The sequence below is a fragment of the Myotis nattereri genome (genome assembly GCF_964212035.1).
Source record: "Myotis nattereri genome assembly, chromosome: 2".
In the NCBI taxonomy this organism is placed as follows: Eukaryota; Metazoa; Chordata; class Mammalia; order Chiroptera; family Vespertilionidae; genus Myotis; species Myotis nattereri.
In genome coordinates, this window is record NC_138076.1 from 56,298,941 (window position 1) to 56,443,119 (window position 144,179).

At 39.5% G+C, this 144,179-nt stretch overlaps 1 protein-coding gene and 1 pseudogene across 2 annotated transcripts; one reads left to right on the forward strand and one right to left on the reverse strand.

The window, feature by feature from the left end:
• Positions 1–30,913: 30,913 nt before the first annotated feature.
• On the forward strand, positions 30,914–31,498 carry LOC308513700 (ras-related C3 botulinum toxin substrate 1-like; annotated as a pseudogene). The gene has a single exon. The product of its transcript is annotated as a ras-related C3 botulinum toxin substrate 1-like (transcript).
• A 26,717-nt stretch (positions 31,499–58,215) lies between these two features.
• Positions 58,216–116,750, reverse strand: NDFIP2 (Nedd4 family interacting protein 2). Its single transcript, XM_081082980.1, has 8 exons — positions 116,343–116,750; positions 97,429–97,594; positions 94,261–94,394; positions 87,106–87,199; positions 78,694–78,818; positions 63,081–63,147; positions 59,929–60,034; positions 58,216–58,715 (listed from the first exon to the last, which is right to left on the reverse strand). The coding sequence occupies exons 1-7, from the start codon at positions 116,628–116,630 to the stop codon at positions 59,931–59,933; spliced, it is 978 nt and encodes a 325-aa protein (XP_080939106.1). The 5' UTR covers positions 116,631–116,750; the 3' UTR covers positions 58,216–58,715; positions 59,929–59,930.
• Positions 116,751–144,179: the final 27,429 nt, after the last annotated feature.

The window sequence follows — 144,179 nt, forward strand, 5'->3', positions numbered from 1 at the left end:
TTAACATTTCTATTGAAAGTATCACATTTTCCTTGATTACAAAACCTGCATTAGTAAACAGTAAAGCTGGTATTCTTTAATCTTTACTTTGTCCCTACCTAATAGATCTATAACTAAGAATATTAAAAGATATTTTTAAATAGAAAGACTAAAGCAAAGACAGTGGGAGAGAAAAGAGAATGAAAGTAAAATAGATATTCTAAAAGGGGGTTGCATCTGCTTACAGTAAAGCAAAAAATTTAAAACCAGATCCTCTTTACCTTCTCTCCTTCAAGCACATCTACACTAATAAACAAGAAAGATGCAAATTGACCATACCTCTGTGATGCCCACCAGCCAATCAGGAGTGAGTATGCAAATTAACCCAACAAATATGGCGGTGGCCCCCGCCCCCCAGTCACTCTGGGCCTCTGGACAGCACCCATGCAGGCATGGAGCAGCAAGGCGGGGCGGGACACCTGCTATGAGGGCGAGGGCAGGGGGCAGAGGGAGGTACAGGAGAGGCGCTCGAGCTGGAGCGAAGACTGAAGGCTCTGGCCTCAGCGAAGGCTCCAGCCTCAGTGAAGACTTTGGCCGGAGCAAAGACAGAAGGCGGTGGCCAAAGTGAAGGCTTGGGTCCCGGGTGCCAGAGGAAAACCGTTGCTGGCAGCCAGGGGAAGGAAGGCCTATTGCATGAATGTTCGTGCAACGGGCCTCTAGTGGTTAAATAATTTGCAAAATGGTGGGGCAAAAAATTTTTCCTTTTTGATACAACCTCCAACCTTATGACTCAATAGCTTAAGGAAGTTTTTTGGTTCATCAAATCATCTCCTGACATTCTATTTGAATGACATTAACATTTGCCCACTGGGAATAGGACTGATATTATCAACTTACTTAACAAGGACTATGAAATTTGAGACAGACTGTGGGAAAATGTTGTCTCAATGGATAGTACTATATTTCTGTTCCTCTTTTCTGGGCCAGAATGTCAGAGAGATAAGTCTCTGAATTCACACGAGTTACTTTCCCTGCCCTTGGCTGCACATTACATGGCAGATGGCCGAGTGTGGACTAATGTTCTTTAGTAACTTAAGTGTTGGATGGAACAGAAGCCAAGTTATTATCATCACTTTTTTTCTTGATCAGAGAAACAGCCCTCAAACTCATGACCCTATTCTTAAACAGTGAGATATTTTTTGAAAAAAATATCCTGGGTCATTTTAAGTAACAAACCAGGGAGAGACTATATGTATTTATCTCTAAGTTACAAAGAACATTCTTTAGGAACAGAGGCTTTTGATGAATAATATTTTCCAAGCAATATTTTTCTTTCCTTGAAAAATGTTTTTATCCTCTCATACAAACCAAATAGTATATAAAATATTTTATATACATTTTACCTAAAATGTATATAGACAAATAGATGATACCAATATATTAAGAGGACCCCTGGGTGCCCCTCCCTGATCAGCTCTTCTTTCTCTATTATTAATAAAGGAATTTATTAATAATTCCTCTTTTAAATAGATTTACTTCAGATGGGTGGATCACAAAACAACTTATTGCTTCGTTTTGCCTTTTCTTTAGCTTCACATAAATAAAATCACGCAGTATGCATGCTTACATGACTTGCTTCTTTCACTCAATTTTTAAAGATTATTTCACTCAATATGTAAAGTTTAAGATCTATGTTGACACTTGTAGCTTTCATTTATTTATGTGCACAGCTACATAGATGATATAAATACACCAAACTTTGTAATTTCTATAGTTAATAAACATTTGTGTGTGTTTTTCTGGTTCTTGACTTTTCAAAACTATGCACTCATGAGCATTTATGTACATGTCCCAAGATGGTCATATTCAGGAATTCTTCCAGGAGTCCTAAACATGAATTTTACCTTTACTGGGTCAAGCTAAACTGTTTTTTGCAAAGGCTGTACCAGTGAACAGTGCATGAGGTTTCCATTGATCCATATCTTTTCCAATACTTAGCAGTACCTAACTTTTCACTTTTGCCAGTCTGGTAAGCTTTAAATGTTATTTCATTCGAGTTTTATACTTCATTTGAGTTATTACTAATGGAATTAAACATCTCTTTATTTGTTTATGAGCCAGTCATATATCCTTTTCTATGAAAGTCTATTCAAGTCTTCTACCTACTTTACTATTGAGTAAATTTGTATATATTTTACTGTAATGTTACTTTTCCCTCTGCAATTGATAAATACCTTAGTAGAGATACTTTGGACTGTGTTAATGTCCTATTTTTCTCCCGACTTTGCCCATTGATTTTAGCATTTTGTTGCAACAATTTTTGCTGAGGTGGTTGCCTAATGTGGTGTTTATATTTCTGTCATTCCTCCTACATGTCAATTTGAATTCTCTCATTAAAAGGGGGCTATCCCCTATTCCCATTTATAATTTGTTTACATCAGTATGGACTCGTGAATATCTAGTCTAATCTGTGAACTATAATCCAACACTATTATTAAATATTTTGTTTCTAAAATTCATCCAGTTTTGGCTATTGGAGCTTCTTTACTTTGATTTTTGTGTCCTTTTGACATTCCCCAATTCTTTTTTTTTTTTTCATCACTTTCTTTTTTTCCAGGTACCACAAGATAGTCCAGGCTTATCTTGAATATTTCCTGTTCTAATCCTGGAATTTACCATTTCTCTGGGAATTCCTAGTTCCCCTTATTGGGGAATTGTATTTAGAAAACCCATCTGGATTCTAGGTTTGCTTATTGCTACTGGAGTGCCATTGTTCTTAGGCCTCTCAGCAGGCACAACTATGAACATATGTATATACCAACTCACACTTATACACACACATATCTATACCTACTTATGTGTGTGTGCTTATATCTCAAATACCTTGGGTTCCAACTGATACCTCTAACACCAAATCAATACAAGATTCATTTTAGTCTTCCTCTTTTCCTTCTTCCTCTTTTCCTATCTTTCTCTGATAGAAATAAACCTCTCAGTATCTACAATTCATTCACTCATTCCCTCAATCTTAGTATACTCACAAAGTGATTACAGAATTGTTGACCCACACCTCCCATAAGAAACAGGTTTACTAACTTGAGTATAATTTTTGTTTACAGGATGGTGTTTTTTTCTTTTGTTTTTAGCCACACAGCACAGTTAAATTACACTTTCTCCAAGTTACTCAGATTAGTTTTTATCTTCCCCACTCCCTTCAGTGAGATTGTTATTTATTTGTAATTCAGTTAGGTTTATTTGTTACTGTTTATATTCAATTTTGGGATCTCTACATCCTGGTTGACTTTATATTTTTTGAGTCTATGAAACATGACTGTGTTTATAAAAGTCAAAGCTGTTTAAAATTTACACCCAGGAAAGAGTGTAACTCTTCCTCATCCCATTACCATTTGTCCCGTAGCTGCCCATTTGCCATCTGCCAGTTCTATCTTTTTTCTAGTGATTACCTTTATACATTTACCTTTTTTAATGATTTTAGTATCCTGTTTTCTCATATAACTTTATACTATCTAGTTTATCAGGAGGTCCCCCCCCCCCAAGTATCCTTTAATGTCCATTTATACAACAATAGGCTTTTTCTATTTTCTTCTCCTCCCAATTTTTATTGCATTATTTCTGTTTTGTCATGTGGCATTTGCAAGTTCATTTTATAGAGGCTTAGATACAGCTTTATATATTTGTAAGTGCTCATCATCAGTTCTTTTGCTGAAATTTTCCCAGTTACCATCTGATTGGATAAAGTTCATCCTCTCATAGACTCTTCAAAAATAGGTGATAAGTACAGAATTCCCTAAGTTCTCCTATGCTGAGAACTGTTTTTTTAATCTATAATAATACCAGGAGCGCCCTAACCGGTTTGGCTCAGTGGATAGAGCGCGGCCTGCGGACTCAAGGGTCTCAGGTTCGATTCTGGTCAAGGGCATGTACCTTGGTTGCAGGCACATCCCCAGTAGGAGGTATGCAGGAGGCAACTGATTGATGTTTCTCTCTCATCGATGTTTCTAACTCTCTATCCCTCTCCCTTCCTCTCTGTAAAAAATCAATAAAATATATTTTTTAAAAAAATAAATAATACCAGGGGCCCAGTGCATGAATTCATGCGCCTTAAAAGGAACTATGGGCCACGAGGCTGTGGTAGGCACAGGGGTGCATCCCAGCCCATCCTCCATACCCCAGCCCAGCCTCTCCTGCTGCAGCCCCCAAACCCCCATCTGCTGGCAGCCCCACTCCTGCTGCCACTGCTCCCACGCACTGACGGCACCAGCCCCATTTGCATCCTCTGAGGGCACACAGCAATTGGGGCCAGCGCCAGCAGTGGTGCAACTGGGGCTGGCACCATAAGTGAGTGTGAGCAGTAGCTGCTGGCCCAATCACCCCTCAGGAGCAGGGGGAGGTGGGGAAGCCCTCAAGGGTGATCAGGGCCGGCAGCCACCGCTCACACCCACTGATGGTGCCAAGTGATTGGGACTGGTGCCAGGCACAGGCAGTGGGTGCGAGTGGTGGCTCAGGCACTGCCTGCAGGTTCGAGCAGGGCTGGCACCTGCAGCGGGTGCAAGCGCCGGGTGGCACCACAGAGCGCAGGAGCAAAAAATTTTCAGTAACCACCAGAGCCTCACCCAGATGACAGTGACTGGTGCCCCGCCTTGGTCTGGCACCCCCGCTCATCTGCTCCACCATCCTGCCGTGGGCAACGCCTGCCATGTTCCGCACATGCCCCCTGGTGGTCAGTTTATGTCATAGCGACTGGTTGTCCGGTTGTCCCGGTTGTTCCACTGTTCAGTCTATTTGCATTTTAGCCTTTTATTATATAGGAAAAGCGTAACATGCTAATTAAACCAGACATCCTTCTGGACTACCTTCCAGATGAAGCTGGGGCTGTGAGGGAAGCCAGGGTCCCAGGTGCCTGCCGGCAGCTGGAGGGAAGCCGGTACCAGCAGCCAGGGGAAGGAAGGCCTACTCTTGCACGAATTTCATGCATTAGGCCTCTAGTATCTTAATAACCGACAGACACTTGGTTCAATAAAAAAATCCGTGGCTTTCACTCTTTTCACTGATTTTTTTTAATGTGCTCTCTTGTTGCCTTTGCTTTATAAGTGAGTTTAAAAACGTCTGATGCCAATCTAATTGTTTTGCCTTTGAAAGTTATTTGAATGTTTTACCTGAAGGCCTTAAGAAGTTTAGCATAATTTTTGAAACTAAATAATTATTGATAAGTTATATTGGATTTTATATATAATTATATCATCTGATACAATTATATATAAATTTTAGCATACTATATATTCTTCCTTTCTCTTCCTACCTGCCAATCTTACAGTCCTACTGCCCAGGACTCTCCCGATTATAGTCTAGTCTAGTCCCACTCTCTATGAATAATTCTCTGTAATTCCTGGCTCTGTACTTAGTTCTGTCCTCTGAGTCATCCTATAAGAAAAAGCCCAAGGTCACAGAATAGATTTCTAAGCTTATTCCTACTGGCAGTAATTTAAAAATCCAAAGTCCTCTTTTCACTTTGTGCTGGCTCTGCCACCTTTAGCCTATGCTACTGTAAACAGATATTTAACCTACCAATATGAAATGCTAAGGCAGATGGCAATAAATTAAAAGTACACTAAACACTTAAAAAGGTAATTAAGAAGCAGTTTTAGTCTCTGATGCCAGGCAGACTTGGGTCAAATGCATAATTTGCCCCTTACTAGCTCTGCAAACATGGGCTCATGTAAACTCTCTTTACTTCAGTTCTATCATCTTAAAATGTTGATGAGGGATGTAAATGAGTAAACATTTAAAATACTTTCAAGGCCTCAGGCATAATGAAAACTAAATATGTTTTGGTTATGGCCAAGTGGTTGTTGCTCCTTCCCACATAGTATTTATACTCAGCATGAACAAATTAAGAAAAGATTGACAGCAAGAATTGAGCAAAATGAAAAGAACTGCAAGCTTGGCCACTTTGACCAACATGTTTAAAGTAAATATAATAAGCAGTGGAAGTTTTCTTGCAAATTTTGTTTTATTTTAACTTTTAGGTAAGAGCACCACCATTGAATGAAAAAAAACAAAAACAACAGAAAACCATTGTACATTTAGTTAGAAGTCTTGGCTCCTCATACTCCCTTCTCCTCAAACCAGTAGCCACCAGATGTGACTACTTCACAACCTTCCTCAGGATTACTTTCTCTACTTGTCAATGAAGAATTCTATCCCTGTCCTGTTCTCTCTCCATAGTTATTATAAAAATAGACAATGACACAGATGATGTATTATAGAATTGTACACCTGAATATATGTAATTTTATTAACAAACTAGAGGCCCAGTACACAAAATGCATGCACGAGCAGGGTCCCTAGTGGCTGCCTGCAGGGATGCCTCCCTTCCCCCAGCCACCTGCTGCCATCACCGCCAGCTCCACCCCCGGTCGAACCCCCAGTCAAACTCCCAGTCAAGGGAACAATTTGCATATTAGGCTTTTATTATATAGGATGTCATCCCAATAAATTCAATAGCAAAATAAAAAAAATAGACAATGAAACTGTCAAAAGGGGAAGAGAAGCATCACTGAGTACCCACTGTGTGCCAGATGCTTGAGATACATCATCTCATTTAAGCCTCTCAAAAAACCTGAGAGGGAAGTTACGATTTTTAGAAGCTCACATACAGTGAAACTAAGACTCAACAAGCTTAAGTAACTTGTTTTCGGTCACTTGCCAAATGGTACAGCCAGATTTGAATCTAGATGTGTCTCTAGCCTACACATTTTCTCATGAACTTGCAGTTGGAAAACTATCATCTTCTTGGAATCATTCTTCCCTGGATCATGTTAATCAGGCTGGATGGGGCTGACTCAGAGAGACTGAGGCCTGCAAACACGTGTGCTCACTAAGGTGCAGGGTGGGAGTGAGTAGGGAATGCTGGAAGGTCAGTCAGGGAGCCAGATCCAGGGGGGGCAATAAGGTCAGACAGAGAAATGTAGGAAGTGTAAAATAGAACATCTGGATGGAAGGGCATTCAAAAGGGACCCAGAGATAAGGAGCTTTGTAGCCAAGGCCAATAAATAAACTTCAGCATACGGAAACCAGCAACACATAGTGGGACCTCTGCCTTGGGTTAGAGATCATGGGGCAGGAGAGATTTTCATTATTCCCTATACCTGGTAGATAGTAGGTGCTCAATGAATAATTGTTAGATAAATATGGGGCTCAAAAATATAGGACAATAGAGTTCTAGAACATTGCTAAGACAGTGAAGCTCAGTTATCAGAACTAAGAGATCACTTCCACCAAATCGGTCAGAATGATTTAGTGCTAAGTCAAGAAACCTTGTCAGAGGGACCTCTGCAAACATGGGCTCATGTAAACTCTCTTTACTTCAGTTCCTGAAAGTCAAAAAGAACCTTGGAATTCAGGTAAAGTTATACTTCAGGAGTCAAATGACCTGAAGATAATGGGAAAAGGGACTAGGGGAGAAAAAAAATCAGGCACATACCTTTACTCAATTTTACTTCATATGCATGAAAGTCTTTACCTTTTCTAACCCCATTTCAGCTGCCTGTAATGATTTTCTACCTGCAACCTCTCTCCTAGATCAGTGAGCACTGGACATCCTTGTACATTTGTAAATGGGCTGTGAAAACATTTTCTTCAAATATCTGAATCTTCATTATCAAAGTTCACTTTGGAGGCAAGCCCGTAGCTTTTAATTCCAGCTGATTCCCCTGGAATGAAGTCTGTGTTCCCATGGGCTCAAGTTTCTGGTGGCCCTTGTTTATATACAAAACCCAAATTTCATAGCCCTGATTGTTTTTTGATACAAGCATTGCCATTATTGAAAAAAATAATAATCAAGGATGCACCATCACCTCCTCTCACAGACAAGAATTTCCATATTGACTCCTCCCTAGGACTGGACCCAAGTCTCTTCCCTAACCTGTGAACTCATGGGAAAGGACTTTCCTCACAGTCCCATACTGTTTTCACTTCCTCCCTTCCATCTCCTCCATGTCAGTTATATCTCTCTCCTCACTCCATCCCTGATCTTTGGCAGGAGTAGGCATCATATTTCATGACCAGAATGGACCATTTATGATATGCAGGTGATATGTCTTTATCCTAATGACTATAGCCAAACATGAGCCCCAGAAAGTTGCTTGCTTCAGAATCTTAAGAGATTCAGTATAAGATAAGGTCCTACCAACCATTTGAAAGCTTTGGACTTGCCCAACTGGCATGGCTTAGTGGTTGAGCTTTGACCTATGAATCAGGAGGTCATGGTTCGATTCCCAGTCAGGGCATTATGCTCAAGTTGTGGGCTCGATCCGCAGTGGAGGACATGCAGGAGGCAGCGAATCAATGATTCTCTCTCATCATTGATGTTTCTCTCTTTCTCTCCCGCTCCATTCCCCTCTGAAATCAATAAAAATATATATTTTTTTTTAAAAAGAAAGCTTTGGACTTTAGTTTACAGAAACAATTCATAATCTCCTCTATTTATTAAAAGAAATAGCCAAATAAAGGTCTCTGTGGTCTGTTAGTATATCTCCAAATACTGAAAAATAATGTATAAACTGAGGTGGACAGATGATTTGATTGATAATGTTCTGAAAGGACATTTAACCAGCATTCATCCTCCATGCAGTAGGAAAAGAGCTATTATTAGGACAGAGATTTGCAATTATTCCTCTTATAATCTGAGCTTAATAAAAATATCCACTGGACATATTTATAGTTACTCAACACAAAATAATTAAGAGTAAAATGAAGCATTATCTCTCCTCATTTTAACACCTGATACCAAATGCAAATACTTCTAAAATATCAGATTAATCATAGCAGTTTTCCATATTAGCTTAGAATATGACAGAGCAAAGAGCAACAGAACACTTAATTACTGTATATTCTAAAAAGTGAATAGATTTTGAAAGAGCATAAAAGGCAGATGTCATCAGTAAGATTTTACTTTGCATTTTGTTTAATGTAAGGATTAAAGCATTTTTCTTTTGCCCAACTACATTTTTTTTTTTCAGAGAGGACCCTGACACATTTTTGCCCCTCAGAAAACTATGGAATATGGGAATAAAAAACACTAATAAAGACCTTTGCCCTCTTTTCAGTTCTTAACACACATTGTAGAGTTCATGCTATGGTTATCAGGAGAAATCTATAGAAAATAAAGCTGAATAGAAACTGCAGATCATTAACTGGCTTAACCTTGTCAAATGGGGATAAAACCGGAAGTGCAGTGTGACTTTGACTGACAGAAATGAAAACTGATGAAGAAACACACTGAAGAGAAGATAGTAAAAGAATTCATGAGGTTTGTACTCTACCATAGCTAAGGTCAGAGAAAATTAATATACACATTATATATTTCAGCAAATGGGCAAGTTCCAGCAGCCTCTTCTAACCTTTCCACAACCTGTTCACACAATCTTTTTTTTGTCATAGTTTTTCTAATTCTTTATTTTTTAAAGTACTACATATAGTATCACATATGTCTCCTTTTTCTCCCATTGACCTCTCCCTAGCCACCCCCACCCTCCAGCACATGCCCTCACCCCGCTAGTGTCTGTGTCCATTGGTTATGCTTATATGCATGCATACAAGCCCTTTAGTTGATCTCTCACCACCCCCCCGCCACATACCCTCCCCTGCCTTCCCACTGAAATTTGGCAGTCTGTTCAATGCTTCTCTGCCTCTGTATCTATATTGTATTCACACAATCTTGATAACAGACAATGAGGGTCATTTGGAGAGAGAACATTTCTAATTGTACAAATTACATTCTTGATGTCCTAATACCAAGGTTATTATAGTTAAACTAGAGGCCTGGTGCACAGATTCATGCACCAGTGGGGGTCCCTCAGCCTGGCCTGCACCCTCTTGCAATCTGGGACCCCTTGGGGAATGTTGGAGAGCCAGTTTCAGCCCGATCCCCGCAGGCCAGGCCGAGGGACTCCACCAGTGCAGGAATCCATGCACCAGGCCTCTAGTATGCATATAAGATCTTTGGTTAATCTTTTCCCACCCTTCCCCCTTCGCCCCTTCCCTCTGAAATTCATCAGTCTGTTCCATGTTTCCATGCCTGTGCATTGAGCATCTGCCCCTGGTGGTCAGTGTGCATCATAGCTACCAGTCAAATGGTCAAACAGTCTCTTAAGTTTTTATATATATAGAAGATTATACAGTGGACTATATGAGGTCATAAAGTAGAGGGGGGAATTAGAATACAGTAAAGCCTTTTAAAATTATAGTCTTTTTAAAAACTATGGTTTTTAAAAATATGCATAATACAAAATTTACCATTATAACCATTTTTAAATGTACAGGTTAGCATTAAGTACATCCACACTGATGTATAGCCAATCTATAGAATTCTTTTCATCTTGAAAAACTAGAACTATTTCTATACCCATTAAGCAGCAACTCCCCATCCTCCCTCCCCCCAGCCCCTGACAACCACCATTCTACTTCCTATCTCTATTAATTTGACTACTCTAGGTACTTCATATATAAGTAGAATCATACAGGTTTTATCTTATGACTTACTTTAGTTAGCATAATGTCCTGTGTTTATGTTGTACCTGTGTCAGAATTTCCTGCCTTCTTAAGGCTGCATAGTATTTCATTATATGTATATACCACACTTTGTTTATCCATTCATCCATCAATGGATACTTGGGCTGCATCCACCTTTTGGCTGTTGTGAATAATGTTACTATGAATTAGTGTTTCTATTTTAATCCTATACTTAAATGTGCTGCAGATACACATTCATGAAAAAAACTGCAACATCAAGCAACTCACATTCCTGTTGAATGGGAAAACTAACAACAAAAATCCTATATAATAAAAGCCTAATATGCAAATTATCCCTCGAGTAGTCGTTCGACCGAGAGTTCAACTGGGAGACCTGGAGTTCAACCAGGAGATCAGGAGTTCAACCGGGAGTTCGACCGCTTGCTATGCACTGACCACCAGGAGGTGACACGGAACATGGCAGGCACTGCCAGCCCCAATGGGCCCTGATGAGAGTAGGACCGCAGTGGGATGGTGGAGCAGGTGAGCAGGCAGCGCCAGGCCAAGGTGGGTGCAAGCAGGGGCCCAATCACCCCACTGATTGCCCTGCAGATGGTAACCAGTGGCAGTGGCAGGAGACAGGACCACCACCCAGCTCCCAGGCACTGAGAAAGCGCAAATAGCAATATTAAAATATTTCTTCTAATGATTTTCCTTTCAATGTGCATGAATCCGTGCATGGGGCCACTAGTGTAATATAATTTAACAAAAGGCATATTTTAAAAAGGCGGTCTCCAAACATTATATTCCCTGCTCAGAATTTTTCTTTTTGTTTTTATCTAAATGAAAGCTTCCATTGTATTATTCAAGAACATTTTATTAAGTCATTCTCTGTTAAAATACTCAACTAGAGGCCCTATGCACAAATTCGTGCATCAGTGGGGTCCCTCAGCCTGCCCTGTGGGATAGGGTCAAAACCATGAAAAGAACTGCCAGAAATAGTCAGACAGAAACTGCAACAGAGTTCAGGATAATAGCTCCCGACTATTGCATTCAAGTTAGCTTTAAAATTACTCCAATTTTAATGAATCCAAAGTATTTTTGTGGGGCCTAAGATTAACATAAAATAAAAGGATTGTTAAAAATCACTACTACTAAAATGTAAATCAAAATTGCATTTGTTGTCAAGAAACTGCTTTCTGAAATGAAATGGAGATGGAGTCTTGGTATATTCAGATGTAGAAATCTGACCCTGTTATCTCCAGTCATCCATAGTTGTGTGAACTTCACAATTTTCATTTCACTGTAAGTGTTGGATCAACAGTGACAAATGTGTATACAAATCCAAAATCCCAAAAGGTCACTAAAAGAAAAGAAGAGAAACTCATAATACCTTTTTAAAATTAAATTGATTGGGGTGAAATTGGCAAATATGATCATATAGGTTTCAGGTGTGGGTTTCTATGTTATAAGATCTGTATATTGCACCATGTATCCACCACCCAAAATCAAGTCTTCTTCTGTCACCGTATATTAGGCCCCCTCATTGCCACGCCATTCCCTCTGGCAATATTAATACCTTTTCTGTACTAGGCACAATATTAGATGTCTTCGTATGCTTTTCATTTAAACCTGTAACAACTCTGTAAGGAAGGCAATGAGGCTGGATAGTAAGAAGCTAGGAAAATTCCCTAGCAAGTGGAACAGGGAAACTGAGACAGCTGATTCAAACTGGCCTTACCCAGCACCCTGACTCACCTACCTCCTTCTTGTGACCACTCTCTTAAGAATTAAACCCTTAGGACAATGAGGTTCTGATCAGCATCAAATAATCTTAAGAACAAAGCCTTAGGTCTGTTGACCATAGAGACAGAGTTTTGGTCAAACTAGAGATAACATCTAGGCCTCGGTTGTGTTTCAGCTCCAAGCCCAAAAAAATAGTAAAACCAGCCAAAGTGACACCATGGCTGACATCAGGACCAGATGCAATGACCAATGACTCCCTACCCTAGCACCAATCCATCAGAGAGACCACAACCCTGACCCTACACATTCATTTTGGTGAATCAGTACGTTTAAGGACACCTGGAAAGTTGATGAATATTCTATTGAGATCTTCCCCTGAGTTCTCCCCTAAAATTCTGCCTTTAGAAAACAGATAAAAACTTTTAGGACAAAGGACCCAGTTCATGCTCTCTCTCTAGAGCATATCCATGGCTTCTTGCTTCGAGTATATATCTTTATTTTCTTTCTCCTAAGCTCTAAGGGTCCCCATGAGACTTGCAACCAGGGGACCAGCAGGCAGCTCATCCCAGGCTAAACCCCTGAACCTGTCTCCAAGAAAACATCTTTTGCCTCTGTAATTTGTTTCCTGAGTCCATGCAGCCCAGCTGGCTCACTTATTGTGCCTCTGTGAGTTTCTTTCTAAAAAGCCAAAGCAGCTCTCTGAGCATCTTGAGTATCTTCTCTTCAAGTATACTTTCTCTTTGCATACTAAATCAACTTTATCTTGCACTAGAGTTCTTGGCTCTAAATTCTTCCTTTGCCAAATTCAAGAACCCTGAGCCGACATCACTGGTAATAGCAAGGTTAGCTCCATTTTACAGATAAAGGAGCTGGGGCTGAGAGAAATTAGGTAATTTTCCCAGGGTCACACATCTAGTAAGTGATAAAGCAAAGCTAACTACTCAGTTTTATCTGAATCTCAAACCCACACTCTTCCTTTATCAGGGCCTTAAATTTTAGAAATTCTTACTTCAATGTTACATGCTAAAGAAAAAATGTGAGGTTATATATGCAATATTTTCTGAGCTGCTTCATAATTCTAAATGAAGTATTCTAGAATACAGTTTAAGGTTTTCTTTTGCATGTATGTACCATTTGTCATACAGTAGAATCACAAATTAATAGTATTGTATAAAGGGATGTGTCAAAATCTTATTTTGTTAATATCATCTACATTTAATGCCTATAATTTTTTTTAATAATTGAATGAAGACACAAACACAAATAAATGAAAAAAGTGATGAAATGGCACACAATCACTAAGGGGATTCCAGAAGAGTCAGGAGTCCCATTTCAGGACACATATCTAGGATCCAGGAAACAACAGACGAACATTCTATGATCCACTAAATCTTTGAAGCACAGAAAAATCCAAGAAATAGCCAAGAAAAATCAGATCCACCATATACTTTCTTGAAAGTTCAGTAATTTAGCAGATTCCTACCCACTGAAAGCTATTATACCTTCCCCTTTTTTACACCTTAATGATGACAAATCTCTTTTAGCTTAATCCACCTTGATATTTCAAGTTAAGCAGGTGGTCTCCATATTACTCGAGTTGTCCCCAGTTTATTATTTCCTTAATTAGTCTGCAGGTACTTCTCATGCTATTAGCTAATACCTCTATTTCCTAAATTCTCAATCTCTTAATTCCTAAAATCTATGTGTGAGCCTTACAAACTAACACTATGAAGAGAGTAATTGTTCTCAAACTAGAGTTGAGTGGGTAGGGTATCAAAATGCGCAGGGTTGCATGGGTGAAATAGCAGAATTTCCTGTGTGATATTTTGAACCTGTACAACCCTGCCCCCATTCTTCTCCCTCTGATGTCTTGATGTATACCTGTAAGACACTTGCAAAGATCTTGAGGGAAAGGCATAACATATGAACTTCCAAAAATGTTATCCTACCCTGGGAGGAGGGAAATAGGTCAGAATCTGGAACAGGGGCCAACCTGTATGTCTTGAAACAGCCTAGTTATCCTGATACACTTAACTTGATACATTAGTGACTCCCTGGCTTTTAAATTTCACTGACCAGTAAGATGTAAAAAATATTCCTAAAAGAAAAATATTTGAAATTAAATATGGATTTTAAGACAATTCCTTAATGTCAGAGATTTACTTTGATGAAAAACTTACTTATTTGCTAGGACAAATGGAAACTTTCTGAAGCACATTCATCACACATGCACCATTTCACCCATATGGGCTATAATGTGTAATTAGCACCTCACTAGTTACAAACCAAGCTTCCTTCCTGCCTGTGACAGGATCTTCACAGTCCTTGCCTGGAGAGAAAGGACAGGACTTGTTATGTCCATTGCAGGTGTAAGAAAACTTCTGCTCTGGGTGGGTAAAGTGTGATGCCTGAGACAACATAATTAGGAAATGACAGAATCAAAAGAAGAACCCTAGACCTTTTTGTGAAATACAGAACTAAGAGTGTTTAGAAAGTTTTAAAATAATTGACAGAGTAAATTTTCCTTGTTAAATCTAAAAAGAGACAATAAAAAGGGGGGGGGGGGGGGGTTGCACTTTGTATGTCTTAGAGTTTTTATTTCATTTTGCTCATAATTTTACTGTATTCTAAAAAGTATCAGTCCTCAAGAACTTGAAAATTAAAGGAAAAACTTTAATTCTTCACCATAGGAAGTTTGGGAAGCACTGTTGAACTCTAAAATTCCTCCCCAAAACAAATCAACCCTTACATGAGTATGGGTGAAAATCATCATAGATTAGCAATTCCATATACTACTGCCTCAAAATAGTGTCTAAGTAATAATAGATGAAAGCAAATATTCACAAAATATGAGAAACTTCTAACCAGGTTATAAAAGAAATATATAATGCATAGAGAGGTAAAGATTGCAGGTTAATATAGCAGAAGAACCAAGGGCAGAATCTGAACATCCAGGTTAAATGTTACCATGAAGGCAGGATGAGTTTGACAAGACATAGTTCCTTCTTCACGGCACACAAACAAAACCCACAGCCTGCCTGACCACAGCCCCAGCGCTGACCTGTCCGGGTGTCCTCTGGTTGTCAGCCATCCGCTTAGGTCACTGAATCTCTCTCCTGGAGAGAACATCCACTGCCATGCCGGTCACCTTGGGTCACTCCACAGATCAGGAATGGTGTCCCTGGCGCCCATTGGGCTAATGGTGCAATCTGCTTAGTACAGTCCTATAGTGGTTTTTTTGTTTGCTTTTAGATAATACTTGAATCCAAGTTCAATACAATCACAACATTAAAGCAAGATTATTTTTTGAGGTAATAAACTATGTTCTGCAGTTTTTATCTACGGGGAGTTGGCCTTTTAAAGCCACAAAGTTCATCATAGATCTCTCAAGAACATTCTTGTAAATATAAATTGTTCCATATTAAGTTTTCTTTTCATTCCCTTAATTTTTAGGTAATTATACTCCTTTGTTCCACTTGACTTTCTCAATATTTATACATTCAAATAACTGCAGATAGTGATCAAGGCTTATCTTTGCTGTCCCTAAGCCAAGGTGAACCCATTTCATTATTTTAACCTGTCCTCCTAAGTCAGTCCCTCCAACCCCCTCAATCATCTTCCTGACTTCTTATCTGAACTTTTTCCAAGAAAATGTCTACATCTTCCCTGGTCTCTGGCTCCCAGAACAAATGTGGTTTTCAGGTGCCATTTCATCAGAATCACTTCCCTACCCTGGGGTAAATCTCTTGAATTCTTCACATCCCTTTGGTCTTTCCCCCTCTTCCTATATCCAGGGTGGGTCCAAGGTATTTCACTGCCCAAGGCAAAATGAGATTTCTCCTTTTCTTTTATGCAACGTAATTGCATTTCAGAAAAGTTCACACTCTCCCGCACCTTTCCCCCACTCTCCAGTATGAATTACAGATACACTGTCAAATTATCTGGCTGCAAGATAAATAAATAATTAAATTTGAGGTCTTGTAATTAGAAAGGTTTTGCAGTGGTTCTCAACCTTCTGGCCCTTTAAATACAGTTCCTCATGTTGTGACCCAACCATAAAATTATTTTCGTTGCTACTTCATAACTGTAATGTTGCTACTGTTATGAATCATAATGTAAATATCTGACATGCAGGATGGTCTTAGGTGACCCCTGTGAAAGGGTCGTTCAACTGCCAAAGGGGTCGCGACCCACAGGTTGAGAACCGCTGGGTTACAGGCTCTAGGAGGCAAGAGCACAGACTCTCGCAGTTCACTTAATTTCCAAAGCCTTAGTGCCTTCATCTGTAAAAGTGCGTGATAACATAAATAAGAAGTTGTATAGAATAAGAAGAAAAAATATTTAAAATTACTTATAAAATCTAAGGAATTATATAAAGTAAGGCTTTTTTGTTTTTTATACTAACTCAGGGTTCGTTAGAAAAAAATAGATAACAAAATGACTTCACAAAAGTAAACAGTGCATAAATAAGGAATACTACTGGTAATCTGAGTGCTATGTTTTTCTCCCTCAAAAGTTTTCAACGGGAGCAGAGTGGAGGGGGGCATTGGGGCAAAAAAAGGGGACATCTGTAATACTTTCAACAATAAAGGTAAATTTTTTTAAAAAACGTTTTTAAAATCATGAAGGATCTGTTGTTTAAATACTGTAGATGACATTGACTCTAGTCCTAACAGGGAAGAGTAATGTGCACACTCAGTCTGTGTCGATCCTTTCATTACTCCTAAGAAGTGGCCTTTGTGTGTCTATGAAAACTTATGTCTTAAAAACAAAAGCAACTTTTCCCAGGAAGGTCTAAAGGGAAAGGAATTTAGAGTATCCAGATTTTCAGACTCACTAACAAAAAAGTTACATTTTTATGCAGGACATTTGTAGATAAAGGTGTTTGCTATAGCTAGCTTTAAAAAAAAGTCAGACCATTTTACTGAACATACCCAATATTGTATACTTCTCGGCTTTTGTTCAAAAGTAAAAGCATATCTTTTCTACATCATTTTTGACACATTCTCCCCCACCTTATTAAACACTACCGTATTGGTAGTGTTGTCAGCTTACTAGCAATTACAACCATCACAGAATAAAGATTAAACTCATTAGTAAAAAAAAAAAAGACCCACTCACCTCCCCACTCTCACTGAATCCTCGGATGTACTAGAAACTTAACCCAGAGCCTGAACCACTCACCCTCTATTGGGTGTGTTGATTGCCAACAGTTCTCAGCTGTGTCTATCTCCAGTCATGGCTTTGCATCAGAAACAACGCTCTCACCCAAAGTTCACCAACCCACTCACCTTTATCCAATGATTGGTTAATTACAGATGTTTAAAGCCTTAGAATTGGTTGAGGCCTTTGTTGCCAGCGCATTGTAGTTTGTTGTTGTTGTTGTTGTTGTTGTTTTCTTTATTGATTCAGGTATTACATCCCCTCATTGCCCCCCACCCCCACCCCAGCGCATTGTAGTTTAATTTCCCCCTAAGCCCAACCCTTTTCCTTCATTCCCCACAGAACTCCCGAACTCTCCAATGAACTTCCTACCCTGAATCTCTGTCTCAGATTCTACTTTCCAAGGATGAGGTGTGGTCCAAGGAAGTGGACTCTGAAGGATGAGCAGCTCACCTGCCAGCCATAAGGACCCCCTAACTGGTAAGAGGAGCACAGAGAGTCCTCACACAGGTAGCAGTGCAATTATTAAAACTTTCACCAGTGCAGATCTGGGCCTGTGTACTGGTGGAAGGAAGTGCATGAGATGATGCAAATACATCAGCCATCTGAATGCATGTTGCTGGGATCAATCGATGATTTAGGGAAAAGACAATAAACAGCTGAGAGAGATTAATCACCAAATTAAAGTAAAAGTGTTCAAGCTGAGGGCCTCCTCCAGCAATAGTATATTAAAAGATCCTCATCTCTTACAACCAAAAGACAAGAAAATTTTGGGAGAGGCCCAGGACTTAATTTAAGAGTACCAGAGCTACAGGAGAGCTTGTATTCTCAACCTCGACCCATTTGCTACACCAAGGTCAAGACCCCGACTGTGAAGCAGTAGGAATGAACCTAAGATATTGGGTGGGGACATCTGAGTTGATACATTAAAAAATCTTGAGTCCCAGATTTTCTTGAGCCCTCTGGGCCGGTAGAAGGGGCCCATTTCTCCCTGTTAAAGGCTAGTGACTAACCTCCCTTTCCTAAAAAATTACAAAGAGACCTCCACCTCACAAGATTACACACAAAACATCCAACTTCCAACTCTTAGCCATCAGACCAATAACTGGAATTAAGTCAAAATATAATCCCACAGAACAAGTATTGGGTCTTCTGACAAAGCAAAGACAGTATACCTTAATAGTGCTGAGGATAGCTCAGAGAAGCTTGGAGAAGTGATAGCCCTCCCGAGATGAATAAAAATGCCAGAAGTACTATGATAATGGAGATGAAATCAAAAGACCCAGAGAAGTGGACATGTTCAAATGAAGTAAATAAATGGTAAAGATGAATGAATACATAATAATCATCTGATCTTTTCTTGGTAAGGTACATTTACACATGCTGCCAGAATTACCTTTCTAAAACTAAAATCTGGTCACTTCACTCCTTAGTACGTACCAAATAAATTCAGTTCAATTGTCTTAAATTTATTATTACATATATTTTTATTATATGTGTCTGAGACATATTGGCAATAATAAGTATTTATTGAACCTACTAAGCTTTCAAGACTCACCTCTTTCCTCTACCTTCACTTCTAAACCCTCTCATTTAAAAGGACAGACACAATGACTTTCTCACCATTCCCCAAATACAACAGCTATCTACAGCCTATCTCTTTATACAAGCTGATCACTCTGTCTCAAACTCTATTTTAACATTCTTTTATTCATTCACCAGTAAATATTTGTTGCATGCTATGCATACCCTCCCTGCCAACTCCCACTCACTCTTTGTGGCATCCTTTCTGAGAAGAAATGTCAGTGTTTCCCAAGCCAAGTGGTGTTTGCTGGGCCGTGGCACTGTGGACCTTCTCCCCTAGAACTCTCCCCTTTGAATGGCTGTGTCAGCTTACAAACAAGCCTTTCTCTCGACTTCCCTGAGTACCCTCAGGGCAGAAAGATCATCATCGAGCTCAGATCCAGGGAAAGGTGTTGTTTCCTTTTGTCTGCCTAGTCTCCTTTCAACATCTCTTCTGGTTACAACAATCCTACTTAGGGGGAACTGTTACCCTTTCCCCCATCTTCCCACCTACCTGACTCCAAATGCTAATCACAGTTGATTATCACAGATGTCACCATGCCCTTAGTCACAGAGGTGGGCATGTGACCAAGCTCTGGTTAGCACATCATGCTTGATCCAAAGATGGGCATGTGACCCAAGCCAGACCAATGGAGTCTTTCTCTGAACTCTGAAGGGAGGAGTTCCCTCTTCCTTTTGAAGAAGCTAACTTAACGCAGTAGCTGGCTAGGACCTCCTGCTCTCACCACTGCTCTCAGGAAGTGCTTTTGAAAGAGGGAGTACATGGCCAACCAGCAGAGAGAAGCAAAGTGAGAGCAGACCTAACAACATTATTTTACTCTCAAGTCCCCGAGGCCAGATACACTCCTAGTCATTCAGGTAAATCATTAAAATGAAATGTAAAAAAACACTTTCAAAAACAATGTTCACTGTCAAAACTCAATTTAAACATATCAAATGATCCCATAAATTACTATTGAGCCTCTGCTGTGTGCCAGGCATTCTTTTAGATGCTAGGCTGACACAAGCAAACACCTTACTCCTTTCATAATAGAATGCAATTTTATCACGCTATTTGAAATTAGCACTTACCTCAAAAAAAAACTAAACAAACTCTTAGAATTTTATTAACTGTATATATTTTAGAGTGATAAATCCAACCCTTTTTTTATTGTATTTATATGCTTGGTTATTGAGGTGATTCCTACTCTAATATAATAAAAAATAGGCAGCCCTAACTGGTTTTGCTCTGGGCCTGTGGACTGAAAGGTCCCAGGTTAGATTCCAGTCAAGGGTATGTACCTTGGTTGCGGGCACAGAGTGTGTAGGAGGCAGCTGATCGATGTTTCTGTCTCACTGATGTTTCTAACTCTCTATCCCTCTCCCCTCCTCTCTGTAAAAAATCAATAAAATATATTTTTTAAAAATGGCATAGATATTGGATCAGCTAAACACTAAACTTAATATACCAAATGAGTTCAGGAATAAAAATGTAGCCCAGCTGGTGTGGCTCAGTGGTAGAACATTGACCTATGAACCGGGAGGTCTCGGTTGGATTCCCAGTCAGGGCACATGCCTGGGTTGCGGGTTTGAACCCCAGTGCAGGAGACAGTGAATCAATGATTCTCTCTCAACATTGATATTTCTATCTCTCTTTTCTTCTCCCTTCCTCTCTGAAATCAATGTACATTTAAGTAGCATACATCTTTGGTCAACTATGCTTCAGACTGGGGGGAAATATTCCTGAACAAGTATGAGAACTTCTAATTTGTAATGAAGGGAGGGCTTGAACCCAGCCTAAAAGGGTCAGAATTTGAAGGGAGATCATTTCTTTTGCTCATTCATTTATTATTCAATAATCTTATATTAATCACATTCAATTTACTGAACTTGAAAAAGAGAATTTATTAGCTCAGTCTGAAATTGACTTAAAGAAAGTAAAAAGATATGCTCAGTGAATTATGCATACTATAGAAAGTATTGAAACTATTATTTAGAAACTATAGTGAGGCTGCCCTCTGGGATTTTCTAAATAAGAAAAATAAATTGCACTCTGAGACCAAAATTAAAACCAATAAGTGCAACAGCGACAAAATCAACAAGCAGCAGGTGTGAGGGAGACAAAATATTTTAGGCTGGCACGATTCCAGAGGCCATTTTAATATAAGGTCAACTCTTTTTTCTGGTGGGGGACAACCCATTTGAGCACTTTTAGGCAGTGACTAATTCACCCCAATTAAGCCTTAGGGCTGGGTGTGGAGTAACAAACAGGAAGAGGTCCCTAAGCAGCTCTTCAACAAGAGCAGCTCTTTCCAGGCTCTGTGATTCCCATCAGTGTTTCTAAATGTTGAGTTACTTATAATATGAATTAATTTTCAACACAAAAATAGTGGGGAAGGGTTCAGGAGATTTTTTAAAATATATTTTTATTGATTTCAGAGAGGAAGAGAGAGGGAGAGATAGAAACATCAATGATGAGAGAGAATCATTGATTGGCTGCCTCCAGCATGCCTCCTACTGGGAATCGAGCCCACAACCTGGGAAAGTGCCCTTGACCGGAATCGAACCTGGGACCCTTTAGTCTTTGGTCCACTGAACCAAACTGGCTAGGGCCAGGAGGGTTTTTTTTAAATAGTGACATAATAAAGTGTGTATCCCTCCTATTACTAATTTAGTAATTTCATCTTATCACATTTAAAATTTCAAGAAACGGTAATGTTTTTTATGCCAACTTTACTGGTTATTAATTCATGACTCATCTCAGAAGTAATGCAGACTATATTTAGGAAAGAAACAGTGGCACCTGCAGTCCCTGCAGGGTTCAGTTTGTTGAGGGCTGCTGGTCCAAGGGCCTCAGTTCTTCACAGGTGACATAGTCTAAAGGCCACCCCTAGTTCCTTACTACCTGGCTCTCTCCACAGGGTAGCTCGGCGTTGTAGCTTGCTTCACCAGAGAGAGTGAGTTGAAAAGAGGCAGAGAAGAGAGAAAACAAAAAGGAGGTTGCAGCTTTTTACAACCTAACCTCGGAAGTGATATTCCATCCCGTTTGCCACATGCAGTTTTTTAGAAATGAGTCGCTAAGCCCAGCCCACACAGGAGGGGAGGGGATGACACAGGGGTGTTCATTGTAAGAGGTAGGAGCATGTCAGAAGCTGCACACCACAGCTGCTCTAACCTTATGTCTAAGCCCTCTTACCTTTGTTCTCCAGGTTCCAGACACACTGGCCTGCATCCTGTCTTTTAAATACACTGCCTTTCCCTGTACACACTAGCTAAAGTTATTTTCATCCTCGAGTCCTTTTCTACCCCATATCTTAGTATTATTTTTATTATTGTTGTTGTTCTTCTTCTTCTTATTATTATTATTATTTGGTTAATTCTCACCCAAGGATTTTTTTCCATTGATTTTTAGAGAGAGTGGAAGGGAGGGAGGGAGGAATGGGGAAGAGAGGGAGAGAGAGAAACATCAATGTGAGAGAGACACATTGATTGGTTGCCTCCCTCATGAGGCCCATCCGGGGCTGGGAATCAAACCTGAAATGCTTCGGCTGGTGGGCCGACGCTCTAACCACCGAGCACATCAGCTAGGGCCCATATTCTATTTTGTTTTTTACTTGGAACCAACTCACCAAAACAATCCCTTCTTCTTTTGATTCTTCTGAGAGGACCCAAAATCAAAACCAATCAAATCAAAACAAACAAATGACAACAAAAACACTTAGAGCCGGCCAGGTTAATGGACAGATAGTAGCGTGACTTCCCCAATGTTGTGAAGCATCAAGTAAATTAAGAGCAACCAGTGCCTTCCATCTACCCCGAAATTCATGTTGACTTCCACTGTTACCATGGGCCCTGACTGGACCCTGTGCAGCCATACAGCAAGAAAGGAGAACGCAGTAAATACATTTCAGGATGTTTTTCCAAATTAAATATCTCCACAAATTAATAAGGTTAATTTGCCACTAACCTCAAATTTTCCTCTTGTCCCCAAAGTACAATCAGTAAAACAGAAAAAAATGCTGTTCCCTAGAATAGAGGTGTTGACATATGTGCTGCAAGGAGATAATTTTAATAAAAAGAAGTACATCTCAGAGAAGCAGGCACTCTTAAAACTTAAGGCAGTGAGGAATCAGGAGTGTTTGGTTAGCTGAGAGAGGGAGTTCTTCACTCCATGGCAAGTCAGAGCATGCAGAGAAGTCAGAACTGTTTCATAAGATTTGCACAGCAGCTCCTTACAAACTGAAAATACTATTTGGCCAAATCTATGTCCTTCCCAAAACAATGACACGGTGAGTACGCACATGCCCAACATTGACAAGGAATTTCTTATTACCCAGGGAGTTGACTTCTCAAAGGTTCAGGTTTCATTTGCAGAATTTGAGACAAGATTTAAATACATAAATAAGTATTTGTTTAGATTGTCCTTTTTGAATGTTGGCATGAGAGTGAGGCTGGTTAGGAAGTGTTAATATGCTGCTTGCCGTGGTATTATCTGAACTGGGTGACCTAGCCTTGCTATCGAAGTCCCAAGGCCACAACAAGTTATGTTAATCCTTGGAAAACACAGCCACAGGATACACCAGCAGGACTTATAGAACACTGCCGGGAAGCAGCAAAGACTGCTCTAGTTAGTACTTACAGTTTGTTTCCCAGCCAAGTCTCTGAGGACAAAAGGCAGATGGCATCGCTAGGATCCATCCACCCGCTCAGGCTTTCAGGACCAAGTATTCACAAGACATTATGAGAACAAACTTCCTCCCCGCCATCCCCCATTATAATGTCAGTCACAAAATTGGTGAGTGACTTCAAAGGAATATTTTGACCAAATCTAAAGACCAAAAACCAAAATAAGGAAAAATTCAAGTTCAAATGATACTTTTTTCTAAAGATAAATTTGCCTTGAAAAAGTGAATCAAACATCTTCAGTTTAAAAACAAAAGTTGGACAAAAAAAAAAAAAAAAGTAGAATAATACACCATGCTCTTTGATAGAAAGACAAGTATCAATTAGGATTTTTCTGAGTTAGCTTATAAATTCAGCTTCATTCAAATAATAATATACACGCCCTAACTGGTTTGGCTCAGTGGATAGAGCATCAGTCTGAGGACTGAAGGGTCCCAGGTTCAATTCTGGTCAAGGGCATGTACCTTAGTTGGGGGCACATACCCAGTAGGGAGTGTGCAGGAGGCAGCTGATAGATGTTTCTCTCTCATCGATATTTCTAACTCTCTATCCCTCTCCCTTCTTCTCTGTAAAAAATCAATAAAACATATTTTAAAAAATAAGCATATACATGGAACTTTTTAATTACATAAACTAAACGGGAAAACAAATAAAAAATAAAACAGCAAAAACTACAAAATTTCTGAAATAATAATGGTGGTCAGGAAGACTAGTCCTTCTCAATGTCAAGGCAATTGTAAAGCTACAGGTATTACAGACAGTATGGTTCTGTCATATAAACATGCAGATAGAGCAACAAAATAAAAATTACATAAATAAATGTAAAATGTAATATTTGACAAAGACTTCAAACCAGTGGAGAAAAAGTATTCTCCATTGATAAAAGATAAGGGGACAACTGGGTAGCCATCTGGGGGGGGGGGGGGGGTGAGGCAGGGAATTATTCCTTACTTCATAAGTTACAATAAAAGAAATTCCAGTTTGCCTGGCCATTGTGTCTCAGTGGTAGAGTATCGACCCATGAACCAAGAGATCACTGGTTCAATTCCCGGTCAGGGTACATACCCAGGGTTGCAGGCTTGATCCCCAATAGGAGGCATGCAGCAGGCAGCCAATTGATGATGTTTCTCTCTCATCGATGTTTCTATCTCTCTATCTCTCTCCCTTTCTCTCTCTCTAAAAATCAATAAAAATATTTTTTAAAAAGAAATCCCAGTTCAAGCAAATATTTAAACATGAAAATAAAACATTAAGAACATAATACTGACAAAAATTTAAGTAATTTTTGAGCAGGGAAATTCTTTCTAATATTGATACAAAAATCCAGAAATCATAAAGTAGGACTTTAAATTTGATGACATTACAAGATAACATTTCTACATGGTAAATATAGGTATATATGTATATGTCTCTATACCATAAATCAAGTCAAAATGCCAAAACAAACTGGGAATAATATTTGCAATTTCTCAAAAGTGTCTAATTTCTCTAATATCTGGAGCTCCTTGATATTAATAAGAAAAAAAAACAATAAAATGTTTAGAAACAGAGAAGTCTGTTTCTAAAGTCTATAGTAAATGCAAATGTCTCTTGAAAATATAAGAAATCTTCAATCAAATAATAATTTAAAAATACTAATAAAACTATAATGAAATTCCATTTTTTACCATTATCAGATTGCCAAAGTTCAAACAGTTTGCTGACCCAGGAATTAGATTGCTGCTGGTGGGCATGAAAATAAATCCAACCTTCATGGAGAGCAATTGACAATATCCAAATTTAGCATCCCTCATTTAGAATAGAAGTAATTTCCCTTAAGTCTTTCCTTGTTTGCCTAATCTATCAGAACCCACATCCCTATCTAAAATTTAACTTGTTACCTTTATCTTCAACACTGTAATAGGACTAGCATATATCATCTAAATTCAAAGCAGATACGTCGTTATTGAGATACTAGAGGCCCGATGCACGAAAATTCATGCAAGAGTAGGCCTTCCTTCCCCTGGTGCTGGCACGGGGTTCCCTCCGGCAGGTGCCCAGGACCTGATCTTTGCTCCACCCCAGCTTCATCGGAAGGATGTCTGGAATGGTGCCCAGAAGGACATTCGGTCCAATTAGCACATTAGAACTCTTTAGAAGGACACTATATAAAAGGCAAGAAAAAGGAAGGTAATAAGTACTGCTTATTCATTTATTTGGCAGGTGTGTACTAAAATTCTACAGGCCCGAACCAGGAGGTCACAGTTCAATTCCAGTCAGGGCACTTGCCCAGGTTGCGGGCTCAACCCCCAGTGGAAGGTGTACAGGAGGCAGCTGATTAATGATTCTCTCTCATCATTGATATTTCTATCTCTCCCTCTCCCTTCCTCTTTGAAATCAATAAAAATATATATTTTTTTAAAAAAGAAATCCTATTAGGTCTCTTGAGAGCCTGCCATATGGCAGGTACTGTTCAAGGATCTATGACTGAAGTACTTACTAATCAGGACAGATATGGTGGAGCTTAAGTCTGACAGGAAAACATGTCATAAATGTTTCAATTGAAAAAGATGGCAATCATTAGCAGGGAACTTCACATAGTCAAGAGTTAGAAAAGTGAAGCTTAAAGAATTTGCCACCCCAAATGGAGCTGGACTGGGTTGGCGCCCAGGCATGGAGAGGAATAAGGCTGGAGTAAGGGATAAGATGTTCATTAGAATACAGGAAAGAAATCAGTGTACCTGGAGTGTGTGTGAGGGAAAGTGGAGAGAGAAGAGGCTGGAAAGAAAAGCATTAGCCGTAAACCCTAGAATCCTTGTCAAGGAATTTGGATTTTATCCTGAGGGCATTAGGAAATCATTAAAAGATTTGAAATAGGAGAGTGATATAATCAGATTTCTAGGATTTTTATTTGTGTGTATTGCTTCATTGTTTATTTGCAGATGCAGAGCATGTGTTTGAGGGCAGAAGGAACAAGGCAAGGAGACCAGGTGTAAATACTCCAGAGGAGACGCTTGTAACCTGGTCTTGTGTGTGACAAATGGAATCAGAGAATTGGAAAGAAGCAATCTTGGTAAACCTCAAATCTGATCATGTCACTTCCACGCTTGAAACTCTTCAAACTTTTCTCATTTTTCTTAGGATACAATTTCAAAAATTCTTAACATGGCTTAAAGGTCCCTTGTGTTCTGCACACCCCCCACCTCTTCCCCTTGCACACTGATACTATCTGCTTTGTAATCTCTTTGGATCTAAAGGTGATCACACATTACCTGCCTAGAAGCTTCAGACAGATCATCACTGTTTGATTCACTGAGCAATGAATGAATGATGTGGATAATTTAAGAGATATGGAGAAAATCAAATAAGACTTGGAGGGGAGAAGGACATAGGACATCAAGGATGAAACAAAGGCTCTGGTTTGAGTAACTGGTAGCCTGGGAGCATTTGGAAAGGAGGCAGAAAAGATGGTTCAGTTTGGCTTCTATTGAGTTTGAGCTGGTTGTGAGTTATCCGAGGGGAGATGCTAAATAGGCAATTGGATCTCAATACTCAGCATATGTCAGATTCTGTGCCAGGCGCTTTCATGTATACTATCTCATGTAATTACTGAAGTCAAATGTAGATTTAAAAAAAAAACACAATTAACTATATGATCTCATTTTAAAGTAGGCTCTACACTAATTATGTTAATTTGGACTGTGAATAGCCCACAACTATTAATCAGGGGAAATGAGCAATTTATCTTGAAGGAATTAAAAACTAATGATTTGAATCTCTTCATTTCCAAAATATACTTATGACACAACTATGATAAAACTTAGAAAACAAAAACAAGTATAGAGGAGTTGGTGAATAATTTTATTCTCAAGGAGCAGTTTTTAGCTTGTCCTATTATTTTTCATGATTATTTTAATAGCTCGTTTTAAATAAGCCCAATAGATATAAAGAGGAAAATGTCCTGCCACCTTCACCTCCAACAACACTCCTCATTCCATATTACCTTCTACACCAATTTCTGTAAAGGTTTCCCCTTTCTGCTTTTGGCAAGGTATTGAAAGCCAAACCTGAGAAGTGTTTTCTCTCCCTAGTTTATGTGTCTTATGCATCTTTGTTGTATGTCCAGGTACAACATAAGCATTACAGAATACATTTCCACTGTGTTCTTCAAACCTTAAGGTCCCCAAACTCCATAAGGTCCCCAGCAATAGAACTAGTTCTTTGCTCCATAATAGTTTAGAACAATGTTTCTCAGAGTTGATCTGTAGCCACACACACTGGCATCAACAGGCCTGTGTTCTTAAAACACAGGCTTGGATCCTTGCCTCCAAATCTACTAAGTTAAGTCAGCATTTCTCAAGGTGGCTCCCAGGAATCTGCATTTTAAAAAAGCTGCCCGGGTGCTATTTATTCTCACTAAAATTTGATATTTGGAGAATTTGGATTTTTTTTCTAAGTAAAGTAATTCCCACTTTGCTATCATAAATAGTTATGGGATACCTCCTCACAAAGAAGTAATATACCAGAACTAGAAATACATCAAATAAATATTTGAATCCTCCAGTGAAAATAAGAGACTGTTAGAAAATGCTGAATTTTAAAGGTTTTAAAAGATTTTATCCACCTACTGCTGCTACTAAAGTAATTGCTAGAGAACTGAGCTGCAAATGTTTTATACAGAACTACTAAATACCAGATAAGTAGTCACTGATTACAACAACAACAACAACAAACTAATTGAAGGGGTTACTTTATAATTACATGTTTTATTAAGAGGAGGGAAGATTCACATTACAGAGTAATTCCTGGATATGAGGATTTTGTGTTTAGATTTTGTTTTCTGTTTTACTTATGTGTTTGGCTTTTGGTAAGTACTTTGCAAAGAAGTTTCCTAAAAGGAATGGAAAAATTGCTCACTGAATTAAACTCTCAATAATTGCCCACAATAATGGGCATAATAATGTCTGTATTATTACACGTACATGTTGTATATAAATATGTATATATACTTATATATATATATATATACACATATGTGTATATATGTATAGATATATACACACACACATATATATTTAGGACTCAACCCAAATAGGGGCATTTCAGTATAGTTAAACCTCTTATATTTTCCAAGACAAATAAATACTATTATTTGAAAGCTACTAGACAAATGGAGGTACAGCAGATTGGATCTCTACTTAATCTATATTTCTTAAATTTTAAAAAAGGGAAAAAATCAATTCTATGAACTTTTTTCACTCATAAAGCTGCTTTTTTTTAATCACATTTTAAAAGGTTCATTTTTAAGTACTTTTCTTTTGCAAAACAAATAGAAATTTCTATTATTCATCAATTAAATATAAGTAAGAAATAACAGACATTGAACAGAAGAGAGATACATATTATGCATGCAAGGAAAATTAAAACTTGGGATGTTGGGTGGGGGGTGTACTTTGATGTACAAAAGAGCTATTGTTAATGTGGGACAAAACCTTCCCAGTATGGAACAGAGATAAAAAGGAGGGAGTTTCTAGCAGATCAAGGTCAACCGAGATCCATGAATAACATAAATGCTATTAATCTAGCACTGAATGAATTGCGGGAGTTCAGCAGGGTATGGTTATGTGGCAGAGTTCGTGGCAGGAGTGTTTTATGTCACTTTGTATTAGATAATGAGCATATTCATCAAGATTCCCTAAATACTATCCAAACTGGCATAGAAGAAGCTTTAAGGAGCTTGAGAGAGAACAAATCAAAGGACTACATCTAAGGCTCAGAAAGGTAATAGGGATGTTTAAACAGTGCAGCAAGTTTAGATATTCGCAGGCATCCGTACAATCTCACTCTGCAGGAAATGGCGTGAGAAAGGATTTCTTAGTTGGATGGCTAGCAGCTTATTATATATAATGTCGCCTCCCTCATTATGTCCTAGGTTAATAGTTAGAAGACATGCAGACAGCAATACCTTAAGAAAACATGGAATTCTCTTCCTCTTATGACTACTTTCAAATGCAAAATAGTTGCTTCTTTCTTCAGGGAAACGCAATATAAAATCATTAAGTTCCATTCTTTATTTTTTCAGATTCAAATCTACCTAAACGCTTGGGATCCCTTTCATCTAAGTCTTATTAAAATATATATTTATTTCAATATATATATTTATACTCCACACCCATACCTTTTAAAAGCCTGATTATAAGAAGCTGGAAAAATTAAAAAAGACATGGAAAGAAAAAAGAATTGAGAAGAAATCAGACTTGTAACTGGTGGTATTACTAGAACACAAACTAGGAGAAAACAAAGGGAAGAGAAATAAGAAGACAGACAGTAAGGAAATAGCCCTCCCCAGGTGGCTCATCTGGTTGGAGTGTCATCCTGTACACCAAAAGGTTGCAGGTTTGATCCTGGTCAGGGCACATATCAAGGTGCAATTCAATCCCTGGTGGGGATGCTTAATGGGGGCAACCGATCGATGTTTCTCTCTTACATCAATGTTTCTCTCTCTCTCTCTCTCTCTCTCTCTCTCTCTCTCTCTCTCTCTCCCCCCCTCCCTCTCCCTCTCTCTAAAAACGTATAAAAACATCTCCTTGGGTGAGGATTAAAAAAATAAGTAGGGAAATAAATATATGATATAAAGACAAATTTTTTAAAGAAGGCCACAAAGTAATTCACTGTTAGCTGATAGATGGTGTCCTGGGTTAATAGTTAGAAGCCCAGTAAAGCATAAAACCTTACATAAATGCATTGAAAACCCATAAAGAGCAAGCACCCGAACATCTTAATTTGATTATAGCTGGCAACACGTATTGCACACCTACCACTTGGACCCTATTTCAATTTTATTCATTTATTATTCAACAAATGTTAAATGCCTTCAATATGTCTGCAGTGAACAAGACAAACATAATTCCTGCCATCATAAAGCCTATGGTTTTAGGAGTTACTTTGGTGGCAGCTGCCCTTGCACCAGAGCCTGCTGCTTCTCACCTCGGCGCCCGCTGCCTGTGCTACAGCCGGCGAGCAGCCCAGATGCAGGCCATCAAGCGTGTGGTGGTGGGCCCGGCTAGCGTGGCTCAGTGGTTGAGTGTTAACCTATGAACCAGGACATCACGGTTCGATTCCCGGTCAGAGCACATGCCTGCGTTGCGGGCTCGATCCCCAGTGTGGGGCATGCAGGAGACAGTCAATCAATGATGTTTCTATCTCTCTCCCTTCCTCTCTGAAGTCAACAAAAAATATATTTAAAGTAAATAAATATAATTTTAAAATGGGGGGGGGGGAGTGTGTGGTGGTGGGAGACAGCTGTAGGTAAAACTTGCCTACTGATCAATTATACAACCAATGCATTTCCTGGATATATTCTTGGAGAATATATTCCCACTGCCTTTGACAACTATTCTGCCAATGGTATGGTCAATAGAAAACCGGTGTATTTGGGCTTATGGGATATTGCTGGACAAGAAGATTATGACAGAGTATGTCCCCTATTTTACCCACAGACAGATGTATTTTTAATTTTCTTTTCTCTTATGAGTCCTGTGTCATTTGAAAACATTCCTACAAAGTGGTTTTCTGAAGTGTGACACCATTGTGCCAACACTCCCATCATCCTGGAGGGGACTACGCTTGATCTTAGGGATGCAGAAGACACAACTGAGAAACTGAAGGAGAAGAAGTGGACACTATCACCTACTCGCAGGGCTTAGCCACGGCTAAGGAGATGGGTGCTGTAAGTACCTGGAGTGCTGGGCTCTCACACCGAGAGGCCTCAAGACTGTTCGATCAGGCTCTTCGAGCTGTTCTCTGCACACCTCCCATCAGGAAGAGGAAGAGAAAGTGCCTGCTATTGTAAATGTCTGGGCCCCTCTCCTCTGCTGCCCTGTCCCCTTGTGCACTTTGCTCAAAAAACAATAGAGCCTTTGCACTCGAGGCTGTGTTATTACGGATTAGGTTTTCCATAAAGCCATTTTGAACCAATCAAGTCACTATTAGGTTTTATTTGTTTGAAGTGTAAGAGGTCGCCCTAACCGGTTTGGCTCAGTGAATAGAGAGCATCAGCCTGCGGACTGAAGGGTCCCAGGTTCGATTCCGGTCAACGGCATGTACCTTGGTTGCAGGCACATCCCCAGAAGGGGGTATGCAGGAGGCAGCTGATCGATGTTTCTCTCTCATCAATGTTTCTAACTCTCTATTCCTCTCCCTTCCTCTCTGAAAAAAATCAATAAAATATATATTTTTTAAAATAAAGTGTAAGAGGTCAAACTTTCACATTCTATTAAAATCTAGTCATAAACTGAAAAAAGAAAGAATCAGATTTACTTCGGTTACAGTGATTTGAACAGTGCTCTCCAAAAATGCACGTCCACCTATAACCTCAGGAAGTGACCTTATTTAGAAATAGGATTTTTGTAGATGTAACTAAGGATCTTGAGATTAAGTGAACTTGGACTTAAAGTACAGTCTTAAATCTAATGACTGGTGTCGTTAGAGGAGCAGATAGAGAGACACAGAGAGAAGGCAGTGATGGGAAGATGGAGACAAAGATCGGAATGATGCATCCACACCCCAGGGAATGCCAGCCGCCACCAGAAGCTAAGGGAGGGGCATGCGATGGTTCTCCCTCGGAGCCTCAGAAGGAGCCCGCCCTGCTGACACTTTGACTTCAGACCTCAGGCCTCCACAACCGGGAGAGAATACATTGCTGTTGCCTGACACTACCTAGTTTATGATTAATTTGTCATAGTAACTCTAGGAAACTCACAAAGCGGTGCACAGAGTTCATACAAAAATCAGCACCCAGCCTGCAGGCTCCCTCATCACAGAGCAGCACCCAGCACGTGAGTGGCCTGAGGAAACAAAAGTGTGGATGTGGCGCTCGCTGTCCTTAACAAAACCCTCAATAAAGGGACCAGAGAGCGCGTGTGGGTTGGCTAACAGGGGCACAAACTGTTAGAGTCGGAAAGGACTTAGATATTGTCTACAGTCATCCTATTCATTTCACAGCCGAAGAAACTGATGTGCTCTGTCTCTTGGCTTCCTTTCTCCTTTGCCTCAGTGAGATGCAGATGGTCTGTGCCATCTCAGGCAGGAAGCCTCTGTCTGGCTGTCACCCTGAATCATTCAGCTGGATTGTGGGGGCAGTTGGGGGGTTTCTTCCCAAAAAGATGGCAACTCTAAAATCCACTTATTCAGTAATTATTCTAGGGTACCTACTCTGTAAATCATAATGGGAGAAGCAAGAAATATGAACTCCTGTCCTTTAGAAACACACACTCCCAAATGTGAGATGTCACATTTAAACAATAGGTAAAAAGTCAAACAAGAGCATTTTTTTAAAAGTGCCTTGGGTTAAAATTAAAGACTCAAAACAAGGCAGAAAAAAACAGAAACTGCACAACAGTTCCATTAGTGGCATTTAAAACAAGGGCAGGTTTTTGCTAAAAACAAAAATATAAAACAGAAAAACAAGGCAACACACACACACATACATAGGCACACATACACCTACTGATGGTGTTGAGAAACTACAAAAGTAGTCAAAAACTTGAGAGGTCAAGATCCTTGAAAGAAGGAAAATTAATTTAGAGGCGAGGCAGAAAGTGGCTGCTGACAGTCAGAGAAAATGAGCAAAACTCTGAGCAGTCTCCTGGAGCAGGAGCGTCAAAATTGGGAGCTCAAGGCTATTGAGAGACCCAAGATGAGAGAAGCCAAGGTCCTAGAGCGCGGTTCTCAACCTGTGGGTCGCGACCCCTTTGGGGGTCAGACAACCCGTTCACAGGGGTCGCCTAAGAACATCGGAAAACACATATATAATTACATATTGTTTTTGTGATTAATCACTATGCTTTAATTATGTTCAATTTGTAACAATGAAAATTCATCCTGCATATCAGATATTTACATTACGATTCATAACAGTGGCAAAATTATAGTTATGAAGTAGCAACGAAAATAATTTTATGGTTGGGGGGTCACCACAACATGAGGAACTGTATTAAAGGGTCGCGGCATTAGGAAGGTTAAGAACCACTGTCCTAGAAAAAACGGAAATACAGGGAAAAAGCCTGATAGTCCAAGCCACTTTCCCTCTGAAGAGTCATCCATTTGAGCCCTACCTGGTTTGGCTCAGTGGATAGAGCATCGGCCTGCGGACCAAAGGGTCCCAAGTTCAATTCCAGTCGAGGGCACATACCTTGGTTGCAGGTTCTTCCCCTGCCTGGGCCCTGTTTGGGGCACGTGCAGGGGGAACCAATCTATGTTTCTCTCACATTGCTGTTTCTCTCTGTCTCTCCCTCTCTCTTCCACTGTCCCTAAATATCAATGGAAAAATATCCTCAAGTGAAGATTAACGAAACAAAACAAAAGTCATCCATTTGTCTGTGGTACACACCAACACATAGAGGAGCTGAGCCAAGAAGAACCTGCTAAGAGGCTGAAATACTGTGCTGAGGAAATTTTTAAAAACGTGGGGGGCGGGGGTTCAGGGGCCACCAAAGTAGAGGTGCCCAGGTAAACACTCCAGGGTTCCATTTGAGACTTTCTACATCTTGGAAATAAGGGCAAACCCAAAATAGTCAAAGCCTTAGACTCTGACTCAGACTCAAATCAGTTTGCTCCCTAATTGCATTAAGGTGACCTGCTCCTCTACCAACTGCCTTCCAGAAGCTAAATAACATTCTCTCTGGGAAAAAGGAGAACTCAATCTAGATCGCTACAATTTTTCTTACATGAGGTTCAGCCTTCCCTGCAAGATCATCGGACACACCTAGGGAGAGGACAAAGAGAAATATACGTAATAGAACCAGAACCAGTTGAGAATCAGTTATTGAGATTATGAGACTCAAACTTTTAAAGAAGAGCTGATCCACCCCCCTCCCCACCACCACCACCACAGATAGTTCATAAAGGATCCCAGACAAACTTGGAATGCATGACATTAGAACTGGCTAGGAATCGTGCTGACTCAGAAATGAGCTGTGGTTCTGTGTGAGAGGCCTTTGGTAAAAGGAGGGGACTCAAACCGTTGCCCATATCTTTACCCCTTAGTGGTTGCTCACATAAAGCCAGGACCCAAACTCCTGCAGTGTTGAGCTGGTGCACAGTACCTGAATTTCCAAACAGGAAAGCTGAGTTGGGTGAAGACAGAATAGGGGTGGGTTGGGTGAGTGGTCAGGCAAAGAACAGGAGGCCCAAAATATCACCTGAGTGTTTCCTATGAAACAGGGGGGGATCAGATTCTGACACAGACTGTGGGAAGAAAGAAAATGGAATCCCCACAAAGACTTACTTAATACCCCTTTCTTTTCATTAATCAGAGGTTAAGGGAGATCATAAGACAGGGGGCTCTGAAAACGTTAGTTCCCCCTCCTATCTTTTCATGGCCCCTTGCTCATGAAGTGGCCAATTAAAGCATAAAGGCCTTCCCATTTCCTAATTCAATGTACTGTCTTGGGTCTTTTCTTTCTCTCTCTCTCTCTCTCTCTCTCTCTCTCTCTCTCTCTCTCTCTCTCTCTCTCTCATGTCTTCTTCTTGGGCTCCCTCCATGCATACAGCATTTTATCCTCTTAACGTGCCCTAAAAGCTACCCGCTGACCCTCCCTTTCCCTAAGTCCTGGCACAGGACTGTCCCTGAGGTCACAGTTTCTGGCACCGAGACGTGTGAAAGGAAGCTAAGGGGGCGCCCCGCTTTCTCCACTGGCAGCATCAAGAGCGCTGCCCCTGTGAACACTCCCTCCACTGTGCCCGGACCCATGAGGCCGCCCTGGTCCCACCTGTGCTCTGGGGCTGCAAGCTGGAAACAGAGGAGAGGGTTTTCGCCCTCGCTCCCTTCCCGTCATTGCGTTTAGTGGTGAAGCAGTTAACGCGGTCTTCCTCCTCTTGGCGCGGAGTGATCATCTTTTATTGGCACCGTTTTACCCCCGGAGACAATAGCAGATTGTTCCTGTGCGCGGGGAAGGATCTTGTTCTGGCAGGCAGGCTCTCAGTCAACACGCTCAACATCCTCTGCAAAGAACGTGCGCACGCCCTGTTCCAACCTGACTTTCAAGTGTCTTTCATAAAGACAATCAGCCTAATCACAACCTGCAACTGCCTGAGGAACTTGCACAAAACTGAAACCAAAAATACTCCCAAGAGTCTGAGGGAGAAGCCAAGGAGAGAGAGAGAGAGGACGCCCGAAGAGTAAGGGAGGGAGGCCGCTGCTGAAATCCTTGGGCCAAAACGCTCCTGACCTCAGACTCTCTTCGTGTTACCTGATCAGAAAAATCCCTTCTTTTCCTCATACCTCTGGCGAGGTTAATAGGCCTTAAAACGGCTATATTGGGTAATCTTCACGGCAGCAATCACCCAAGATGAGGAGCTTTCCTGGCAGGAAGGGGAGGAATTTAAAGTAAAGCAGAAATCCCTACTGGGGCCTGAGGGTCTGTCTAAGCCAGCAATCACCCACTGAGGCCATAGTGCCTCTCCCCACGCCCCAGTGGCCAATCCATTGTCTCTGCCTGCCTGGGGAAAACACCATCTAGATCACCTCCAGGAATGGCGGGGCTGGGAGTGGGACAGCCTACTCAACAAGAAGTCTGATTTACTAAGACCTTCATCTAGTCCCAGTTCATAAAGCACAAAGCATGTTGGTCTACCATGTCTCAAAAATGTATGTGAGCCCTGGCTGGTTGCTCAGTGGTTAGAGTGTCAGCCTGAGGACCTAAGGCTCTTGGGTTGGATTCCTCATCATCTCCCACCTCAATATTTCTCTCTCCCACCCACTCACCCCCCTCTCTCCCTTCCACTCTTTAGAAATCAATGGGGGAAAAATATCTTCAGGTGAAGATTAAAAAAAAAAAAAAAAAGTATGTGAAGCCTGGCTGGTGTGGCTCTGTGGTTGAGCTTCCACCTATGAACCAGGAGGTCAAAGTTCAATTCCTGGCCAGATTGCAGTCTCCAACCCCAGTAGGGAGCGTGCACGAGGCAGCAGATCAATGATTCTGTCATTATTGATGCTTCTATCTCTCTCTCCCTCTCCCTTCTGCTCTGAAATCAATAAACATATATTTTAAAAAATGAAATCAATAAATATATTTTTAAAAATGTATGTGAAGACACATCTATATATATAAAAACCCAGTGACCTGAACAGCAGAACAACCAGAATGACCAGAACGACCAGTGGCTATGACTCGCACTGCGGCAGCCAACTGGCCTGATCCAGGCCCCAATCGCCCCGGCCCCTGCCTCAGCCAGCCCCACCCCCAATCAGCCCCTATTGGGGTGGGTCAGCCAGACCCCACCCATGCATGCATTCCTGCACTGGGCCTCTAGTTTTAAAGATAAGAAAACAAACTCAGCAAGGTGAAGCCACTTGCCAGACTTTACAGGGCTAGTAAATGACAAAGCTGGTTATTAAAACAAACTTTCTGGACAAATCTGTCATGCAGAAAATTTTCAAATAATTTATGGAGATGCTCTGGCCTCAAGGAGGCGGAACATAACTCCCCACTCCTTACATGTAGGCTGTGCGTTGTGACTTCCTTCTGAAGAGCATGGCATGGACCCGTGGGGGTAAGTTCACAGTGGAGGAATGGAACAAACACAACCTCAGACAGCAAGCAAGGCCAGCATCAACAGTGGTAAGTCATGTTGACAGTGTGCACCCTTGATTTGCTGTGGTAACAATGGCACTTTACCTCTGTGACCTTTCTCCCCAAAACCCATAACCCCAGTCTAATATGAGAAAAACATCAGCAAAATTCCAATGGAGAGACATCCTACTAATACCTGATCCAGTTCTCCTCAAACTGTCCAGGTCTTCATCAGTGAGGAGGAGCGTTTGAGAAACTGTCACACCTTCTAGAAGAGCCTAAGAGACATGATGACTAGAAATAACTGATATTCTAGATGGAATCCTAGAACCTGAAAAGGACATTTAGTAAAATAAGAAAATTTGAATAAATTATGGACTTTAGGTAATGATGAAAGAGATTAATCATAGGGGTGCCAGAAGAAGAGAGAGAGCAAGATATTGAAAACCTATTTGAAGAAATAATGACAGAAAACTTCCCCTACCTGGTGAAAGAAATAGACTTACAAGTCCAGGAAGCGCAGAGAACCCCAAACAAAAGGAATCCAAAGAGGACCACACCAAGACATATCATAATTAAAATGCCAAGAGCAAAAGACAAAGAGAGAATCTTAAAAGCAGCAAGAGAAAGAAACTCAGTTACCTACAAGGGAATACCCATACGAATGTCAGCTGATTTCTCAACAGAAACTTTGCAGCACAGAAGGGAGTGGCAAGAAATATTCAAAGTGATGAATGCCAAGAACCTACAACCAAGATTACTTTATCCAGCAAAGCTATCATTCAGAATTGAAGGTCAGATAAAGAGCTTCACAGATAAGAAAAAGCTAAAGGAGTTCATCACCACCAAACCAGCATTATATGAAATGCTAAAAGGTATCCTTTAAGAAGAGGAAGAAGAAGAAAAAGGTAAAGATACAAATTATGAACAACAAATACACATCTATCAACAAGTGAATCTGAAAATCAAGTGAATAATCTGATGAACAGAATGAACTGGTGATTATAATAGAATCAGGGGCATAGAAAGGGAGTGGAATGGTTATTCTAGGGGGGAAAAGGGGTGAGGGGGATGCGGGAAGAGACTGGACAGTGGATGGGGAGTGAGTGTGGAGGGTGGGGTGGGAACTGGGTGGAGGGGAGTTATGGGGGGAAAAAAGAGGAACAAATGTAATAATCTGAACAATAAAGATTTAATTAATAAAAAATAATAAAAAATTAAAAAATGATGAGAGAGATTTTAGAGACAGGCTAGGCAATTAGGAAATAAGAGGGGTCCATGGGAGAGGAATGCATAGGTCAGTGATGGCGAACCTATGACACCTCAGACGGTGTCACCTCTGACACGCAAACTCATTTTTTTGGTTGATTTTTCTTTGTTAAATGGCATTTAAATATATAAAATAAATATCAAAAATATAAATCTTTGTTTTACTATGGTTGCAAATATCAAAAAATTTCTATATGTGACACGGCACGAGTTAAGTTAGGGTTTTTCAAAATGCTGACACGCCGAGCTCAAAAGGTTCGCCATCACTGGCATAGGTGAAGGCTTGGAGCCACCAGAATGCTTATCTTACATTCACAGGGGATTGAGAAATGTTACAAAATAAGGGAAAGAGGAAGAGGGGAACACCAGGTGGGCTTTGAACTTTGGAATTGATACCCTGCAAAAGAGTGACCGATTAGGAAAGCATGGGGTCATAAAATGAGGAGGGGGTCCAATTAGAAAGGTCATGCTCAGACAAAGACCTATATAAACTGGAGACAAAGAGACTCAGAACAGGATTAGGTTTTTTCACATTTGAGAGAGAGAGAGAGAATAGGCTTTTCCTATTTGGGGACCCCACCCCAGGGAGAGTTTGTGTATGTTTCCAATAAACTTCCACATTTTAGTTCTCAAACTTTATTCTTCAGACTTTGTAGGACAAGAACCCACAAAGCAAGTCTGCACCCCAACTCCACATATCAATGATAATGTGTTAAGTGGTATATTGGTGCTCTTGTTCCGGCATTAGGAAGGGTTCAGGAATCTGGAGAAGGCTGTGCGTAGATTAAATAGGAGTCCAGAGACGAAAGATAATTTTGAAAGGCATTGGGGGTCAGAGGAGCCTAGCTGAAGGAGCTAAGATCTAAGTTCTAAATTCTCCTCATCTCAGGACCCCATGCTTTTTATTAACACAACTTGTCCTGAGGCAAGGCAGAAATATACACTTCAAAGGGTATAGGCAAGCATTGTCAGAATGGAAAAATTAGCCTACAGCTGTTCAGGTGTTTGCCCAGTAGGAGGCAATAACATGTAGATTAAGATGCCCTGAGCTGTCTGGCAGCCAAGCAATCAATTTAACGTATCCTATTCAGGTTTGGGGAAATGCCATCAGCCATTCCCAGATTCAGCCCTGCTGAACATGCTGGAATTGGTTTCCGGCAGTGGTATATTAATTGTAACACATGTATCCTACTAGTGTAAAATTTTAATAGGAGAAATTAGGCCCTGGGTATATGAGAATGCTCTGTAGTACCTTCTCAACTTTTCTGTAAATCTAAAACTATTGTAGGCAGTGGGAATAGCACCATGTGTTAGGTCAGTGGTGTGACCCCACTGGGTTCAGCAACTTTGGTACTTGAGTGCTGGCTAGGAAAGAATTCAGAGCCAAGACCCAAACTATAAGAGACTAATTATTTGGTAAATCACAGAGGTAGAAAAAGTAATTGGTAAAAGAAATGGGCTTAGGAAACAAGTTGTACAGGTAAAGGAAGAGCCCTGGGAGCTTGGGAGTGAGGAAGCTAATGGTAACAACCCTGAGGGAGGTGGGCCAGGGGGAAGGGAAAGGGAGAAGGAGAGGCTCCCGGGAGGCAGAGCTCACTGGATCCTCCATACTAAGGGTTTTAATGTTGGAGATTTTAGGGGCAATCCCAGGGGAAGTCTCAACAGAATATTCAGCAGCTTTCCATCAAGGTGTGTCCTTTCTGGGTCTAAGTCTCCACTGATTGAGTGGCTAGCACCAGGGCAGGAGGTCATTGTTCAGTACAGCTGGTCCTAAGGTCAGCCATGGCTGGTTTTGTTACTTTTCTGGGCCTGGAGCTGAAATACAACTGCGGCCTAGACGTTATCTTTAGGGAGAAAAGGGCAAGGGTCCAAACCGCATGGCCAGTGATATGCTAGGGGAAGAAAGGTCACCCTGGTGGCGAGGTCCCACCCTATCATTGTCCTTTGCTAGACCCCCAAGGCTTTCAGCCCTCGTGACCTTCTGTGCCTGGCCCATCGCCCTTGCTCTGCTCATGTCTGTCTAACTGCCTACCACAAAACTATTCAAAAATTAAAAGTTCATTTAACTAAAATATCAGGTTCTCTGGTCCAACCCATATCAATACTGTTCTACCTCTAATTAAGTAAGAATTTTTTTTTTTTGACCTGCAATCCATTTAATGTCTAGCTCCCCTACCAGATACTAGATTCTACGAAGGCAGAGACCATGCTTGATTCTGCTACGCATTAGGCCCCATCGCACTTTGCACACTGCCTGGCACATACAGGTAGGAGCACAATAAATATTTGCTGAATCACCGAAGCCAAGTCTAAGGGTGTATAAAACTGGTTTGTTTAGCCCTAGTCAGTTTACCTCAGTGGATAGAGCAGCAGCCTGCGGACTGAATGGTCCCAGGTTTGACTCTGGTCAAGGGCACATGCCGGGGTGGCGGGCTCGATCCCTCGTAGGCAGCCAATCAGTGATTCTCTCTCATCATTGATATTTCAATCTCTCCCTCTCTCTGAAATCAATCCTATTTAATAAAAGAGAAACATGGTAACTGGCATACGACCGCTACCCTTCCCATTGGCTAATCAGGGCAATATGCAAATTAACTTCCAGCCAAGATGGCGGCTGGCAGCCAGGCAGCTTGAAACTAACATGAGGCTTGCTTGCTTCAGTGACGGAGGACTCCAGCGTTCCCCGCCTGCCGCTGCAGGCCTCTGAGCTGCAACTCTAAGCAACTATGTAAGAAATATAGAAGCTAAACAAAACCCCAGAAACCTGCTTTAGTCTGCCGGGCTTCAGCCAGCAGGATCGCAACATTGTAAGCAAAGGCCAGAAACCTACTTTCAGCAGCAGAAGCCTAAGAGCTGGAGCCAAGCCTCAAAGCTAAAGCTGGCCCAGAATAAAAAAATAAAAATAAATAAAAAAAGGAGCGGTTGGGAGCTTCAGTCACCCCCAGCCTGAAAACAGCCCTCATCCCCTCACCCAGGCTGGCCAGGCACCCCAGTGGGGACCCCCACCCTGAAGGATGTGTGACCAGCTGCAAACAGCCATCATCCCCTCACGCAGGCTGGCCAGGCACCCCAGTGGGGACCCCCACCCTGATCCAGGACACCCTTCCGGGCAAACCAGCCAGCACCCACCTGTGCACCAGGCCTCTACCTTATATAGTAAAAGGGTAATATGCCTCCCAGCACCGGGATCAGCGGAGCCACGAGGCCTCCTGGCACCGGGATCAGCATGACAGGGGGCAGCGCCCAAACCCCCTGATCACCCTGCGGCTCTGTGTGTGACAGGGGGCGGGGCCAAAACCTCCCTATCCACCCTGCTCTGTTCGTGACAGGGGGTGGCGCCACAACCTCCCCATTGATCCTGCCTTGAGTGTGGCAGGGGACAGTGCCCCAACCCCCCAATCGGCCCTACCCTGAGCGTGACTGAGGGTGGCATCACAACCTCCCGATCGCCCTGCTCTGTGCATGACAGGGGGCAGGGCCCCAACTCCCCAATCGGCCTTGCTCTGAGCCTGACCAGGGGCTGCACCTAGGGATTGGGCCTGCCCTCTGCCACCCGGGAGCAGGCCTAAGCCAGCAGGTCGTTATCTCCCAAGGGGTCCCAGACTGCAAGAGGGCACAGGCCGGGCTGAGGGACCCCCCCTCCCCCCCCAAGTGCACAAATTTTTGTGCACTGGGCCTCTAGTAAAATAATAATAATAAAACAAAACTTATTTGTTTAATTCAGGCATTCAATTCTAGGTAAGAAAGAATGCTAAAATATTTAAATTATCAAGGTAAGGAAATAGGATCTCAGAGCCTATTTCATTTGTTAAAGTGTTAATTCTCGTAGTGGGGTTGAACATGGACATTTACTAGTAAGAACAAAACATAAATTAGAGCTAGGTTACAAACATGAGTTGGAACCCATGTTACAAGAAGAGGAACAGAAAAGTCAGTGAACCTGAAAACACATACAATGTGGTCTCACATTAAAAGTCAGTGTTATCAGTGTGTGCTCACATGTGTAGGACCACAAGTTATCTTTTCACTCTCTTGGCTCCTTGGCTTTATTCAAAATACTGTGTACAGTCTGAGAGAAGACTACATATTAAAATGATTACAGAATAGACAATACCCCTATGAGAAAAAGTTTAAAAGTTGAGAAAGTTTAGCCAGAAAAGGGAAAAGCTAATAAATGACTTAATAACAATTACTTTATATTAACAAGTTTTTGTAATGAAGGAACTGACCACTTCTGTGGCTTCACAGAAAAGCAGAGAAGAGAAAAATGAGCTTAAATTGCCATGAGGCTTTATTGCTGTCAGAAACTTCTTCTTTTGTATCCTAGATAGTTTGAAAATTAGAATGGTCAACCCTCTGGTCGACATGGCCTACCAGGAAAGGAAGGTGGCCTTCACGAAAAGAGTCCTTTATGCTCGTATCAATCTATCATTCTATTGTTTGTCTCTGTATTGACTTTGAACATAAATAAAACAATGGTCACAATTCATTCTTCCATCACTAACCAAACTATAACCTTCACCTGGACAGAAACTATTTCTGTTTTGTTCACCTCTTCCTTCAGCACCTAAATGGAGTGCCTGGCAGTTGGTGTTCAATAAATACTTGTTGAACAAACAAGTTACTAAGTAAATCACCCTTGAATCATAAAAAAGATAACCAATTATATTCTGCTTTTTTAGACTTATGAGAGCATGAAGTAGAACAAGAAGAAAAGAATGTTACTATCATTGATTTCTATTCAATCATCCAAAAGAACTCTTAAATAAATATTCTTTTTTTAAAAGTCTAGAAAAAGGCATTAATACAGTGCTTGACACATTAAAAGCCCCGTGGCAAAGGTATTTTCCAAAGAAGGCCACATTTAATATATAACCCATCTCACATGCTCTTCTTACAAAGTGCCATTGACATGCCTCCATTAGGTCTGTGTCTCCTTTCCTTGAACCTAGCCATACTTTGTAACTGTCCCAAATATTGCAAAAATGATGCTGTGTGACTTCTGAAGATAAGCCATACAGGCAATATTTGGTTACTGCCTCTTTCTATGTTTCTGTTGTAGGACGCTTACTTTGGAACCCAGCCGCCATGTTGGGAAGAACCCCAAGCCACATGGAGGAGTCACATGTGGTGACACCAATATTAAGGACTAGATATGTGAATGAATGAGCCTTCAGATAATTCCCGCCCCCAGGCTTCAAGTCTTCCACTAAGGGCCCCAGTCATCATGAAGCCATCTCTCCTGTGTTTCACCTGAATTTATCACCCACCAAATTGTAAAAGACAATATATGATTATTGTTGTTTTAAACCACTAAGTTCGAGGTCATTTATTTCACAGCAATAGATAAAAAAAAAAAATAGAGGTACTTACTAAATGTTTAGTTTAATTGCTTGAATATCTCTAGCTCAGCTGGACAAATTTGCTGAATGCCTATCTGCTCCTATGTGTCTGGCCCAGTGTAAGGCACTAAGAATGTACACAATTGACTAGCTCCCTGTAAAGGGAGTACACACAAAATAAACATTATTTTCAGAATAGTATGATCTATTTTATTTATTATAGTAGTGGGTCCTGTCTGGCTCAAACCTGGATCTTAAATTGGGGAGCTGACAATGACTATGGTCATGTGTTTACTTGAACCAATCAGCCTGTGGTTTTCTGGCTTTTCTTATGATAACAGGGACAAGAAATTCGGCTAAAGGAAGCAGGCATTACGTTTTCAGTGGGTTGAGGCTCCTGAGGGGTGGGGGAGAGACACAGAATGAGGGTGGGTATCTGTCACACACCCCAGGCCGGTTCTGAGTCTCTCTGAGAGAGGAGTAGCTTAAGAAGTGGAGAAACTTTTTGAAAGATCTTGTGAGACCCTCAGCACTATCAGGACTGTTTTAGTGGCCCAAGTGGTAAAGTATTCAAGTATTATGTTACTGCATTAGTTATTTTTCACCGAATTAATACATTCAAAGTTTGTTTGTTATTATTGTCCTTGTGGTAAAATATACACAAAATTACCATTTTAATAATTTTTAATGTACAGTTCAATACCATTAAGTACATTCACAATGTTGTACAACCATCACCATCAATTATCTCCAGAACTTTTCATTATCCCAAACCGAAACTCCATACCCGTTAAACACTAACTCTCTATTCCTCCTCCCCTCAAACCCCAGTAACTACCATTCTACTGTGTCTATAAATGGGACTACTTGAAGTATTGATTTGTAAACTCAGGTGAAATATGAAACTGGCCCCAAACACAGGGCAAGGAGAGACCTATGAACGTGGTAGGTTTAATAAGTAGGAAACTTACAAGGCTTGTCTGGAGAGTCACAAAACCAGATCTCCGCACCTGCTGTCAGAATCATCAATGTTTATATAGAGGCCTTAATGGGATTCAGTCACCTACACAGTCCAGATGGTGCCTGGACAACACATTGCTCTTTCAAGCCTGCATCCTTGATAATGGCTCCCGCTGGGGGAATGGTGGGCAATGTGTGCATTCCAAGGACAGGGGAGGGCTGAGGAGCCTCTGATTGGCAGTTCTTGGGTCAACTGGCAATTATGTCTCCTCCATGACCTCCTCCAACACTAGGTACCTCATGGAAGTGGAATCATACACGTTTCCTTTTGTGGCTGCCTTATTTCACTTAACATAAGGTTTTCAACGTCATGTTGTAGCATAGATCAGAATTCCATTCCTTTTTAAGGCTGAATAATATTTCATTGTATGTATGTATGTATGTATGTACAATAGTTTGGTTACCCATTGATGGGAATTTGCCTTCTTCCACCTTTTGACTCTGGTGAGTAATGCTCCTATGAACATGGGTGTGAAAATAGCTCTGTGTCCCTGCTTTCCATTCTTTTGGCTGTATACAGAGAAGTGGGATTACACTCTATGGTTGATGACTTGGATCACTTTCTCAGAGGTTCCCTCAATTCCCCTGTATCTCCAACCTTTGCTCATATCCTCTCAGCAAAACCCCATTCTGTCTTCTTGGTCCTTGCTGCAGGTGACTGAGCTGCTGGGACAAATCTTACAACCGCACAGATTGGCTAAAGTACAAAATCCCACAACACTACCATTGTCCTAGAACTCCATGGCCCACCCCTTCAGTGGCTATTCCAAACCTTCACCATACCACTCAAGCTCCACAACTTTCCTGTGGTCCTTTTTATCAAGACCTAACTTCTTTTATCAAGCTTCCCCAACCTCATAATTAGTGCCTTCATAATTTCTGCCCTAATCATTTATCCAGGACTCTCACTTACATACATAATATTTTTCTTTAAATAATTTTGTTTTTAATTTATTTATGAGCAAAAATATCCAGAAGGTCTGTATTGTGCTATACAATATATTTTTCTATAACCATATTAAACCACTTATATTATTACCATCAGTAAGTACACTATAATTTGAAAAACTGTGTTTTGTAACTGAGAATATTAAAGGTATCAAGCAAATACCTGCTTAACTGACCCCTATAAGCTGTCCTACATCCATGCCCAGGTGATTCCACCACCTGGAATCAACTCTACCACCCATTGTTCTGCTAGGAAACTTGATCCATCAGGAGACTCCTCTCCTCTATCCTTCCATATCTTGACCTCTTCCAGCTCTCTGGCTCTCTGGTACTAAGACTTTATCGCCTGCTTAAGTCTCCAGGCTCTTCTCCCATTACACCTTCCCTCTAGCTTTTTTGCTCAGCACAATGAACTGCTTAAGCTTTTAACATATATTGCTTTCTCTCACCCATCAACTATATTATTCCCCTGGGGAAGAGCTAACAAAGAGAGGGAAGGCAGTCAGGAGTTACACTAATTATATTCCCGCCAATATCCAAGGTAGGAGAGAAACTTCCTCCTCACCTTCCAACAGTACATTAAAATTCTAAAAACAAATAAAGTTCTAGTTCACAAACATGTAAGAGAATAGCATTATTGGAGAAATTGTCCTGGAATTTGAGGACCAGGGATTTGCCAATGCAGATGAGTGGCTGAAGTTAATACACAGGACAGAGTTCATATTACAAGTAATTGATCTGCCAGAACTTTTTATATTTGGTTTGCCTCCTGACATCAGACAATGATAAACCAGGCTTATGTTAGCAAGGAAAGGGTGAGAAAGGCAGAAGGGGGAAAAGGAAGAAAGGGAAGGAAGGAAGTGAGGAGGAACAAAGAAGAGAAGGGGGAGGGGAAGGAAGGATGTAGTCACTGCTAACAAGCAGGTGTAAACAGTCCCAGACTTTTTCCATCCATCTTCCCTGCCTCCTGCTCCCCAGAGTTAAAAGTGTCAATTTCAGAATCTGGAACCTGAACAGGCAAGAGGTATTTATCTCTGTAGGACTTCTTTACATGTTCTTTCTTTAACTCTTCTCTGAGAAAAATTATTTTTTTCTGGGGAAGATAGTTTGGGGTCGGAAAATATATATTCCTAGCTAATATTAACGGGAGCATGAAGTAACAGTCTAGGTAATCACTGCAAATACATTATACGGAAGCAAATACATTATAGGGAAGTGTCTGTGCAAGACTTTCATGGTGTGGACAGCCAATGAATCTCAGGGTCATTTATCCTGCACTAGCCAGAGAGCAGAACTCAGAGCAAGTGGGATTGGAGACCATGGGTGTTCTTTGGGCCTATACGAGCAGTGGGGTCTTTACCTAGACCCCTTTGGTGCAAAAGAAGATTTTGTTTCATTTCAAAAAAACAAAAATAAGTTCATGTATTTGGGAGCTGCCACTGTAAAAGAGAGTGCCTATTTCAACTGACCCATTCACAATTATTGTGTGTGTGTTTACCAATAAGATATTTGAAAATGGCAGCTGCTTCCTCTGGCAATGATAATTGATAGATAGTGTAGGTAACACTGAATAATCTTTGAGATAGCAGTTGAATTGTGGCTGCTGACATTTTCACTAAGCCCATCTCTAAAAGCAATTGTTGGTAGTTAGTTCTCTGTGGGACTCCCAACTGGAATATAAAGAGAAAGGCTGTGAATAATGCAGAAATAAACCCACTGCTTGCACACTGGAGCTAGGATGGTCAGTAACCCCTGTAAGCAGGTAAGACTTACAACTCTTCTTTTTCCTGTTGTTGCTTCTGATGGTCTGAGCAGCTTTGCTGTCAATTCTGGGGACATAGATAGTTATGCCAGTGTATCAGTTTAGATTGCTCCTAAATATCAGTAATTTATTTGTGTTTTTTTCTTTATTGTTATTACAGATGTCCCCTTTTTCCCCCCACTACCCCTCTGCACCCAGTTCCTGCCCTGCCCCAGGCTTCCACCACCCTATTGTCTGTGTCCATAGGTAATGCATATTTGTATATACGTTTTTTGTTTAATCTCTCCCCCACCCCCCTTTAAGATTCCTCAGTCTGTTCCATATTTCCATGCCTCTGATTTTATTTTATTCATCCATTTATTTTGTTCATTAGATTTCTTGTATGTTTATTTTTATATTCAATTGTTGATAGATATGTATTTATTGACATTTTATTGTTCATATTTATTCTTGTTCTTATTCTTATTCTTATTCTCATTCTTATTTTTATTCTTATTCTTCCTCTTCTTAAAGAATACCCTTCAACATTCAAGTAATATTAGTTTGGTGGTGATGAACTCTTTTTAACTTTTTTTTTTTGTCTGTGAGGCTCTTTATCCGGTCTTCAATTTGAAATGATAGCTTTGTTGGATAGAATAATCTTGGTCGTAAACCCTTGCTTTTCATCACTTGGAATATTTCTTGCCACTCCCTTCTGGCCTGCAAAGTTTCTGTTGAGAAATCAGCTGACAGTTGTATGGGCATTCCCTTGTAGGTTTTAAGATTCTCTCTTTGTCTTTAACCCTTGGCATTTTAATCATGATGTATCTTTGTGTGGGCCTCTTTGGGTTCCTCTTGTTTGGGACTCTGTGAGCTTCCTGGACTTGTAAATCTATTTCTTTCACTAGTTAGGGGAAGTTTTCTGTCATCATTTCTTCAAACAGGTTTTCAGTATTTTCATCTTTCTCTTCTCCTTCTGGCACCACCATAATGTGAATGTTGCTATGCTTGAAGTTGTCCCAGAGGCTCCTTACACCAAGCATGTCAAACTCAAAAGCTAACACCAAATAAACAAGGTTTAAGTTTATGTGGGCTGCAAAAAAACAAAAGCTTCAATTTTCATAGAAACATAGGTTTATTTCTATAGAGACATGCTGAATACAAAGAGCTGAAATAAATGAGTAATTGTTAACATAAACTAATAGAACATTTTAATAAAAATTAATATTTTTTCTTGAACATTAACTTACCAGACACTGAATAACTGCACAAATTAATAAGCATAATGCAAATAAACATATTTTTCTTGTTCTCCAAAAGTGAAATATTTCCTGTTGCACACACCAAACAAGTCAGTACAAGACTAATGATGTGGCAATTGGCTGCAAACATATTTGCTGCTAGTATTAGTGGAGAGAAATGGTGTGCCTGCACATAAGGCACATAATGTGCATAAGGGAAATGAATGCAACACAATTATAGTAATCAGTCATTAGTGAATGTTGTAATTCATTATTAATAACTATGTATAACAGGATATTGTAAAAATTAAGTTACGAAATTTTTATTAAAATGTTTCTTACATACTGTTATATTGGCTGGGCCACAAAAATATTCGTTGTGGGCCATATGTGGCCCATGGGCCACAAGTTTGGCATGTTTGCCTTATACTATCTTCATATTTTTGGATTCTTTTTTTGCTCTTCTAATTGGGTGTTTTTTGCTTCCTCATATTCCAAATCAGTTATTTGATTCTCAGAATCCTCTACTCTACTATTGAATCCCTGTAAATTATCCTTTATTTCAGTTAGTGTATGCTTAAAATTTCTGACTGGTGTTTTTTCATGTCTTTAAAATTCTCACTAAGATCTTTGGAAATCTTACTAAGTCCCTTGAAGCTCTCATTAAGATCCTTGAGCATTCTTATAACCATTGTTTTGAACTCTGTATCAAGTAGTTTGTTTCCTTCTACTTCATTTAGTTTTTTCCTAGAGATTTATTCTGTTCTTTCATTTGTGAGATGTTTCTTTGTCTCTGCATTTTTGGCTGCTTCCCTGTGTTTGTTTCTATGTATTAGGTGGAGCTGCTATATCTCTCGGAATTAGTAAAGTGGCTTTGTGTATTAGGTGTCCTATATGGCTCAGTGGTTCAGCCTCTCCAGTCACCTGAGCTGGGCACTCTAAGCGTATCCCTGTGTGGGTTGTGTGCACAGTCTTGTTGTAGTTAAGCCTTGTTGTAGTTGGCGAGGAATTGACCCTCAAGCCAACTGGCTGTGAGAACCAGCTTCAACTACAGTGGAAGAGCTGCTGTGCAGGAGGCATCCCTATCGATGTCTCCTATATGTCCCTGGATCCCTCCAAGCTGCTGCCCCAGTGTTGGAGCTCAGAGGGAGCAGGACCACGTAAGTTTGTGCACCAGCCTTTTAAAAGGAACTGCTTGGGTCTCCAGCAGCCTCCCTGTCACTCAGTCACAATCCCCACTGGTTTTTACAGCTCGAAGTTATGGGGACTTCTCTTTCCAGCTCTGGAGTGTGGGCTTGGGGTCTGATGTGGGGCTGGGACCCCTTGATCCTCATGAGTGGCCCCTGCAGACAAGATATCCCTCCCAATTAAAAACACGTAACATGTAGGTGTCAGACCATTCCATGCCTCCATCCCTCCTACCAGTCTCAATGTACTTTCTTATTTACTTTTCTAGTTGTAGGACTTCATTCAGCCAGTTTTCAGGTAGTTCTGGATGATGGTTGTTCTGTATTTATTTGTAATTTTGATGTGGTTGTGGGAGGTGGTGAGTACAGGGGTTTACCTACCCTGCCATCGTGGCTCTCTAGACTTTCTTCTTGAAGCATATTTCCTAAATATCAATAATTTAACATCTGACTAATAATAACTAAGCAAGTAGGAATTAATTTTTCTCATTGAACAAAACATTGAAGGTAGGCAGGTCCAGGCCTGGTGCAGTACTCTGTAATGTCAGGGAAGATCAAGGCTCCTTTATCCTTATCACTCTTAATTCTTTATCAACTATTGCCTCAATGGCACATGTGTCACACAAACTCAAGGCAGGAAGAATTCGGGAAGAGGAAAGGAGGGGTTCTAAATGTATTAGTTTAGCAAGGAAAAAAATTGTTTTCATTGAAAAAAATATATATATATATGAGAGAAATAGCAATGTGAGTGAGACCTATCGATTGGGTGCCTCCCACACTCTCCAACTGGGGCCGGGCTGGTGATTGAGCCTACAACCACAGTATGTGCCCTTGACTGGAATCGAACCCAAGACCCTTCAGTCTGTGGGCTGACACTCTAACCACTGACGCAAAATGGCTAGGGCAGGAAATTAATTTTAAACCCAGAATAATTTTGGTCTTCTCTAAACCTACTCAGGCTGGATTTTGTCAATTCCAACCCCTCTCTTCCTAATAAGCTGATTTCAGAGACCTTCTCACCAAAATGGAGCTATCAGATCATAAAGCAGGACATTTAAATGCTGCAAATATCAGATCCTGGAATAGCCCAGTTTCCAAAGGCCTTGAAGACACAAGTTACCCTTAACTAGAGACTAAAGAACCAAGGAAATAAATGTTGGTTTCTCAGGAGAAATAAACTACATTTGCAAGAAGAAATAGTACGCTCTCCTGAAAGCTGTCTCTTGAGATACAGAGAAAAAGGCACCATCTCCAACACTGTACCTGGGACCAGAAGTCATCATAAAACAGGATCATCCTAGTAAAAATTATGTGGAAAGAATCTGTAAAAGTATACAACAAATTGTTAACAGGTAATCAACATGAGAGTAGTACATGGGAGATCTTTGTATTTGAAGAAGAGGGTGCCTATTGACTTCTGAAGTTAATAGTATTGACAGTGGCAAAGTGAGTGGCTCAAAATGTGAAAAATCTTGGACTTGATTTTTAAAGGTGCTTACTATGTGTAAAGCATGTTGGAAGCTATGAAGTAGACATGGATCCTGTCCTCAAGCAGAAGTGATGACTCATGAATGCGATTACTGTGACACACAGTAGAAAGTGGTTGAAACAAGAGGCTCAAATGAAGTGTCGTGAGAATTAGAAAATTACTTCCTTTTGAGGAGGATCAAAGAAGGCAAGAGATGGCAAAATATTAATGTTTAAACATACTTGCACATTTCTATTTTTTCTTTAAGACCTAGTGCTAATGCCACCTGTTTAGTGAAGGATGCCCTGGTTCTCCTAGGGTTCAATCACTTGCTCACATGATTTTTGTTCCCACCTAACACTAGCACATTTTCCTATTTATAAATCTTCCTCCGTTAGACTATGAGTGAAAGGGAAGAATGCATTTTACATATCCAGTTCACACAGAGACCATCACTAGCACCAATTCCATTCATCTCATCCATCCATCCATTTAATTTTTTGAGTTCTGTGCTAAGTGTTTGAGAGGCATGGAAAGTTGAGTATCTGATTAGAAAACTGTGGTACATCTACACGATGGAATACTATGCTGCTGTAAAAAAGAAGGAACTCTTACCATTTGCAACAGCATGGATGGAACTGGAGAGCATTATGCTAAGTGAAATAAGCCAGTCAATGAAGGAAAAATACCACATGATCTCACTCATTCATGGATAATAGAGACCATTATAAACTTTTAAACAATAATAGATATGGAGGCAGAGCTGCCTCAAACAGATTGTCAAACTGCAGTGGGAAGGCCGGGGAGGGTTGGGGGGCAGGAGGGAGGGGGATAAGAGATCAATCGAAGGACTTGTATGCATGCATATAAGCATAACCAATGGACATAAGACACTGGGGGGTAGGGGAGACGAGGGGACTGTCAAGGGCGGGGGGGGGGGGGGAAGGACACATATGTAATACCCTTTGTAATACTTTAAGCAATAAAAAAATAAATAAATAAAAAAGAAAAAGAAAAAAAAGTTGAGTATCTGCCACTGAGGATAGCAACATAAAAATCAATAATGACAGTCAGTGCCTTCACAAAAATCATACATAGGGCTATGGGACCAGAGGACCAGAATCAGAGTAAGAGGATGAGGAAGGCTCCTCAAAAGACCTGGCATTTAAGCTCTTTTAGAAGGTGGACAGAGGAAGAGAGTAGGAGAGGAATACCATATGGCGGCCAGGTCATCACCCTTCAGAACTACAAATAGGCACTCAAAAATATTTCATTGACCCAAATTATGATCAAAGTGGAGTCTAGGGGACTTAACTCCCATCTAAGTATTTCCTTTTCACAGTACAAGACATTTTAAAAAACAAATCAAAGATTAAGACCCCATGATTATAGGAGAACACTGGAGAAGTAATTTGGCCTAGAATCAGAAACAACCGGTCCAGTAACTTTTTTTCTTTTCCCAGTAACTTATTTTCTGATCACTTCCCAACCAGAATTTCACTGCCCTGAGCAAAAGCAATGAGTCACCAATCATCTCATCAATTTGTAGTTAAATTCTAAGGGACTGGCCTCCAGGCCCTCCAGGTTTCAACCAGGAGAGATCTGTGTCAGCTTTTGCTCTTCCTACCAGCTGGAATGCTTTATTGCTTGGTAAACAGATTACTCCCTCCCTTAATATCAACTGTCACCTAAGCAACTTTTGCTTTATTTCCACTTGCCACAGAGAAGATGTAGGGAGCCAAGGCTAGGTCAACATGATCCTATTATAATCATTCTTTTCAAAGGGGCTGGCAGATACAATGCTCACATCAGGCACGGGCTTATTCCAAGTCCTGGAGGCATCTGCTTAACACTAACAGGCAGCCTGGTCAGGAAACACACTCAGCAAAGATGTAATAATAATGCTAACTTTTTCTTTTCATTAATCTCACCTAATCCTCAGGTACATATGGTGCTTCCAAACAAACAGGTGAGGAAACCGAGGCTTTGGTTAAGCAAATTGCCTGAGCTTGCATGAGAGTTGAAATTTGAGTCCAGGGTTAATTTGGCTCCAAAACCCAAGTCTTCCTGTTACACAAAGCTGCCTCTCTTAATAATCCATAGGCTCCTTAAGACTAGAGAAGGGAAGATGCTACTGGGAAGTTATATTTTTTCAGCCAATGAAAAATCAGCTATATGATAATCCAATCTGCTTGCTCTGCAAGATTATGGAGAAAGTAACTGCCTTCTCCGCATGGACAGTTCCATGGTCACCATGCCCCCACGGCCTGGCCACACTCCCTGCAGAGGCATGTTACGTGTATAAAGGCATGAAAACCAGAAGGGCTCTCATTCAGAGGTCACAGAGCAAGAGCTCATGAAATGCTCACTAACTCTTTAAGATCAGCTTTATGTGTCTTTTCCTTTCCCTGCAAGAAGGCTGGCTGATCCTAACATTTGTAACTTTCTATCATGTGTATACCAGGAGCTAGAGATAGAGAGGGCACAATGATGAGAAAGGAATCAGCTGTACTAAGACCCAAATCCCAGAACTTCAAACTAGGAGAAGCAAATGTGCTGTCATGGGCCATATGTATTGCATTGGAACTTCAGGAAATGGAAGCGGAACTGTCACTTTCCCCCTAACTCCCAGTTGATTATAATGCACCATCTTGAATAACAATCATAGCTCTAGAGAGGTCCTAAGAATCATTCCATCAATCATTCATCACAGGAGGTCTCATAGGACTAAGATGTAAAACTTGTCTTTTAAAAGTTCATTAACTCTCAATGTACTGACGCTACATGTTTCCATAATCTGCTCATCATTTTAAAAATCAGTAATTCTTCATACTTGTTTCATCACCACCTATTATATCAGGATGAGTGCTCACCAATGCTTGCTAGCAATTAAGAGTCTTCAGGTCTTATCTCTGAAGGAATAAGCTGTGAATTAAAATTTTAGAGCCCAAGTCCCATGGAGTGAAAAGCCAACCAAATCATTATGCAGGAATTCAGATGTCTGAAAGAATCTAAGTTTGATGCTAAAGGAGTAATAAATTTATTTCCACATATATAAGGTATTTATGCACATGTACTGTTTGTTCTTGCACCTCTGAAGAGTTCATGCTTTCCAACAAGATTATTTACAACTTTTTGGTTTTTGGGGTTTTTTTTGTTTGTTTTTAACTTTTTATATTCTAACGACAGAGGCTGCCCTCCAAATTTCTTCTGAGCTTTGGCAAACTTTTGTTTTACTTGCTGACCTTGCTATGATTCTGGTAAGGCTAAAAGAAAAAAAACTATGTTCTAAGGAAGGACAGCCTATACCCCTTCTTGTGTCACTGAAGGTAAAAGCGTTGATTTAATTAAAGCAAACAGAAAAGGTGTGGGGAAGTAATAAGATGTTTCTTTTTACACGCATGAGAGATAGGGAAGCAACTTCTAAGATTCTGTGAACCAGAGTGTGTGATTTCAGTTTATTATAACCTAAGCTGTTAAAAGGGTAATACCCCATCTCTTTTCTATTTAGCTAATGGATTTTTTTTAACTGGTTTTCGTGAAAACCAAGTGGGATTTTTAGAAGCAAGTAGCTCAATCTCACAAAACAAAAATGAAAGCTAGCCTGAAGACATCAAGAAAGCAAGCTTAAAACAAGCCAACATGTTGAGTTTAAGACAAACATTACCTTTTAAATTTTTATGATGAAATGAGTTTTTTTTATTTGTTTTAAAACCTGGGGGAAGTTTTTATACTTTAAGTCTCATGTCCCAAATAAGAAAACAAGTCCCAAAGCAGATCTTACCTGTGGTGACCACTGATCTACTGCAAAATAGAAATCAACATAATTTTCACAAAGTTGATTTTCTTGTATTTATTAAAATTAAACTGCAATCTATCTCCTAACATATAAATTACAGAGACAAGTTAATGTTGCATACTCCAACCTAATTTCATGCAAGTTGTTCTCCTCGCAAATCTTGTGTGGTCTGCCATATAAATATTTTAGTGAGGCCAACGTGGTGATAATATATTGTGAGTTAAATTGATTTCAAAAGGACACATCAACAGGTTCATATTTCCACATCATTAGAACTTTATTAATAAGTAAAACACATCAGCATATTTTATATATGGGCAAGGACATTCCTATAGTAGATGGCACAATAGCAACTAACAATTGAATTTTATCAAGAATGAGGTTTTAAAAAATAATACACTAATATTCCACATGACTATTTGAAGAATTCAATAATAAACAATTAAAATAACATTTAACAGCAGTTTAAAAATATAAAGCTCATTGTTTCCTATTTATCATAAGCTGGAACCACTCAAATACAACAATTTCTATTTAAAAAAAGAAAAAGATACTACACATGTTCTATAAACCGGACAAATGATTTGGCTAGGAAAGGCCATAACAATAATTGTCTTCTGCCCTAATACTCCAGTTTCTTCTCTCAAAAGGCAAGGGGTTCAGACGGTCACTTCTCAGTCCAGTATAGTTATATATAAGGTGATCATATAATTTATCCTCCAAATTAGGACAATTTGAGAGTGAGAAGATGTCCTATTTAAGATGAGAAATAACCAGGAATGGAAATAACCAGGACTGTTCTGAGGAAGCTCAGGAAATATGTCACTCTAGTTAAACACAGTATCAAATGCACTATCATTACTTTTGTGCTTTAGGGGACAGTGTAGACCAGTTGGAGAAAAAAAAAATTAAGGAACCTTGAATTTTTCTGCAAATAGACTTTAGATCTCACTCTTCCTGTTAGGAGAGGTTTTACTGGAAATATTGTTTAAACAGGTTGAAAATCATAAACAATCTCAAAGGCAATGGATATATCTTATAGACTCAAAAAAAAAGGGGGCTAGAGATTAGTATTTTTTCCTAGTAAACAATTTTCATTTTACTGAATACAATAGGATTTGTCTATCCTTTTAAATTTCTAAAATCTATCCTTAACAAAGAAAAATATTTTTATCTTAATATTAGTTTATTTCATAAACACATAAAAATGGATTATCTGGCCATAACTAGCTTATTCAAATATAACAGAAATTTAATAAAATTTTTCATTAACTTCCAAGCCCAAGTTCACATTCATTCAAAAATTTAGACACCCTAACAAGGTTTTGATTTTTAATCTTTAAGGCATAGTACAAAGGTGGATATGTCCCCAAAACACACCAGCAGCTGTTCTATCCAAGCTCACAGGAAATGAAGTGAAATGTACAGGATCTGATAAATTTGAAAGGGGGTGTAAAGGTTTTAAAAAATAATATCCTGGTTCCTCTGAGTGGGTGATGGGATTTAAGCCTACCACTGAATTGTACCAATTATAGAAAATTAGATAACCTACACACTTGAATCTTATGATTTGGTGAAACAAAAATCAAAACAAAGAGTGAAGTTTTGATGATGGATCAAAAGTGACACATACATACTCAGAAACCAACTATCTGATCTAATAATTTAAAATTAGCATGCAGCATAGCCTAATTTCATTTAAAAATTATTAAAAGACAAAGTATAGATCTATAGGAAATTATTATAAGGGATCTAGCATGAGTTTACATTTCTTATTATTACACTCTAATTTTAATTAATTTCAAAATCAGGCAACTAAATTAAGTATTATTTTCTTTATCCCATGCTATTGTTCTACTTCAAGGGGTGTAACACAGGCACTTAAATCAATAATACAATTCTATGCAGGGGAGGGTACTGAATGAGGGCAAACAAAAAATAGGCTCAATTAGCAAAAACAAAAATGTATGTTTTATTATCAAAGACAATAAAATAAATCAGAAAATACAGATAAATACAAAGAAAGTATAAAGCATAATCATTTTTTTTTTCAAAATGGAAAATGTCCCTGAATAGTTTTAGGGGTATCTTTTTGTAGTAGTCATGTCTAATAATAAACAATCAATTGTATGCATATGTTCTATTTACCTGTATTAAATGATTTTTAAGTTTAAAAGAGTATATAATTCCCATTATTTTTAATGTTGACATTCAAAAGCAAAGTTATAACTAAAAATAAAAATAAATGAGGCACAAAATGATTTGCAAAATGTAGTAGCTTATGAATGTAAAGTAGATTCCAGTTGTAATAATGGTGACACACACACTCTCGCAACACACAAACACACCCCACACCCCCATATTCCACAGACACATTTCCATACTTGAAAACATATTTTGCATATCAGGTTATGATTTTTACAAGTTAACCCTACAATCACAAAGCAAGAAGCTATTAATAGTACAAGTTTTTACTTGCTAAATGTAACAAATTAAACATCTAAAAATTATTACAATGGTACTGAAATATACTTTTATTGGCTTTTTAAAAGACAAATGCAAATGAGAATCATACTCAAAAAATTAATTTTCAAAAATGCCTTAAATGAAATAAAATAAATATCTAATACAATCGTTTCCTACAAGAATCTTTAAGATGGTCAATGCTAAAAAACCAAGCTTCTCATTTGAGAATCCCTCAAGTTGGCAAGTCCCTTAAATTTTTTTTCTTATAAAGGATATGTGGAATACCCATATTTTCTTAAAATTTGTCCTAAAACAAACTCTATCTTTAACATTCAAATTTCCTATATATATTAAGTTCACTTATTTTAAAATTAATGAAAAGATATCTAGACACAATTTTCTAAGAAAACAATGCAGAAAGTAGTTTATGCATGGTTATTTACAGAAAGAGCTTTACTAAATAATGATGTAAAAATCATGTTCAAAAATCTGACACAACCTTTCTAATCAGCACTGCAGGTTTCAAAAAGACTTTATTTTTACCAAAGGATGTTTCATGTGTAGTTACTAGATAAATCTGAGAGCCAGAAACTAAAGCATTTGACATGGTTAATAATTTCATTTTTATTATACTAAAAGTCAGGTCAGAAGTCAATGGCATTTACATGCTAGAAGACTGTTTATCACTCAACTCTTTGAAATACATCCAACACTGATTAACACAATGCGACTGTGCTTCACTGCTACAACTGTATGGCGTCTTTCAAGTATACACAAATCTCTTGAAGGGGCACAGATGCAACTGCACAAAACACATGAAATATAAATATTTAAGAGAATGAACAGAAGTGGCTTTTAAGCATAAACCACCCTGTCATCCAATTTTGAAGCTCTATCTTTTAACTAATTTGTCTTCTGTTATTAGTAGTCTTCTATCCTATTAAAGTTGTAGGTTTACAAGATGATCTGGAAATTTCACATTGATGTAAGAAAGGAATGTCTGGTTGATGCAGTCTAGAGACAAAGAAAGAATGTCTTAAAATGTATTACATTGCATTTATCTAAATGATGGTACAGTAAAAACCCATTTATAGCAGTACTATATCAAGTATACAATGTTCTTTTAATAAAAATGACATAGAGTAGCATTTATCAAAATATATTCTAAAGATTAGGAGACCATCTAGAAAACTTTTATATTATGTTTTAGACTCTTGAAAATGCAAACAAAATAATCATACTGAATACTCAACAGAATATTATTTAAATTTGTAAAATTACTTTGCCTTTATCTTACAGTCAAAACTGACAAATTCTTAATGTCACTGTGTGCAAAGACATTTTACTGATTAAGGAGAAAATATGACATCTTTGGGAGGGAGGTCTTAATGGAACATTTAAAATGATACATTAATATGATCCAGAAATACAGTTGTACCCTTGTACTCTCCAGCAGAAATAAGTAAAGTATAGTAGCTTACATAAAACTCATTTAAGTTAAAAATAAAATTTAAGCAACCAAATTACAAACCACACAATTTATTAAAAGATTATTAAGTATATATAGCAACTTTGAAACATTTTGTACTTGTAGATAAATCCAGAAGGTAAGTGTTTTAGCAGATATTTTGCTTATGCAGTTCAAATACCTTAAAACACCTCTGCTCATTTCTTTATATTTCCTTTTATTCAAGTTGTAGCCTTCATTATTGATACAAACTGTCAGGCATTAAGAAAACAATAACAGACCTCCTAGTTTTTTCATACACCTTTAATTCCTTGATCCAGTTTGTTAAGATCAGTGCATGGGAAATTGCTTTTCAATCACAGATTTGCTTTTTGTTCTTTTAACCAGATGTCTATGTGGATTTCACATTGTTTTATGCAAAATGTCCATCCCTTCTGTGTAAGTGCTTTGTCATGGTTTGTTTCAAGCCTTCAAATATTGTGCTAGAGGTTATTTCATTCATATCCTCTGGTCAAAGTTTCAGTTTACTCATTATATATTTAAAAAATTAAATTTATGAAATTCAAGTTTATAAATCTAAATTATCTTTAACAGTTCACAACATATTACATTTAAATAAGTTGATTGTTAACAGAATAAAATATTTAATATGCTATATTTGAGTAAATAACATGAGTACATATTAAACATTGAGTATGTATCTGGGGAATATAAATAAATAAAGGGAATAAAAAGAGTTAATATATTAATAGGTCTTACCTCTATAATAAGAAGAAATATCTTGTTCTATGAGCAGCTGCCATACTTTCAGACATGTTTCTGACTTTCAGATAATTAACAAATCCCCTGAAGAAAAGGAGCAGGCCTGAGGTTGAAATAATACAAATATATTATGTTCTTATACAGAAAGGTGGCATGATATATTTAAAATAGACAATTATAAACAAGATCCTTTTGGCTTAAGAAACTTATCAGTAGGATTTCATTCATTCCATAGTATATTTAACATTATAATGATAACTCCATCATCAGGAAATATGATAAAATTTTACTGCCACCTAAAAATTATTTCAACTTATTAATCCTAAATATAACTAAAGTAAAAATTAAATTAAAGCAAATCCAGCCATGAAAATCTAGAATTACACAAAAATATAAATTTATTAATTGACTTCTTTAAATAGCAAAGTTACCTAGGGTACTTAAACTGATTCAACTTATAAAAATCCCATTTTACCAAATTTTCGACTAATATAGCTACTAAACAAACTAAGACATATTTACTGACATCAAATAGTGTTCAAGAGAGAATGTATGCATGTTAATGATAACAATTGTGGGATAACACTAATTAGCCTGTCTAGCAATATCAAGTGTACAGTGTCATCAGTGAAATCTATATTTAAAGATATGTGCATTATGTAAATAATTTTAAATACTAGTTCTTATTTTTTAAGTAATAAAAGATGAATTTATAATAAAAATTAAGAAAAGAATCAGGAAAGACGACTTGGGAAGCAGCACTCTAGTAATCTCATATCTACCTCAGTGTTCTCTTCAGTTAAACAGTATTTTTAAATAATAGCCACTTACATCATAGGTATCTTAATAATTAATTTTAAAAAAACACCTGTGAAATGCTTCAAAGTTTCAGATGAAAAATGTTAGTTAAATATAAAAAGCAGTAACATTATTAGTAGACTTAAACTTTAATATACTTAAGCATACAATTCTAAGAAAAACAGTTATTAACTGCAGTAAATTTTTAACCAGGTAATCGTGGGGTCAAAAACAAAAACAGAAGACATGTAAGCATGCAACCTTCCTTGAAAGGAGGAAGATTTTGTTAGTTTAAAATGCGAAGTCCCAAACTAAATTTGTGCTCCAATTCCAAGTAATCAAAGCACTAAAAACAAAAAAGCAAATGGCAAGATAGAAGAGATATACAAACAATGACTTAAACAAGTGGTTTAAATTTCAGCTAAATCTGATCCCATCTGCTTCCTATATCCTAACTCCTTCCTTGTGACTCGCACTCTGAATCCACTGCATGTCCTTCCAGATGCTGTTCAAAGATAATGGACACTGTGATCCAAATGTAAAAGTATTATTAAAAAATGTAAACCGAAATTATTTGTGAAATCTCTTTTTTGGCTATGAAGCTGCTATTTCTAAGACATTTTGTTCTGGTGAAGCATTTTTTAAAATACCTAGAAACCACTCAGCAGTTATTGTTTCTGAGTTCTACAAAGTGCTCAACATTCTTGAGTGTATGTGAGAGCAACATTTTTATCATGAAGTAAATTTTCACATTCCCCTAAAGCAGTGATGGCGAACCTATGACACGTGTGTCAGAGGTGACACGCGAACTCATTTTTTTGGTTGATTTTTCTTTGTTAAATGGCATTTAAATATATAAAATAAATATCAAAAATATAAGTCTTTGTTTTACTATGGTTGCAAATATCAAAAAATTTCTATATGTGACACGGCACCAGAGTTAAGTTAGGGTTTTTCAAAATGCTGACACGCTGAGCTCAAAAGGTTCGCCATCACTGCCCTAAAGGCTAAATCATGACTCTGATGTGGAACTGGGGTTGTCCTCTGCACTCCACTCTAACCCACAGTTGTTTTTCTAAGATTCCTCAATCTCTTAATCCATAATAATAAAGCATAATATGCTAATTAGACCGGATGTCCTTCTGAACATCCTTCCGGACAAAGCGGGGGCTGTGAGGGAAGCCCAGGTCCCAGGTGCCTGCTTGTGGCCAGAGGGAAGCCCAGGTCCCGGGTGCCAAAGGGAAGCCGGCAGCCGGGGAAAGGAAGGCCTACTCTTGCACAAATTTCATGCATCGGGCCTCTAGTAATACATTAAGCAAATATACTCAATTAATATGCTTAACTACATAATAAACTTTATACATTTTTTTTTTTACTTTTAAGTAAGAAACTCAATAAAAAAAAAAAAAAACCCACAGAATTCAGGCAGTCAAAATATAACTAACAACATAAAAAACTGGCTGAAACCTGTATGAGTCTTACTCCCCAACAAAATCACAACACTAGAATATAACTTCACTATAATTACTAGAGAAAGAATCCAGGATCTTTTGTGACCTTAACTGACCACTAAGAAGTTATGTCCCCAAAGATCCTAAAGATCCAATAGCAGGACTAAATAAAATCTCAAGGAGAAGACTGCCACCTACTGAAATGCTATTATTTTCTGGTACAATTATTCTACTATGGAAATGTGGGCTTTTAAACCTAAGTAGAAACAAAATGTACACTTCATGTCAGTAAATGAATTTGAAATGTGGGCTAATTATACATCATGAAAAACACAGGAGAACAAAAGTTGGATGTCCAAAATTCATCAATATGAATAAAAGACATGCTTTGTAAGGAGACAACTCAAAAGTACAGTGATCATTAGGCATGAAACCTTTCCTTATGTCTAGCTGATTAATGACTAATGCAGAGTACATTTCAGAAGTATAAAGAATGTTTCAGTGATCCAAAAATAACAGGATAGAACATCCAACTATCCTACGCTCAACATTTCCTAAGTTCATTAAAAGAAATTATGTATGTATATTTTCCAAGATAAATACTGAAGGCAATTATTTTTAACCATATTAGGATTTTCAGGTTTTGTAACATTCAATTGTCATTAAACCAGTGAGTCCTTAAGTTGAATGGCTCTGAATTTCCAATCTAAGAAACCTGGAGTACTATGTAGAATTATATGAATAGCTGACATGATGAAGTATCTGGACATGAGAATTTACAGTAGATTTATTTCCATATAATTTGTAACACAATGTATTTACACCTTAAAATTTTAGGAAATATCAAAGTTAAACTAAATACAAATTAATCAAAGTAAAATGCATTAATAATAAACTTACCAAGTACAAGGAATATCCACCAAAGCCAATACTGTCCATTGAAATATCCAGTAAAATAATCAGAAAACTATGGAGTGAACATAAATATATTAATCATGTCTATGTACTTAAATGTGAAAATCATAGATTAGTCTCAGTTTCAGAATGATTAATCTCAAATAATCTTTAGCACTTAAAAGCAGCATAAAAAGAAAATTAGAGAAGAAAAAAATACTTAATGACATACATATAAAATTATCTGAAAAAACCCTATATGTAATAAACATATATAAAATGTTTTGGGAAAAATCAATTTTCATCTGCTTATAAGAAAAAAAGGGTAAGTGCTATATAACTGAATACAACATTTTCTCATTAAAGAGTTCACATTAGATCCTTTTTCATAATCTTTCAAAGCCATGACTACCATCCCAAATACATTACAGCAACCCCCTACTTTAGATATTAGCACCAAAGCCATATTAGTTTAATCTTATCAGACAGATATGTTCTGATGACCTCTAAATGGAAGAGCTTTTGACCCTCTGTACACCCCTGACTGCTAATTACTGCCAAGAATACCAAGCACAGAAAGACCCCAACTCATTAGTCATTTTATTTTCAAACTGATGGGCCAGCTTTCAGTTCCCAACAGTGAGCTGTGAACAGCTAAATGAGCCTTGAAGTGGCATTTCAACAGTTCCTATTAGTGGCCATGGTAGGCAGTTTTATAGTCTCTCTGAAATGAGAATATGAAAAGGCAGTTGGAAGGCAGGGTTTGATGATACTGGACATGGGTACTTTTCCTTGATTAGACTCTAATCATCAAGATTTATTATTTAAAAGCTTTTTAAAACTTCAATCTAATTTTCTTCAGAGCTACTTCAGATAATTCTTCCCTATTATCCTTTAGCATCGGAACACTTAAAATAACTGTTTTTTAATCTGTTTTTTAAAGCCTCTTAAGTACTTTTACAGGAAGTATTTATAATTTATAAATGAACCATGATATAAATTCTCAGCTTAGAGTGTCAGAAATTTCAAAGGTTAAAAATTTACTAGTATCATTAAAGATACAAATTCCACATACTCTAATACCTTTAAAATATGTACTATGAAGGGAGAACTAGAAAATTGGGAAAATATAGCTTGTAACGTATTGCACTAAACTACTTTTAATAAAGTAATAATTAGAAAGAAAAGGTTTTTATACAGATTTTATAGGCTAAGAAAAAGAATCAAAGCAATATATTTTTAACTTGATAATTTTAAAACATATTTAATACATAATGTTACATAGCAAGAAGCAACCAGAAAATTAGGACAATGTCATTCTTCACCCAAAATATTTACCTAAAGCTATTTTTTATTTACTCCCAAGAAAAGAATATAATTACCTTCACCTTGAAGTCAAAGAAATTCACTATGTAAAAAAGATAAATAAGCTTTTGGGTTCATTATTGAGTTATCAAAATGTGTTAAAACACTACAAATTATAGGGTTAAGTCAAGATGTTGTTAAAAAAAAAAAGTAGCCCTGGCTGGTGTGACTCAGTTGGTTGAGCATCATCCCATGCACTAGAAGGTCACCGGTTCACTTCCTGGTCAGGGTGAATACGAGACGCAACCAATTAATGTTTCTCTCTCCAATGTTATTTTCTGTCTCTCTGTGTCCCCGCCCCCTCTAAAAATCAATGGAAAAAATATCCTTGGATGAGAATTAACAAAGTGAATAATGAATGAATGAATGAAAGAAATAATAAAAACATCAAAAGCCTTAGGTAGAAATAATATCAGAATCTTGGACAAAAGATAAAATAAATCTGAAATTCATGCAACTCAGAAATAAAAAAGAAGGCAGCAGTATGACTTAGAAATTACTTACTGTCTAATAAAAGGAAACCCTCAAGCTTTTGGGAGAAAACCTTTCTCTCAGCACTGACCTCTAAGGGGAATTTATTGATTGGAGCACTATAATAAAAGTAAAGTACGGAGGCATTACAAAATTAGAAGAGACACTGAATTGAGAACAAGCTGGAAAATGCAGTACTCGATTCCTCCCACAACCACATCAAAAGTACAACTTGCCGAAACCGGTTTGGCTCAGTGGATAGAGTGTCGGCTTGTGGACTGAGGGGTCCCAGGTTCGATTCCGGTCAAGGGCATGTACCTGGGCATCTCCCCAGTAGGAGATGTGCAGGAGGCAGCTGATCGATGTTTCTCTCTCATCGATGTTTCTGACTCTCTATCTCTCTCCCTCTCTGTAAAAAATCAATAAAATATATATTTTTTTTAAAAAAAGTACAACTAAACTACAGAACAACCATCATTCAGAGCTGCTTGAAATCTAGCAGAATGGAAGTCCTACAACTAAGAATATAAAGAAGAGCCACATGGAGAATGATAGGAGGAGTAGAGACATGAACGGGCTGGTGGCAGATAAAAATCAGCAGGGATATCTCAGCTGTGGAGGTCTCCCATAAAGAAAGAGGGGTCTCAACCCCACACCAGACATCCCAGTCCAGGGTTCCAGTACTAGGAAGAGAAGTCCCCATAATTTCTCACTGTAAAAACCAGTGTGGATTGAGGCTGAATAAGATGGAGGGCTGCTGGAGTCCCAGCCAGTTTCTCTTAAAGAGCCTGTATACAGGTGCATGCACTAACTCGGACTCACTCAGACTCACTCACTCTAAGCTCCACTAGGGTAGCAGCTTGAAAGGCACCAGGGACATATGGGGTGGAATTGAACTATCTGAAATCAAGGTGAGAGCTGAAGGGACAGCTTTCTCCCAGATAAAAGTGTGAGCAGAGCCATTATTCCTTTTCTGAGCCCTTCTGCCAAAGAGTCAGTAAGCAGGGGCCATATCTGAGTCTCCAGCAACCTGGCTCACCCTGGTCACCCTGCCCCCTGGTGATTCCCTGACAGCCCACCATGCCCAACTATCAGGCCCACTCAGCTGTTTCCACTGACTTCTCCATATGAAAAGCCTGTCTTGGTGAGCCTCATGCCTCTAGCTAAGTGGCCTCATGCTCAGCACTAGTGGCAGCCACCTTGGTTTGCAGTTTAGGACTTACCTGGGCACCTCCAAGCCCAATACAAGTAGCAGTCATCTGCAGATCACTTTGTAGCTCATGCTGGGAGACCCCCGGGCAGACCACAGTGGCTGACCTTGGCCTGCACCTTCCAGGAGACCCCAGAACCAGCACACCTGGTGGACAACTTCAGACCACATCAAAGCACCACCCAACTGTGATAGGCAGTTAGACAGACATGAGCACAGCAAGAATGATTGGCCAGGCACAGAAGGTCACCAGGGTGGAAAGCCCTGGGTGTCTAGCAGAAGACAATTTGGAGGGTGGGACCTCACCCCCAGGGTGACCTTTCCTCCCCTAGCATATCACTGGTCATGCAGTTTGGACTCCCTGACCTTTCCTCTCTAGAGATAACATTTAGACCTCAGTTGTATTTCAGCTCCAGCCCCAGAAAAGCAACAAAACCAGACCAGCAACCCCAAGGCTGACCTAAGGACCAGCTACACTGAATAATGACCCCTGCCCTGGAGCAGACCAGTGATGGCGAACCTATGACACGTGTGTCAGAGGTGACACACGAACTCATTTATTTGGTTGATTTTTCTTTGTTAAATGGCATTTAAATATATAAAATAAATATCAAAAATGTAAGTCTTTGTTTTACTATGGTTGCAAATATCAAAAAATTTCTATATGTGACACGGCACCAGAGTTAAGTTAGGGTTTTTCAAAATGCTGACACGCTGAGCTCAAAAGGTTCGTCATCACTGACCTAGACCCTGAAAGGACACACCTGGAAAGCTGCTGAATATTCTATTAAAATCTTCTCCTGGGACCTCCCCTAAAATCTCTACCCTTAAAACCCTTTGGATGGAGCACCCAGTGAGCTTCGCCTCCAGGGAGCAAGCCCAAGCCTTTCCCTTTTCCTTCTTCACCCCCAGGCTTTTTACCATTAGCTTCCTCACTCCCAGGCTCCTAGGGCCCTTCCTTTGCCTCTATAACTTATTTCCTAAGCCCATTTCTTCTATGAATTATTTCTTCCACTTCTGTGATATTATAATGTTCTCTTATAGTTTGAGTCTTGGCTCTTAATTCTTCCTAGCCAGAACTCAAGTACTGAGGTTGCTGAACCCAGATCTGGTCTGACCCTACCGGTCTAGTCTAGTACCTGGTGCCATTCCTGCCGCCTACAAAACCACCACCTCCACAAGTGACACACTCAAGGATCAGACTCAGCAGGCACCAGAGCCCTGCTAAATTAAGTCCTGCTCCATGGGTTGGGCCCCTGCACAGCTGATCCTCCACAGTGGTCAGAGGTCAGTGGCCGCAGCCAGTCCTTGCAGCCTATCAGACTGGGGGTAAATCCCTTCCAATGAGGTGCCAACAGCAATCAAGGCTCAACTACAACAGGAGGGTATACATAGCCCATATTGGGGGGCAGGAGGGACGTCCCCATGGTGCCCAGCTTGGGTGAATGAGAAGGCTATTCCACCGGATCCTATAGGTCCCCTACTACATTAAGCCACTAGGGCAATTCAGTGTCTCTTCTAATTTTGTAATGCCACTACATTAGTCCCCTACTATTATGAAGCCTGGGAGACACAACAGCTCTACAGGGAGGTTGCCAAAATGATACAAAGAAACATGTCCAAAGTGAAAGAACAGAACCAATCTCCAAAAAAAAGAACTAAACAAAACAGTGACAAGCAATCTACTAGATGCAGAGTTCAAAACACTAGTTATAAGGATGCTCAATGAACTTAGGGGAAGAGTAGATGAACTCAGAGAGAACTTTAACAGCATAAAAAAGGACATGGAGCATGCTCTTCCTCTTGGAAGTATGCCTGCACATTTCCCTTCACCCTCTTCTTCCCCCTAGGTGCATTACCTAAGCCTTTCTCTTGCCTAGGCTCCATGGGCCCTTCTTCTGCCTCTGTAACTTATTTCCTGAGCCTACACAGCCCAGCTGGCTCACTTTGCTACCTCTGTAACTTTCTAAATAAACTTTATCTTGTAATTTGGAGGTGGGAGGTGGGGGCAGAACAGGGAAACCATAAAAGAACCAGTCAGAAATGAAAAATACACTAACTGAAATGAAGATTAATTTACAGGGAATCAATAGTAGACTAGATGCAGTCCAAAATCAAAACAGTGATTTGGAATATAAGGAAGCAAAATAAATAGCAAAATAAAAAAAGAATGCAAAAATATTAAGATAGTGTAAGGAGCCTCTGGAACAACTTCAAGCATACCAACGTTCGTATTATAGGGGTTTGAGAAAAAGAGAGAAAGCAAGAAATTGTAAATCTATTTTAGAAAAGAATGATTTAAAACTTCCCTAACCTGATGAAGGAAATAGACATACAAGTTCACAAAATGCAGAGTCCAAAACAAGATGAACTCAAAGAGGACCACACATCATCATTAAAATGCCAAAGATTAAACACAAAAAGAGGATTTTAAAACCATCAAGAGACAAGCAGTTAGTTACCTACAAGGGAGCTCCCATAAGACTGTCAGCTAATTTCTCAACAGAAACTTTGCAGGTATGAAGGAATTGCCAAGAAATGTTTCAAGTGATGAAAAGCAAGTACTTGCAACCAAAATTATTCTACCCAGCAAAGCTATCATTTAGAATAGAAAAACAGATAAAGAGTTTCTCAGGCAAGAAAAAGCTAAAGGAGTTCATCACCACCGAATCAGCATTACATGAAATGTTAGTCTTCTTGAAAAAGAAGAATATGAACAATAAAATGGCAATACATATCAATCAACAAAAGCCTAAAAAACAAAATAAATAAACAAACAGAACAGAAACAGACTCATAGATACTGAGAACATTTTGTTAGTTGCCAGATGGGAGGGGGATTCAGGGAATGGGTGAAAAAAATTAAAAGATTAATAAGTAAAAATTGGTAATTACCAAATAGTTAATGGGGATATACAGTACAGCATAGGGAATACATATAGTCAGTAATCCTATATAATAAAGAGTTAATATGCAAATTGACCATCACGCCCTCCCACAAGATGGCTGCCCCCATGTGGTCACAAAATGGCCGGCAAGGGAGGGCAGTTGTGGGCCATCAGGCCAGCAGGGGAGGATAGTTGGGAGTGACCAGGCCAGCAGAGGAAGGCAGATGTGGGGGACCAGGCTGGCAGGGGAGAGCAGTTAGAGGTGACCAGGCTGGCAGGGGAGGGCAGTTAGGGCGACCAGATTGGCAGGGAGGGCAGTTAGGGGTGACAAGGCCAGCAGGAAGGGCAGTTAGAGGCAACCAGGCCGGTAGGGGAGGGCAGTTGGGGGCAACTGGGCCTGCAGGGGAGGGAAGTTAGGGTGGACCAGGCCAGCAGGGAAGGCCAGTTGGGGGTGACCAGGCCGGCAGGGGAGGGCAATTGAGGGCGAAATCAGGCCGGCAGGGAGGGCAGTTGGGGGCGATCAGGCAGGCAGAGGAGCAGTTAGGCGTCGATCAGGCTGGCAGGGGAGGGGTTAGGAGGCAATCAGGCAGGCAGGCAGGTGAGTGGTTGGGAGCCAGCAGTCCTGGATTGTGAGAGGGATGTCCGACTGCCGGTTTAAGCCTGATCCTGTCAGACATCCCCTGAGGGGTCCCAGATTGAAGAGGGTGCAGGCTGGGCTGAGGGACACCCTCCCTCCCACCACCGCAGTGCATGAATTTCGTGCACTGGACGTCTAGTATTCTAATAACTATGTATAGTGTCAGATGGCTAAGAGATCTATTGGAATGATCACTAAGTTATATAACGTCTCATCACTGGGGTATATACCTGAAACTAATATAACGTTGTATGTTAACTTCAACTGAAATAAAAATGTTTTTTTATATTTTTTAAAAAAGAAAACAAGCTAGATTCTAACCCACCTACAAACTGTAGGACATTAAGCAAGCTATTAGAATCTTTTCATTCTTTGTTTCATCATTAATAAAATGGCTAGATTATCAGCAGCATCATTGATAGGATTAAAGAATTTAGTGTTTGTAACAAATTATGCTTGAGACATATTAAAAGTACTCAATAAATGGCAGCTATTATTATTTCACAGAAAATATTTTTAAAATTTAATTTTTCAATTACAGTTTACATTCAATATTATTTTGTACTAGAGGCTCAGTGCACGAATTCATGCACGGGTGGGGGTCCCTCAGCCTGGCCAGCGATCCAAGCCGATTGAGGCCATCTCACCCAGTCAATATTGGGCTGGCTGGCCAGGGGGGAGGAACCGTGGGAGGTTGGCTGGCAAGCCCGATTGGGGCCAATCAGGTCCAGCCAGCAGGGGGTAGGAGGGGCCTATTGGGGCTGGCAGGCCAGGGGTGGAGTGACTGCTGAAGGTTGGCTGACCAGGGGGAGGGACCGCAGGAGGTTGGCTGTGGGAGTGCACTGACTACCAGGGGGCAGCTCCTATGTTAAGCGTCTCTCTGCTGGTGGTCAGTGTGCATCAAAACTGGTTGGTCATTCGGTTGTAATGGTCACTTAGGCTTATATATATATATATATATATATATATATATATATATATATATATATTAGTTTCAGATGTACAGCATAGTGGTTATATATATATATATATATATATATATATATATACACTAATAAAAGAGAAAAATGGTAATTGGAGTACGGCGATACCTTTTTCATTGGCTAATCAGGGCTATATGCAAATTAACTGCCAACAAGATGGCGGCTAATTTGCATATGTAGGCACAATGCAGGGAGGCGAAAGGGAAAGCAGGAAGAAGCCCCCTGCCACTGACAGTGATCAGAAACCCAGGGGGGAGCTAAGAGCTGGGGGGCAGGGCAAAGGCGGCCCTGGGGCCGCCTTTGCCCTGCCCCCCAGCCATGATCGGAGAATCAGGCGCCTTTGCCTCCCTGGCCAGTGATAGCAGGAAGTAGAGGTGGAGCCAGCGATGGGAGCTGGGCACGGTCGAAGCTGGCAGTCCCAGGAGCTAGGGGTCCCTTGCCTGGGCCTAAAGCGAAGCCCACGAACGCGGCGCCCCCCGCTGCCACTGCAGGTCCCCGCTGCTTGGGCCGGACGCCTAGGCCAGAGGCGTTAGGCCTGGGCAGGGGTGGAGCCTGCAACCGCGGGGAGCTGGGGGTCCCCTGCCCAGGCCTGACACCTCTGCTGGAGGCCTCAGGCCTGGTCAAGGGGCCAATCTGGTGATTGGTGATCGGAGGGTGATGAGGGTCAACTCCTCTGGCTGAGGCATCAGGCCTGGGTGGGGGGGGCTGAGCCGGGGATTGGGGGGATATGATGGTCCCCTTGCCCAGGCCTGAAGCCTGGGTCAGAGGCGTCAGGCTTGGGCGGGGGGTGGAGCAAGTGATCAGAGGGAGATGGGGGTCCCCTGCCCAGGCATGATTCCTGGGCCAGAGGCCTCAGGCCTGGGCGGGGGCCAGAGCCAGTGATCGGGGGGAGATGGGGGTCCCCTGTCCAAGCCTGACACCTCTGGCAGAGGCGTCAGGCCTGGGCAAGGGGCCGATCAGGCGATCGGAGGGTGATGGGGGTCAACGCCTGAGGGCTCCCAGTATGTGAGAGGGGGCAGGCTGGGCTGAGGGACACTCCCCCCACACACACACACACCCAGTGCACGAATTTCGTGCACCGGGCCCCTAGTATATATATAATATGCTAAGTGTCTGACCGTTTAACTGTTCAACCAGTTGCTATGATGCACACTGACCACCAGGGGGCAGACACTCCAACCGGTAGGTTAGCTTGCTGCTGGGGTCCGGCTGATTGGGACTGGGCGAGATGGGCCGGACACCCCCTGGATCCCTCCCTGGCCTGGACACACACTGGAGCCCTCCCGTGGCCCCTCCTTGGCCCTGATTGTGCACCCCTGGTGGGGACCCTAGGTGTGGACTGTGCCCTCTCACAATCCGGGACCCCTCAGGGGATGTCAGAGAGCTGGTTTCAGCCCAATCCCCACAGGCCAAGCCAAGGTACCCCACCGGTGCACAAATCCGTGCACCGGACCTCTAGTGTACGTGACAAAGTGATACAAAAGATTTAAAAAATATCCTTCTTGTATCATAAATATATATATATATATATACATACACACACACACTAGAGGCCCGGTGCACAAAAATTTGTGCACTCGGGGGGGGGGAGGGGGGTCCCTCAGCCCGGCCTGTGCCCTCTCGCAGTCTGGGACCCCTCGGGGATAACGACCTGCTGGCTTAGGCCTGCTCCCAGGTGGCAGAGGGCAGGCCCAATCCTAGGTGCAGCCCCTGGTCGGGCTCAGAACAGGGCCGATTGGGGAGTTGGGGCACCGCCCCCTGTCATGCACAGAGCAGGGCGGATCGGGAAGTTGCGATGCCACCCTCAGTCATGCTCAGGTTAGGGCCGATTGGGGGGTTGCGGCACCGTCCCCTGTCACACTCAAGGCAGGGTCAATGGGAAGGTTGTGGCGCCACCTCCTGTCACGCACAGAGCAGGGTCAATTAGGGGGTTGGGGCGCTGCCCCCTGTCACACATAGAGCAGGGCCCATCAGGGGTTGGGGAGCTCCTCCCTATCAGGCACAGAGCAGGGCTGATCAGGGGGGTGGGGCGCCTTCCCCTGTCACGAACAGAACAGGGTGGATAGGGAGGTTGTGGCCCCGCCCCCTGTCACACACAGAGCCACAAGGCGATCAGGGGGTTTGGGCGCTGCCCCGTCATGCTGATCCCAGTGCCGGGAGGCCTTTCGGCTCCACTGATCCCGGCGCTGGGAGGCATATTACCCTTTTACTATATAGGATAGAGGCCTGGTGCATGGGTGGGGGCTGGCTGGTTTGCCCTGAAGGGTGTCCTGGATCAGGGTGGGGGTCCCCACTGGGGTGCCTGGCCAGCCTGGGTGAGGGGATGATGGCTGTTTGCAGCTGGTCACACACCCTTCAGGGTGGGGGTCCCCACTGGGGTGCCTGGCCAGTCTGGGTGAGGGGCTGAGGGCTGTTTTCAGGCTGGTGGGTGACTGAAGCTCCCAACTGCTCCTTTTTTACTTTTCTTTTTTATTCTGGGCCAGCTTTAGCTCTGGCTCCAGTTCTGAGGCCTCTGCTGCTGAAAGCAGGTATCTGGTTTGTTCGGGTTCTATAATTGAAACTCTGAATCAACTCCAGCTCTGATATCCCGGCTGGCTGAAAGCAGGTTTCTGGGGTTTTGTTTAGCTTCTATATTTGTAACAATGTTTCAAACTGCAAGCTCAGAGGCCGGCAAGGCAGGTGGGGAACGCTGGTTTCCTCCGTCACTGAAGCAAGCAAGCCTCATGTTAGCTTCAAGCTGCCTGGCTGCGGGCCGCCATCTTGGCTGGCAGTTAATTTGCATATCGCCCTGATTAGCCAATGGGAAGGGTAGCGGACGTACGGCTAATTACCATGTTTCTCTTTTATTAGATAGGATATATTTTAAAGGTATAATATTACCCTTAGCTCAGTAAAGGTATTTTTAAAGGAAAATTAAATTGTCCTGATAATCAAACTTTATGCTAATACATACCTTTTTAAAAAAAATATATTTTTATTGATTTCAGAGAGGAAGGGAGAGGGAGAGATAGAAACATCAATGAGAGGGAATCATTGATTGGCTGCCTCCTGCATGCCCCCCAATGGGGATCAAGCCCACAACACTGTCATTGCCCTTGACCAGAATCAAACCTGGTACCTTCAGTCCACAGGCCAATGCTCTATCCATTGAGCAAAACCAGCTAGGGCTGCTAATACATACCTTACAGAACTCTGAGAAACTCCAGTCTTTGAATTTAAGTTCCCCACCTAATCACATAGAATTCTATGAGAGAATTAGGACCTAATGCCCTAAAGGCATAGGTTGCATATAAAGGGCTAATTTCTTTTTGGGTTCTTTTGGTTTTCAATCCTCACTCAAGGATATTTTTCCACCGATGTTTAGAGAGAGTGAAAGTGAGAGGGAAAGACAGAGAGAAATATCAATGTGAGAGATACACATCAATTGGCAGCCTTCTGCATGAGCCCCAGGGGCCAGGGAGGAGTCTGCAACCGAGGTACATGCCCTTGACCAGAATTGAACCCGGGACCCTTCAGTCCACAGGTTGATGCTCTATCCATTGGGCCAAACCAGCCAGGGCTGGGCTAATTTCTTTTTTATGAATCTATAATGATATTAAAAATTTGCCAGCTTTAGCTGAAATGAGAAAAATGTCCTCAAAATTATTTTCTGAGTTTTGTAACTTAGATGAGAAATACCATTTGAATAATAGTTAAGTAATTTTATTACTAATATAACCAAGTTTGAACTTACCTAGCTCCAACTCTTGTTTTTTTCATAATAACTTCTGCAAGGATAGGAATTGTCTATCTTTTTATGTTTCATAACACCTAACAGATCTATGCTCTAGGTTGGAACCCACTTCACATTTTTTTAAAATGAAACTAGAAGAAAAGTCTGTCAAAAGGCTATTCCTACAATGGTTCAAATTTTAACATCTTAGAAGAAGCCAATCCACAGGTCCCAACTAAGAGTCAACTTATTAATAACCAAAACCTGTAATTTGGTCTTAACAGGAAAAGAGTCTGGTAAGATTACTGAAACCCTGAAAAGTGATAAAATAGGTTTTAAAATAATGAAGAAACACATTAAATCCATAGTTTAAATATTTTTGTAGTGAGTAATTTTTTAAAAAATATATTTTATGGATTTTTTACAGAGAGGAAGTGAGAAGGATAGAGAGTTAGAAACATCGATGAGAGAGAAACATCGATCAGCCGCCTCCTGCACACTCCCCACTGGGGATGTGCCCGCAACCAAGGTACATGCCCTTGACCGGAATTGAACCTGGGACCCTTGAGTCCACAGGCTGACGTTCTATCCACTGAGCCAAACCATTAGGGCATAGTTAGTAATGTTTTAATCAATTTGATAATGTAGGTGCATAACTGAAGTGTCTGAAACACTTAAGAGCAGCTGACATATTAGGTTTGTGATTCTATTGAAAATTTGAGGATTGGATTCATTCAATTAGAAATCAATGTTTAAATAAATTTGATTACTAGAAAGTATATGTTTTATTGATTGCATTTAAATGTGTGGTAACCTTATAAAAAGACTTACTAAAACAATAAATAAAGGTACTTTTGATAATTTTCCTGGGCCTTATCCTAAGGAAACCAGGAAAAAAGCTTTGTAAAAAGGAGCCAAAAAGGGCCTTTAAGAGGCAAAAGTAAAGAGTTGCTGGGAGATTATGATAACAATAGTACTAGAAAAGTTCCTGAGATAGGAAAAAGAAAAGGAGGTGTTGTTGCTCTCTCCCTACACACTATCCTATCCAATAATAGACAAACATGGTAATTAACCATACCTTCACTACGTTCGCCATTGGCTGATCAGCGCGATATGCAAATTAACCGCCAATAAAGATGGCGGCTAATTTGCATACTGCAGGCAGGTCGGGACACTGGAAGCCGCCATCCAGACCCCCGTGTGTGACCTCAGGAGCCACCGGAAAGCCGGGCTTCAGGCAAGGCGGCCCCCCAGGACCCAGGAGCCGCCTTGCCTGCGGCCCGTGATCATGATTGTGATTATGATCAGAAAGCCAGGCCGCAGGCTAGGTGGCACCCTGGGACCCAGGAATCCGTTGGCGAGGTTTGCAGGCGAAGCAGAGATCAAGCTATGAGGGGGAGGGAGGGGGGCGGAAGGAGCTACAGGAGCAGCTCTGGCCGGAGACAGAAGACCCCGGCCAGAGTGAGGAGCAAAGACTGGAGGCTCCAGCTGCAGCGAAGACTGTGTCCAGAGCGAAAATGGAAGGCGGTGGCCAGACTGAAGGTCTGGGTCCCAGGTGCCAGAGGAAAACTGGTGCTGGCAGCCAGGGGAAAGAAGGCCTATTGCACGAATCTTCGTGCAACGTGCCTCTAGACCTATCTAATAATAGACAAACATGGTAATTGACCGTACCTTTGCTACACCTTCCATTGGCTAATCAGCGTGATATGCTGATGGCGGCTAATTTGCATACTGCAGGCAGCGCAGGACAGCGTGAGTGCGAGCCAACCCCCAGGACCCCGTGTATAACCCGAGAAGCTGCCTGCCTGCTGCCCATGATCGGATCCAATCCCAGGCCACAGGTCAGCCCCAGAAGCCCCAGAAGCCGCCTGCCTGCCGCCCGTGATGGATCCGATCCAGGGTTGCATGCCGGCCCCAGAAGCCCCAGAAGCTGCCTGCCTGCCGCCCCTGATCGGATCCGATCCCAGGTCGCAGGCGGGCTCCAAAAGCCCCAGAAGCCACCTGATATGGCAGCAACTCTATCAGTAAGCACTCTGAAAGTCAGTGGCATAAATGCATCAATTAAAAGACAGATTATGAGGGTGAATCAAAAACAAAACCCACTTTAATTATAAAGACACCTACAGTTTAAAAGTAAATGAATTAAGCTGCAGCCTGTTTTGCTCAGTGGATAGAGCATTAGCCCATGGACTGAAGGGTCCCAGGTTCGATTCCAGTCAAGGGCATGTACCTCAGTTGCTGGCTTGATCCCCAGTCCCTATCAGAGCATGTGCAGGAGGCAACCAATCAATGTGTCTCTCCCTTTCCCTTCACTCTCTCTAAAATTCAATGGAAAAATATCCTTGGGTGAAGATTAACAAAAACAAAGTAAATGGATTAAGTAACATTAAAGAGATTATAAGAAAAATATATTCCAAATTTTGTTAGTTGTATAATGGTTATGTTTAAATTATTAACACCTAAGAAACTGGGTGAAGGGTTCATATAATATGCTGTAGTATTTTATAGTTTTTTTTACATGTATGAGATTATTTCAAATTAAAATATTAAAAAATTAAAAATGAATAAAATATTAATTGAAATATATCTGCATTACATGAAAAATCTAATTGCTTCTAGCATAATTTATTAAATTGTGCTAAAATTTACAAGGGTTCAATTAAAGGATATCTTAATTCTAAGTGATATAATAGAAAATATATAATAGTGCATTTATAAGCACTTATCTGAAAATAAAAATTTAAAGAAGTGAATTTAAAGAAGGGATTAGCCAAAGAAAATATATGCACAACCCACGGACACAGACAACAGTATAGTGATGGTCAGAGAGAAGTGGGGGGCAAGAGCTGGGTAGAGGGGACAAAAAGGGGGACATAGGGACATCCTATATAATAATAATAAAAGGCTAATATGCAAATTGACTGAACAGCAGAATGACTGGTTGCTATGATGTGCACTGGCCACCAGGAGACAGACTCTCAATGCAGGAGCAGCCCCCTGGTGGTCAGTGCACTTCCATATGGGGAGTGCCACTCAGCCAGAAGCTGGCTCATGGCTGGCCAGCGCAGAGGTGGTGGCAGGAGCCTCTCCCACCTCCATGGCAGCACTAAGAATGTCCAACTAACAGTTTAGACCCAATCCCTTGGGGGCCTAAGCCTTTAGTTGGACATCCCCCAAGGGCTCCCTGGCTGCCAGAAGGATGTCTGACTGCAAGCTTAGGCCTGATCCCCCGGAGAGTGAGCCTAAGTCGACAAGTGGACATCCCCCAAGGGGTCCTGAACTGCAAATGGGCGCAGGCCGGGCTGAGGGACCCTCCCTCCCAACCGAGTGCACAAATTTTTGTGCACCGAGCCTCTAGTCTTGTACATAAGCAGCAGACAGAGGTTGATTTCTAGGAACAACAGGAAAATGAGAAGACTTAGCAGGAACATAAAGGAGAAAAGGTGAGTTCTGATAACACTTCAAAAGCCTATAATTTTACTTTTGAGCTCTTAGGTTATTAAAAAAGCATAAAGAGCAAGAAGATATTTAAATCCATGATAATTTTACTAACTAATAGAAACTATTTTTTAACTGACTTAGAAATGCCTGCACTATATCAAAACAGTGGTAGCCGTGATGTGACTCAGAACATGTATTTGTGCTGCAACTAGGCATGGGAGCTTAATTATATTATTTCCATACCTCACAAAAATCCTGAAAGGCAGCTATTATCCACCTATTATGAAGAAACTAAAGCTCAGAAGAATTTAAAAACTTAAAGTTAGCACCCTGATATAAAAAAGATGAGGTCCAAACAAGTTTTTCTGCTTTCAAAGTTCTTTCCATATACAGTAGTCCCCCTTTATCATCAGGGGATATGTCTGTCTTAAGACCCCCAGTGGTTGCCTGAAACTGAATAGCACTGAACCCTACATATAATATGTTTTTTTCCGATACATACATACCTATGATAAAGTTTAATTTATAAATTAGGCACAGTAAAATATTAACAACATAAAATAGAACAATTATAACAATATATTATAATAAAAGTTATATGAATGTGCTTGCTTGCTCTCTTTCTCTCAAAATATCTGAAATTTTCCACTTAATATTTTCAGACCATGGCTGACCACAAATAACACAAACCGAAGAAAGCAAAACTGCAGATGAAGGGACTACTGTACCAGCAAGCTCTCATATAAATACAGTTATAAATTTTCACACCACAGAGACCACTATAATAATAAAGTCTAGAAGAATAAGTCTTGAAATAATTGAATTTATATGCATAAAATTTATGAACTACACAGGACATTTCCTATATTTTAATTTTAAAGATAAAAATGATAGACATTATTAAGACACTCACCCTGACAATAAGGATCCATTTGATCAATGAAAGGCCAAATCCACAGATGGCACCATACCTTCCAGCAATGGTATTGGTGATACAGAAGGATAAACAAAATCCAAGCCAGTTGAAAATAAACGCCACTAAAAGCAAGAGAAACAGTTCTTTTAAAAACTATACTTTGGAAACAAATTAACAGAGATTGATATTAGCAATACTTTATTGCTCAATGGGAATAGCAATTCCCTTTTCTTTTTTAACTCTGTACCAATTAAGCCTTCTTTGAAGACTATAGTTTACCTTTTGCAAATGTAAGTTATTTATCAGACATTAACAAATGAGTAAGCTTGGTTTCTTGTTAGTGTAATCAATAAGAATCACTTCCTTAAAGCCTATCACAATGGGTGAAACATTTTTATACCCGATAAAAACCACGTCACAATGTAGCTTCCATGAGATCCCACCCAAGAAGCCCAGCCTCAGCAGTCAGTCAACCAATCAGCCAATATTAAAGCTGAGCCAAATAAATTATAAAAGATGGTTCCCAGACAGATATTCTTCACTGTCTCTTCCTCCTCTCTAGCAAAACCTGTTGTACTCCTCCACAGGAACCCACCCACCTTTACAGACTCCTTGAGGAAGGCTGGATCCCACACTTAACCCCAAAAGGTGGGTCCCAAGTAGTCTGGGGGAAAATCACAGGAGGCCAAAACTCCTTTCCAATTTTTCTTTTTTAAATAGGACTTTTGAAAAACATTCCTTGGTTCTTAAGAACATAGCAAGGGAAAGGAGGATGGAATACAGATTAAGTAACAGTGGCTCTAAATTGATCCCTTTTGGAGCTGGGTGATGGATACATGGAGATTATTATACTATTGCCTACTTTTACGTAAAAAAAAGAAGAAATGGTCCCTCCTTTTCCTCTGGATGTTTGGACATAATATCTTGAACAGCTGCTGGGATCTCTTATCAGCCTGAGGATTAAACTCTCAGAGTGAAGAAAAGCAAAGGAAAGAAGAGCCACAACACTGATATGTCTGTGCTTTCAGACTGCTCATCCATGCTCTTCTTGTCCTGTGGGATAATCTCCTATTTAAAACAATTGAGTAGCGGTTTTCTATTACTTGTAGCCAAAACCATTCTGACATAGGTGAATCCATTTTGAAATAAAGGACCCATATTTGAGTCTCGGTGTGCTCACTTACTGGATATGTGACCTTAGACTCACTGCTGACCTCTGTGAGCCACAGTTCTTTGATCTGTAAGTACCTACTTCAGAAGGCTGATAAAAGGATTAAGTGACATAATGAATGTAAGGAGCTTAGCACAGTACAGAACCTCACCCATGGTAGCTGCCTAAGTGTTAGCTATCATTACTAGCCATATAAAATATCTTCACCTTACAGAGTGGGTCCTCTTTTCTGCAGAAAAAAAATTCAGGAGACACTACTGGAAATAAAGATTATTTAACTTTCTACTTTTTTAAAACCTAGATATCGATCAGTATTTTGCTATCTTCCATATCTGTGCTATCCAATGCCACCAGCCACACTGCTTCTTACTGTGCCCCAGGAACATATCCTCCTCTATAAAAGAGGTTATTTAAATTTAAATTAAAACTAAATAAAATTAGCCGAAACCGGTTTGGCTCAGTGGATAGAGCGTCGGCCTGCGGACTCAGGGGTCCCAGGTTCGATTCCGGTCAGGGGCATGTACCTGGGTTGCGGGCATATCCCCAGTGGGAGATGTGCAGGAGGCAGCTGATCGATGTTTCTCTCTCATCGATGTTTCTAACTCTCTATCTCTCTCCCTTCCTCTCTGTAAAAAATCAATAAAATATATTTAAAAAAAAAAAAAAAAAAAAAAAAAACTAAATAAAATTAAAAATTTAGTTCTTCCATTGCAATCGCCACATTTCAAGTGCTCAAGAGTCATATGTGGCTTGCAGCTACCATATTGTCAGCTGATATATAGAATATTTCATTTCCACTATCATAGAATATTCTATTAGACATAACTGCTCTATACCTAATTGGCTAATATCTGTGGTAGCTGTAGGGGAAAACAAAAAATACTTAACCAATCAAAAATAATTTTATATCTATTTAAAATAAAGAATTTATACCAATGAGTAGCAGCAGAGATTCCCAACTCTATTGCCTACATATGCCACATATGTGTTAGTGACAGGCTGATATATTTCTCTCCTCAGGCCTCAGGGCAGACGGGTGAGGGCTAGGACAGAGGACAGACTGCTATGAGTCTTGACCACCTTCTTCCTTTATCCCAGTATGCTGTAAATATGCTATCATTTTATAAGCATGCCATGTTGTTAAAACATAGGACGCATTGATGGAGAAGATCCAAAACAGCAAAATACTTCAAAAGTATATTTTTACATTTGCATATACAGTATATTCAAATACCGTCCAATTAGCTTCTTCAAATCAGACTTACCAATATCTATTATACATATTGCACCCTCATTAGGAATAAAATCCAAAAGAACAAAATAGTATTTACTAAACCATCATGTTTTCTTTTTGCTATCTGCCAGTGGTATCGAGTCCTACAAACTATGCTCAGATACAATACCTTGTTATGGACTGAACTGTGCCACTTCAAAGAATTTGTAGATTGAAGCCCTAACCCCCAATGTGACTGTATTTAGAGACAGGGGCTTCAGGGCAGTAATTAAGATCAAACAAGGTTATATGGGTAGAACCCTAATCTGATAGGGTTGGTGTCTAGAGAGCTCTTTCACCACATATATGTAGAGGACAGGCCATGTGAGGACACATCAAGAAGACAGCCATCTGCAAGCCAAAATGAGATTCTGCACCGGAAACCAAAATTTCTGGCACCCTGATCTTGAACTTCTAGCCTTCAAAACTCGGAGAAAATTAATTTCCATTTGTAAGACACCCAGTGTGCAATATTTCATTATGGTAGACCCAACAGACAAATACATGTCTTTAACTGGTTTAAGCACTAGGAAAACAGTGACCACTTGAGCATAGACTGATTCACTTTTATGCCCCTTGGCCTGTAAGACAGGAAGTAAAGCAGGATAGGTCTTTAAGGACAGAATCATTTCTGGATTCAATTCTGGATCCTCTATGACATGTCAGAGTTGGCAAAAAAGAGAATTTAATAACTGTACACTAAACCATAGACCTATAAAATCTGCAAAAGAAACAACATATAGTAGAGGCGGGAGAACATATTATACATGCCTAGGAAAGAAGACAATACTTTTCCTTCAACTCTATGTCATTCATGCATGTTCCCCTGGTAACCTAGGGTAAAATAAGGAAGCTTAAAGGGCATAGGGCACCTATTCCCCTTATAACAAGGCCCACGGTAAAACCCAAAGAAGCAACAACCTTAGGTAGCCTATATTCCTTAGGTAAGATTTGGGGAAGCAAGCAGCAGGGAAGCAAGGCAATAAACTCAGGAAAGTTGGTAAAGAATGCTTACTGTTGCTCCGATTACACTTCTCCACATTCACCTTCAGCGTGCCCTTCTTTGTAAGAAAGCAAATTAGGCAGGTTCGGACAAGTTAATGACATTTGAAAATCATTTTAAATCATATTACTTATTATAGCTAAAAGGTGAGTTCTCAGATAAGGATGGGGAAGGAGAACATTATCACCACCTTCACTTAATAGAATGCTATAATTTATGACATTTCATATATTTTCACTACTTTGTTCTTCACATTAGCTTTTTAAGAAGGGCTAGGTCAAGTTAATTCCACTGTACAGAAAGACAAATTGAGACTCAGAACAATTAAGCTGCACATAAAGTCATAAAGCAAGTAAGTGGTATAGCCAGGATTGAAACATCCAAGTCTTTTACCTATATTCTGTTTCTTTTTACCATCTATACCTCCCACCTACCCAAAAAGGTTATCAGGATAACCTAGAAAGTAATTTTGTATGCTACAGTTTATCCATTAAAAGTTTAGGAAGACTATACTTTTAATTTTCAGTAGCCATAAGATACTTATTAATTAAAAAGGGGAAAATAGTAACTTTATAATGAAGACAGCTGGCAGACATCACCATAACCTGATGAGAGTATCACCAGTAGTAAGACATATCTAGATCATTCCTTGTTATGATGCACTGAGAAGGGCGCATCATTTCTGTGGTATTTTTGCAAAGAGAGAAAGAGACAAAGGACACACACACACACACACACACACACACGCACACACGCACATACACGCACACACGCACACATGCACACACACACACCTAGTTGGTATTCTTCAAAAGAATCAGTCATAAGAAACAAGAGAAAAGATTAAGAAACTCCTCCAAATTAAAGCAGACTTAGGAAACATGGAAACTAAAAAAAATGTGTAATCCTGGATTAGATTCTTGATCAGGCAAAGGTGATTAATGAGAAAGTTGGCAAAATTTGAGTAAGATCTGTAAACCAGTTAGTATTTCATTAATATTAATTACCAAATACTGATTATTGAACTGAAGTCATGTAAAATGTTAAGACTTGGAAAAGCTGGATAAAAGTTTGGGACTGCACTATTTTTACAACCTTTTTCCTAGGTTTTAAGTATTTCAAAATAAACATTTTAAAATTAAAAAAACTTGATACTTGTTTTGAAAATAAACAAATGAAAATTATAGATGATATATATGTATATTTGATAAATATGCAAACATTGGGAACTTATTAATATTTTGATCACGGGAAAAATTTCATCATATATAAATACACAAGGTTTCTAAGACAATAGGTTCTCAAAGAATAATCAATTTCATTATACTTCATTTTGAAATACACAGGGATAAATTTCTGTCTTATCTAGGCTCTTTGTTTAAACTATAAGCCATTTAGAAAGACATGATATAGCAACGTATTAAGATATTGTTTTAGCCCTCAACAGTGGCTCAGTTAGTTAGCTGGGTGTCGTCCCATGCACCAAAAGGTTTTTGTTTCGATTCCTGGTCAGGACACATGCCTGGGTTGCAGACTCCATCCCTGGCAGGCGGGGTGCAGGAGGCAGCCGATCAATGTCTCGCTCTCACATCGATGTTTCTCTCTCCCTCTCCCATGCTCTCTCTAAAAAGTAATAAAAATTATTTTTTAAACAGACATTGTTTTAAGATATTTCCACTAAATTATAGAAAATTAAATTAAAAACTTTTTCTTGTAAATATAACAAATTCAATACAATTTAATACTTCACAAATATTGTGAGTTTTTAAAGATATGATTGCAATGCTTAAATGTTCTCTCTCTGGATTCACTTACAATGTGAAATGTCATCTAAAACCTATTAAAAACCCCACAGCTTTGCATGCACAAAACAAATCATTAATATACTATTTTTCATATGTGTGGTGCTCAGACACTCCCTTTAATAACTATAACTTTCACGACTTGTCCATGGAGGGGCTCAAAGGAATTTACTAAGTAATGATGTTCAACATCATTAATTGTTAAGGAAATACAAATAAAAACCACAATGACATACCACCACACTTCTACTGGAATGTCCTTTTTTTTTTTTAACATTAACACTAAATGTCAATGAGTATCAGAGCAACAGGAATTCTCATTCCCTGCTGGTGGGAATGTACAGCCTCTTTGGAAGAGAGTTTGGTAATTTCTTACAAGTCAGAATTTACATTGCGAAACACTCTTCTAATTCTTTTTAAAGGCACAATTAACTTAATATTTCTTTAGTTATGTGATCCTCACATCTAAAATGGAAATAATTATTAATATAGCACACTGAAGTGAAGATTCACACATGACACAAAAGGCTCAACCTTAGAAGAAACAATTTCTAGATAGAGCCCAATACACTCTTAAGTAATAGAGTTCAGGTTCATTTCCACAGACTGTCAATTATCCAGTGATAAAAATCTTAATTTCTAGTTTCTAACTGATAAATAACTTACTTCCTTTCTCTCAAAGAGAAAACCTGTTAAATATAAGATCAGAGGCAGTTAGGCGTGTAAAAGGCATTTTGCAATGACAGTTCAAGGGATTATAGAAGCTAGAACATTATCAGGGATACATATATTTCTTTCTTTACATTTTCAGAACATGAACATGCAATTATTTTATCATATTTAAGGGTAAAACTTTTTATAGGGTTTCATGTGATAAGAGAAAGAAATGTAGACATTGAAAACAGATAGCAAGAATTAAACCAACAAAAAGTTTTAACTGAAATGTTATAATTGATATTTACTGTAGTTTTACTTATACAACTTATAGAACCTAAAATGCTTAAGTTAAGCCACACGAAAGAAAATCTATTTCTGAACCTTAGAAATAGACAACAGAACAATTTAGACAACAACTGGTAGACAGTTTAAGCATGGAAAATATAGCAAGTTGCAATTTGTAGAACAGCCACTAGGTGGTAGTGAACACAAATAAATCTATGCTCATTAAGGCAAATAAGCTCAAGCTCTGGCCTATAGCCACCAGAAAAAAATATATAAGGAAATAAAGATAAATAATAATTTATAATTTAACTTTATAATATCAGTGCAATATTTGCAGACTATGAAATAGTACAGAAATATAAACTGTAGAAACATAATTCAGTAAAAATTTAAAACAAGTCAGATAATTTCCATTATATACATTAATATAAATACTTGCATTTACATTAATTAATATATCACCAGTGGCCAAAAATAAAGTCAATCAAGTGTCTAGGTTACCATGCATTTACATCACTGTTACATTAGTAAAATGTTTTCAAATCTAAAAAAATAAGATTATGATTTAGTGAACTACAGAAATGGAGGAGTAATAATTAAGCTCTGAGTCAAATAATTAGATAGTGTCAAATAACATTTTTATTCCTAAAAAGCAGGTTTTTATACTACACACAGTACAATAAATTTAAATTCTTTCTTTTCTAATTAAGGAATCAAAGTTTACATGACTCATAATCAAAATATGTGGGAAGTGTACTATCAATTTAAAGGACTATTAGCTGAACTAAAACTAAGAAAACAAACAAGGTTCACTAAACTAACATTAAAAAACAGTAGTTATTTGTAGCTAAAGTGTCCATTTCCTTGCATTGTATCTAACATCATATTTAAATAGAAATTGTTAACTAAAACCATGAGATTTAAATATTGTATTATATTAGCTGGCCTACCTGAATATAATTTAATAAATTTGAAGAGAAAAATATAACTGCCCACCCATTCACCCACCCACTTCTGAGTGATTATCTACTTCTATTCTTCAGAAGATGGGAAGAAAGGAAGCAAGAACCCTGGCTGATGTGGCTCAGTTGGTTGGATGTCGTCCTGTGCACCAAAAGTTTGCCGGCTCAATTCCCACTCAGGGCACATGCCTGGGTTGCGGGCTTGATCCCTGGTAGCGCGGGTGCAGGAGGCAGCCAATCAGTGTTTCACTGTCACATCAATGTTTGTCTCTCTCTCTCTACCTCTCTAAAAGTCAATTTTTAAAAAAAATAGAGGAGGAGGTCAGTAATTTTTCAGATTCAAAAGTAATTCAATTCAGAAAGTATGTATTTTCTATTTTTAAAGTTAAATGTGGTACTTTAAGTAAGTAAACTATTTGTGGGTTTTATTATCAAAATATCATGAATTAAAATGAATTATATTAGCATTCTATCAAAGAAGGTATAAAAACTTGATCATCTAACTAAGTTGAGGACAGAAATTAACCATATATAGACTACATAATTAACCATATATAGACTACATGAATATCAGGTTTCCAAAACTTATTTTAGCAATTTAAATAGTTTCAATTTAAATGAATTTCATAATCTTATTTACTGTTTACACTGTGCCAATTAGAAACTGAAATAATAAAGACTATAACACAGTTTTCCCACAAGTATCTTAAATTTTCTTTATAAGTTAAATATTAATTTTGCAAGATGTTACAAAATGTAACTTAGGTTTCTGGGCTTCTAGCTACTCACCATTCCCTTCAAATAAGACTTATACTTTCATACTTTTGTGTCTCAAACCACATGGTTCTAGCTGCCCAGAATATTTCTTTTTCTAACTTCTCTTCTGATTTGAAGACACTCAAATGGAAGTCCTCTGCCTCAAAAGCAGAATTTATAGTTTCATTCTACATGCTCCTACAATATTGAATGGACATGCAGCATTTCTCATATAAAACTATATTTAACTTAAAGATGCTTATATATCTCTATATTGTCAGCATTTAGCATGATGACTACAATACAGTTATCTGATAAGTATTTAATAAATTCTAGGGTTTATACTAAGATTTGATCACACTTAGCTAGTAGCAGGAACAATTTACATTTTAAAAAAGATAGACACATGCTAACAATATTTGCCTTTCTTCACTGTCTGTTATTTTAAAAATACATAGCCAATATATGCAAAAAAAGTTTGGAAAGGAAAGATCACTTACTGAAAAACGCCAGCATAAAAATCCCATCATTACCCACTCTGAGCTGGTCTGCATCACTAAAGTCATCTCTTGGTGAGCACTCTTCCTCCTGAATCTGTAAAACATGAGACATTAGAACACACTAAAATAATTACAACTTTATTACCTTGGATATAAAGATAAGAATTTAAATAAAATCTAATATTCTCAATTTATTGTATAGACAAAACAGATGAGTACAATCTCTAGCAAGTGTTCATTTTTCATGGGCACCCTTGAAAAGAGTAATTTCAAAGGTAAACACAAAAAACATAAAAGTTAAATAACACTGAATTAATGAAAATTATATTAAGATAGATGTGACATTGTTGCATTAGTATCAAGTGGAAAACAGGACCCTTAAACATCAATGGTGGCAATATTTATCAAAAATAAAATTGTACATATCCTTTGACCCAGCAATTCCAGCTCTTCAAATACATTGTACATATACACACATAATACTCTCGCTTATAAGAAATGTATTAAAGATAATTCACTGCAGCAATGTTAATAAAAGCAAAAGATTAGACACAATATAAATGCCCATCAATAATGGACTATTGTCAGAGATAATTCTCCATGAGTTTCTCATGTTTCTGCATGTCTTCCAGGTAGAGGCACTGCTTGCCTTTCTTCTGTACTATCTTTTCAAGGATCTTTATATACAGTGGGCTGCTCCGAAAGAGAAAGATAGTCTCTCTCTCCAGAGCAAAGTGTGGGCGTGCTTAGTTACCATTAGAAAATACTGGGTTCCCTACATTCAGGGTTCCACACTGTGTGTGGAGGAATCATGTGGCCATCTTTGAGTTGCCCTGTGGGAACTAAAGCTCAAGAAACTGGTGTAAGAAAATGCTAATACTCTGGCTAAAACCATTGATGGTAATCAAGTTTTTGTCTCTGACCTGAGCAGTCTCGTGTCTTCTGCCAACATTCCCAAAATTGACAAGCTAATCAGGTAGTTTGCCAAGTATGGTAAAGTCTCAGATGATTCACAATTCTTGACAGACCAATTAAATAAGTTACTGAATATCTGATGAAATTTAAAAAGTAAGGTAAAATTTTTAAATAAATAAAAAAGAACAAAAGTTCTTAGTATTCTCTTAACAATCTCTAAAATATATTGAATAAAAATCATGTGTATAGTATAATGCCTTTTGTGTACAAAAAATATACTAAGATATTAATGTATTTGCTTGTAAATGTAGAGAACTTCTCTGAAAGTATGTACAAGACTGTTATCACTGATTGTCTAATATTCAACAAATATTGACAAAATATCCCTTCTACCCAAGACTTAGCTTCCTGGTATTGGGGATACATGAGTGTACATAAAACAAAGATGCTTGCCTTTCTGGAGGCTATACTCCAGTAAGGGGAGTTAGACAATAAAGAAAGACATAATAAATAAGTTATTTATATATTATTAAAAGGTGTAAATGCTCTACACAAAAGGGGAAAGGATGGTTTAGGAATGCTTGAAGTTACAGGTTACAGTATTAAATATGGTGGTCAAGAAACCTCGATGAGATGGCACTTGAGCAAAGACTTAAAGGAGAGATAAGAGATAAGAGTTAACTAACTATGTAAATATCTCACAGAAAAGTGTTTCAGACAAAGAGATAAGCAGTGCCTCATAAGGGCCTTATGGGATCATACCTGGCATGCTAGAAAATAGCAAGGAGGTAGTTCCTTGCCATTAAGAGAGAAATAGGAAGACATTAGGTCAGGAAGTCCACTGAAGGACTTTATATTTTACTGAGTGAATTCAGTGGTCTTACTGAGTTTTGATCAAATGAGTGGCATGACATATACATTATCTCCATGTTACAGATAGATAACCTCAGCTGGGTGTTGGATGTATCAATTTTGTGTTAGTACACAGAGAGGATCAGAGAAGCTAAGTGACCTGCCCAGGATCACATAGTTACATCAAGACAGGAGCTGAATCCAGGACACTGATCTTTCCATTCAATCATAATAGCCTCACTACATAGGTTGCTTTCATGAAACAAAAAGACTTTTAAAACCATATTTCTTATTATTTGGGCAAAAAAATTCCTTAAACTCTGCATTTATATCCTAGGCTATCCTTTATGGTAAATATAATGAATGGCAACAATTAAATACATACTAATGAAATTTTATATAATTCCAAGTTAACTTAAGAAATAAATATTCAAGTACAGTATGAGCAAACCCTGGGGGAAAAACCTGTCAATATCATGGGAAGAATATAAATATTTCAAACTCTTTTGAAACACCAGTTCAGAGATTTTTACATCATTTTATTTATTTATTTATTTATTTATTTATTTAAAATATGTTTGTTGATTTCAGAGAGGAAGAAAGAAGGAGAAAGAGATAGAACATCGATGAGAGAGAATCATTCATCGGCTGCCTCCTGCACACCCTTTACTGGGGATCAAGCCTGCAACCCAGGAATGTGCCCTGACTGGGAATCAAACCATGACCTCTTGGTTTATAGGTCAAAGCTGAGCTACACAGGCTGGGCAGAACATCATTTTTAAAAAGATAGAAGAATATGCATGCACAAAGATGTTCCTTACAAGGTTAACACCAGAAAACACATGCATACACATGCACGCACACGCACACACTCACACACACAAGATACACATTTTTAAACAATCTAATTTTCACTTAGATTGAAATGGCTATTAAGATTCTTAGAGAGAAATGGCCACTAAATTATAGTACACTAGAGGCCCGGTGCACAAAATTTGTGCACTGGGGGGGGGGGGCCCACAGCCCAGCCTGCCCCCTCTCACAGTCTGGAAGCCCTCAGGGGATGTCCAACTGCCGGCTCCCCATGGGGCGTGGGCCTATGCTGGCAGTCAGACATCCTTAGCACAGCTATGGAGGCGCGAGAGGCCACTGCCGCTGCACTCACCAGCCATGAGCCTGGCTTCTGGCTGAGCAGAGCTCCCCCTATGGGAGTGCACTGACCACCAGGGGGCAGCTCCTGTGTTGAGTGTCTGCCCCCTGGTGGTCAGTGCACATCATAGCCACCAGTCGTTTCACCGTTGGGCCGAAATTGGCTCTCCAACATCCCCCAAGGGGTCCCAGATTATCAGAGGGCGCAGGCCAGGTTGAGGGATCCCACTGGTGCACGATTGGGGTCAGAGAGGGACATGGGAGGTTGGCCAGCCAAGGAAGGACTGCGGGAGGGCTCCAGGGCATGTCCAGCCCGTCTCGCTCAGTCCTGATAGGCCAGACCCCAGCAGCAAGCTAACCTACTAGTCGGAGCGTCTGACCCCTGGTGGTCAGTGCATGTCACAGCAAGTGGTTGAGAGGTCTTAGCATACATTAGCATACTACGCTTTAATTGGTTGCAAGGCCTATCGGATGACCGGACACTTAGCATATTAGGCTTTTATTATATAGGATTGATTCCATGGAATTTTATTCAACCATTAAAATAATAGAAACATTTAAATAGAATGTTTAAAAAATAAAAGATGGTATCTGTGCAATTTCAACTATAACTATGTTTCATGCTAATTTATAAATCCTAAAATTGGCAAAAGGCACTAAAATATTTTAAAATGAAGAACAACTCTGGTATTTTCTTCTTAATTTCCCACATTGACAAATGTAAAGAAAGCATTCATTAACTAACTGTCATTTATTAAGTACCAAATATGTCCCAGATGATAGATAGGTGCTGGAATCATAAATATAAGGTCCTTGTCCTGGATTTGCTCACAATTTATTAAATGCTAGTTTTTATGTCAAAAGACAAGTTAGTGACCCACAATTTAAAACACGTGCATGGCCAGCATGGCTCAGTGATTGAGCATCAACCTATGAACTACAGGGGTCCTCAAACTTTTTAAAGAGGGGGCCAGCTCACTGTCCCTCAGACCATTGGAGGGCCGGACTATAGTTTAAAAAAAACTATGAACAAATTCCTATGCACACTGCACATATCTTATTTTGAAGTAAAAAAACAAAACGGGAACAAATACAATATTTGAATTTGCATGTGGCCCGCGGGCCGTAGTTTGAGGACCCCTGAACTAGGAGGTCATGGTTCAATTCCCAGTCAGGGCATTCTCTCTCATCATTGATGTTTCTATCTCTCTCTCCCTCTCCCTTCTTCTCTGAAATCAATAAAAATATATTTTTTTAAATAATAAAAAATAAAACACGTTACAAAAACATCCGAACCCTACCCATGACAGGGTTATAAAATGAGACTGATAAACAAGAACAAGCCATGTTCTAAAAGTTTTATAAAGTGGATTATTTGGAATTCAAATATTTTTCACAGAAATATTAAAAATAAGTTTATTTTCATAAATCTTATAATTTTTCTTATGATACATGCAACCCTATACATAAGAAATAGAAAATAGTGTTTCCAAGTCTCCTTGCCATTCTCCCAAGAAGAACAGATTCAAGAAACAGGCTTCAGGTCACCCAGCTGAGGCTCATTGACAAGTGAATATACAGACATACCTCATTTTATTGTACTTTGCTTTACTGCATTTCACAAATGTTGAACGGAAGGCAAAATGCTTCACCAACAAAAAGATTACAACTTGCTTTATTGCAATATTTGCTTTATCGTGTGGATTGGAACTGAACTCACATTATCTCCAAGGTATGCCTATACTCAAAACTAATTAGAACTTTAAAAAAAAAATCTGAATCAAGTATAGGAACACATACTAGAGCTCTGACCAGGTTGCTCAGTTAGAGTGTCGTCCCGATACGTCAAGGTTGTGGGTTCGATCTCCTCTCAGTCAGGGCACACACAATGAATGCATAAATAAGTGGAACAACAAATCGATGTTTGTTTTTCTCTCTTTCCCCTTTCCTCATTCTCTAAAATCACCCTTCCTCTTTCTCTAAAATCAATCCATCCATAAAAAAATAATAAGAAGAAGAAATATAATCATATTTTGTAGAAAAAAGTGATAGAGCACTGGGTTAGAAACTGATGAATTTAAGCCCAAGCAGGTTTTGCTCAGTGGATAGAGCACCGGCCTGCGGACTGAACGGTCTCGGGTTCGATTCTATTCAAGGGCACATACCTTGGTTGCAGGCTCCCGACCCTGGTTGGGGGCAAGTGGGAGGCAACCATCTGATGTGTCTCTCTCACATCACTGTTTCTCTCTGTCTCTCCCTCTCCCTTCCATTCTCTCTAAAATATCCTCAGTTGAGGATTAAAAAAAGAAGAAACTGATGAATTTAAAAGATTATTTATAAACATCTAAGTAAGTCTCCTGTACAATTTTATTTTGCTTTCCATGAAATTTTCCACAACCCTCACAGGTAGAGTTATATTAAAAGCAGTTGAAAACAGAAAACTTCTCTTTATAAACATGTTCCCAATTCAGGCTGGAATCAAATACTTTCTAAAACAGGTGCTGGAAATGATGATAGTGGAAGATGAGAACAGTAAAACTCTGTGGAGTTTTTTCTTCAAAAGGTAAAATCACCTTATGCTTTTCTCAAAGCACAGAGAACAAGACTTAATGCTTCCTACTTTCTCTTTAGAGGAATCCTACTGCATGGAAATTAGGGCAGTAAAGACACAAAGTTCATGACACCCTTTAAGCACATTTGTATTTCCAAGGTCTTTAGGGAGACACTTAGCTGAGAAAAGGGGTTACTGTCCCTCTACGTCACTGAGAGTGTGTGCATGTATACAAATACACGTACAAACATATATGTACTAAGCAACCTATAGTAGATTTTGATAGAAACTCCACACTTCATAGATCTATCCTCTTTCTTTATGATTCTCCCCTCCCAGTATTGACTGAGTTATATTTATGCACCACCTTAATAGAGACTTACTTTCTCCCTAAGAGAGAAAAAGAATAAATATTAAATTTGGGGTTTACTATCTTTACTTATGTGCCCAAAGCTATTTATATTGACATTTAACTCTGTGTGTATTGGGAGGATGGGAGTGGGAGCAGGTATGGAAAGGGTTCTAGCTAATGAAAGAAATCCATCCAATAAAATGCTCATTACCAGAGAATCTACTTGCTGGGCTCTGGCCTAACAGCGGCAAGAGGAAAATGCTCTACATAGAAACGCCTCTTTCTCTCTCTTAGCCCTGAACCTAGTTCTAGCTTCACTGGGTGAAGTTACTTTTTTCTGTCTTTTTCCTGAACAAAATGGGATGAATTTAGGGATCCGAAATAACATCCCAAAGTCTGAAGCAAAAAAAGGGCAACAAACCCTAGTCCTACTTGCAGCCAAACTAAAATGTAAATAATTTCCGCCTTTACCTGGCTGTAGAAGATCATACATGTATATCTTTACTGAGACAGCCACTCCTTTTACCAAAACAAGAAATAACATTTATGTATATCATTGATTATCTCTACTACTAAGATAGGAAGATGAGAGAGAACAGGCAAGGAGAATCATTCAAAATTGTAGGGTGGGATGTGTTAAAAGGACAAAATAAAAGTGAATTTGGGAAAAAAGTGAATTGACAAACATAATTTAAAGTCCTTGTTAGTTATTTCTCTGTGCTTTTTAACCTACCTTGAGTTCATTCATAGTCACTAGCGTTTTCATATTTTGGGACTACATTGGAAATGTTAGTTTGAAGGGTTGGAGTAGATATTGAAGAATTTAGACTGATTATGCTAATATACAAAATATGAGTAGGAAAAAAGATAATTTGAATACAGTGATGGACCATGGACTGTAAACTATATAAGGAGGGAAATAAGGACATCAACAGTGAAGAGGTTGATGGACTTGAGGTCTAAGTGAAAGAGAACAACAACTAGGGTGAGTCAGAAGGATGGGAGGTTAAGGCCAGTGCGTGAGATGCCTAAAATCAAGAATTCGGAAGTGATAATTGTATGGGTAAAGGTAAGGTCTAGGATGACCACAACGTAAGATGGGATAAAGGGGAAGATCAAAAGAAACAGAAATAGAAATGAGGAGGTCAAGGAATGAAAAAGGTAAATTTAATTAGGAGAGTACCTATTTCACTAAAAATGACACATATAAGTAGTAAAATATTAAAAATATACACAGGCACAAACTCTCAAATACAGACCACTATTTTTGATATTACTAAATAGACATATCAATTAATAAAAATAATATTCTCAAAGGGAAATAAAACTTCCTTACTCTTTGGGATGTTTCTGCTGCTGCAGCAGCCATTGCAGCAGCTTTTGCCTTCTCAGCTTCATCATACGTAGGAAGAGAGGTAGCAACACTGTATGGAGGTGGCACAGGATAAAACTCACTGTATACTTCTGCATCTGAAGAAAAGGAATTTAAAAAGGATAACCATTAAAAGGAACTATTTTATATAATTTTTATAGCCAAATACATAATTAATAATTTACAACAGGCAGGCCACTAAGGATTATTATTGCTATTGTAGTCCTATGTTATAAGCTATAAAACACAGAAATTACTACTATAATCATATGTTTTTAGTCCTATATTTATTAGAAAGAAAAAGGACTAATAAATATTATCTAAAGGCTCATACACAAAACAAGAACCTTAAGAAAAAGATTTTGAAAAGGAGTGCAAGATAAGAGAAGTAAGTAACAGTGCTATGCTCAAAGAATTAATTTATTTGCCCAAATAATCTCACAGTCAAAACTATGAGAATTAATAATAATAAATGATTTGCTACATAACTCTAATAAGTTTGAGGTAGTTTGGTACACAGCACAGCAATGGTAGTCACAACAAAAGGATTGCAATTTCCACTTTTAGTATCTTCCATCATTCAGAAATAGACATCTTCAGGATTTTTTTCCTTCAAGATTACTATCAAATATATTTTTTTAAAAAAAATCTAGTGTAGAAAATTCACTGTACTATATACTCTGGAAACTTGTAAAATAATGAAGAAAAGTTAGCCCATAATAGATTTTAGAAAGCAGTCATTAAATCTTATAGCCAAAGACAAATAAATCAACATAAAACTGTGCATCAAACTGAGCGCTGAACAAGCATGTTGATCAAATAACATTATATACAAACTGAGGCCCGGTGCACAAATTTCATGCACTGAGGAGGGGGGGGGTGTCCCTCAGCCTGGCCTGCACCCTCTCACAGTCCAGGAGCCCCGCAATCAATTGCCCCAAAGAGGTAGGCTCCACTAACCCGGCCGGGGCTCCACAATGGATCGCCCACGCAAAGGGAGGTCCCACCCACCCACCGCAGCATTGTTTCGGGGTAGCCTGGGCCTCCCTCTTTGAGGCAGTTGATCGTGCCCCCGCAAGGGGAGGCCCCACCCACCCGCCACCTCCCAGTTGGTGGCCTGGGCCTCCCTCTTTGGGGCGATCATGGAGCCCCCAGATTGATCAATCGCCCTGCCAGCCGGTGGCCTGGGCCTCCCTCTGCAGGGCAATCATGTGATCGCTCTCACCCCACAGAGGGAAACCCCGACCACACACCACAGCCTGCCGGTCGGTGGCCTGGGCCTCCTTCTTTGGGACGATCGTGGAGCCCCCCCAATTGATTGATCTCCGGCCAGCCAGTGGCCTGGGCCACCCTCTGCAGGGCAATCATGGGATGATGGCCGGGCCGCCGACCAATCACATCACACCTGCCTTGGCTGGCCTGGCACCAATGAGTGTCATAGCGTGATCGTCCGGAAGGTCATTCAGCTGTCGGGTCTAATTAGCATATTATACTTTTATTATTATAGATAGAAGAAGTAAGCCTTTATTAATTTAACCAGTGAGAACATATTTGTAGAGATGATTTTCACTAACTACATAAAAAAAGTAAATAAATTTTATGTAAAAAATACCACTCTTTTTACACATCCTATATGGTCTAAATAAAATTTGGACAAGCAAAAATGATAACCAGAGAAAGCTAGATGACACTAATTATAGAACATGAGAGATAAGAAAGCTAGATGACACTAATTATAGAACAATGAAAGATTTTTTACATTAAAATGTTTTTCTTTTTTTTTCTTTTTTTGTTAGAAAAAAAGGTTTAATTAATATGCATTGATATTTTAATCTGTTCAGTGTTTTTTTCTACAAAAGTAATTTAACCTTACATATAATTGGAATATAAAAAAGACAGTGAAAAGATTCCCTCATCAACCCAGGCCAGAACACACTGTCATTTAAAATTTAATGTATCTCATTCATTTATTTTTAAATTTTTTGTAAATATATTTTTTATTCCAGAGAGGAAGGGAGAGGGAGAGAGAGACAGAAACATCAATGATGAGAGAGAATTATTGATCATCAGCTGCCTTCTGCATGCCCCCTACTGGGGATCAAGCCCACAACCCAGGCTTGTGCCCTGACCAGGAATCAAACAGTGACCTCCTGGTTCATAGGTTGATGCTCAACCATTGGGCCACCCTGGCCAGGCTCATTCATCTTTTTATTTATTTATTTTTTTTAAATGTTTTTCAACAACTGATTTTTTAAATGTTTCATAAAGAATATATAAAATACTTCGGTTATTTATAATAGTATATACAAAGTCATACTTAAAACACTATAATAATTAAATTAGTGTGGCTGGGAAAAAGCAAATTGTGGCCAGAGAAATAGATGAGGATAGTTCTTTAGAATGACCTGAAAGGATAAGATGAACAGTAGCAAGCAGAAGTCACTGCCTTATGTCTAAGAATTATTACTATGAGTATGGAATAACATTATGTACACCCTAACCTCTGTTAACACATTCCACATTCTCACTCACACTCATCATTAATAACACCTTGTTTTAGGACTATGTAGGTATATACACACACGTGTGTGTGTATATATATATATATGCATGTGTGTATATATGTTTGTTCATTTCTTCTAAAAGTCACATGCTAGTCCGTTGGGAATAGATCCTAGTTAAGCATAAAAAAATTTAAATAGCTACATTTTTCAATTAAATTTTAAAAATAACAATATGAGGTAAGTAATGTATGAAGTAAATATTTTACAAACTATCCTTGGGAAAACAGTTTTTTTTTTAAATCATAAAACCAAAAAAGTAGCCATACTGGTAAAAAAACAAATGAATAAAAAACATGAGCTATTAAAAACATTAGTTGTTTCATAATAAAAATAATAATACTGCTCATCTGGTGTGGCTCAGTGGTTGAGTGTTGACCTATGAACCAGGAGGTCACGGTTTGATTCCAGGTCAGGGCCGGGTTGTGGGCTTGATCCCCATTAGGAGGTGTGCAGGAGGCAACTGATCAATGAGTCTCTGATCATTGATGTTCCTATCTCTCTTTCCCTCTCCCTTCCTCTCTGAAATCAATAAAAATATATTTAAAACAAACAAAAAACACAACAATACCTGAAGTTGTAGGTACTTCCACAGTAATACTGCTATAAGGTGGAGGAGAAGAGTCAGTTTCAAATACTAATGCTGAAGGAGCAGTCTGCACAATCTGTGGTGCTGGGTTTGAAGTTGATGGCTGCTCTATAGCAGATGATTCTGAATTATCCTCTTCATTGTAAAGCTAAGAAAACAAAGAAAAGAAGACATATTAAAGTGATTCTTTATAAAATTTATGTTAATTTTTAAAGATCATTTCAGTCATAGGGTCACCTTTTAGCTATAAAGAAAGTAAAATAGTATTTAAAAGGATGAACAAACATTTTAAGAGACCTAATCCGTCTCTAACAGCTTTAGAATTATAGTTTCTTTACAATAAAGATGAAGTTCAAACTGTTAAGAATTTATGAAGAGAAAACAGTCTGACTACAGATTCAGATTAATTCAGTCCCACAGTAAACACTGTCTACCATGGATCAATCACTGTGCATTACAAAGAAAAGTAAAGCTTCTAAAGATACAACCTCAATACTAAGTAGGCACTAAATGACCACTCTCCTGACTAGCAGCATTCTCCTCAGTGTCACAAACCATCTCCCATGTTTCCCATTACAGGGTACCCAGGAGAATCCTAATTTAGTCATCTATAATCATACTTCTAAGAGAAAAAAATGTTAGATGAGCAAGTGAAGGAAAATAACAGTACAGATATACGCTAAGCAAAATCAACTAAAACAAGTAACAGTGAAGGTGTCAAAAAAGAGTAAACCACTTTCATAAAATTAAACAGGCATATTTCTGCTAGTTAAAACCTTTCTTGTTAGTATGAGAGAATACCATGTCATGGTATTCCACAGATAGCACCACGAGTTCTAGATGCCCCATCACCTGAACAAATTTGCAAAAAAAAAAAAAGTTTACCCTGCCCTTTCGGGTGTGCGCGCAGCGGGGAGCAGGCCGCGGGAGGAGGGGAGGCACGGGGGCGGGGGGGAATAAATATAAAAAAAAATGTTCAAAACCAAGTGTTAACAAGATATTTTATCAAGACACAACTAAGTTTTCTTTTAAACAAATAAGGGTTTTTATTTCATTTTTTAGCCATTCTTACCTGCTCAAGATGTCAACTGAAAGAAAAGTGTAATATATATAGTATAATTGAATTTTTTAAATAATCAGATATTGTTTATATAATAAATACTAGAGACCCGGTGCACGAATTCATGCACCAGTGGGGTCCCTCGGCCTGGCCTGTGGAATAGGGCCGAAACTGCCTCTCCGACAGCACCCAAGGGGTCCCAGATTGCAAGAGGGCACAGGCCAGGCCAAGGGACCCCACCAGTACACCATCAGGGCCAGGGAGGGACGTGGGAGGTTGGCCAAAGGGGAGGGACCGCAGGAGGGCTCCAGGGTGTGTCTGGCCCATCTTGCTCAGTCCCCATCGGCCGGACTCTAGCAGCAAGCTAACCTACCGGTCAGAGCATCTGCCCCCTGGTGGTCAGTGCACATCATAGTGAGCGGTTGACAGGCCTTAGCATATCATTAGCATATTATGCTTTGATTGGTTGAACGGCCAACCAGCCAACTGGACACTTAGCATATTAGGCTTTTATTATATAGGTGGGTAATCAAAATTTCTGGAAGGATACACAACAAACAGCAAAGAGGGGCTGGTGGGGAAAGATAGTCCATCATTTTCTATTTGAATTTTTCACCCTAAACATAATTTGAAGTTTTTAATTTTTAATAAAACCAAAATGCAATAAAATGAAATCACTAATTTCTGATTTGGCATGTTTCAGATGCAACAATGTTATGGTAGACACCATATTTTATGATAAAAAACTTTCTCTAATATAAAATATTACGTAATATCATTACAATAACTCTCACAGGTTAATATATATGCCTATGCAATTTCTGTTGAAAATGATACAATCTGTCACTGTAAACACAAAAAGACATACTTAAAGAACTCAAATCAGAAAATATATGCTTTTGTTGTTGTTGTTGTTGTTAATTCTCACCTGAGGATATTTTTCCATTGACTTTTTTTAAGGAGAGTGGAAGAGAGAGGGAAAGACAGAAACATTGATGTGAGAGAAACACATCAATTGGTTGCCTCCTGCATGAGCCCCAGGCCAAGGTACGTGCCCTTGACCGGAATTGAACCTGGGACTCTTTGATCTGCATGCTGATGCTCTATCCACTGAGCCAAACCAGTTAGGGAAGAAAATATATGCTTTTTAAGAAAAATAGAGGGATAATGGGGCAAGAAAGTGATTAAAAAATAGATCAAGTTTATATTGCCAGACTAAACTGTTTTTCTGAGCTTCAGACCTGTATATCCATTCATTTAATTCATTTCTTACATAAAGGCTCTGGGCTGTGTATGTTCAATTCTTTGTTTCCCAAACTACACTGCCTAGCTAAGTTCTGCATATTGTTCAGATATTAGCTTAAAATTAAGTTCTCAGGAAAGCTTTTCTTATCTCCCAAAAGCAGGTTAGAGTTCTCTGATATAATCTTAAAGGCTATGTTCCTCAGAGCATGTATCACAATAGTAATTATTTATGTACTCATTCATTTACAGTCTCCTTTCCCAGCTAAAATGAGAGCTCTACAAAAGTGGAAGTTATATATGTCTTGTTAAACACTGAAAATAAAAGTAAGCTCCAAAGTATTTGGATTCAGCCTTGGTTAAAATTAAAAGAAAATACAATAGAGGTCACCAGTCACAATAGTATAAAATAAAAAGCCTTGAGAGAGAATAACCTTGTTAACCCAAGTATTTGACATTTCTAACAGCAACTATTACTTAGTAAGGAGGAAGAATATACTCACATCCCAAAGACCTCCAAGAACAAAAAGCCAAACAGATGGAGTAAATATCTTAAATTTCTATTTTCAAAAGAATTCAATTTCTGGTTAAATACCTTTTAAATGCTAAAACATCAATGTAAATATGCTAGACCCTAAAGGAAGATCTGCCCTACAATTATGCCTCTTTATCAATAGATCAATATGATTTTAACAAAGATTGCTGATCTCACAGTCCTCAAAAGAAAAAAAGGCAGGAGAGAGAAGTATTTGAGTTTGCGTTGTGGGCACCTTGTCACACTTTTATCTAAGACTGTCTTTAGGGCACTGCTCTCCCTGCCAGCCTCCTTAAGGTCTCCTCATAACCTATCAATCTAGCTCACATCAATTTAGCATGAGACCATATATACGCCATAAACATCTATATATTTCATCACAGGAAATTGTTCTGCCTCACCTTTTGTGGTTTTATACTAAAATATGTTTTACATGTAACACATTTTAAATTTACTTTTAAAAGATTGCATTTTTCACCTGGCCAGCGTGGCTCAGTAGTTGAGCGTCAACCTATGAACCAGGAGGTCATGGTTCGATTCTGGTCAGGTCACAGGCCCGGGTTGCAGGTTCAATCCCCAGTGTGGGGCGTGCAGGAGGCAGCTGATCAATGATTCTCCTTCATCACTGATGTTTCTCTCTCTTTCTCTCTCCTTCCTCTCTGAAATCAATAAAAAATATATATTTTTTAAAAAGATTGCATTTTTCAAAGTCTGGCCACTAACTTGGGTTTTCATCTCTCTACAATGCAAAATTTGTTCAGATATATTTATTAGTGACTATGCTGTGGGCTTAAGCAATTAGGGTATCTATGGTAGATATGTGACTGTTTTCCTAAAATTCCCTTCCACCCCTCTTTCATTATAGATTCACAGTGTAGGTGTTCAGAAGAAGCCACCCCAAGATATGCCTCTGTGCTATGAGAATTATTTTGAGCCAACGGCTGTCAAGACCTTGCAGATCCAAAAGAAAATTCTGAGTGTTCACTATCTAGAAGAATTTAAATTAGGAGCCTAGCCCACGATAAGACTTATCACTAGAAATGACTTTTTACCTGTGGAGATAACAGGGCAAACTAATAATTACTGAACATGTGCTCTCCCTACAATTACCTTCTGAAGTGCAATACCTCATTCCTAGCTCAGAATGACATATATCCTTCAATTTTCCTTTCTGTCTCTAAACCTCTCATGTATGTGGGTTCTCTGACTCCCTCATATATGCGGAGCTACCATACATATATATGTAATTAAATTTGGTTATTTTCTCCTGTTAATTTATCTCATGTTTATTTGATTAGACCAGGAAAAGAACCTTGAGATTAAAGTTTTTTCCTCCTCACAACAGTAATCTGGGTGAGACTGAAGCCACTTGACTCCAGGACTAGGCCTTGACTATCTACATCAGTCAGGATAATGTACTTCTTTGGCACAGCAACTGGTTCCCAACCAGCATGGCCCTCCCTCTGGGCAGGGTGCCTGAGTCAAAGATGGGGAATGAAACAAGCTAAGATGATCTACTTTGAGGATATCTAATGGATGATGGAGGGAGAATTGGTGACTGGCAAAAAAAAAAACAACAGTAAAGTTGGGAGAGAGATGAGACCCTCTCTTCCTTCCTCAACACAGCTAAGGAAACACCACAGCACTTTTTAGTATTTGTTTAAATTAATACAGATGAATAATTCCAAGACAAATGTGCCTTTCATCATATTATGGTTTATCACAAATAATAATACAGAGTCATTCCAGTGTTTAAAATTTCCATAAATGGCTTGGGGACCATAATTTAGAAATCCCACTGGAGAAAATGCTCTTATGCACTTTTCAAAAGCAGAAGGAATTTTAGTGATGTTTTAATTTATAAAACTACTAAAAATCCAGAGTTTTTTTAAATAGTCCAATGTTCTGGTTTTTACAAGCTAACATATCCTATCTAACCTAGGCATTGATTAACATAATGATAAATGAGAGTTGTAATGAAAGGTGTTTTTTTATATATGTATATTTTATTGATTTTTTTACAGAGAGGAGGGAGAGGGATAGAGAGTTTAGAAACATCAATGAGAGAGAAACATCGATCAGCTGCCTCCTGCACACTTCCTACTGGGGATGTGCCCGCAACTAAGGTACATGCCCTTGACTGGAATCAAACCTGGGATCCTTCAGTCCACAGGCCGACGCTCTCTCCACTGAGCCAAACTGGTTAGGGCTGTAATGAAAGGTTTTATTCCCTTCTGTTTCCTTAATCAAATTAAATAAGAACACTTTCACAGATTCTTCAGAACATTTCTGACCTGCATGCACCAAAATTAGTCAGCAAAGGTGGTAACGGATAAAGTTTAAAAAGCAAAATTGGCTAAGAATTATCTACACTAATAAAAGACAAAGATGCTAATTGACCATACCTTCGCTATACCCATCAGCCAATCAGAAGAGTATGCAAATTACCCCAACAAAGACAGCCGTTAAATTTGCATACTGCAAGTGGGGCAGGGCAGCGCCATCTGCCGCCCACCCCAACCCTGGGATCGGGCCTGCCCTGTGCACAACCCAGGGCGTCACCCCAACTCCAGGATCGGGCCTGCCATGTGCAACCCTGGGAGGCGGGGCAGGCACTGGGGGATCAGGCCTGCCATCTGCCACCCTGGGAGCGGGCCTAAGCCAGCAGGTGGTTATCTCCTGAGGGGTCCCAGACTGTGAAAGGGCACAGGTAGGGTTGAGGGACACCCCCCATCAGTGCACAAATTTTTGTGCACCGGGACTCTAGTATTTCATAATAAAGAACTGAGATCTCAGAGTAAAAATATCAAAATAGGTTTCATCATACTTGAAATAAGCCCCTTTAACACCAATCAGAATTTGAACATTCAAGAGATTTTAAAAACAACTATTCAGGCACAGGAATGGAAAACAAGAGTTAATAAATTCTCATTGCAACCATTTTCTTCCAGGAAACTACAAGTTGCAAATTGTGCTTCATGAGGTCCTGAAGGCTTAGGGACCCTGGCAAACTCTGATTAGATTTGGGAATGTTTCTATCTTCCCAATCAGATCATAAGCTTCTGAAATTTAGAAAGTATGCTTTATTCATACTGGTATCCCCCAGAAAAAAGCAGCAGAGTTTAGGGAATAGAGTAAACTTCACATTAAATGCACAGTTCCTGCCCAGCCTGTTGTGGCTCAGGGGATGAACATCAACCTATGAAACAGGAAGTCATGGTTCAATTCCCCGTCAGGACACATGTCCGGGTTGTGGGCTCAATCCCCAGTGTGGGATGTGCAGGAGACGGGTGATCAATGATTCTCTCTCTCTCATCATTGAGGATTAAAAATAAAAGTTCAACACCTTAAACAAATACAGCAAAATGCTAACACCTATAATCTTCTATACTAATAAAAGGGTAATAAGCTAATTAGACCGGACGTCTTCCAGATGTCCATCCGGACAAAGCCACAGCATCTGCAAGGGCCGAAGGCTGGCGGCGCCAAGAGGCGCCGCCATGGATGCGGGAGCAGAGGCGGCCCCTCCACCTATAAGTCTAAAATTATCTATGTTGTAATACCTTAAGCAATAAAAAAATTAAAAAAAAATAAAAATAAAAAAAAAATAAATAAAATTATCTATGTTATAAAAGGCCCATGGCTATAATGCCATAACGACCACCAGGAGCACCTCTCAGTCCCTCCCTCCTGCCCAGGAGCAGCGGCTCTCGCAGAGGAGAGCTACCGGCAGCAGAGGGCAGGGCAGTGAGCTAGGAGCAGTGATGGGCGGGGCGGCCAGCTAAGGCAAGCAGAAGTGAGCTACTCGCACACTATTTTGTGTGTGCTGAGCTTCTAGTCTTAAGAAAAAGTTAAAGAAAAAACAAAAAGATATAAGAAAATAAAAAATATATATCGTATAAAATGAAAGATTAACTTAAGACTCTATAATCCAGCTTCTAACAATTTCCACTCTATTGCTTAGAAGCCCTATATATCATTAAAAACCTCTAATACCTTCAGTCACTTTACAAAATGACTTTTCCACTTTTAATCTAAATCTAGTTTTCTATGATGGCACTACATTCCTCAAAGGCCTCTCAATGAAGAATGTTAATCCTTGATGAAGGAAAATTTTCTTGAATACTGCCAGTTCTAGATCAAGAATCTCTCAAGTTCACACATCTATACAACCTGCCAGATGCTTTCCCATCCTGATTGTATTTATAAGGTTCCAAACATTCCCCAGGGAGTAAGACAAGCCAGCTCTATACCCCCAATATTGTCTCCTCTACCTTAAATCCTACTATAATACAAGATAAACCAACTTAACACTTCAACTATAAAACAGGAAGAGTAATAATACCCAGAGTTGAGTGGTCCAGTAACTACATAAGTTCTTCCACGACCTCATCTAGAACTGCTTCTACTAGAAAATAACTGATTTATACATTTTACTTCCTGGTCACAACTTCCTCCTGGCTTTTACCTCACTCCCTTGCTTCCACTTACATCTATTCTTTGGGCCTTCCATTTGCTGCCACCTGGTTACTTTCCAGGTTATCCTATATAATCTAGACCAGCGGTCGCCAACCTTTCGGACCTCACGGACCACCAGTGGTCCACAGACCACCGGTTGGCGACCACTGGTCTAGACTATACAGTGAAAAACTTGCATGACACTCACCCTCAATTTCCTAGTTTCCATATCTTCTGCCACATCTACCCCACTGAAACCCAATCTGGGACATTCTGTCTACTGTTTCCTTGTCAAAGATAAAAACACATCACATAACTGTGTAGAAAGGTGCCAGTACAAATTTGGTTTCTGATCCTAGCAGGGATGTCAGAACCAGTCATCACTATGGCAGGTGTTTCAGCTACACTACTCTCCTATTCCCCACTTCCAACCATGGAACTCTCAGTCAAAATCTTTGCTTCCTACTTCACAGAGGAAAACAGGTTTTCAAGCAAAAATTCCTCCAACTTATCTCCCTCTGCATCTCTAAATTTATCATTATGGCATCCATCCTAACTTATATTCTTTGCTCTGAAATGCCAGACAGCTGTATAGAGAAGATCCTACCTCCTAAAAGATTGTTTTTCCTTTAAATAACATCTTTCCTTTTCTCCACTAACTTCTTTCTACCCACACATACATTCTATTCATGTCTTACTTAAAAAAGAAAAAAACCTACCCCCAGCTAAAATTATAAACTTTCTCTAGTGTTTTCCAAACTATTTCCATATCTCCCACTTTCTTTCAGTGACAAATACCCTAAGGGGGGGGGGAGCTATTTATCGTCATTCTGTGCACTTCCAATGCTCATTTCCTCTCTAATGCATTACCAACTGGCTTTCACTCAAACAGGTCTTGCTAAGAATATTGATCCTCTACTTGTTAAATCCAAAAACCTTTTTTTTTTCAGTCCTTACTCCAAAAATCTTTAATACATTCAACACAGTTGAGTGTTTATAACTGGTTTTTCTTTAGCTTCCAGAGAACTATTCCTTTCTGCTTCTCCTCTTTCCTTTCACTATTCATTCTGCTTCTTTTTATAGGGACCCTAATTTTCCTCTGCCATCTTGTCTTAGCTAAAACTGAATCCAGAACTGTGGAGGCTACCTCTAATACACAGACTGAATAGAAGGTAAATGCTGTGTAATAGGTTTCATTTGCAAGGGCATAAGACAACTAACTCCATGTAATATTGTTAAAGTTACTATTACAAGCATTCATTTGTCATTTAAAAAATTAGTATGGTGTAATGTCTTATTTGATTTCATTCTTTAGATGATTAGGTAGATGGTACATGAATAACTAGAAAAGAAGATATTTGATGCTAGAAGATCAAATTTTAAGGTACAGATCTACCACCACCTAGCTACATAAAACTGATTGGGTCTTCCAACTTCACCTTCTTCCTGTGATTCATTCAGTCAGTCAGTCAGTTATCAATCAGTCACTCAACAAACTTTACAAAATTACTATTATGTTCTAGGTACTATATTGGGTGCAAGAAATAGGTAAAATCCAAGCCCATCAATCTCTAGAACTTCCAGCTTCTAGCAACTAGGACCTCTGAGGCAAGGGCTGCAACGTGGGGAATAAGGGGAAATATAAGGGTACATATTCTATCATAGGTAAACTGGGGACTAAGACCAGCAAGACCCAGGCCTGAAACACCAACATTCTTCAGAGAAAGTTTCATTCTTCCCCAGCAAACAGAGAGAAGCTAAGAACAGAATCCTCAAGCAAAACTAAATACTGAGTAATATCAATTACTAAGACATGTTGTTGTTGATGATTCATCCAGGAAGCATAGCAAATGCCAAGAGGCCATTGCAGGCAACAGTTAAAGGGCTCATCCACCAAAGTATTATATGCCAAAACAAACCCTCAAAAGTTGGCTGATAAAAATATACACATAATCTGAATAATTTCATAATAGCAAAAGCCAAATATATACACACACATATACACATTCTCTCTCAAAAAGTTAGCAAACATGTGCTAACTTTAAATAAACATATTTATTCTTATATAAATATTTATATATTTCTTTATTCCTGTATAAATAATACTTATTCTCATATTACAACGATCACTATAATGCCACATTTCTAAAAGTACTAGTCAATACAAAAACACTGTTACACCAAGGTTTTCCACAAAACTTAACATGACTGTCATTTTCCAGTAAAAGTTAACACGTGAATTCCATTACTGCATTGATTTGCACTAGAAGTACAGATGCACAAGACAAAAAATATAACTTGTGCCTTTAAAGGAACCAGAGAGAAGATGAGTAGTTTTCTTTAGTACTCAAATTCCAATTGTTAGCACACATAATAAAACAAATTTACCAAGTAGTTTTGGAGGAGAAAAAACCCTGGTAATCTAAATTTTAACTTTACATTTTGAAAGACAATTCTGCTTTAAAGAGAATCCTTTAGTTAGCATAATTAAAACACTGATAAAGACTTGAAAGTATTGTGCTATATATTAATTTTGCTTTTAACAAGGTCAATGAAAAAAGCACCGTGCATTAAAAAAAAGGCACTGTGTAGGAAAATGTTGTGTACAGAAAAATAAAAATACTGGAACAACTATTTCTGAGACTACTATTCAACCACTAAAATGGAGCTAAGAATAAGAAGCATGCTGGTTAAGTACAGAGGTGCTGGAATAAACTTTTCTATATTCCACCTAAGCTCCAGAACTTACGCATTTTTACTAGTATCATCAACAAAGTGGGGTCTATTTTATCACATGGTTTATGTAGAGTACAAAAATGAACACCTATACATATTCAGAATAATGCCTGACATAGTAAAAGCCCAATAAATGTTAGTAGTTGTTTTTTTAAAAAGCACTTTATAGCCCTGGCTGGTTTGGCTCAGTGGCTAGAGCGTTAGCCTGCGGACTGAAGGGTCCTGGGTTCGACTCCTGTCAAGGGCACATGCCCCGGTTGTGGGCTCGATCCCCAGTGTGGGGTGTGCAGGAGGCAACCGATCAATGATTTTCTCTCATCATTGATGTTTCTATCTCTCTCTTCCTCTCCCTTACTCTCTAAAATCAATAAAAATATATTATAAATAAATAAATAATAGCACTTTATACATATCATCTACTTTAGTTCCTAGAACAACCCTTTGAGGTAAGATGGAACAAACTTTAAATAATTGAATTGACCTAATTAGGGGCAAAGAAAGATTCAAATTCAGGTTTTACTGTCACTAAATTCAGGCTCTTTCTATTTTAAGATGCCTCCAATAAAAATTTATAGGCAGTAATCTACCCTGGCACAAGATTACCTTTATGACTACTTCCAATACTATGGGTACACTATACACACACCTATGAATCTACTCATCTACTACTCTTAAATGCTACTACTCTAATCCAAGCCCCATTATCTCTTACCTAAACTTACTGCCATAGCTTCCTAACTAAACTGCAAACACTGACATTTGGGAGGCCCCCAATGAAAAGGCTGGCTCACCTAGAAATGACACAACACTGAGGCCCACTGATGAGTAAGTCAAAAACACACAAGCATAACTCATAGAATATAAGTAGACAGAGAAGGAATAAACCGCCCCCCATCAAAAAAACAAACGAACAGCCGAAACCGGTTTGGCTCAGTGGATAGAGCGTCGGCCTGCGGGCTGAAAGGTCCCAGGTTCGATTCCGGTCAAGGGCATATACCTGGGTTGCGGGCACATCCCCAGTAGGAGATGTGCAGGAGGCAGCTGATCGATGTTTCTCTCTTATCGATATTTCTAACTCTCTATCTCTCTCCCTTCCTCTCTGTAAAAAATCAATAAAATATATATTTTTTTAAAAAGAATCTCCAATGATACTACCAGAATACTCCTGTTGAGAGGCAGGAGAGGAAAAGAACATCTAAACAGACCTAAATAAAGAATAGATATTAGTCCTGGAGAAATGAGAAAATGGGAATACTATGTTCAAAAGCCAGAAGGCAAGAGAGACCATGGTTTGAAGTGGTGGATGGAGAAGGATTAGACAAGAGAACAAAAAGTATTATAGTTCAAAAGAAAAATAAAAATATTTATAGCACCCTGCCTGGTGTGGCTCAGGTGGTTGGGCATCATCCAGTGCAACAAAAGGTTCCAGGTTCTATTCTGGTCAGGGCACATGCCTGGGTTTTGGGGGCTCGATCTCTGGCAGGATGGGTGCAGGAGGCAGTCAGTCAATGTTTTGCTCTGACATCAATGTTTCTCTCTCACCCTTCCTCCTCCTCTAAAAAAATTAACTAAAAAAAGTATGTATAGCTCATGTGCAGTACAATAACAAATCAAGCAGTGATGAGCTAAGCAGAGGCTCATTTGTTCTCTAAAGGTTACAAACGAAAACTTAAAAGGGTCTCAAGTAATATTTCATATCCCTCTCCATTTTGAGGAAACCACAAAAAAAAGTCATGCTGAAATAAATGTAAGTCCCACCCAAGTGAGAACAAATAGTCTATAAAAACATTTGTCCTATAAAAACACTATTGGATTTCTTCTGTCCAACATCCAACAGGCTACAAGTCTTTAGAGCCTCAAAATTAGTAATGGGATAAAGCCATTCAGCTTATTTCCTTAGTCTCAAAGCCTCTGCCAAACAGCACAATTTCTTTACATGGTGTAATGGGCAATTCTGGAGAAACATCATAGACAATCTAAACCAGAGCACATTTCTAAACTTTCAAATGTTAATTATTCATGTTCAAACAAATCCTAAAAGCAAGCAAGTCAAAACCTTGAAATAATCTGATAGTAAGTCTTAAGAGTACTGCAACATTTCCCAACTTGCACTTGGAACGTCTTTAACAAGAATTTTCCCCACACATTAATTTCAGCTAAGTGATCAAACTTTTGAAGAAACCATAACAACATGGCATGAAAACAGAGACATAGGATGACTGACAATCACATGGTAGATAGTCTAGTCTTAATACAATGTCTTGTCAGTAAATTTACATTTAATACATGTAAGCAGAGTGTATTCCATAGTTATTTAAACTTAAGATTAAATGTGCTCATATGTCTAAAGCATTTAGTAGAGTTCTCAGCATATTCCTGACATAATGCAAAGTCATTATTGTTCTATTACTTCTACACTAGTATTGATAAAATATATTATTTATTCCATCAACCTGCTTCATTTTCTTTAAATCACTTATCTACTTCTCCTCCACCAAAGTATGTGACATGAGACAAGAACTTAACTGTCTTGTTCACCAGTACCTAGAACTTGTCATACAGAGATACTTTATAAATTATTATATATGAAGTGAACAAATTAGTCAAAGGACCTTTGCGCCATAGTTTAATGATATCTAAAACCTTACTTATGCATAAATCTGACAAGAGGCACTCAAAACATAAAATAAGCATATAAACTATCTATAATGTTGTATTTTCATGATATAATGCCAATGTATTTACTTGTTAGTACACAAATATTATACCATTACTACATCTTGTACTGCTCAAATATGCCTAAGTAATGCCTAGCATTTGATTCAGCATCATTCGCATGAACTGATGTAGTATATTCATCCATATAATTTTTTTTAATGAGCTGAACTCAATGACATACTTTCAGTTAATACCACTACACACACAGAAATAGCCAGAGAAACTTTAATCTGGGGTCCACTCCAAAACAAATTACCCTGGCAACACAAGTTAACACAATACTAGTCTTCAAACTTTGGAAGCTTAGTATAAAACACGTCTGGAGTGTGAATTTCCTCAACTACAGTTTTTTAAACCTATTTTAAAGATGAAATAAAAATCAGATATTCACAGACCTCTGTAACACCTGTGAGAAAGAACACCAGTTTAGAAGTAGAAAGACACACCAAAAAAGATAATTCAGGATAACAAGTTCTCTAATATGGTGATTCTCAATTTTTCCTCTACCTTGACATTGATGACAGATGCCTCCCTCTACCAATTACAGTTTCGTAGGAGTTTTTGCATTAAAGAATAGGATTTTTTGAGGCAAACAACCTAGAAGGGTGTGGAACAGAACTTTAAATGAGAAATAAACAGGAAAAACCCCAACAGGAATGTAAGAGAGAATACATTATGGTTTAAGAATAAGGATGTTCTGCTGGACTCCATCAGTTAGTGCATAAAAATTAAGGGTGGGGGGGGGGTGGAGACAAGAACTGCTAAGATATGGCACTGTACAAAAAAAAAAGATATGGCACTGTACAATATAGGAAGGTCAATTCAAGGGATATTTATGTTTAGAACAGAAATTTATACCTCAAAAATCCAGTAAACCTAACAGAATGGCTAAAATTAAAAATACTGACTATATCAAAATTTTGGAAAGGTGGTAAAGCAACCAAAACTTTCATTCAGTATTGGTGGAAGTGAAAATGATACTACTTTGGGGAAGAGTCTAGTGGTTTCTCATAAAATTAAATATACACTTACCCTATTGCCCAGTAATTCTACCCAAGAGAAATAAATAAAAAAACATGTCCACAAAAAATTTGAATAAGAATATTCCTAACAGTTTTATCCAAAATAGCCAAAAACATGAAACAATCCAACTGTCTATCAACAGAGCAATGGATAAACAAATTGTAGTATAGTTATACAACTTATAAAATAAAATACAGTACTATTCAGCAATAAAAAGAGATAAGCTACTGATATACACTAATTTGAAGTGTGAGGGTGGGGAGGAACAGAATAAAGATCATGTGAGGGGTAGAAATTGAAAGGGAGGGGTCATGAGGGAACGTTCCAGATGACAGTAATGGTCTATATGGGGGAATCAGTAAACTTTTTCTGTAAGGGGCAGAATAACAAATATAGATTTGGCTTGGTGGACTCTGGCTCAAATACTCATTCCTGCCATTGTAAATGAGTGGGTATGGCTGTGTAAAACTTTATTTACAGAAACAAAAGTTGGAACTTAGTTTGCTAATACCTTCTCTATATTTTGGAAGTCGTTTGGGTTACCCAGGTGTAATCTGGATGGTCCCACTCTGATCACTGGGTACACTGGCTCTTGGATGTCTAACGAGGTGCTAATTTAGCCTCTGCCTGAGGCTACCCAGCAGGAGCTATGGAGAGATCTGCAGATTCCTCTTCTTTGTTTGGGGTTTTGAGGTGCCCAGGTGAGGCCCAGCTGTGAAGCAATGCAAGCTGCTTGGGGACATGGGCCTTCTTTTGGATGTTCTGGGTCTGTCTGGCCCAGCTGCAGTTTGTTAGGTAATTTTAGATTGCACAGGGCCAGGCCATTCATATGCAAAAGCCTCTGCGAACAATCTGGGTGGGGCGGGGTCTCAGGGAATCAACAGGGCAGAGCAAACCGCTATGGTTGATCCTCAGCCCTGCCCTAAGAGGCCCTGGGTCTCAGTGTCCCGCGGTAATCGCTGCAAGCACCTCTGAGAGAAAGCCGCCCTCGAGTTCCAACCTATGCCAGACAGTCCAGTTTCTCCCCGTATGTACCCAGAGACTCGCCCAGAACTGGAGTTCAGAGCAGTCGGGAGCTTGTGTCTCCCTCCCAATTGAAAAAGACAACAGCGTCCTCAGTTGCCAGCCCTTTCCACGTGTGCCTCCGTACCTCTGCACTTTACTTCTGGACCTCCTCTGAGTCTCAGTGTGCTTTTCTCTTTCCTTCTAGTTGTAGAATTTCCACTCAGCCAGCCTTCCTGTGGTTCTGGGTGATGTCCATTTTGTCTTTTAGTTGTATTTTTGAAGTGGTTGTGCGAAGTAGCGATTTCCGGTGTTTACCTATGCTGCCATATTGGTTTCTCCAAAATATTTTTAATATTTTATAGTTTATTTACTTGACATTATTTGTAATATTTATTTTTCATGTACCAGTCTCTATACTATGTATATAGTGTAGACATATAGTATATATAATATATACTATATATAATAAGTATATTATATTATATAACTCATAATAATCCTAATGAAGCCAAGGGTTCACAAATTGTAAAAAACACATCCTAAATATAAGCCCCGATGACTTTAACACATTTTTTTAACCATTAATAGTCAAACTCCTTCCCAGCTGATTTATCAAGGGTAACTAATTCTCCAGATAAAAGAGCAAAGTATCTTTATAATATGAACACTTCATTATGTTCATAGAAAACTAACATTTTGGAAATGCTAATATAATCTTTTTTTTTTTAATATATTTTATTGATTTTTTACAGAGAGGAAGGGAGAGGGACAGAGAGTTAGAAACATCGATGAGAGAGAAACATCAACCAGCTACCTCCTGCACATGTCCCACTGGGGATGTGCCCGCAACCAAGGTACATGCCCTTGACCGGAATCGAACCCGGGACCCTTCAGTCCTCAGGCTGACGCTCTATCCACTGAGCCAAACCGGTGCTGGCGCTAATATAATCTTAAAATTTTCTTTCAAAAATCTGTGGCCAAGGTTTAGGCTAGGTTAAACAAATCCAAACCATCATACTTCAGAATTTCTCATGGTTTTAAAATGCAAATGTATGTTTTATTATGTTAACATATGTTACAAATCTTCTAAGACTATTTCATCATTCTGAAATACAGTTTGGGAAACTGCTGCTACAATATACAGTGCCAATTTAACTTTGACACAGAATACCTTTGAAATCTTAGCAGTTAGCTTGTTACAGGCCCATAATCCTTTAAAATACAGAACATCAAAGTAGAATGTGGCCTAACAGCTTCAAGCCATGTCAACTACTTCATAGTTTGGCAACATTGCTCATTTCCTACTATACAAAACTGAATTTCCCATAACACAATGAAACTACCTATCATACCTGACTTTTTCTGAAATTAGACAGATAACAATCAAGGCTTTTTGTAGCTCTACACTGTTATCCACTGCTTCACTTAACAAAATTCAGACCCATTTAACATTGGAAGGGAAGAGACCATGGGAAAAAGTTTCCACATAAAACTTGTGCATTGGTTAATGGTCGTAAGTCATTTTGATAGTCCTGCGCATCTATGCTAACCCTCCAATATGGAATGCCAAATACCTCACTCCTAAGCATGCTTGCCTGTCTCCAACTTTACAACTTAAATTGTTTATTACTCAAGTTTATTAATCTTTCCAGAGTTTATTAAAAAAAAAAACTGAGCTAAAGGCAGCCACACAAGTTGTGTTCACCGTATGAGCCACAACTGCAGATTGGTCCCTAGATAACAGCCTACTGGAAACCAAGTCCGCTGCTTCTCTGGCATACACCTATTTACAGTTACTGATCAGGCAGTTTTTAACAAAACCAGATGAAATTACTATGTAGTAACAGGAATTAAAATCCAAATTTAAACTATGCTAAGATTCTCAACACTTTCAAGGAAAACAAGCAGATGCCCTATCTTCTTAAAGTGACTAGTATCTTTAGAACTGATTTTTGCCCTCTACTCTAAGGGAATGCCTCCACCCATTCAAAGTCTATGTAGGACATATCTCCAGTTTGAAAACAAAACCAAACACACACAATAAAACATGATATTGTCCACTTATTTTGAAAGATGGTGTAGAGGGAACAAAAGCCTTAAAACTGAAAGAGCAAATTTCAATACTTTGGTGTTAGAAACTTTTAAAAACTAATAGTTAAGTTTTAACTAGTTGTAACCACTGAAAGCAAATGTGACAATATAATAAATTAGTTTAAGGCACAGCTACATCAGTTAAAAATGTTTTGAGTAGTGACTTCTGCATGAGAACATGGTTAATTCTGATAGGCAAAATCCCCAAAGAGAAAGAATTCAAATCAGCTAATGCCATTAAGGAAAGCAAATAGGAACAGGAAAGAAACAAGATGACAAAAAAAAAAAAAACAACAACAACAAAAAAAAAACAGAAGTCCCACTGGCAATAGTACTCATTATTTACCTACTGCATTTTATTTTTGTTAATGTCTGCAAAAATAAGAATGCCTTTAAAAAAAATAAAACCACCAAACCCATATACACTGACAACTTGAAAAATGCCTTACATGTTGGCAGCAATATTTTCCAAACTGTCCTAAAAAAAAAAAAAAGATAAATTCCCAAAGAATTCAGAATATGGATCATTTAGAGGTTTTACAAGATGTAAACCAGATGAAATGGAAGTATCATGAGCTTTTATCTTAGAAAAATGCAAACTTACATACTCTGGGATTTCATCTTCCAGTAGCCTTCATTTTTCTCAAAATGCACTTAATTGAAATTCCAAGTTCACAACTAACTTTCACATGTGCAAATAGATTTGAAAGGTGAAATCTCCACTAACATATATACATTTGTAAAATGTCACAGAGTACTATTTAATTGCACCATAAGCATATTAATGTTTTTCTCCATTCTCAGTAAAATAGGTTTAACGAAATAAATTACTATATCAAAGTTTACGGAATAACATGCTACTTAGCTGCAACAAAATAGCCAACTATTGCTAGGTCAATTTTTTAAAGAGGGTTCACAATAAGAATCTCCAACGAGCCCTGACTAGTTTGGCTCAGTGGACAGAGCGCTGGCCTGTGGACTCAAGGGTCCCAGGTTCGATTCCGGTCAAGGGCATGTACCTTGGTGGCGGGCACATCCCCAGTAGGGGGTGTGCAGGAGGCAGCTGACCGATGTTTCTCTCTCATCCATGTTTCTAACTCTCTATCCCTCTCCCTTCCTCTCTGTAAAAAATCAATAAAATATATTTTTTTAAAAAAAGAATCTCCAATGATACTACCAGAATACTAAAGGGAAAACTATATTCAACAACATGACACTGAAAATGGAACACTTTTCACTCATTTCAACACACAAAGGTTTATAAGGTTCAACTGGAAAACCATGTACGGAATGAAAAATGTGTTTTCTAACAAGATTAGCATTTTTCTAGTAAAACTCCCTGTTTCCCCACCGGCAAACACATACATACATACATGATACGGGGATAGAAGAAAAAAAAAAGAACACAGTCACTTTTAATACCAGCAATATGAAAAAGGACAAAATGACAAGGTTAACGAGAGCTCGGAGACCAGAGCCGCATCACCACTGCTCGCCAGCTGCACCGTGTTTAAACCCACCATGTTTTGGCAGGTGCCCATCGGGCCGCGCCCCGGAATGCTGACGCCCCCCCCTCCCCGCTCCGCCCCCACTTCCACTTGTGACGCCGATCACCTTCCCAGCAGGTACGTGAGCTCAGTGCCATCCCAGCAGACAATCCAGGGGAAAGGCTCCCAAATGGCTGGGTCAGGAAATGAGGAAATGATCGAGGAAGCGAGAAAACATATCTGAGAGACATGTTCAAATGGAGGGGATGTTGACAGCGGCGCAGAGGGTGGGGGCGCGGGGCGGGGAGCTACGCAAGGAGCCGAGTCCGGAGGGCAGGGTCTCCAAGGAGGGCAGAGACAGGCTCCACGGGAGACGCGAAAGAAGCAAGTCCGGCCAGGAGAGGAAAGGGGAAAAGCCAGCACGTCCCCTCCGGGAATAACCCGAGGGAGGGGACTCCGGCGGCCGCGGCGGGAGACAGTCCCCGGGCCACCGGCGGCGCCGCAGGCCGGGCGGGGGCGGGGGCGGCGGCCAGGAACTCACCACCTGGTAGCGGCCAGTCCCGAGCTGGTGATGATCCATCCTGCCCGGTTCGGGATCCGGCTTCGGAGCCGGCGAGTCCCCTAAGTGCTCAGCCCCCTCGGCCCACCCGGTAGACGACGTCGCCGCAGGGGCCCTTCCGCCTCGGCCTCCGCCGTCGCGGTCACCCGGTCGGTCCGCCTCACTTCCTGTCGCTGCCACCGCAGCCGCAGAGACCTCCGCGTCAGCAGCCGCTCGGCGAGGCTCCCGGGCGCCGCGCGCGCTACTGAGCATGCTCGGCCGGTCGCGCATGCTCGCTGGGGACTGCGGCAGCCCGGCCGCGCGCGAGCGGCGGGGGCGTTGGCCGGGTGGGAGGAGATGGAACAGTCAGACAAGCCCGGGCGCTGTCTAGGTTGTCAGCCTGCCCCGAGTGGGCGATGGCGAAAGGGGCGGGTGGGGCGAGCGGGGGAAGGTGTCGCCGTCCTGGATTGGTCTCTTGGCGCGGGCTGGTGCACTGTCACGCCACGCAGAAGCAGACGGCGAGGAGGGAGGGAGCGCGTTCCTAGGACACCTGAGGACATGCCTCGCGTTTACCAGCACTTCCTCTCATTACTCACCCAGCCGAGGAGCGTGCAGGCAGGTCCATCTCTAGGATTTTTTTTTGATTTTTTTTAAAAATATATTTTATTGATTTTTTTTTTTTCAGAGAGGAAAGAAGAGGGATAGAGAGTTAGAAACATCAATGAGAGAGAAACATCGATCAGCTGCCTCCTGCACACCTCCTACTGGGGATGCGCCTGTAACCAGGGTACATGCCCTTGACCGGAATCGAACCTGGGAACTTGAACCTGGGACCTTTCAGTCCGCAGGCTGACACTCTATCCCACTGAGCCAAACCGGTTAGGGCTAGGATTTTTTTTTTAAATATATATTTTACTGATTTTTTTACAAGGAGGAAGGGAGAGGGATAGAAAGTTTGAAACATCAGTGAAAGAGAAACCGATCAGCTGTCTCCTGCACACCCCCTACTGGGGATGTGCCCCCAACCGAGGTACATGCCCTTGACCTGAATCGAACCTGGAACCTTTCAGTCTGCAGGCCTACGCTCTATCCACTGAGCCAAACCGGCTAGGGCTGAAGAGTATTTAACAGGTGTGTTAACCTAGATGCATAAGAACAATGGACAGGGCTGGCTTAAAACCTTTCACTAAAATTATATGTCTAGGGCATGACTACCCCACATAACCTGCCCAGTTAGGAATTTAGATCAGATCGTCCTATGAGGTTACTTTCCACAGAACCCCCTTTTTTTTTTCATCCATACCTACTCTGTGTGTGTGTATGTATCTCCCACACGGCACAGAGCATGTTTACCCATGGAGGAGAAGAGTATGATGGGCAATGTAAAGTATCTTTTAACCCAAAGACCTGCTTTCTATAGTCTGAAAACTGTGATCCTACATGATCTGGCCCAGCTACCTTTTTTACTTTAACTACTGAATGACCAAAAGGGATTCCTGGAATGAAGAAGGCCAGTGGATGAGCCTGATTGGCTAGGTAAAATAGTAAAAATACATTAAAGACAAACTTATTGAGAAATCAACAACTAAAAAAATCTAAGCCTTCCTGGTAGTCTTTTTTCAAAGCATTCATCAGTTCTTCCTATGTTTGCCATCTTAACACATCTGGTGGTTGAGAGCATTAATAAGCTAACAAAATTAAGATATAATGATATCATATTTAAATTTAAGCTTGCTTTCTTTTGAGCTAGCTTAATGTATTTTAAATTCTAAGATAAACATATGGCATTTCCTTGTATTACTGTACAAGAGCTCACCCTCACAATTTCACCCCAAATGGTATCACCTTTCAATGATCAAAACAATAGACACTGATAAAAAAATATATTAAGAAAAATAAAAAAGATCGTATGTAATTTTGGGGGGAAAAAATCCACACCAGCCAATTTCAGCAAAATGAAACTAGATTCCTGCATTGCTTATGGTCTCTATACAGTACATTTAGAACTTACTTTTATGTGTACTTTCATTTTCATTAATCATTTATATGTCCATTTGTTTTTCAAATAGACTGCTGCTCAGGGTAGCAGCCATTTTTTTACACCTAGCTCCGCACACAGAACGGTACTGAGAACATAGTGGTGAAAAACAAAGACATGGCCCAAAGCAGACATGCTGAATTCTGTCAGACTTATGGACTCTCTCAATTTTACCCTCCTCCCAAGTTTTGTGAACGTTTTGCTAATCTTGAGAGCAGGTGACAAAATTCAACTGGAAAGCATTTTACCCCCCATTGGAGAAGGAAGAGGAAGGAGAAAGAGAAGTAGAATAATAGCTAACAGGTATTGAGCCCTTCCCCAGCCAGGGATTACATGTGTTACATTATTTCATCCTCATAACAACTCCATGATGTCGGCACAATTGCAGTCCTTGTCTAACAAATCAGGAAACTGAGGCACTGAGGGTTCAGAAATCTGTCCAAAGCCCAATCACTAGTAATTGCTGACACTCCAGAACCATCCCTATGTTGAGCACTATGCTATAATGCATGCCCTCCCCCCTGTTGGCCTCCCCCACAAAAACCCTTGTTTTTCTGTCCATCACTACTGTGAAACTTGCACAGAACACGCAAATAAAAATAGTGATGCATCAAAAAGAACCCATCTGGCTTTCTTAAATTCTTCTTGGTTTTTATGAAATAAATGATTCTCATCATCCTCCAAGAGCCATTCTGAGCTCACTTTGCCCATTTCGCAACTGAGGCAGTTTGACCTGTTATGAGCCATCACAAGCACAAGCCCTGAGTTGTCCCACTGGGAGCAACTTATTTGGGATGAAATGGGAATAACAATATTGTTATCATTTTAGAGGTCTTAAGCAATATCCAATATTTTAAATCCCTAATCTAGTGGTGGTGACCACTCTAGTTACCTAAGGAATTGATGGTCATGTACCACTATAAATTACCCAGGTGGAATTTTAGAATTCTAGTGCACTTCGCTAACAGTTCTTATTCTAGCCTAATTAATTTTCATCTCCAAATACACAGCCACCAAAATGTTATTCATGCCATCCTACAGTCCTGGGGTAGATACGGAGGTAAGCAGCCTGGATTCCCTGTCAAGAAAGCGCTCTGTCCAGCAGCAAGGAGTGTGATGAACAAGGAACTCCAGCTGTTTTGTAGGGGTTTCCTTTAGCTGTCAATAGCGGTCATGTTATTTTCAGGGTGGCACTGGGCCGTTGACTGAACAGGTGGCGGTATAGGCCTAGCCTGACACTGGACCTTTGTAAGGGCCAATCTTTTCTTCAGATCTCCCTGCTGAACTGGCAGAGACTTTGTCAGCTCTGCAGTATATTGTGACAATTTTTCCTGCCCAAACCTTTTTAGTTTCCCAAATGTTAACTTCCCAATAAATATCTCAAATTCACTTTTTATCAGCATCTGCTTCCTAGAGAATCCAATCTAGACAAGTACCAAGATGTAAAGTGATAGAACACTGTTAATATTATAAAAATTGTGTTAAATAACTACAACTGTTCTTTCACATCTTCAGAAAAACCCTCAATATCTTCCACTGTTGCTATTTTCTTATGTGACATTATGTATCATACCTGCAAGATATCTTCACCACCTGGGGTGGGAAGCGGGGCGGGAGGAGGGAGATTGAGAAAAAAAGAGAAAGAGCTCATGTTTACAGACAACAGTGTGGTGATTGTGGAGGTGGAAGAGGGTATGGGAGGGTAAATGGTGATGGGAAAGAAAATAAGTTATATATATATATATAGTTAATCCTCACCTGAGGATATTTTTTCCATTGATTTTTAGAGAGAGTGGAAGGCGGGGGGGGGGGGGCAGAGAGAGAGAGAGAGAACACACCTATTGGTTGCACACACCACCATATGCCCAACCAGGGATAGAACCTGCAACACAGGTATGTATGTGCCCTTGACCAGGAATCAAACCCAAGACCCTTCGGTGTGTAGGCTAATGCTCTAGCCACTGAGTCACATTGGCCAGGCTTTATATTTTATAGGTACATTTATATAGAGGGGCATCACCAGGCAACAATTAATAAATACTTAGATTCTTAAAAACCACATCTCAACGTTTTTATTTACATTTTAATTGTTCCCTTTTTTGGTCATGAGTAATAAATGTGAGCAAATCAATAGCTATTTTGCTTTAGGGACTACATATTTTAAACTGTGCTAAATCATTAGTTATTGAAATGGCTTTGCTTTACCTTGAGTACAGAAGGCTATTTTCATTGATTTGTTTGTTTTTTAATTTGAAAGTACATTTATTAAACCTGGGGACAGTGAAACGAGGAAAGGCCTAGGATAGGAGAAGCAACAGGAGAGAGACTAGGTGGGTAGAATCAGAGAAAAGGGAGCCCTAGGGACAGGTTCAGGGGATTAGCCTGAGATGAGCTGCCCCTGCCCATTGCTCCCCAGGTGGGGTCCCTTTGAGTTTATGAGATGCACGCCTGTTGGGGAAATAGAGAGGAAAAGGCACGGGAGTGCTCCAGGAGGGAGAGCAGGCCCTTTGACTGTTCTAAAGCAGAACATTGTATGGTGTTATGTCTCCTTTTTTCTGTCACAGAAGGGCAGGGCTGGCACTGAGTATATTGCCTATTATAACAGGTTTCTCTTGACTAACTAGTGTGTGTTCATCAGGTAAGGAAACACATATGCATGTGGGTGTGGCTGTGTGTATAAAATACTGGGAGAGAAAAATATCTCCTATACTGTCAAGGCTTTCTTAACATGTTGATGATCATTTGCTATCTTTTTTCCCCATAACAGGAATCAGGCCTAATTTGTTAAACAATATTGTTGCTGTAAGCAATGTCCAAAACTGTAAAGAATTTAGGAGTTTACTTGACTCAAACCAATGATAATTGACTGGAAACAAGATCTCAAATGCATCAGAGAAGGACAGTTTTGCAGTTTCTTTTATTCGTTTGAAATTAAGGAGGAAGTTAAGGAAAATTACATTAAAGTGGAAGAAAAAAGGTAGGGGATTGGATTACAGGATAGTTAACAAGGTTATGTGCTCTTTTGAGGGTTGTGAATAGAAAAAGGGGCTGCACACTAAACTTGACAAGGTCAGGGGAGGCCTGCATGTTTTTATTGACTTTTTTTTTTTTTAGAGAGAGAAGGGGAATTGAGAGAGAGAGAGAGAGAGAGAGAGAGAGAGAGAGAGAGAGAGATCTATTTAAGAGGAAAAAAACCAATTAGTTGCCTCTCTTACTCGCCCCAACCAGAATTGAACCTGAAATCTTTTTGGTGTACAGTTCAACACACCAACCAACTGAGTCACCCAGCCAGGGCTAGGATGAAATTCTTTACAGCTCAGTCACAAAGAACCCTGTAGTAATAAGATCAATGTCCAATAAACAGTGTTAAGGTAAGAACATCTGACAAACCTGTAGAGAATTTTTATAAAAATTTATTTGAGCCAAACAATGGATAGGCCGAGAGCAAGACTTCAACAGACTGAGAAAATGTTTCTCAGAATGGCAGTTTGCAGCTTTTTTAATGCATTTTGAATTAAATAACAAAAAGAAAGAAAGAAAGATTACATGAAGATAGGGGGAAAGCAAGGTGGAGCTTGGATTACAAGATAGTTAACAAAATTATGTGCTCTCTTAAGGGCAGTTTTAATTCTTTCAAAGGTGTTAAACTAGGCGGTTTTGCTTCTGAGGGGTCTGAAAAAGGGCATATTAAAAGAAGTGTTACACTAAATGCACCAAAAAAAAAAAAAAAAAAGGGCAGAGCTTGCTTAAGATAAAGATCAATCTTCTACTTAAGAAGCTGTATGCCTGAAAAATGACTACTCAGATGACCAGGGAAGGGAGAAAGAGACAAAGACAGAAAGAGAAACATCCATCGGTTGCCTGCCATATGAGCCCTGACCAGGGATAGAACCCACAACCTGAATATGTGCCCTGCCTGAGATTTAAACCTGAAACCTTTGGTGTATGGGATGGCATTCCAACCAACTGAGCCACCCTGGCCAGGACCATAAATTAGTTTTGACTAATTTATAGTTTTGACTCGGTATACATGGAATTATATTACATGTATATTTTTGAGTATGATTCTTTTGTTTATGTTTGTAAGATTTATTGGTGGTGTTGAGTGTAGCTGTAGTTAGTTCATTTTTGTTGGTATGTAGTAATTGTGATCCTATAATCCATTCCCTGACTTATTTTCCCCCACCTCCATGTAATCTTCTCTCCTTAATTTCAAATGAATAAAAGAAGCTACAAACTGTTCTCTGGAGTATTTAAGATCTTGCTCTTTGGCATATATAGTCAGAATGGCTCAAATGAACTTATAAAAATTCTCTACAGGTTTGGACATTTCTTGCATCAACATACCCTTTTGTATAAATACACCATATTTTAAAACCTGATGGACATTTGAGTTGTCTGTAGTTGACTTGTATTACTTTCCCAGGACTGCTGTAACAAAGAGCCACAAACTGAGTGGCATGAGCAACAGGAATTTATTGACTCTCAGTTCTGGAGGTTAGAAGTCAGAGACGAGGGTTGGTTCCTTTGGAGGGATATAAGGAAGAATCTGTTCCACGCCTCTTCCCTAGCTTCTGGTGGTTTTCTGGAAATCTCTGGCATTCCATAGCTTTAGAAGGATTAACCTGTTCTCTGCCTTCATCTTTACATGGCATTCTCCCTGTGTGCATACCAAATTTTCTGTTTCTAAAAGTCACTAATGCCCTAGCTTGTTTGTCTCAGTGGATAGAGCATTGGCCTGTGGACTAAAGGATCCTGGTTCAATTCAGGTCAGGGCACATGCCTAGGTTGCAGGCTCAATCCCAGTATGGGGCGTGAAGGAGGCAGCAGATCAATGATTTTTCTCTCATCATTGATGTTTCTCTCTCTCTCTCCCTCTCCCTTCCTCTTTAAAGTCAATAAAAATATATTTTAAAAAAAAATAATCTATATATATAAAAGCCAAGAGACCGGAACGACCGGAATGACCAATGATCGGACACTATGACATGCACTGGGGAGCCCCCGATCGGCTCCTCCCAATGGTCCTCAGCCCCTCCCCCCAGCTGGCCCTCCCCCTGATTGCCTCCACCCCCCAGGTCAGGGGCAGGGTCGGCTGGCCAACCTCCCGGGCCTGCCCCCTCATGCTGGCCAGCCTGATCAGCCCCCATTGGGGCGGGCCAGCTGGACCCCACCTGTGCACGAATTCGTGCACCGGGCCTCTAGTAATAAATAAAAGGTCACTAGTCATATCAGATTAAGGCCCCACCCTACTTCAGTATGACCTAATCTTAAATAATAACATCAGAGAGATTACAATGTCATTTCAAAGAGTTCAGTTTTATGGAGTACCAATGATTTTTCTCTTCAAGAAAAAAATGAAGTTTAACTTTATGTATCTGACAAATAAAAATCATATATTTAAGGAATATGGGCTTAATAACTTATTGGAAGCAAAAGCTTCTTCAGACTCAACTAAGACCAATGTACTTCTCAGGGTGAGCATCTGGGAATATATATGACCAAACTTCTCAGGAGAACTTTTAATGAACTTTTATAAAATCTAGATTTAGATTGTCTCTAATATAAAATATTAATGTAAACCAGAAAGAATGTTTAAATATGCTTTATAATTTTAGTAATAAACATTTTTCTGATTATAGACATTTTGAACATACAGAAAAAGATACAAAAGCATATTTAAACCTTTTTCCTAAGTATAGTTTCTTGGGGCCCGGAGAAGTGAACATAGTGAATAATTCTCTATATTTGATTTTATAACCTTTTTTCATTTAACCTTATAATACAATACCCTACATTGGTTTATTTTCAAAGTGATGAAAAATTCTTTATTAACACATTGCAAGAGAGGAAAATGGAAAGGTAATCAAGAATGTGGACTTAAGCCATATTTCTGGATTCAAATCCCAGTCCCAGCAGTTACTAGCATAAAATTGAGTCAGTTACTACTTCTCTGTGTCTTAGTTTCTTTTTATTTTTTAATTGATTTTATTGATTTCAGAGAGGAAGGGACAGGGAGAGAGAGATAGAAACATCAATGATGAGAGAAAATCATTGATCAGCTGTCTCCTATTCACCCCACACTGGGGATCAAGCCCACAATCTGGGCATGTGTCCTGATCAGGAATCAAACCATGACCTCCTGGTTCATAGGTTGATGCTCAACCGTTGAGCCATGCCGGCCGGGCTGTGTCTTGGTTTCTTTATTGAAAAATGGGAATATTAATAGTGTACCTATCTGATAGGGCTGGTATAAGGATTAAGTGTGTTAATCTTAACACATTAAATACATATAAAATTACTGAATAGATATAACGTGCTTTAATAGTGCCTCAGATACTAAGCATTCCAGTAGGAGTAGTAATAGTAGTAGCTATTAAATATCCTTAATATGGGCCCAGCTGGTGTTGCTCAGTGGTTGAGTGTCAACCTATGAACCAGGAGATCCTGGTTTGATTCCTTGTCAGGGCACATGTCTGCATTGCAGGCTCGATCCCCAGTATGGGGCATGCAGGAGACAGCTGATTAATGATTCTCTCTCATCATTGATGTTTCTATCTCTCTCCCTCTCCCTTCCTCTCTGAAATCAATAAAAACATATATATTTTTAAAATCCTTAATAAGGTACTCTACTGAAATATTAAAACAAGACACATAATAATTGACTAACTACACTTAAAATCTGTAACATTATTTATAAGCAATTTATTTATAATGCTACCTCAGTTTAACATTTAACATCTATAACGTATATTAGGTCAAGTAGTATGACTTCTAATTAAAAATTTTAATTTATGGATTAACTTTGTAATTTTATTTTTCACTTGTCAGAGGGATATATATCTTCACTGAAAAACATAACTTGTCAGATCTTCTAGTGGACAGTGTTTAAAAATATAAATGCAAATCAATAAAATGTAAACTTCCATTCCCCAGTCCCACTAAGCACTTGCTCATATAGCTAGGGCAATAGCCATATGTGGCTGGTGGCTATCATATTTGACAGAGTAGACATAGAATGTTTCCATCATTGCAGAAAGTTCTGTTGGATAGAGCTGTATTATGGTTTGTAGGCAGAAAGTGGCATGATTTGATTATGCATCAATTCAAGCGTAATGTGCTTTTGCTTCAGTTTCATTCAACTATTTATGCATATTTAGTCATTTTTAAAAATATAAATTTAATATACTTGAGAACAATCATCTATGTAAGGATCAAATGCAAGAAAAGCAATATGTGAGTGTGATATACACATTTCATTTCACATTTTTCTTTTCTGAATTAACTAAAAAGCTCCTCTCACCATACTTAACAAATGTTATTATTTATTTTAAAAATATTTTTATTGATTAGGGAGAAACAGGAAGGGAGAGGTGGGGGGGAAGAGAGAGAGAGAGAGAGGGAGAGAAAGAGAGAGAGAGAGAGAGAGAGAGAGAGAGAGAGAGAGAGAGAGGAGAGAAACATAGATTTGTTGCCTCCTGTATGCACCCCAACCAGGGATCGAACCTGAAACCTGGGTATGTGCCCTGACCAGGAATAAAACCAGAGACCTTTCAGTGCACAGAATGATGCTCAACCTATTGAGCAATGTTATCTTTTTAAATAATAATTTAACAGATTAAATACAGCTTTAGAAACTTTTTATAAGGAAAAAAAATCACAATTTGCTCAGAAATAGAGACTAATATAATAAGCCTCCCTGAATACATCACCCAGTTTCAACAATTATCAATTGATAGCCATCTTTTTTTCATCTATAACCTACCTACTCTTATCCCCTACCTGCCACTGAATTAATTTGAAGCAAATCTTAGACATAAATATTCTTTTGTCTTTAAACATTTTAGTAGAGATCTATAAAAGATAAGAGAACTTTTTAAAATATAATCACAAAATATCCATTATCATAGCTAAAATAATAATCTACCTATAAGTAATTCTTAGTATTATCAAATATATAATCCTTAAACAAACAAAAGAAACCGGTTTGTTTTTCTGACTTTTACATCAAATTTCAAAGATGGAAAGCACATGTGATATTGTCATCAATTCAAGGTCACTGATTATTTCGTGTCAGAAATGCTATAGATCAATATTCAGAAAATGAGAGCAGTATGTTTTATCTATTAATTGCTAACAACAAAACAAAGCTTTATAAATAGACTAAAAAATAATCAATAGAAACAAAAGTACTTAGGCTATCAAACTATTCAAAGTAGGCCAAATAATCCTAATAATATAAACAAGTTACTACCTCACACCCATTAAGGTGGCTTCTATCCAAAATCAGAAAATAAGTGTTGGTGAGGATATAAAGAAATTGGAACCCTTCTGCACCTTTGATGGAAATGTAAAATGCTACAGCCACTGTGGAAAGCAGTATGATGGTTCTTCAAAAAATTAAAAATAGAACTACCATATGATTCAGCAATTCCATTTCTAGGTACATACTCAAAAGAACTGAAAGCAGGGTCTCAAAGAGACCAGTACACCAATGGTTAGGCAGCATTATTCCAAATAGTTCAAACACAGAAGTAACTCTAGTGTCCATGGAAAGAGGAATAGATAAGAAAAATGTGGTGTATAAATACAATGGAATATTATATGCCTTAAAAAAAAAAAGAAATTCTGACATTGGCTACAACATGTATGAACATTGAGGACATTGTGCTAAGTGAAATAAGCCAGTCACACAAAAAAATACAAATACTGTATGATTCCACTTACATGAGGTACTTAGATGTGTGGCTTATGACCTAATAGTTAAAGTTAAGGTTGAAGTTTACTATGAGAATGCTCTTCATTTATATAATGTTATTAACCAATGTTACCTCAATACATTTAATAATTAAGAAAAACAAAACAGGTTGTCATGAGAGCCCTGGGTCTATACTTTTCAAAAGTGAAAGGAATAAAATCCTAGTAACAGAATGCAAAGATTTTATAATTTTTTAAATATATTTTATTGATTTTTTACAGAGAGGAAGAGAGGGATAGAGAGTTAGAAACATCGATCAGCTGCCTCCAGCACACCTCCTACTGGGGATGTGCCCACAACCAAGGTACATGTCCTTGGCCGGAATCGAACATGGGACCTTTCAGTCCACAGGCTGATGCTCTATCCACTGAGCCAAACCGGTTAGGGCAGATTTTATAATTTTTAATACATTAGTCCTTCATTTGTGAAATTATCAGTGTTTAGTATGAGCTTTGTAGAAGTGAATATGACACATATCCCATTTTTATAGATCCTAGTTTAGGGGAAATGAATCATCTAAATATTCCGAAGAATATTAATAATCCTAAGGAAATTATGAAACAGAGAAGGTTTTTCTTCAGAGCACTCAAATCCTCTCAGGGATTGAGTCCGAGACATTTTATTAGTTTGTAAGCAAGACTTTTCTCACCTTTGGTTATAGGCAGAGCTGTTGCAGGATTCTACAGGTCTTGGTTCACATCAGTAGTCATTCCTGATTTATGAACTTATTTCCATGATTTTCTTGCAGATGGCAGTAAAATGGCTTGAGAAAGTGGTTGTTGTTTTTTTTTTCTAATTTGCACAAAAACATGATTTGGGCTAGTGGCAAGGCTGGCTATATGCTTCTGCTCCTCCACTCTGGGCAACCTAACTTGTAATATACTACCTAAAGCACCCCAACAGCCCTCCCAGAGCCCTAGCCCCACTCATATCCTAACCTTAACCCAACAAACTATGTCCCAGAAAACTTCCAACGTCCTGGGATTAACTCTGTCATCTCCATTCAAGGTCTTGCTATCATTTATCAGTCAAGACAAGGAAGTCCATAAGCTAAATTGTGATAAAAATGGAAATCAGTCTTTGCTCATGGTTTTCTCTCTTTGGACATTCAAAGTCATAATTCACAGAAGTGTGTGTGTGTGTGTGTGTGTGTCTGTGTGTGTGTGTAAGTGAAAAGAAGAGGGAGAGAGAAATTAAGTAAAGTAATAACCTTTTTTAAAAAATATATATTTTATTGATTTTTTAGAGAGAGGAACGGAGAGGGATAGAGAGTCAGAAACATCGATGAGAGAGAAACATTGATCAGCTGCCTCTTGCACACCTCCCACTGGGGAAGTGCTGCAACCAAGGTACATGCCCTTGACCAGAACCGAACCCGGGACCCTTCAGTCCGCAGGCCAGCACTCTATCCACTGAGCCAAACCAGCCAGGGCTAAAGTAATAACTTTTTAAAGATACAGTTGTTCTTACTATGATTACTGTAATCCCTTGCTCATCTCCATCTCCTATCCCAGATGAAATTCTTTTTAACGTTTACCTTTTTCCCCCCTGGTATTTAGCTTCATATGTCTAAGTAATCTGTTTATACTGGTGTGTCTTATTTATCAATTTCAAATTTATTTATTAATGTCCCGTAATGGTAAATTAAGATTTATATTTCTTCTACTACCAATCCCACTTTCCTTATATCTGTCACTCTCCGAAGATAGTTATAATGCAAGTAGAGGCCCCGTGAACAAAATTTGTGCATGGGTAGGGTCCCTAGCATGTTAAGCGCCATGTCAGTCACCAGTGACTGACACTATACTTTCCATCCAAAAGACAAAACAGGCTGGACGCTTAACGTGCTAGCAGCTGCCAGCTGCTGGCCAGGGCCTCCCTTCCCCTAGCCACCTGCCACCACCGCCCGCAGGGCAGGGCCGACAGTGGGGAGGTGCTGCAGGCAGTTGGCCAGCCGGTCTGGCCTCGTCCCCTGGTTGAACTCCTGGTCCAGGGGACAATTTACATATTAGGCTTTTATTATATAGGATTTTTGGTTAAATTGGTATTCAGAGTTACGTTTGCATGTCTGTGTAAATGTTGACACTTCAGAGTCATGTTCTTTCCTGTAAAACACTATTTTTCCTAGAATTAATCATTGCCACATTTTGTCATTTCTTAACAATAACAGCCTCATTTTATAATTTCTCATGAAAAATGTTATACATGTTCCATCATATCTGTCAAATACCAGTATTTTCCAGTGTTCAAACATATCAGATAATTTATCAATTCTATTTTTTTTTCCCAGAGGCTACCCCCAACTTCTGCTCAAATCTTGATTGATTGATTGTGGGTTTGTTGCACAGCTATCATTTAGGGTGTCCTTTCGCTATTACTCTGGGACTTTCCTTTGCCTCCTACCTGTGTCAAATTATTTCCTTTCTGTGGTCCCTGAAGTTTGTGATCAGAGGTACGCTCTCATCTGTTGCAGTATATTCTTCAGTAGTTTCCTACAAAAGCTATACATTTAAAGTATCATTTGTCTTCAAATGTTTTTCTTTACCCTCATACTTAACCATTGATTTGTCTAAGAGAAATCATTGTCTGGGGTGGGAGGTGGAGAAGGAAATTTGGGGACGGGAGATAAATGGTGGTGAAAGGAGACTTGACTTGGGGTGGTGAACACCCAATATAGTGTACAGATGAAGTGTTGACAAACTTGTACACCAAAAACTGTATAATTTCATTAACTAGTGTCACCCCAATAAATTCAATAAAAGGGGGAAAAAAGAAAAGAAAATCATTGTCTCAAAAATGTTTGAAGAATGGCTTCATTTTCTCCTAGGTTGCTGAATTGCTTCTAACCAGTCAGATGCCATGCAGTTCCTATTCCCTTGCCTGTGAACTGATTTGAAATACACTTTCAATATTCTTTCATCCCTCATGTTCTGTAATATGATGACTATATGCCTTTCATTTATTCTGCTGACACTTAATGGGGTCCTTTCAATCTGAAGACTCATGGCTTCAGTTCCAGGAAATTTTATTGTGCTCTTTTTCTGAAACTCCTCCTTCCTCAAATGTTCTCCTACATTAATCCCTAGAATGTATATTAAATTTTCTTTGTCCTTTTATTTTATTTTCTGCTAATTTTTCATCTCTTATTATCTAACATGTTGCTTTTAAAAAAATATGTTTTTATTAATTTCAGAGAGCAAAGGGGAGGGAGAGAGAGAGATCAATGATGAGAGAGAATTATTGATCGATGGACTGCCTCCTGCATGCCCCCCAATGGGGATCGAGCCCGCAACCAAGGCATGTGCCCTGAACAGGAATCAAACTGTGACCTCTTGGTTCAGAGGTCAACGTTTAAGCACTGAGCATAGCTGGCAAAGCCATATTGTTGATTTTTTTTAATTGATTTTTTACAGAGAGGAAGGGAGAGGAATAGAGAGTTAGAAACATCAATGAGAAAGAAACATCGATCAGCTGCCTCCTGCACACTCCCTACTGGGGATGTGCCTGCAACCAAGGTACATGCCCTTGACCGGAACCGAACCTGGGACCCTTCAGTCCACAGGCTGACGCTCTATCCACTGAGCCAAACCGGTTAGGGCCATATTGTTGATTTTTAAGAGCTCTTATTTGTCATTTTTCATTTCACTCTGTTTTTGTTTTTACTTTTTAGGTGAGGAAAGAGTGAAAATATGGAACATATAAAATGGAGTCATTTTCACCGAGCTGCTAAAATAATTAACATATGAAGTTTGAGGCATTTGGAAAGACATCACCCTTGTTTAACTAGCCTGGGAACTTCAACTTTTTTTAACTTTCCAGTCCTCTATCAATGCCTAGATATACATCTGAACCTCTAGGTAGCCTTCTAATTATCCCCTGAAGGGCTCATGTACCCAGTGATTACCCTCTGAAATATTCACATATACATCCAATCAGGCATCCATTATCCAGACCAGTCTGGGACTGACCAGACTTATTGGCACCCACCTTCCAGACCACATGGCATGAATCTTCCTGACTGCCTGACATCCTGGACCAACCCTAGGTCTAAGAATGCAGGACTGATATTTCTCAAGAATGTACCTTTTACTATAAGAAGTTTTAAACTTTTCTTTCTTCTTTGGAAAACATCTGGGGTTTTGCCTAGCTGTGTATCCCACCTGCAAACTCCAAGACCCTTGAACAAATCTCTATTATTTATTTCCAACAAAGCCTCTAGACTCTTTTTTTTTAGTTCATTTAACATAAAGACGCAATATTTTACAGGAGGTTAGGTCTGCACCAGGACATTAGTATTTGGGGATCAAGTCAAGAAAAGATGGTTGGCAACCTCCTTTGGAGAAATATGTGGAACAAATACACTTACATGCTTTCAAAGAAGATCACCAGGAATAAGATAGGATCAGACTTCTTACATTTCAAAGAGCTTCAGGACTGCCCTGTTTAAATCTATGGAACAACGATTTTTAAAATTCAGATACAACTCAAATAGGTCACAGCAGGCATTAGACAATCTAATGGACAGAGAGTGATTTCAAGCAAAATAAGACTTTCTTATTATTGAGCGCTCACCAATACCAAAAGATAAATTCAGATTTCATTTTGACTTCTAATTTTCTGGCTACAGGATTCCTTAGGTTCAGAAGCAACTCAGAGTGCTTCACAGAGATGATAGGTATTTGCTCAGCTTGTTTTGATGTTATGCACAATAACAATTGAGGTCCACACATTTTATCTTTTGGAATGATTTACCTTAGTTTCTTTCTTGTTTATGACCCTTCCTTAAAACTGGGCTGAACTTACATTTTGTAGTTTCTGACTTTATTTGGTTTTTAGGTCTTTCCTAAAAGACCAACTAAGAAGCCAAAAATCTTGGCACATTATCTGTCAAATTAGCCTCAGATTAGTCTCTCTCTCTCTCTCTCTCTCTCTCTCTCTCTCTCTCTCTCTCTCTCTCTCATTCTTAAGATAATCTAACTCTATTAACTTCCCTTTATGAAGTTCTAAAACAGTTTGGATAGATACTAACATCACAGCATACAATAGAATTGCCTTTAATGTGAAAATCAGAGGCGACTGGAGTGTTGTTTAAGAAGAATAAAGGATAAACAGTCTGACCTTTTCTTTCTAAGACAATGGAGCCTGGCATGCACTGATTATTCAGACATAGCTCTCAGACCTGCCTCTAGCAGTGGCTGAGCCATTTCCTCCCTCTCTGGAGCAGTCACTGTCCTGAGTCACTGCCCTGCTGTTGCCAGGTGCTTGTTTGCTAAGTAGAAACACACTACACCCCCACTTCCCCACACAGAGTTCTGGGGAATTGCCCCAATTTTCAGCTCTGCTGAGGTAGTTTGTGACTCATCCTCTTTTTTCCTTTAGTGATCTTTTAAAGAGATAGGAATAACCCCTATTTTTTTTTTATTTTCTTCATTTGTCTCGTAGGTCTCTTTTGATTTATTTGAACACAAGCTATAATGAAGTCTAAAATCAATAACTTTGTTTTGAACACCATCTATATAACTGGCTTTCTATTCTACTTTCTCAGTCAAAATATTTTCTTTCCAGTGGGAGGAAAAATAGTGCAGGAGGAGCTTATTTCCTCTGGGAAGTCAACTATATTTCCTGTTAAATATAATCAATAATTGTCCAAATTAAGGTATAGAACTGCAATCTTAGGAGTTCTACTTAGGTTCTGTTTACTCTTAGCTTTACATACAATACCTCTCCTGGAATGACAAGTATTGTCAGTGCAAGCAGAGTTGAAGCCACTAATCTTTGCATTAGTCTGTAATGTCAAGTGATATTTTTAAAGAATCATAATTCCAGTATGTATAGTTTATATATTTCTTTGTTTTCTTGTTATGCTTTAAAAATATTATAATTAAATATTCTTCACTTATTTGTTTTTAAATTTTTATTTTTTTATTTGAGAGAGGAAGGGGAAGAGAAAGAGAGAGAGAAACATCGATTTGTTGTTCACTCACTTATGCATTCATTGGTTGATTCTTGTATGTGCCATGACCAGGGATCGAACACTCAACCTTGGCATATTGAGAAGATGCTTTAATCAACCAAGCTCCCCAGCCATGCCTCCTCCTTTTTTTTTAGAGTTGAAAATCCCCTTACCAATATTTTTTTTAATATACTTTATTGATTTTTTACAGAGAGGAAGGGAAAGGGATAGAGAGTTAGAAACATCAATCACCTGCCTCCTGCACACCCCTCACTGGGGATGTGCCCACAAACAAGGTACATGCCCTTGACCAGAATCCAACCTGGGACCCTTCAGTCCGCAGGCCAACGCTGTATCTACTGAGCCAAATCGGTCAGGGCCCCTTACCAATATTTTGTTAAAATTTTTGACATGCTCATTAGCCATTTACTCTCCTATAAAGTGGAAATACCCATGTGGAAGATATGTTTTTGTATATGTACTTAATTTCTATCACTAGCTCTGGAGTCAACTGGATTAGAAAATTTTAAGCAGCCCAATTTTGTTGGAACATAAGGTGTGAAGGTGGTAAAGGCAGGAGATGATGTAAGAGAGAAATGTTAAAGAGCTTAAATTTTGTTATTTTAGAGTATGTCATAGGATTGGAGAAAAAGACTGGTGTAATCTAATTTTAGCAAATCTAAAATCTAAATTACATCAATTTTCCTAAATTCAAGAAACAATATTTTTAAAAATTTAGAGGAAAAAGATATAAGGCTCCTCTATAGTTCACGAGGGCTTAAAACTCCAAAAATATATTTCTCATTACATAATTCAAAGGACACTAGTAATCATACTTACACTATGTAGATGCTCTACACCAAGCATGTCAAACTCAAAGGCTAACACAGGCCAAATAAATGAGGCATGCGTTCTGCGGGCCGCGAGTTTGACATGCTTGCTCTACACTATAGTGTTATTGTTTCAGTATATGCATGAGTGAATGGGAGATAGCAAAAGAAATAAGATGATTTTCTGGTAATCTCACATTTAAAATTATATATATATATATATATACACTAAAGGCCCAGTGCATGAAAATTCATGCACTGGAGGGGAGGTCTCTCAGCCCGGCCTGCCCCCTCTCACAGTCCAGGAGCCCTCAGGGGTGGGAGGTGATGCCCCATCACACCTCTGCTGCTACCACTGCCGGCAGCGCAAGCCTCAGCCAGCCCTGGTTACCTGCGCCTCAGGCCAGCCCTGGGCGGCTGGGCAGCTGCCATCGGACGCTTGCCTGTGCCTCGGGCCAGCACTGGGCGGCTGGGGGGCTGAGCGGACTGGGGGACTCTGGAGGCAGGTGTGAGGAGCAGCCGGCCTGCCTGAGCGCGGGCCCGGCATTGCCATGCGCCTGCCGCCCCAGTGGGGCTGAGGGGACTGTGTGCCTCCAACTTGTGGCTGTGGGCACCACCATCTTTGAGGGCGGGGCAGTCAATTAGCATAGTCCCTCCTTATTGGCTGTGGGTGCTGCCATCTTTGCAAGGTAGCGAGAGTTAATTAGAATATTCCCTCTTCATTAGATAGGCTAGTTTCCGAATGTGATATTATCCATACACACACTTATATGCATGTATGTATATACATATAGTGGAAATAAAAAGCAAATAACAAAGGACAGTGTCAAAGGGCAGCAATATGCCTAAAGAACGAACTGAGATTGTTTTTTAAATACTATTCATAGCAAGTTGTTTTCCTTTTCTTTTCCTTCCTCCTTGCTTCCCTCCCTTCCCCATTCTTTTCTTCCTTCCTTTTCTGTTTTGAATATATATATTCAAAACTTCTATGGTCTCTCCCAAGGCATTGGGAAAGGCCTGTGCAAGTGAGGGACCCTAAAGCCTAAGCTTAAATTTGTCTTTGCTCCAGTGGGGACCTTTCTTTGATATGGCAGGACAATCACAAAGCCATTGTCATCACCCAAACACATTCTCTGAGGATCTCAAGAACACACATTCTCTGCTCATCTGAGTCACAGAACATGGAAAAATGATTTGAATGACATTTTTCTCAATTCTCCAAAGATGATTACATAATTAGTACCACTCTATCTAGATACACAGGAAAGAAGTTAATTCACTGCATACAATAGTTACCTTAGTGTAATAAAACCTACTTCTCTCTCTGTTGAGAAAGGCTGCTCTGGCTTCATATCTTCTGTTATTTTTTGTTGTTTTTGTTTTTGTTAATCCTCACCTGAAAATATGTTTTCCATTGATTTTTAGAGAGAGTAGAAAGGAGAGGGAAAGACAGAGAGAGAGGAACATCAGTGTGAGAGAGATTCATCCATTGGTTGCCCGCTGCATGCACCCCAACCAGGGCTAGTGATCAAGCCTGCAACAGAGTTAAGTGCCCTGACTGGAATTGAACCTTCAACCCCTCAGTTCGCAGCCCAACACTCTAACCGCTGAGCCAAACCACCTAGGGCTTTTCTGTTATTGGTTGCTGAAAATGTGTCACTGGAAGTTACACAATAAAATTTATGAGATAAATATGTCAGAGTGCTCACTTTTGGTCTCTTCAAGACTAATTTCTATGAGACTAAGTTATCACTCTAGATTATGATTCCAGGAATAGAGCTTACTCAGAGTGGACACATATAGGCAGATATGCTCCTCTGGTTATTATCAGAGAAGTAATATCAATAATTAGGTCCAAGAGGCAAAGTTCAGGTCCTAAACAAAAAGTGAGGGAAAGCATCAGGAACCATGGTAGTTAGAAAGGAGATATGAAATCTAAACACAACTAGTGTGCTAACGACACAGTGAAAACGTACTCATTTCCTATGCTGTTCTAATATTTTCCCTCAAGGAGAACAGTCTTATTTATTTTAATTAGTTTTATTGTTGAGATTATTACAGAGGTCCCTCTTTCCCCCCCACTTGCCCATAGCTTCCCTCCACCCAGTTCTCACCCCCCGCCAGGCCCTCAACACCCTATTGTCTGTGTCCATATGTCCTGCATACATGTATATAAGATCTTTGTCTAATCTCTTCCCACACCCCCCACAACCCCTTCCCTCTGAGAATCGTCAGTCTGTTCCATTTCTGTGCACCTGATTCTATTCCATTCACCAGTTTATTTTGTTCATCATATTTTTTATTCGTTTTTTAGATCAATTGTTGATAGATATGTATTGCCACTTTGTTGTTCATTTTTTTATCTTTACCTTCTTCTTGTTCTTCCTCTTCTTAAAGAATACCCTTAAGCACTTCATATAATACTGATTTGGTGGTGATGAACTCCTTTAACTTTTTCTTGTCTGTGAAGCTCTTTATCTGACCTTCAATTCTAAATGATAGCTTTGCTGGGTAGAGTAATTTTGATAGTAGGTTCTTGCTATTCACATCACTTTGAATATTTCTTGCCACTCCCTTCTGGCCTGCATAGTTTCTGTTGAGAAATCAGCTGACAGTCATATGGGCACTCCCTTTTAGGTAACTAACAGCTTTTCTCTTGTTGCTTTTAAGATTCTCTCTTTGTCTTTGCCCTTGGCATATTAATTATGATGTGTCTTGGTGTGGTCCTCTTTGGGTTTCTTTTGTTTGGGGGTCTCTGTGCTTCCTGGACTTCTAAGTTTATTTCTTTCACCAGGTAGGGGAAGTTTTCTGTCATTATTTCTTCAAATAGGTTTTCAATATCTTGCTCTCTCTCTTCTTCTGGCACCCCCATAATTTGGATGTTGCTATGCTTGAAGTTGTCCCAGAGGCTCCTTACACTATCTTCATATTTTTGGATTCTTTTTTCTTTTTGCTTTTCTGGTTGGGTGTTTTTTGCTTCCTCGTATTTCAAATCATTGATTTGATTCTCAGGATCCTCTAGTCTACTGTTGAATCCCTGTATATTATTCTTTATTTCAGTCAGTGTATGCTTCTGACTGGTTCTTTTCCATTTTTTTGACATTCTCACTAAGATCCTTGAAAGTCTCACTATACCCCTTGGAGGTTTCTAGAAGATTCTTTTTTTTTTTTAAAATATATTTTATTGATTTTTTACAGAGAGGAAGGGAGAGAGATAGAGAGTCAGAAACATCAATGAGAGAGAAACATCGATCAGCTGCCTCCTGCACATCCCCCACTGGGGATATGCCCGCAACCCAGGTACATGCCCTTGACCGGAATCGAACCTGGGACCCTTCAGTCCGCAGGCCGATGCTCTATCCACTGAGCCAAACCGGTTTTGGCTCTAGAAGATTCTTGAGTAACCTTATAACCATGGTTTTGAACTTTATATCCAGTAGTTTGCTTTCTCCCATTTCTTTATTTGTGACATTTTTCTTTGTCTCCACATTTTGGTTGCTTCCCTGTGTTTGTTTCTATGTATTGGGTAGCTGCTAAGTCTCCTTGAGTTGATAGAGTGGCCTTGTGTAGTAGGTATCCTATAGGGCCCAGTGGCTCAGCCTCCCCAATCACCTGAAGTGGGCACTCTAGGTGCACCCCTTTGTGGGCTGTGTGCACAGTCTTGTTGTGGTTGAGCCTTGAATGCTGTTGGTGTCACTGGGAGGAATTGACCTCCAGGTGAATTGGCTGTGAGGACCAGCTGTGACTACAGTGGAAGAGCTGCTGTGCAGAAGACACCCTTATGGTGCAGGACTTGCTTCACTTTGGTGCTCACTGAGTCTGCCCCTTGAATGTGTCACTTATGGATGTGAAGACTTGTAACCTGGTATGGTCTGACACTGATACTGAATACACTGGCTCTTGAGACTCCAGTGGGGTGCAAATCAGCCACTTCCCGGGGCTACCCAGCAGGAGCTACAAAGAGCTTTTCAGATTCCTCCTCTTTGTATGGGGTTTGGAAGTGCCCAGACGAGGCCCAGCTGTGAAGCAAGGCAGGCTGATGCTGGTGCCAGGTCTTGGGTCTTTTATTGATAGGTTTGGGGCTCCCTGACCCAGCTGCAGCTTGTTTGACAGGTTTTTAGCCTGAGAAAGGGCAGGCCATTTATATGCAAAAGCCGCTGCACACAGCTTGGGTAGGGCTGTAAATTGGGTGGGGCAGGGTCTCGGGGAGTCACTAGGGCGGAGCTAAAGAAACGGCTGCCAGTCAGCCCTGCAACCGGGGAGGTCTCAGCACGGGTACAATGACCACTGCAAGCACCTCCTGGGGAGGTCCCAGCATGGGAACAATGACCACTTTGAGCACCTCCATCTGGAAGAAAGCTGCCCCCAAGTTCCTGCCCCGATGCCAGACAGTCCAATTTCTCCTCATATGTGTCTGGGTTCCCCAGAGCCTCGCCCTGGTGCTGGATCTCAGAGGAAGTGGGAGCTTGTAAATTCAGTTTTAAGAGGAACAGCTGGGTCTCCAGCAGCCTGTGTCACTGAGCCCCAATACATACTGGTTTTTACAGCCCGGAGTTTTTACTGCCCATAGGGACTTCTTTGCCCAGCTCTGGGACTGGGCATCTGGTTTAGGGCTGGGATGCCCTTGCTCCTCTGCAGAGGTGATCTCCCTCCTGATTAAAAAAGCAGCACACGTGGGTGCCAATCCCGCCCATTCTGCATCTACGCCCCTCCTACCAGTCTCGGTGTGCTTTCTTCTTTACTTCTCTAGTTGTACTTTCATTCAGCTAGCTTCCAGTGGTTCTGGATGATGGTTGTTCTGTATTTTAGTTGTAATTTTGATATGGTTGTGGGAGGTAGCGAGTACAGGCATTTGCCTATGCCGCCATCTTGGATTCTCCTGAGAACAATCTTTTTTTTAATATATATTTTTTTAATAATTTTTTTCTTTATTGATAAGGTATTACATATGTATCCTTATTGCCCCTTTGCCCCTCCACTCCCTCACTCATGCCCTCACCCCCCTGGTGTCTGTGTCCATTGGTTAGGCTTACATGCATGCATGCAAGTCCTTTAGTTGATCTCTCCCCTTTACCCCCACCCTTCCCTACCATCCCTCTGAGGTTTAATGGTCTGATCAATGCTTCTCTGTCTCTGGATCTGTTTTTGTTCATCATTTTATATTGTTCATTATATTCCATAAATGAGTGAGATCATGTGATATTTATCTTTCTTTGATTGGCTTATTTCACTTAGCATAATGCTCTCCAGTTCCATCCATGCTGCCAAGAACAATCTTTTGATGGGTAATCATGAAATGAATATTAGTAAGCAACAGAAAACTAAAATTAAAGAAGAGTTTTCAAAGAACTTGCCAATTTATAAGTAAATGAGATGAAATCTCTTAAGTTCCATGTCAGTTGTAGGACACAAAGCATCCTATATAATAAAAGGGTAATATGCAAATTGTCCCCTAGAGCGGGAGTTCAACTGGAGTTCAACCAGGGGCAGGGCCAGCCAGACAACTGCCCAGGGCCCCTCCCCTGGCAGGCCCCACCCCCGATTGCCCCCCCACACCCCTCTCCAGACCTCACTCGTGCACAAATTCGTGCACTGGGTCTCTAGTAGTTACATATTAGCTATGCTGTGGGAGAATACATCTGAGAAGGACTCTTAAAAAAAGGTAATGCTTGAACCCTGACCAGGTAGCTCAGTAGGTGAGAGCATCATCCAGATATGCCAAGGTTGCAGGTTTGGTTAGGGCACATATGAGAATCAACCAACGAATGTGTGAAAAAGTGGAACAACAAATTGATGTTTCTTTCTTTCTCTCTCTCAAATCAATAAATAAAATGGGGGAGAGGGAAAGGGCAATGCTTGAGATGAATCTCAGATGAGCAGAACATTGCAGGTGGACAAGACTGGTTAAGAAAGGCAAAATAGTGTGAATAAGAACTTGCATGGGTATCAGTGATGCTTGAGTAGCTGTGAAAGATGGTTTCTGGGCAGTTGTAAAAGAAAGATTATACAACATTTAGAAGAGATAAGATAATTCCACAAATTCTAAAACAGTTGATCCCAAGGAGAATTCTAAATTGGATTATTAAAGGACACTTCATGTCTTTTTAGTTCCCAGCATGGGTTAACTCGAAAAGATCAGCACATTCTAAACTTACCTCTCCAGATCCCACAACCTAATTCATTACTGGTAGTAGCAAAGAGTGTCTGTGTGCTTAAAAGAGGGGGATGAAAGGCAAGGAGAAGAGGGGTATTGACTAAGGGGCTGAAGTGAAATTTAGTATAACATTACAATAGGGATTAAAGCAGCCAAGGGAAAGGCATAGCAAAGGGAGATGTTAAGGCTAGATGTTTGAGGAAAGAAAAAATTAAAAATGTGCCAAGTTTAAAAATATTAGAAAAGAAGCTATAGAAATTAAAGGCAGAATACGGTACCAATAATATGGATACCAAGATAATAATAGCAGGTGCAAACAGTTTGGGATTAAATAGGAGGAATGAGAGAGAAATGGAAGATGATAGAGGAAGTAGGCCCTGAATGGCTGCCATAAACATTGATTCTTAAATTGTGGACCCCAGATGAACATCACATGAGGATTTGTTAGAAATACAGATTCTCAGGGCACTGCCCCAGACCTAGTGAATCAGAAACGCTTAGGTGGGATCCAGTGACCTTTGTTGTAACAAGCCCACCAGCTGATTCTGGCAAATGCTGAAGTTTGATAACTGCTTCCCTAGTATGTCAGCTAGAGTTTGCAGCTTGCTTTAATGGGAACAGGAAGCTCAGTCTAACTCCAAGGGTTAAATTCTATCTTGGTTGTTACATGCTAAAGGTTATTTTAAAAGCCACCCCCAGGTTTTGCAGTGTTTCGATTTCAGGGGTCAGTCATAAACCCTTTTGTTAAAAAGATCTGCTGCAGAAAAGAATATAATTTTTCTCTAACCACCAAGAGTTACAATGAGCTTTTTATAGCTCTGAAAATAAAAGACCAAAAAGAGAAAACTTAGTGAACCTGCTGCTGATTCATTTGTACCAAGTGATAAAATTTATGAACCATCATAACTTTCACTGTAGCTATTATATCATGACTTTAGACAATTATTTACAATAATGCTTCACAAAATCTTAATACACTCAAATACAAAGGTTCCTATGGTGTATATTTCAGAATAGATAATATTAGGTTCCATAGCACATCCTCTTCTTTTTAGGGACAGAAAGCACACTATAAAACAAAATACAATCTGATTTAGGATACTGATTCCCCTCCAGTAAATCCAATGAGCAAAAGGTTATTTAATTGATAAAAATAAATTATTTCCTTCTCAAAGGGTTTGTGAGTCAGGGTCCAGTAGACAGAAACCACACCAGTTATTTGAAAAGGAAAAGTTTAATATAAAGAATTATTAAATAGTAGAAGGTGGTCATTTACCAAAACAAGTCCAGAAATGTCAGGTATTTAAAAAAAGCAGCTACTATTTATAGGCTGTGAAAACAGAGACATAAAGAAACTAAATACCAGGAGAAGGCTGCCCTCCTCTCTCCTCCCGCCCCCACCCCCACCCCCGCCCCCACCCCTCAGGCTGAGAGTCTGACCTCTTCAAAGAGGAAGCCGCTACCATAGTAATACACAGCAGGTGTGAAGAAGTTTCCCCGGAGTACAGGTTGGCAATAGTTAGTAGAAGGGACCCACCATAGCTGGAGGTTGTGAGTGGGCTGGAGCTGGTCTTTAGAAGTGGCACACCATTGCAAGAAGGTGTAGGCAGGCCAGAGTTAGTCAGATGTGGCTTCTGTTAAGGAGATCATGGCCTCAGGGCCATGGTTGGAGTTCATCTGCTAATCTCCTGCTCTGAATAATATCTAATAACTGGAATCTGGAAGAGAAGTGTCTTTCTACTGCTATTACCTGAAGGGTCACACCAGTGCCTCCTACTGCCCAAGTCTAACATTCCCCTAATGGAAAAATAAGACGTGTTTTGAGAGTACAGATGTGGTATCACAAAGCAGGACCAAGAATTATGGGTTTGAAGCTGAGAAGACAATAAACTGAAAACAGTACAGTCCACCCTTTGGCTATTCAGCTTCCATATACACTTTTCTACATGAATTTAGACTTCCACTCACAAAACAGTTCAAGTTTTCCACCCAACATGAGATGAAGCTATTCTTCATACATGTGAAGAAGTTGTCACCCTCTTCCCAAAATGGGAGCCACACAGTTCGAAGGGTTATTGTAATTCAGCCATAGACCCACTGAATACTCTGTTATCTAAAGGCTAAATTATAAATTTAACCTTCAAAAACTTGTATGTAAAATAATAAATGAAAGAGAGAAGAATATCACTAATATATACAAATAAAAGAATACACAAAGCAAGCAAGTAGAAAATATACAAAGTTACTACAGTCCTTGTTTCTGTAATTGGCCATGAGGCTGTAGTTGATATTTATGACTTTTTTTCTTCTACTACTCTTTCCATATTTTCCTTGTTCTCAGGAAAAACATCAGCTGGTTAGGGCTCTTTACCTTATAGAATGATTCAAAATTAATTCCTGAAGAGTCCGTATTCTTAATAATCTTGTCTTTTATTTAGTTATTTTTGGTTGCTTAGTATTCCGTTAATTTTAGAGGATAAAAGTACTAAGATGTAGCCAGAGATCCCTAGGTTCTAGACATAGTTCTCCTTACCACTATACATAGTAGCAAGCCAATTTCCCCTTGGTAACCAACCAGTAGAGTAACATTTTTTTTCTTCCTGTTGGTTTAGTGACATAACACCTTCAAATAACCAGGTGACAATCTTATTTTCTAATTCAACAGGACCATTATTTTGTCTTCTGATGGAAACATTCTCTCTTGGAACTAAGACCCCCAAATCAGTAGAGCTCAATGCTAGGACATGAAGCAAAATTTCTGCAAATGTGATATGAGGTATAGTATAAGAGAAGTCGCACATATTTATACCCCTTCATTCCTATTACCATGTTATGGGGGAGAGAGCACCATACAATGGTCTCTGATTTAAAGAGTATACTGCATTCTGTATGATATCTTCAAGATTTTTTTTTCCTTAAAAACGGGAACCACAGCCCTAACTGGTTTGGCTCAGTGGATAGAGCGTCGACCTGTGGACTGAAGGGTCTTGGGTTTAATTCCGGTCAGGGGCACATGCCTGGATTTCGGGTTTGATCCCCAGTAGGGAGCCTCCAGGAAGCAGCCAATCAATGATTTTCTCTCATTATTGATGTTTCTAACTCTCTCTCCCTCTCCTTTCCTCTCTGAAATCAATAAAAATATACTGGGTAAAAGAAACTGGAACCATAATGATTTTCAGTAAGCAATTTACTAATCAATTAAGCCAACTGCTCCTGGGTGTCTGCTTTCATAATTTTTCTAAAAGAAAGGACTTATATATTTGTTTTTGGAGCAGATAATGAAATGGCTTATCCAGTGTGACTTGAACCACAGTGGAACATTTGACAAATGGATCGTGATACACTTATGGACCATTTAGGGCAGCGGTCGCCAACTGGTGGTCCATGGACCACTGGTGGTCCATGAGGTCTGAAAGGTTGGTGACCAATGGTTTAAGGAAACCTTTGGAGCAGCGGTTGCCAACTGGTGGTCCATGGACCACTGGTGGTCTGTGAGATCCGAAAGGTTGGCGACTGCTGACTTAGGGGAATATGGGTTGAATGGGTGGCTTGATTAGAAAATGGTTGAACAAAGAGAAAAAAATAACAAAACAAAAAAAGAAAAGAAAAGAAATATAGAAAGAAAATGGTTGAATACCAATTCTCAAAATATTCACAGGTCAATGTCACTTAGGTGGGACATGACTAGCATATCAAAGCAAAAGAGTATCCTTAGCTCACTAATGTATCCCACTCTGATAAATAGCAGAGAACATAATATAATGTTGAGGGCATACTCTTCAAATCTGTGATAACACAATATTGGAAGGGATATAGAATAAATTGAATGAGTCATGATATTAAAATATTTAGAACTTAAATTTGGAACTTAATTGAATAAGATTAAATTTAACAAGGAATTAATACAAATACTAATAAGCTTTTATGGAGTTAGACAAGCTGATTTAAAGTTCATATAGAAAAATAAAAGGCCAAGAAAACACTGAAAAGGAAACACTGTGACAGGAAACTAACCCTACCAGAAATTTAAAAAACATAGTTTATACAAATATTTTATAATTAAAACAGTGTGGTACTGGCACACCAATAGACAAGTAGGCCAGTGAA

Coding starts and splice junctions, on each gene's coding strand:
- NDFIP2 (XM_081082980.1), bottom strand. CDS start 116,630: ATGCGCGACCGGCCGAGCATGCTCAGTAGCGCGCGCGGCGCCCGGGAG. Junction 97,595..116,342: donor GGACTGGCCGCTACCAGGTG/GTGAGTTCCTGG, acceptor TTGTTTTCTTAG/CTTTACAATGAAGAGGATAA. Junction 78,819..87,105: donor TTTTATGCTGGCGTTTTTCA/GTAAGTGATCTT, acceptor TCTTGCTTTTAG/TGGCGTTTATTTTCAACTGG.